Source organism: Primulina tabacum, chromosome 5, assembly GCF_025594145.1.
Source record: "Primulina tabacum isolate GXHZ01 chromosome 5, ASM2559414v2, whole genome shotgun sequence".
In the NCBI taxonomy this organism is placed as follows: Eukaryota; Viridiplantae; Streptophyta; class Magnoliopsida; order Lamiales; family Gesneriaceae; genus Primulina; species Primulina tabacum.
In genome coordinates, this window is record NC_134554.1 from 16,708,055 (window position 1) to 16,822,563 (window position 114,509).

Consider the following 114,509-nt stretch of genomic DNA (forward strand, 5'->3'; position numbering starts at 1 on the left):
TGGCAACTTTCTCCTGCAGAATCCCTTAGTAAATCGTGGCCTAGAATGCACACACGAACCAAACACTCATGAAAGGACGCAGGAAGAGTTTTCTGACATGATCACTCAAACAATCAAGTCAAAATTGAGATAACGAAAAAGAGAGAAAACTCATTTAGTGAAAGTATTGTGAATACTGAATGAATACAAGTGCAATGTGATTATGTGAACCTTGTATTTATAGGCAAACCTTCATAGGTGATAGAGATCATGGAAAGATTCACTTCTTGATTGAATGTTGAATCCTCCTTATCTAGCTATGACTCTTTCCTTATCGATACCCCTTCCTTATCTAGAAATCTTCCCTTAACTAGATATACAAATATCTAGAAAAAGATTTGATACTCAATCCACTCAAAATTCCTTAGATCTTCTCCCTCCATTGTCCCCATTCACCACCCTCTAATTACCTTTTGCTCCCATCTTCGGTAGTTCGGGTCCTCATACTTAGCGTTTACATTTAACTCACAAGCCCGGACACACTTCTTCGGACCCCAGGTCCTCGTTTCCCTTACCAGCCTGCCTCAACCTTCTCCTTCTTGTCCCTCTACTCCTCATTCTCGAGGACCCGAGGTCAGCTTGACCCTGACCCCATCCACTTCCTCCAACTTCTATCTTTAGTCTAACTCAATCCAATTCAATTCAAATGGGGATTGAATACATTATCGGGGAATCATCAGTCCCCCACTCTAGTTGAGCTATGGCTGAACTCACTATCCTGAACTAAATGGGCAAGACCAGACCTGGGCTCCAAAGTATTTGTCGAATTTTGAATCGGGGCAACAAAACTTGACACTCGAAGTCACCCCTTCACCAGCAACAGTACCGTCGATGTCAACCCTAACTAAGAACAACATGATTGATGTCAACCCAAGGCTAACGTCATCCTTCTTTCGAAATGACAACTGGCGTAAAACCTAATCAAGAATAATGACTGTTATTATGATTCGACCGTTCGCCCTACTAGGCTGGCTTGTCCATTATCGAGCTAACTGTTAGCCTTTCCAATTCATCATGACACTATTCCAATTCGTACCAATGATTCATGATACTCACTGAAAATTTAGGGTTCGGTTCCAGCAGGTGACGCTAGTCCGAATGTAGAGCTCGAATTTACTCTAGGTCTGAAATCACGAAGGAGACCATTAGAAGAGAGCCGGGAGAGTGTTCTGGTATAGCCCCTCCGACACTCAAGTCAGAGACTGAGAATATAATGAGAAAGCAGCTAAGGGTGCTGCTGAAATCAATATAGTGAATGAACAATTAAACTCTCAAACCTGATATTTATAGGAGAATACGTGAGTTCCATCATGGGCCTTTTATCTTGGCTAGGGATGGGCCGCGAGTCCAAAATCCGGTTTGGGTCTGATCTTGATGGGCTCATTCGTGGGTTATCATCAGTCTCCTCCTCCCAAATCGAACCGAATCTCAGGTTTGAAGTTCAATTAATTGTGTTGTCATCGGTTAACATTCTTCCCATGTTTCTCATTAGTCTCCAAAAATTTGGAAACAAATTAAATCACCTTCCCATTTTAAAAGGCCAGATATGTGTCGGCCTCCTCTATAGATAGTCATTTATTCCCCACCTTGTTTCATTCTCCCATCTCCACTTAATATTTTCTCCACACCCACGCCGCTCCACAACCACGCCCGTCGCCTTACCCTCGCACGCTCGCCAACCTCGCCTGCCCCTTGCCATCACTTTGTTCTCGCCCGCGCCAGTTCACCGCCGCCTACACTCTTGCCCCTGCACTAGCTCTCGCCTCGCACCTCCACCAACCTCGCCAGCCCTCTCCCCTCGCAAGCCCACACCCCTCGCCAACGCTCGCGCGTTCCCACTTAGCCTCCCCTACTCGCTAGCCCATCAACCAGCCCTTGCACCATGCACATCGCCTCGCCCATCCAACGCGGCTTCCGCCCTTGCCCCTAAACTAGCCTCGACGCTCACCCAAGCCCTTCTCCTCCTGGCCTCTCGCCCGCGCTAGCCAGCCCTCGCCCCTACAACCCAGACTTGCAGCTTCCTCGCTCACTTCAACCCCGCCACCTCCTCGCCCATTGCCCTTGCCACAGTCCCGCCCAGCCCTTGCCGCCTCACCCCTAGCCTTCATCAACACTCGCCTTTTGCTCGTCTCTTTTGCTAGCAGCTCGCCCTCACCCCTTGACCAGCGCATCCCTAAGTAGGAAAACTTAACTAGGCAGCTCGTCTCTTCTCCTCTACTAGGCATAGCCTAAGTAGGAAATCTTAACTTTCAATCTCCCCACCTCTTATCCTCTACCAGGTATAAGCTAAGTAGGAAAATTTAATTTTCAATCTCCCCAATTTTTCTCCTCTACTAGGCATATCCCAATGAAGAAAATTTAATTTTCAATCTTCTCACCTCTTCTCTTCTACTAGGAGTAGCCCATGTAGAAAAATTCAATTTTCAATATCCTCACATATTCTACTCTACTAGGCATAGCTCAAGTAGAAAAATTCAATTTTCAATCTCCCCAACTCTTCAACTCTACTAGGCATAGTCTAAGTAGGAAAATTTAATTCTCAATCTTCTCACCTCTTCTCCTCTACTAGGCATAGCCTATGCAGGAAAATTTAATTTTCAGTCTCCTCACCTCTTCTCTTCTACTAGGCGTAGCCCAAGTAGGAAATTTAATTTTCAATCTTCTCACATCTTCTCCTCTACTAGGCATAGCTCAAGTAGAAAAATTTAATCTTCAACCTCCTCACCTCTTCTCCTCTACCAGGCATAGCCGAAGTAGAAAAATTTAATTTTCAATCTCATCGCCTCTTCTGCTCTACTAGGCATATCCCAAGTAGGAAAATATAATTTTCAATCTCCACAACTCTTCCCCTCTAATAGGAATAGACTAAATAGAAAATTTTAATTTTCAAATTTTCAATATCCTCACATCTTCTCCTTTACTAGGCGTAGCCCAAGTGGGTAAACTTCAGCTCATGTCATCCTCATAATAGAACAACATCCTCAAAATTACGAATATGTTATTTGTGCAATTAATATTTTCACTATTATTAATTTAAATTAAAAAATATTGACGTTGAATTTGAATTTAAATGTTTACACCAACATTGCATGTGTTGCTTGTGCAATTAACCATTTGACATAAATAAATTAATAGCTTTTTTATTCTAATGATGTTTTATTGTTATCTTTATATTATCATAGTTAGGTATCAGCAAAGAAAACAATAAAATGGTGTCATGTCGAGAATATTATTGTTATAAGTTACAAATGAGAGATCATTTGACATCAATTCTTCTATAATAGTATATATGTATATAAAGCTTGAAACGACTAGGTTAGACTATTATCGAAGAAATGAGGTTGAGATGAGAGCTGAATTTTATCAAGGTATAGTAGATATCATTATTAGAGGAGAAACTAGAGGCAGTGAAGTTGGCCAAAGAATTGTACTACCAGCATCTTTCATTGGAGGCCTAAGGGATATGCAACGTAGATATCTTGATGCGATGTCATTAGTGAGAACATTTGATAAACCAGATCTCTTCATTACATTGACTTATAATCCAGAATGGAAGGAGATAAAGGATAATCTTAAAGAAGGACAAAAAGCTCAGGACCGGCCAGATTTAACGTCAAGGTTGTTTCAAGCAAAATTACATGATTTGAAAACTCAGATAATCAAAAAAGGACTATTTGGAAAAGTCGTCGCATATGTCTATGTAATTGAGTTCCAAAAAAGGGGATTGCCTCATGTTCACATGTTGGTCATACTAAAACCTACCTACAAAATAAATACTCCTGGATCAGTTTGATTATTATGTATCTGCGGAACTTCCTAACAAAGATACACATCCTCAGCTATATGATTTGTTTGTAAAACATATGACACATGGTCCTTGTGGAGATATGAATAAAAAAAATTCTTGCATGGTTAATGGACAATGTAAAAGTCATTGTCCAAGGCTATTTTATCAAACTACAACACAAGAAAAAGATGGATATCCAAGATATAGAAGAAGAAATAATGGCCAAACAATAAATGTGAGAAGAGCAAAGCTTAATACCCAATGTGTGGTTCTTCACAATCCTTACCTCCTGTTAAGATATTATTGTCACATTAATGTGGAAGTTTGCTCTGGATTTACAGCTGTGAAATACCTATACAAATATATTTATAAAGGCCATGATAAAGTGGCAGTGCATATTGCTCATGATGATGGAGAAAACGTAATAGATGAGATTAAAAACTTCCAAGATGCAAGATGAGTGTCAGCACAAGAAGCTCTTTGGAGGATATTTGAGTTTGACCTCAATGAGATATCCCCAGCTGTGATTAATTTGCCACTGCACTTGCCAAATAAACAATGTGTCACCTTTTGGAAGAATCAAAGTCTGAGAAATGTTCTACAGTGGGAGCATATCTCCAAAACAATGCTAACAGAATTTTTTCAGATGTGCGCAACAAATGAAAGAGAAAAACCTCTTTTATATAGTGAATTTCCAGAATATTATGTGTGGGATAAAAAGAACAAGTATTGGCAAGAAAGGAAAAAGGAGAAGGTCATTGTTCGTGTAAATGGAGCTAATCCCGTGGAAGGTGAAAGATATTATTTAAGACTGTTACTTAATCATGTTAGAGGTCCAACTTCATTTGACAATCTGTTAACAATCGACAGAAATATCTAATTTACTTTCAAAGAGGCTGAACAAAGAAGAGTGCTTGAATCAGATAAAATCATTTTTGAGTGTTTAAATGAGGCTGTTAGCTTCCAAATGCCACACACATTACGAAGATTGTTTGCAACGATTTTGGTATATTGTGAGCCAACAGATGTTAGAAAACTATGGGAGACTTACTTTCAAGCAATGTCCGAAGACTTCAAAAAAAAAAAATTCTCTATGTGCAGGGGATTATTGACGGCAAAAACATTACAAAGTCTCAGTATGCTTCTAGAAAGCATGGGCAAAGATATTGGACTTTATGACCTGCCAAAAGTAACAACTCCAATAGATGAACCAAGTGAAGTAATCCCTCGAGAAATTCTCGATGAGTTGGCCGTTCACATTCTAGATGAAGATTACTTAGCTCAATCCAACCTGAATACATCACAACAAAAGACATTCTCTACAATAATTGATTGTTTAGATGCACAAAAAAATGGATTATTCTTTGTCGATGGACCTGGAGGATCAGGGAAAACTTATTTATACCGTGCCTTATTGGCCAATGTAAGATCAAGAAAAATGATAGCACTTGCTACAGCAACTTCAGGAGTTGCGGCATCTATATTTCCGGGTGGTCGGACAACCCATTCATGATTTAAAATTCCCATTGACTTGCATGATAAAAGTTATTGTACAATGATACCCAAGACCGAGGATGGATCCGGTCCACTCTCGGTATCCCAGACAGTTAATGGCCCACGTTCGGAAAAATCAGGAGGTTAAGATCGAGGCATCTTGGTCTGAAACTTCTAGGAGGTCATCCCCGCCGACCTCCAAAATCCACAATCTCGTCGAATCAGAAGAGGTGGCCGACCTCCCATGCCGACCTCCCAACAAGACCTGAGCCGACCTCCAAGGTGAGGTTATCGTGTTGATTGGTAATATTCGGGCCGACCTCCCGAGCCGAGCTCTCAAGAGACCAAGACGATAGGCGGGCTCTTGCCTATGAGAGCTCTTACATATACATTAATGGATATGCAGTAGAAATCAAACCCAATAAGGTAAGGCCCAACAAAATATAACCAAATCTTGCACAATATCTAACTAAAGCTTGCACAAGATTCTGAGGATCTAAATATATTAAATCAGTACTCTATCTATCTTCTATAAATAACAGGTTTCATTCTTTGTTTATTCATTCAGATATTCACATTCTCTCAGCACACATATTACTCTCTCAATTTTCTGTTCTTTGACTTGAGTGTCAGAGGGGCTACGCCGGAACAACCTTTCGGCCCCCTTCTAACGTTCTTGTTTGTGCTTCCACATCTCGAAGGTCCGATCCGAGCACCCCAAGTGAAGATCCGGCCTCCTAGCTACCATCTCGGATTTCAGCAACATCAAAATTGATGTTGTTTTTGACAAAAAGGCTGAACTCGGGTTTTAAAGACCACAATCTCTATTATTTGTGGCTGGCTACGTACTAAACTGAAATGTTCTAAAAAAATCACCATCAATCAATTGCTCAATGAACACAAAAATTTAACCGAGGTAAGAGAAAAAGTTAACAATTTTTTCCTTTTATTGCACTAATTGTTTCTCCCATTTATCCAAAACATTAATTTTAATTTATTTGGTTTATCGAATGTATCGATCTTATGTTCTAATGAATTAGAACACATAATACTCTTTCAAAGGATATGTACATGAAGTTGAAAACAGATTTAACCTTTGGTACAAAGCTTGTAACAATTGTTCGAGGCAATTATTAAAACAAAAGATGCGACAACTTGTACCAAATGCGTTCATATACTTGCCGAAGCAGTTCCAAGGTATAAACCCATCATATTTGTTTTTTTATTCATGAAATAATAGCATACATTTATATTTTTTTATCATACTGCCACATGCACATGTATCGAATTACGATAAATGCCAAAAAAGACAATGACAATGTAAAAATTACAGTGTTTGAAGACGTAGCTGCTGCTTTTATTGGTTGTCCAGTACTGAAAGATTATATCAAGTCAGTCGCTGAGGTTAGTTTAAACCACATTACTACAAATAACACCTAAACTTTAAAACTCTATAACTAACTTGTGTTTGGGTTTAGTGTAGGATGCAAGTGCTTCACCATATTATATGGCCCTTGAAATGCCAGAAAAGGAAGAATACAACTTTCTTTTCAAATTTGCTGAAAAAACTCCAACCAATAATGCAACTTATTCTATTATAGTTGAAGGATTTCAAAAGCCCCTGCAAAAGCACAAATCAGGAAAATTCGAAGATGTCAATGCAAAGGCTCAAATTCTAATTGAAGATGATGAAAAAATTGCTACTTTTATAAAGAGAGAAGACATCAAACATAGTTCTGTCCAAGACACGAAAGCCAACAAAACAACAAAAAATTAGTTGATGATGCCAAAATAAGTACCCACGTCCTGATTGAAGATGATGATGACAAGCTTTCTTCCTCCACAAAGAGAAAGAGACAAGTCAAAACTAAAAATGACATACAAAATGTGGCATGTGTGAAGATCAAGCAAGAAAAAATTTGATTTCATCATAACTTTGCACTATGCTTTTTTATTGTTTTTTAAATTTTTGTCTTATATTACAATTTTCCTATAAATAAATATTTGTGTTTATATTTTTAAATAATCATTATTTCCATTAACTGATTATATATCATCATATTATTTTATAGATAGTTTTTAATTATATAATTTAACTTAAAATTTGCACACAAAAAATTTTGGACAATAATCATCGGGATATCACGTGCAACGCACGTACTAATTCTTAGTTTAACCTAAAAGTAGCTAAATTAGCTCAAGTGATACTAAATATGTATTATGAATGAATAATGATGATACCAAAAAAGTTAATGAATGATAAGTATTGTGAATCACATTCACAATTAAATATTTGAGTAAACATTCACAATATTTATGAATAAATACTCATGATTGATACAAAAAGATATAATGAACGAATCAAATAATTATTATAAACAATTTCCCTCATAAGTTGATCAATCATTCATAATAGTTATGAAAGAATACCCACAAGTATAATGAAAAAATACGAAAAAGTATAATGGAGTACATAATTAATTGTATTCTATAATGAAAAAATACTAAAAAGTCAACACCAACATTGACTCCATTTAGCCAACCTAACACATTTTTCATGACAATACAAACAAAACTTTATTTATGGTGATCAATCATAGATCGAGTATTTTCTAATCAAAATTGAGTATTAACATGAAAAAATCAGGTATATGTTAAATCAAATTAAGTACTTTTTAGGCCTTGTTTAATAATTAGCAATATTACATGATAATTATGCAATGTGTTGCTTTTTAAAAGATAAATAACATTAGTAAGTCATTCTAATTCATCTTACATGACAACACAACCACATACTTCATTTATGGTGGTTACTGGAAGACCGAATATTTTCTCATCAGAATTGAGTATCAACATGATAAAATTAGGTATATTAAATCTAATTTAATATTTTCTAGCTCAAATAAGTATTTAACTGTATTTCATGATAACTATGTAACATGTTTATTGTTAAATAAATAACATTAATAAGTCATCATAATACATCTTCTATGATAACACGAACACTGAATTCGTTTACAGCGACAACTTGAATATCGAGTATTTTCTTACAAAATGTGAGTATCCACATGGAAAAATCATGCGTATGTTAAATTAGATATTTTTTTTAGTTCAAAATATATATTCCATAATGAGTACGCAACATTTTAATTTTTAAAAATAAATAACATTAACAAATAATCCTAAATCTCACTCTTAAAATATAATTATGGGAAATAAAAAATACTATTATTCTAGCCCATGTTGATAGTGTAATTTTTAAAATAATCTTAATAACTAAAAATCATACAATATATATATATATCTTCTTTCCTTTTTCTCAATATATTGGCATAAATTACTGAAATTAGAATCACATTCCAAAATAATTAAAACAAATTTATCTTGTTACATGTCATTTGTTAATAATAATGTAATAGTAATACGATTAATAAAAAATAATTATAATTTTATTAATAAAAATAATTAGTTAAAAAAATTTTTATGATAAAAATAAATATTGGATTGATAATATTAATTAAATAAAAAATATGAAGATATTAAAAACAAAACTATAATATAATTAATTATAAAAAAATTATTAATAATAAATAATCTAAAATCTTTATTTCGATTGTTTTTGCCTCCAAATATATAAACAAATAATTAATAAAATAATAATAAATAATAAAAGATAAATTAATAATATTATATTAGTTATAAAATAAAAAATATAAAGATGCTTATATTTAATATTTGTATCTAAATAATATAAGAGTATAAAAGTAAAATATGGTTGATAATGAGTTGAATCTAAAATTAAAAGTTTGTCAAGTACCAATTCACAAAAAATAATAAGGCAAAAACTTGTGTGAGACTGTAAGGCTCGAGATTTAATTACTGAAATCAGAAGTGATTAATTGACATGATTGAGGTTATACGAACTTGAATGAAGAAGCCGGGCGTCGTTGCATTGTGAGCCAAGATTTTGGACAGAACGTCTGGCGCCCGAGCGGTAGAAAATGACCGCCCGAGCGCCAGTGTTCAGTAACAGAACATGTGGCGCCCGAGCGGTAGTTTATAACCGCTCGAGCGCCAGTGGTTAGCAAGATAAGGACCGGACAGTATGTTCGGCGCCCGAGCGGTATATTGTGACCGCCCGAGCGCCGACTGAAGTTCATGGAAATGGGACACGTTTCTTCACATGCAACGTATATGTATATATATATACTATGCTTCAGAGATAAGAAAAGAAAGGAAACGAGAAAGCTACGGAAATCCCTACGCCTTTATATTTCGATCCGTCCGTCCGATTGTGAATCCGACTTCGGTACTGTGTTCCTATCGACGCAGGCTTCAACTGGACGTAAGTTTTGTTACGTTTTGTCATGTCTTGAAATTATGATGTTGTCAGAATCGAATATGATTCAAATATGGTGTTCTTGACATATTAGACATCGTAGAATCGAAGTCAGATTAAGAAACAGATTGATTATGGAATTGTTATGATTTTCAGAGTTGAATTGATTGAGATTTGATATCAGAATTGAGTTATTACTGATCTTAAGTGTACCGATATAGAGATTAGGAATTGTATTGGTACTGATTATGAATTCTGGTAGTATCTCTGTGATGTTGAGATTGACGGGGTTATCGAGACTGTATCATTATGCCGTCGAAACATCAGTTGATTTAAATTGATCAGATTCAGTAATGATTTCGATTGTATCATGATATCATTGATATGAATTAGATTGTACCTTGTTCAGATATGGATAAGATATATCTACTGATTTGAGTATTGATCAGAACAGGTTTTGAATTGAGTTATATACTGATATTGTAATTATACGATTGTCATTGCCAGATTGGGTATGGACAGATCAGAATACAAGACTTCGTCTTCGTCAGACCGGGAAGACAGAGGTATAAATAAATGTGGATTCGGGATTGCACAACTCGAGTTAGGTTTGACTTGAGTTTCCCAAAATCACATACTTTATTTTATTGCATTGATATTTGCAGATTATCAGATTGATATGTTTAGCCTATTGAATAATAGCAAAGCCAGAATTTGAGTCTAGGACAGATCAGCCTAGCTAGGGCAGAACCGCCGAGTCTTGGACAGAACTGCTAAGACCCTAGACTTGTGGTATATCGATGAGCTTAGATGTAGATCGACTTCTATTGTAGACATTCGATATAGCATGCCCAAGTCTAAGTATTTGTCAGAACTGCTAAGACTCTAGACTTACGGTGTATCGATGAGCTTAGATGTAGATCGACGTCTATTGTAGACATTCGATACAGCATACCAAAGTCTAATTAGATCGGGATCCCTAGATTAGAAATAAGATAAGATTAGATAACAAGTCATTGATTCATGTAGTCAGACTAGATACATGTTTTGATGTTTGTTTATGCTTTTATATGTGTTTTATATGATTGCATGTATACATTGTTTATACTGGGATATTTATATCTCACCGGAGTTATCCGGCTGTTGTCTTGTTTGTATGTGTGCATGACAACAGGTGGGGCAGGATTAGGGTCAAGAAGATGATGAGAGATCGAGATTAGAGTGGTGATCACGGACTTGGTTTAATACTTGAAATTTAGTAATTGAACCTTAGACTAGTTTGAATAATTATTGTACTTTATTGTACTTTTATACTGAGATGTATATTAGTTAAATTCCATTACGTTCCGCACTTATGTTTTAAAAAGAAAAATTTTTAGACCCTGTTTATCTTAGTTGATAATTAAACCCCAAAGATGATTAAGAAGATGATTAGCGTCCGGGTCCCCACAGAGACGGTCTCACATATCGTATTTTGTGAGACAAATCTCTTATTTGGGTCATCCATGAAAAAATATTACTTTTTATGATAAGAATATTAATTTTTATTGTGAATATCGATAGGATTGACTAGTCTCACATATAAAAATTCGTGAGACTATCTCACAAGAGACTTACTCAAATAATAAATATGAATTGAATCATATTTGACAGTCAATTAAAACCTTAAAATTTTCAAAATTAAAAATAAATGTTTAAGGCTGGGCCAGCTCCTCAACTGGGCCTTCCTGTGAGCCCAAACAATTATCAATTTTGTACGAGAGACCAACCGACGAAGTCTCCCTTCCTCATTCTTCTTCATCTTCCTTCCCACTGCCCATCCGAAAACAGCAGGGAGAACAAGTGCAATTGGCAGCAGCATATCGGAAACAGGACAATTACAGCATGCATCTACCGCCTCCGGCCGCCGACTTGGATTTGGAACGCGCGGCCATGGAGCTTCACCCTCTCAAAGTTCGTAAAACCTTCAATCTCTCTCTTATTCAATAGGCTCCTTTTTTTGGGTATCTCATTGATTCATCTCTCCATTCCATATCTATGATTCGTGTATACATTCTTGCTGGATCGCTATTCTTTGCTTTCCAAATTTTGCGTAGGTATGCCTCTCTTACCATCTTTCGTTTAAGTTTTGATTTGTCGTTTGAACTGGGGGAACTCGTTTGTTTGTTTTTTTCTGATATGTTACTGAAAAACGAATAGAAATAGTGAAAGATAATAATGAAGGCAAGCTCCTTTGTGCTGGCATTCTAAATGTGTTGAAAATAAGTAGATTCCTCGCAGTAGTGGTTTATAATATCGTGGAAGGAAAAAAACTTACAGTTTGGGTTTCTTACGAGTTTTTATATTGAATAGTTTAAATTTTAAAGCAGTATTATTTACTGGCATCTTCAATTTACTTGTTTTATTTTTCGTGAGGAAGCAGCAAATTCAATTCCCCTGAAATTTCGTTCATTGGATAATGTTTGTCATATAGCCTATTTGATTGCGTTTGATATTGGCATTTTACTCCAGAAGGCATATACGGTCAAGATACCTTCTGATTAAACCTTTATTCATCATAGTTCATGCTCAGTCTTCAGCTATCTTGCAAGCTCAAGTTAGGTCTTACTTGTTTATCGTACAATGTCTTGTAAAGTTTGTTTTTGAGGAAAAAAAAAGGGAATGCTGGTTTATATTTTGCTCATAAAGAGTCATAATTCCATATAGAACGCAAACCCTGACTTCAAAATTAACTAAAATTTGAGTTGAACATGAAGTCAGGGTTTTCAGGAAATATGTAAATATTATAATGTTGATAAACACATAAAGCTTTTAAATTGAGATGGTATTTTGTCAAATTCCTGTAGGTTGTGTGGATGGATAAATTTGATTTTGGGTTCTTCTATGTCGAAATAATCCTGCGAGGAAATGGAGATTTGAAATACATCAATCCAAATGCATCTTTGCTAAGGTTTGCTCCGGTCATAGAGCCAATGAGCCAAGAAAGTGTGGTTGACCTTGTTCTTTTCCTACATGTTTCATGTGATTCCTTCAAAACTAGATTGACAGAGTTTGGAAAGTGTTTGAATTGCCGACTAATTCATTACTGCATTTTCCATGTATTGGTATGCTGAATGTAATCTTTTTATATGATATACATGGTTATACTGCAACTTCATCTCATTTATTGTGATCTTCAGCATAAATTTGTATTTTGGTATACACGTCTGACTCCTGGAGTCAGAAGTCAAACAGCATATGAGGACAATATTAAGAAGGTTGTGGACTTTAGTACAGTAAGAATCTCTTTTCAGATTCATTCTGTGAGGTCATATGGCCTTCGTGATTCCTTTGCTGATCCTAGATTTGATTTCTCTAGTTGTTCTAAATGCACCATTTTTACGGATTTCTTGACTTCTTGAATATTTCTGGGTCTGCTATTGTCACCTAGCTCGCCCCTCGACATTGCCTAGTCCAACTGACTTGCATCTAATCAAGGATGGTATCCGTCCTCTATGGGAGGTATGCTTTTACATGTTAAGCTGGTCAGTAGTTTCTTTCCCAAGCTCAATCAATCAGTTTTCCTCAATCATGGTTTTGTCAGGATTCTGCTAACTGCAATGGTGGGAAGTGGATTATTAGATTTAAAAAGGCCGTGTCTGGCCTTTTCTGGGAGGACCTGGTATGGAAATAATTACATAAAACTGTGATTTAGCATCATCTAGCCTGTTATTAGTAAATCATTCTTTAGAGAAATTGAGTTAGACTCGTACCCTGCAGTTCCCATCTTGCTATCTGCCTTAAGTTTTCTTGCCTTTTCCTTGTAAATTGGACATGTCAAAGTTTTTGTGTGTGACTATGTACAGAAAGTAAGTTTCGTGATTGTTATTTGCTCCAACTGGAAAATCCTTTAAGCCTTGTTGTTGTTGCTATTTTGGTTTGATTGCCTTCTATTATAGATGGTTCTGTTTATTTTACGCTGAGCAGCTATTTGTTTGATTATCTTGGAACAAACATATAGGACTATGACATAATTGACATCCCACTTTAAGTAAAAATGTTTGTAAACAACATTAACAAAACTTTAATCTCTCTGGCTTTGCAGACTGTTGCCAAATATCATTACAATCCTTTGAAAGCGAAAGCGAGAAAGAAATAGCAATTTATTAGAGTGATCAGATGGGTGAGAGAGAAATACTTTTCACACTTGCTAACCTAGCATGATCATCATGATACTTCTCTGTTGCCAGTAGCCACCCATCTGCCTTCATGGGATCATCCGAAGAGATGCCTATACTAATCCTACGTGAATGTATGTAGATTAACGTATCTAAATCTGTTCACATAAAGCAACAATATCAAAGCACGATGTTGAATCATTATTGAAGAAAATAATGTGACAAAATCGACTTAATGCGTTCTTACTTTTATTGAATCTCGGTTCCACTTTTATGACTATTAGGTTAACCTTTCTTGCATGCTTACTAGGTGTATTGTCTTAATGTTCGTTGTATTAGTGCTCATTTAACTGATACATGATTCAAACTCTGTCAATTTTGTATATATTGTTAGAATTAACTATCATCATAGGTTCCAAGTTACCCATCGTCATTCGTCCAAGAAAATGGTTCTTACCTGTGTTTCTTGAATACACCAGGTTCTAGCGTTGATTGGAGATCAACTTGATTATGGTGATAACATATGTGGAGCAGTCCTAAGTATTCGTTTCAATGAGGATATATTGAGTGTTTGGAACCGCAATGCATCTGATAATCAGGTTGGTTCTTGTTATTCAAATCACATTCATCATCATAATCTAACTCTGTTATATCGTTTCGGTTTGCATCTCTGTTATATCGTTTCGGTTTTGCATCGCAGGCGGTGATGGGGCTGAGGGATTCTATCAAGAGACATTTGAAAATTCCTCACACCTATGTAATGGAATACAAGCCCCATGATGCTTCCTTACGAGACCATTCATCGTACCGTAACACTTGGTTGAGAGGATAGGGAACAATGAGAGCAATGAACCGTTCAGTCCCTTTGCTGTGAGCTAACAGACTCACTAAATGTATTTTGATGATGTATTACTCATATTTTCATTTCATAGTATTATGACCCCCCTGATGGTGTTGATTTTGTCATCCACTGTTTATTTTCATGAATTCAACTCGGAGTAGTGTTGGCAGCTGATCTCAAAATGTACATGTTCCAACAAGTAAAAAAAACAGAAGCAAATATAAAAATTTATTTCGTTCAAATAATAGATTTATCGTTGGGTTTTCACAGAAAATGGATATGCTGTTACGTGATAACATGGAATGATTCGCCAGTCATACTTCATGGACTATGTATATTTTTACTAGACAGATGACTGAACCCCGATGATACCTGCCAAATATGAGATTCAACTTGTATATGAAAGAAGTTGGAACCAGCCTCTCCTGGACCACCCTAGGACCCTCCCGGAACCTACTGAACCCACGCACTCAGCCCCATGCACGAAGCACAGCTCGTACGCTCGAGGCTCACCCCAAACACACATCACGACTCAACTCTCTACCCCACGCTCGATCGACTTCGAGGCTTGTTCCAGCAATGGTCGAGCCTTCCTAGGCTGTGGCTCAGACCCACCAAGGTCTGGTCCATGGCTTGGATCGGCCCTTACACCGCCGGTTCATACCAATCCATGAATCTCCTCACCAACGAGCCGAAACAACAAGGAACTCACTCGACTCCCTCCCAACTCGACAAGGCTTCGACTCCAGCCTAGAAATCCCTTCCTTCTCGATGTTAACAGCCCCTCATCAACACAAAACAGCAGCCCCCTTGCAACAAAATCATAGAAACGTGTATAAAAGAATGCATGAACTTGAACAAAACCGAAAAAATTTCCATGCTAGCTCTAAGTTGGTTCGATAAATCCTCACACAAATGAACACATATCAGCAGTATATGACGTGAATGATGCACAAATAATGGTACTTGGGGTGCCTTTATGAATTGTGCTCGAAAACTTGGAGGATTTCGCGTCGGGGAGGCGCCGGAGGAGCTGGGGAAAAGACTTCTTGAAAACACCAGCAATGGCCGAGAGTTGCAGCTGGTTTTCTCGTGAAAAATATTGCTGAAGGAGGGGGTGGTCGGCTGATATGTGAGGGTTAGGGTTAGGGAGTGTTTAGGGTAATAGTTAAAGAGGTAATTAAAATGCTAATGAGCCCTAACTTTGATTTAAAAAAGATTAAATGGGTTTTGAGCCCATTAAACTTAAAAATAGATCCATCAAGTCCAAACACACCCCCGAAAAATATTTAATTTTGATAATTTTTTGAAAATATTGATCGAGCTCTCAAAAAGTCCTCCGTTTCGATAAAATTTGCGTACCGATTAAAAATACGCTCTGGTGAGTAAAAATACCAAAAAGCCCAATTCTGGAAAAATACGCTTAAAGAACCTTATATTAATTAATAAAAATTAATCATGTAATTAAAATAATTTTCCTGATAATTCTCCGGTCTCCGTTTCTCGATCGAGCGCGAAATACATCTAGAAACCCTAATGCGTGAACTTTTAAAATAACCGTCAAATGGATCCTATCATGTAATAATTATGCCTTAAATGCATAAAAATAAATAAACGCAACATTTAAGTAAAACCCTAGATTGCATGTATTCAGGTTACGTAAATTTAATTTTCTGGACCTTACAATATGTATATCAAAGGTCGAGAAAAACTTGCTTTGTTACTACTTGTTAGGATTATAGATATGCTTAGAGGGAGTGAATAAACACTTTAAAGTTTTCTCTGAAACTATGCCAAATAATGCGATCAATCTTGATAGGGTTAGCTATACAAGACTTGATTCTCAACTCTTAAAAACAGTAGGATCACAAATAGTACGAAAAATGGTCTGATAGTTTTTAATGAAACTATCATACTCAAATATAGGAAGTCAACAAAGTAAATAAATTTAGTAAAGAAATAACACAAATTTTTATTGATGTTCGAAGACTCAAGATCATACGTCAACCCTTCTTCTACTTAAGAATGATTTTTAGCAGAAGAGTTTTGGTTTTACAACTCTTTGTAACAATCTGCTTCAACTTTAGAACTTATCCACTGTTTAAGTTGAAACTCCTACTCAACTCTTACAAACGGTTGAGACACACGAGAAACACAGGAAAACAACCAATAAAACACAAATGAAATAAAGTCATGAATCCTCATATTCAAGCTGTCGAACAACTCCTCAAACGATCTTTACAAGAAATGGTTGATTAGTTTGATAGGAGCCCATGATGATCCTCGATGATCTGATTGGATGATCTTTGAAGCGAGGTCTGCTGAGCAGTAGTGAGTATCACAGTGAAGATTGATCAGCAACCTTTTCAAAGAATGCAATCTTGAAAAGTTTCTTCGAATGCATGTTCTTGTAATTTTTTTGTCACTTCAGCTATTATTGGCGTTCTATATTTATAGTGTTGTTTTGCATTTTCTCATTCAACGTTCGACTGTACTCAATAAATGAGCATTAATGCAAAACCATTGTTGTCATGGTCCTTTCTTGAATCATAGTACACTTCAATTAATGAACAATTTGACATTTTCTAAATGCAGAAAGAAAAGGTCCCTAACAGCAAAAAGTAACTAGCTCTGCGCTATAACTTTTTCGGAAAACATTATGATCTTCTGATTTCTTGTTTGTAGTGCAAAATCATATAGTCAAACTTTCTAATAAAGTAGTTGAGATCCTTGTAAGACATGTGACTTACATCCGAAGATATCTTCACTCAATCATTTTCAAAAGTTGTTCGATATGGTGAACGGTTGACTAGTCTTTATGCCACAGACTTGTACGCATGAGCGGATGAGTAGATCAAATGAGCTGCTAAGACTGAAACGTTTGGATAGATTTGCATATTGAGACAGATTGAACGACTTCTTTTGAATCTTCAGTAGGACGGTCGAGTATCTATAATACATGCAAATACAGCTTGATCTAGTACAATAAGTCATTGTTTGTTATCACCAAAACTAAGAGATCTAACAAGACAATTTTTCAAATTGAGGGAAGAAATGAGGTTAATTTCTAAAACTTTCTTAATTGAATGAACTTATTAACTGGAACAACTCCGTCAGAACTAGAAACACAAGAAAACTTTTACACCCTTTGAAGCAACTGGTGGATATATTTCGAGAAGATGGCTGAACTCTAACTATAGATAGATTTTGCTTCTGACAAGGTAGCACTTTAAGGGAGATTTGTTGTTGATCGGTCCAGCCTGGATTTCACGATATATTACAGGGTTGTGGATAGTTGGAGTGGCTAGGAAACTTACTTGGCTCCAATAATTTTTCAAAATATATATTTAATTCATTCATATAAATATGAAACAATTTTAAAATGGTAAACTGGTTTTCTTTGAATCCAGTTATCAATGAAAATCAAATAGAATATACATTCTCATTTATCGAGAAGTATGAATTACTTGTTAAGTGTTTACATAATTTAGTAGTTATATACGCGACCCAATAAATCTGTACACGATCTTCAAATTTTTTTTAACAGAACACCACCAGTGCTTTGGGGGTTTTCAGACCTATGCATATTTCATAAATTAAATAACATTGCAATATGAGATCAGAGGATTATGTTGAAAACCTTTATGAGAAAGTCAAGAAGTTTGCAAATAAAAACATCATGATCTAATCCAACCCAGAAAAGTCTTTCCAATTAGAATGGTAGATTTTGTTAGAAATCTATTGATTGTTTGGTACGTAGCATGAAATTATTCAATGATATCGATGCATAATTTAAGTGATGAAAAATCGAATGATATGATATGTAATGTCACTATATTATGTTTGTTGTATACATTGAGTGTGAGTCGAACAATTAATTACTCTTTTATCAACCATATCGAGCAATACCTTATAAAATTTATTTAGCTATACATGTACACTACTTTATAAATTTGTACATAGCTTTTGATTCAACATAAAAAAATTGATATATTAAAGTCGGAGCTGGTATTACAATAGGAATATAACGAGGATAGAAACTAGCAGTTCTAAACTTATATAATTCATACTTGGAATATATCTGAGTGCTAGAGCATAAAAACACCAGCAAATTCTAGCAAAAATTTCTACAATATTTATACATAATGAATTCTGCACAGCAACCAAGGACAGAGGGACGGAAACAAAATCATGAAGAGAATGTTTTCTACACCCCAAGACTGCACTTGACAATGACACCAATTCTTCCTCTTTTGTATGGATGAATTATGATGATTCTATAGCCAGTGAACTTTTCTTTCTACATGCAGATGTGGTGTTGGTTGGAGTAAAATTCCCTCCCACATTAACATTTGGTCTTGCACTTCTACGAGGTGATGAAAATGCACTTCTGGGAGACAAACTTACCTCTTCTAGTACACGGAACTGGAGCTCTGAAGGATAATCCCTCACACATCCAATTCGTGGTCCAGCTCCTGTTGTCCATCTGCAAGATAATTGATTAGCCAGCTGATAGGACTTCATCCCTTTGTGCGAGTTTATCCTCTTTATTATCTTTTCTTGAGGGACATGTTTTTCATATTCCTCTTCTTCAATATCTTGATCGAATAAGTTATGCTTGGAGAACGAAAACTCTGAGTCTGATAGGTATTCATCTGCTGTCTCATACCCATCGTCCAATGGACTCTCCAGAGCATAAGGAGACCCTGGTTTTGGGGTCCTGAACAACTCTACTGCCTCTTCCTTTTTTGGAATTTGAAGGAGAGTGATTTTCGACTGTAGTTTCCTGGACCATCTTGATATTGGGGGTTGTATATTTTCATCATCCTTCGAATGTTTTTGCCTTGAGTCCTCTACGTTTTCATTTTTGGTGTTGTGTTCTCTGGCATACCGGAAATCTGGTACTGATATGCTGCTACGCAGGCCAACACAAACTTCAAGTTCATCACTTGGTTCTTTCTGCAAAATAGTCAATTTAGTATTAAGAATTCACGTTTGATAAAGTAAAACCAAAGAGCATAATGGATCTTACTTGAACGACACTGAGATCAACATTGTTTTGCATAAGAAAGGCCATGAATTCCTCGAAGTTTTCTTCTGTTGGGAGGTAGTGTCCACTATGAGGCCAAACTGCCTGTGTCCAAAACAACAGATCATACATTTAAGGTCACTTCACCATTTGCAGATAGTCGTCAAACATACTAAATAAAGCATTAAAAAAAATACTAACTAAAGAAAACAGACGGGCTTGTGTAGCATTATTTAGGAAAATGGAACTGTTACTATAAATGTCCTCTAAATTATTGGATAATACTATTCAAAATTTTAATATATCATAAAATTTAGTTAAAAGTAATTATTATATTGGAATATCCTAAGAAAAGAGAAAATATATATGAGGGTAGGAATATCAAATACATGATAGTGTTTCTTTTGACTTTTGGAGACGAAAAACATTTGCAGAAAATATGGAAAAAAAGAAAAGAAAAAAAAGATGGTTGTGTTACATTCTTACCTTAAGAACACCATCTTCTACAACCAATCGTCCAGCAGATAATGTTGCACCTCCTGCTAAAAAACTGGAATGTTGAAAAGTACCCTTCTTCTTCTGTCCTACGTACAAGATTTTGGACACACTGAGCACAAAGATCCATTTTACATCTTCTGGCTCCTCCCTTGTGTCCAGAATTTTGCCACTTTCCTTGTATATCAACTTCCTGTTACTTATGATAACTTCATATGCACGTCTCTCCATCTACAAGGTTGAATAAGGAGTAATTTTCTCAATTCAATCTAGTCAGGAGGAAAGGCAATTCTTTTCTATTTCACATTATTAGCCATTTTGAGGTTTCAGCGATAACTCGAATTTTAAAAACTAGGTGGCATGGATATATACATTCAGCGAAATCAGTAACTTATATATGGGCTTGTGCAGCTTACCGGACCAAGATATTTGATACACTGTTGTTGAAGTTTTGATCTACGACATCTCTCTAGATTTACTTCTCTACCGTCTCCAATGTCTAGCCTGAAGTTCAAAGTAAACTGTGTCATAGATAGATGTAGACAAATGAGACTTGTTCACTGGGTAGTACATGAAAGTTACCAATAGAAGAAGGGTTGTTTACTATCACAATGGAGCCAGCTGATATAGTAAAATTGTAGGTTGTGGCCATACCGGTGTCTAGGATCAATCTAAAAGCACAATGTAAAAATGCTATGATTTCATAAATGAAGCATCCATTGAAAACTACTCGAAACACTGAAACTTACAGCCTCAAGCCAATGCTGCAAAGCCAGTTTCCGGGCATTATAAGCTATTGACAAACCTTTCCCCACCTAACATTAAAAAAGCAAGAGTTTTGATCGTAAGAAATTTTAAAAACAACGAAGTGCGGCGAGTAAATGCACATACAAAACCTTGGCAGCTTTTGTTCTTGCTCTTGACCAACGTGAAATAGCTGTTTCAGGTTTCTCAATGTCGAAAAATGATACAGAACTACGTTTGAGCTCAGCAAAATCTAAAAGCTTCCACCTAAATGATAAACATTCTAAATCAGGAGCACAATAGAATGTGATGTTATATTAGCTAAAGCATAAAGGGTAGTACCATCTTTGCTCCACCAGAACAGCACAATCTGCAAGTTGCCTTCGGGTACGAAAACTCTTGTATGTTTTTTGCAACCTCACAGCAGCCAGATGTCTTTCATTGTCGGAATATTGCAGTGGTTTTTTTAGTATGGGCCATTTGTAGCTACAGGTCAAGCTCATTGGTGCACGCTCTTCTGGATCCTGGATGGAGATTTTGGCCTCTAATTCCCTCCTTTTAAAGCTGAGGGATCCTTCGATGATCATATTAGCAGAACCGGAAGCTTTCAATTTAGAATCTCCAACATTAAAGCCAACAGATGGAGCAATCCTCGCGTTGTTACCTCCAAAACTGACAGATCTTACTAACCGACTATCCAGATCATCCAAAGAATAGGCAAATGCCATTCCCATTTCTCTCAAAACCAGAAGCAACCAATCTGCATGAATGCATTCAATTCATGATATTAATACCAATGAGAATGTTCTGGTAGATTGATTTCTTGCTATATTCACAAATTTAATCAATTAATGAGTTAAAAGGAAGAAAACTAGAATCCCGATGCTAACATAAACGAGAAATGCCCATCATATTCTCCACATTTAGAAGGGAAAAATCATAGCATCCCATTGGTAATTATGCAATCATGCAAGAAAAAAATTATTTTTTTTTTGGAAAAAAAAAAGTTGAATCAATCAAAATACATTTATCAAATGCATGAACCAACATCGAGAATGTATATGATTTAATATTTTCCAAGTGCAAACAACCACCGTAAAGAAAAAAACATCACCACCAAATGGTTGCAAGAGGATTGAATTTGTACGTAACATTACCTCAAATCTTCGTTGAAATCTAATGAGAAACATAAAGAGACAAGGATGTGAAGGCGGGTGGGAGAGGGGTCCCCTTTAATATGATGGAAACACAAAGCTCTCCCTGTCTCTGTGTGCGTATCAATATTTGTTCGGAATGTTAGTGTTCTTGGAAAACAACTATCTTACTATTTATAGGAGGTTAGAGAATTATGGAGAAGAGCAAATATAGAACTCATAATAGAAAATTGTTTGAGGTGTGGGTTATACTCGATACTCCACTCCTATAATAATAATAATCTAACATATAAGGAACATATAAATATATGACGTTCTAATTGTGAATTTTCTAATATACATTTGTTCATTTAAGTTAGAAAATTAAATCAATAGTTTTTTTAAATGAGTTTTTTTTTTTTAATTTATTATTCATCTTAAATTACTATGGATATTAATTAATACATATTGAATTCATCGATTTACCAATGATTTTTCTTTTTTGCTACTAAAATTGGTTACTAAAACGAGTTGATTTCTTCATGATTGCTAATGAATATTTAATTTTTCTATCTTATCTTTTATTTTATTTTACATATAAATACATCACTTTTATTACAAGTTGATTTTTACTAAGAAGCATCATACATGATGAAGATATTGAAATATGTTAAATATTATTTGTAAGAATATTTTTTAACGTAGAATATTAATTGAGTTATTCCATGATTGCGGTTTGGCAATAATTTTATCAATTTATTTTTTTAAGAAATTATTTTTTAATTGTGGTTTTGCTATTTGTATCTCTCATTGCGCAGAATAGATTATTATAAAATAATTTTTTTAAGAACTTAATAATTTTTTATGTATTTAAATTATTTTTATTATGTAATATCAAAAAATTTATGAAGCTCTTGATATTTTTATGTAGATGATAAGAAATGCTAAATGTTGACAAATTCTAATAAATTGATTTAAGTAATAATTAAATAAATAATAGCTCAATAATTTGGTGATTTCACTTATGATTCATTATGTGTTACGATAATATTTTATATAATAATGTTTGTAAAGTTAAATTTACTATTATTATATATTTTGTTATCCAATTTTCAGTTGGGTTCTAGACATAATTAATACAAATTAAAATTGTATTGGTATTATTCTACTACGAAATCATATGTATTGATTTATTGTCTTGTTTGTTCTTTTAAACCTATTAATTAATTTCTCATTGTATATGATGAAATTTTATACATAAAGAAAAAAATTTCTTCTTTTCTACATATTAATTAATTTCTCATTATATATGATAAATTTTTATACATAAAAAACAAATTTCCACGTTTAAAAATAACAAACTGTTATTTAATATTAATCGCTTACTAATTTAACTAAGTTATATTTACTAATTCATTGTTTGTTATTACTATGATTGCAACATAATGGAGCAAAGGTGAGGGCATAGGGTTGTCACCCCAATAATTAATATTTGTGTTTAAATTATTATTACCATTAATTGGTATTACTTTGTGTTTGATAACATTTTTTGATTAGCGGGAATATATTTGATTTAGAGAAATGATTTCTAGAATGTAAACTAACGTCCATATCGGATTTTTTAGGTACAATAATTGTTAATGCTAGGTAGAACAATCGAAACATGACGTTTGAGTTGCTTTACGATTTTAAAAGATTTTAGTTAGCGTTGCAACGTTACCATCGGTTATAACTTTTGACAAAGCGGCAAGTGCATGACCCTGCAATTAGTATATATCAAAGCCAAAGTCATGAGATCGATTCTCACATATTGCAAATAGTGTAATTATTGGGAGTGAGATTATTGGAGTGTAATAATTATCCTTACTGGATACACCGATCGAACCATGATGATTGTGTTATTATATAGTTTAAAATATTTTGAGTTGCAATATTATCATCATGAGCTATAGCTTTGGTAAAGCGACAAATGTCTAGTTCTCCAATTGGTATCAGGGCCAATATCACGTGTACGATTCTCATTGATTGCAAAGCGTGGAATTATTGGGGTGCAATAATTGTCACTGTTGGATAAAGTAATTAAAACGTGATGTTTGAGCTACTGTATGATTTTAAAAGATTTGAGTTAACGTTTAAAAATTGTTACTATAAGTTATAACTTTTGGTAAAGTGAAACTTTTTATCCTGCAAAATTTATTTCTATCATGACTCAATTAATTTTACATTAATTTAATTAAATAATAAAGTTTGAATTTGAAATTTTTCTTAAATACATTAAGTCAAACAATTGATGAAAATTATTCAAGAAAACTTTCATTGATAAAATGTTTCAGTAAAGAAAATAAATTATTTTATTTTATTTTTATTTTTTTTGAAACCATGAATCATAAATTCTAAATTTTAATTGAAAAAATTGAAAGCTCTCGTCATTTTTTTCTATCAATTCTTAATTGTCTTTGTAATATTTGATATTATTAACTGTTTTAAAAGTTTTTTTTTAAAATAACTCTTAAGGTAATTTTAACTATTACATGGACTTATAAATACAACAAAATTAATTAAAAATTTAGTGGCAGTAGCTTAATTATTTTTGTAATATTTGACATTATTCAAAATATTGTTTTACTATATTTTTTTTAATGATTACATATATTTTATGTGTGTGTATATATTATAAATTAGTTTTTAAATTATGTGAATATATGCATATTTTTTTCTTTTTTTTAATATGTTAGACTTAAATCTAAAAAATATTTAGTAACTTTTGAAATATTAATATTTGTGCCTAAAGATTAGGAGGTGCTCTATTAAATTTTTTTAAAGGAAGAAAATACAGTTATATTTTGGAATTTTCCGATGATGAATTTTTTTCACTCCTAATAAAATATCTATCTACATCTCTTACCCCGAGAGAGTTTTTTTCTAATATAGTATCTAGTCTTGAATTTTCATGTATTTTCTCCTAATTTTTATATCAAGTAATTATATCAATAATTTTAAAATTAATATATACATCACATCTATTTTAATCACTCCATATTTTTCAGTGTTTTCTATTCATTATACTTCAAAATTCAGGCGTATATTCTTTTCATTAACAATTAATTCATACACTTAATTATATTCTTAATACAAAATAGATATAATATATAATATAATATATGGATAAACATAGTGAGACTTCAAAACAAAACAAGAAAAATAAAATGAAATTAGACTTGCGGTGTGAACAACTCAAATAAACAAAACAAGAAGACATAGGAAAAACATGCAAGCAACAAAGAAATTAATCAAAATTAAATCCGATAACGAAAAAGAAAAATGAAAATTGGATATGATGATATGATTGCTGAATTTAATCAAAGAAAGAAGCAGGAAACATAAAATAAAAAGATGAAAAAAATACCGAAAGATTTGAAAATCATACAAGAAAAGGATTGAATAAACTAAACTATGATTGTTTAAAATGATATATTATCTTTAAAATAATATTTGTTATTGAATAATTTGTGGAAAAAATATGTGTATACATTCATTTGCAAATTTATTATCAATACTCATAGTATACTTAAGTTCATTACCCATGTGCAACGCACGTGCTTTGCTGCTAGTAATAAAAATATAGTAGAATGTTTTCAACCATGGTGTTGAACTAGATTAATTGGTGGACATATATATTAACAAACTTAGTTTTTAGCACTCATGCACACGTAAAAACTAAAACTTCTTTTCATCTAGACAAATTAATTAGCACTTCCATCATTGCTAAATGAAAATTGTCCAATTTAGAGATGTAAATTAATTGGACTTGAGTCTAGTTTTTTTTTTTAAAAAAAAGATTGTATATCTAGGTTAATGAATTCTAAGTCACTTATGGAAGTTTGAATCAAAATTGACTATAAACTAATGATGGCCCAAGTATTTATTGACTCTCACGGGACCTAGGCCAAGGTACTCAGACCGACTTGATTTAGGCAACTGGCCGAGGTGACTAAGATGGATCTCGCAGGCATGACTCTTTGAACTGAGATGGAATGCTTGAGGTTGGGAAGTTAGCAAGCATAAATGCGCAGTGGAGGATCCGAGACCGAGCTGGTAGAATTAAAAGGTCATGCCCAAGCCAAACATAAAAAGCTAAGACTTAGTTCAAGAAGAGGTTATTGTCCCGAGAGTACAAACTTTGTTCGGGTAATGGGAAGATTAGCCGGTGCCGCAGATTAGGAGTTGATCTAGTCCGTAATCATGGGAAGGTCAGTCTATGAACTAGCAGCGTAGGGCAAACTTTACAAGAGTAAGGAAGAAATATCTAGTCTGGACCTTAGTAGGAATGAAGCCAATTAATGCGGTGCTATTGGATGTCGGATCAAAGTACAAATCCTAAAAAATTTGGTTTCGATGTCATCATTTCTTTTCTCCCTATAAATGACAAAGTTTACACATTTGGGAAGGTATCAGTTCATATGACAACTTGTGTGTACTAGTATTTTTAGTTTTCTTAATTTCATGAGCTCTAAAGTGACTTAGCGTTGGAGTGGCCACGTCAAAAACTCTTCTGGCGTCATATTCACGAATTTGTTGTTTGAGTGCGAGAAAGAGCTCGACTCTTGGAGCTCGATCATTACCTGTAGATCTCGAGCACTATCCGTGGATTAGAAACCAACTTTACCCTATTTGTTTAGAGATGCTTCATTGGTGTCATATGTGGGAACTAAATCTAAGATGAAGATATGATTGTTACTCAAAAATCTAGTTCTAAGAATAATTATCGAGAAAAGGAGAACTTTGGTGCATGAGATCAAAAAGGAGGATAAATCGGGCTGAGGACCAGTTGATCAAGATAATAGTGTGACAAGTTGTGGAATAAAAGATTTAGCAAGAAAAAAGCAGTCTTTTCATGAGGAAGATGTGTCAAAGGAGAAATGGAAGGAGATGCAAGACGAGAAGTATGAAGAAGAGAATGAAGAGGAAGAAGCTTCTTGAGCAATCTCTACAAGAAAAAACCAACAACGCAGTATACTTTTTAACAACGGTTTTAGTGAAAACTGTTGTCGTATAAAAACCGTTGTCTTTGAGCGTTTTTTTAGGGTCAAAGACAACGGTTCTATAAATCATTGTCTATTAGCGTTTTTTTTTACAATCGACAACGGTTTTAGAAAACTGTTGACGATTAGCGTGTTTTTTGGACAAACAACAACGATTTTATTGAACTATTGTCATAGTTAGCGACGATTTTGCTAAAACCGTCCCTAGATTTAGCGACGGTTTCAGCAAAATCGTCGCAAATTTTAAATTAACGACGATTTTGTGAAACCGTTGCTATATATAGGGACGGTTTTAAGTAGAACCGTCGCGAATAGTGACAGTTTTTGCTTAACTTTCGCTAATCGCGACAGTTTTTGGTTAACTGTCGCTAATTGCAATAGATTAGTAAACAACCGTCGCGAATAGTGACAGTGTTTGTTTAATCATCGCTAATAGCGACGGTTTATCAAATTACCGTCGTCAAAAGAGACAATTTCACCAAAAACCGTCGCAAATTTTCGATTAATATCCGCATTGTCGGTCCATTTTCCTCCACACCACTTCACAACACTTAAAATTTCTCTCTCTTAGACTATTTTAATCTCGATTTAGGGTAAATTTTTTCGCTTCAATTTTTTGTAAATTTTTAAGTGTTAGTTAAGATCATAAATATTGTTAACGTAGTCAGATTGTAAGTTTTTTTTTAGATTTATTAAATTATTAGTAGTAATTTTTTTTATTTTACTGAAAAAATTACCGACGAACATCATGTTAAACCATCGCTAAAAGTAGCGACGGACTCTATAAAAATCTGTCGTTAATTTTATAAACCGTCACTAATTAGCGACGGTTTTTTATGATGTCTGTCCCTAATTTTAGCGAAGGATTTTCATAAATCGTCGCTAATTTTAGTGACGGTAAATCCGTCGCTAATGCACTAATCCGTCGCAAATGATAGAAAAGACAACAATTTTAAACCGTTGTCGTTGACCGCACTTTCAACAACACCCTCAGTTACAACAGTTTTAAATGGCCTACGACAACGGTACGCAATACTCTAAGAGGAGCTGCCGCCCAGCAATGGTTTGATAAGCTTGAGCTCGAGACAATCACCTCGTTCGTAAAAACTCAACAGCAGTTTCCTCCATCACTTTAGTAACAATAAGAGGAATAGAAATACCATCTTTGATTTGTTTGATGTCAAGCAGGCCATGGATGAACCCCTAAGGGAATACATTCAAATATTTAACACCATGGAAGTCGTGGTACTTAGGTGTCCTGTCGAGGTCCGAGTGACAACCTTTACTCGGGGATTCCGAGGTGGAGACCTCTTCTAATCCCTAGGAAAGAATCCGCTGCTAGACTTTGATGATCTGTTGAGCCGGGCGGAAAAGTATAACAATGTGGATGAGGTGTAAAAACAAAAACGGGAAGACAAACGAGATAAAGGAAAGCTTGGGGATAAGCCACCTCTATGGAAAGAGAATATATCGGGAGAGAAGGGGGATTATTGAGGCGTTTTTCTCATTACACACCCCTGAAAGTCTCAAAAGAAAATTTTGCAATTCTGTGAAGAAAAACAAGCTTTCCAAAGGCGACCTCGACTGAAGGACACTTTGAAACAAACTTCTGGAAAGTATGTTCATTCCATTGGCAATACGGTTACGACACCAGTGAGTTCTAGAAATTGGAAAGATTTAGAGAAAGCCATCAATAACAATACCCAAGTGAAGTCCTTGTTGATTGAGTATGAAGGTACCAACAACAGGAACCTAAGGAAGCGGGCGTGGGGTTCCTTTGGATTCAGAGGAACCAAGGGCAACAGGTTGTCCCACGACCTGTAACTAGCTGTCAAGGAGAGAAGAAAGGAGGGAGGAGAGGAGAACAGAATGAAGGAGAACGCCGAGACAAACCCATCCCAGGTGTCATCAACATGATCTTGGGAGGGTCGACTGATGTCGACTCTAATCAGGCAAAAAAGGCGTGGAGCAGAAAGGGAGTTTGGAGGAAGTAAACGTGGTTCAATAAGACGGGCCCGTGATCAGTTTTGGGCCAAGAGACACGGAGGGAGTATGAGCTCCTCACAATGATGCCTTGGTCATTTGGGCCACAGTAGCCAATTATGAAGTGGATGCGTGTTGGTGGATTCAGGAATCCCCACTAACGTCATTTTATGAGAGGCATTCGACCAAATGGAATTGGAAGAATACAAACTACAGCTCGTGCACATTGCTCTATTTGGATTTGCAGGTCAAAACGTTTTCCCAAAGGGAGAGATCACACTGCCCCTCTCAATGGGATCAGATGGCCTGAGAAAGACGAGGTTGACACTTTTCACGATTGTGGAGGCCCCTCTTTCGTATAATATCATCCTCAGAATGCCGACCATGATTGCCTTCATGGCCATCACCTTGTCATGCCATCAGAAGATCAAGTTTTTGGTGGGTGGCAAGGTAGGCAAAGTTCGAGGAAATAAATCCCCCTCAAGGAAGTGTTATACTTGTATCTTTAGTTTTCTCTCTTTCATATGTCCAATAGATATTTGAGCATGGGAGTAGTCACGCTGCAAAATTCTTCTGACATCCCATTCACAATTTCTTTGTTTCGAGTTTGTGCGACAGAGCTCCACTGTTGGAGTTCGGTCATTACCTGTAGATCTCAGGCATTATCTCTGGAGAGAAGGCTTCTAGCTCGGGAACTAGACACCAACAATGTCTTATTTTTTTGGAGCTACATCAACTATTATTATGATGTGACTCAAAATCGATATGTTTTTGCACATGTTAGTATATGAACGATCAAATTAGGGGTATCATAAGTTTTTTTGCACTCGGACTCAAATTAAGAAATGTATATGAGAGAAAATATGCATACTCCTGTGTATGAAAAGGTTAATGAGGACTTAAATTTATGTATTTGATATATTAAGACACCGAGAAAATTCTTGATTTTTCTTTATCTAAACAGGGATTTATTATATTTTGTTGAATTTTTATTATATTATATTATATCAAATAAAAGACCAAGGGACAATATCGACCGACCGCAAACAAGGTAAAGGGGACTCGCAGAAGCAATAATTTGATTCCGAAAATTTCCATTTATCCCGAACCTTCCGATGGCGGTATCGGAACATGAATCTTCTTCATCAACATCAGCAAGGCAAAACACTAACTGTAACTCGCGATCAGCCTCCAACAGCAACGCCGGAGCTTGTTATTTGGCGAAGACGGTCCTCAGAGGCAGCGTCGTTCTTCAAGCTGTCCGCGGTCACTTCCGATCCCCCTCTTCCTACGACGTCGTCTTCGGCAAGGTTTTTGTTTGTGTTTGTATGTGAATTTTATTTGCTCGCAGTGTTTTTTGATTGCCTATCAGAAATTCGAGGTAAGCATTTAAGCCGTTGTGCTACTTTTTGGTGTTTGTGTTCGTGTGATTTGATTTCACTAGGTTCAATCATTTTGTTTTGTAATTTTTTATTGATTTTCATGGAAAGATCGTCGGTTTTCATACTGGCGATTGATTGAGTCCAAGGACCCTATCGGTTTTGTTCGAAACAGTAACAATGCTCATGCTTTTTCTGAACAAATTGAGCGATTTTTGTTCCATTTTTCTTGGAAACTTAATGTATGTTGTGTATTTTATCAGTGGCTAGATTCTATTTCTCTGTGACCATGACCAAGAAATGTGCATGTCAGCATCTACCATATTCAGCATGTCATGAAAGAATCACAAAATTGCCTTATAGGACTTCAAGTTGTTGATGAACCTTAATCAATAACTTCTATTGAGCTGGACTAAATCTTTCAGAGATGCAGCCATGAAATTCTCACTTTGTGCCGAACCTTGTTTCAGGAGACATCAATAGAGCTGGCGATAATAGATGAAGACGGCGTTGTGCAATCTATCACCGAACAACCCGTGTTTGGTACAATAAAAGATATTGCAGTACTTCCTTGGAATGAGAGATTTCAAGCACAGGGTTCAAAGGTTTTTATGCTAATTCATTCTTTTTTCATTTACCAATTTTTTTCTTGGAAATTGTTAATTGTTAAGGATTAATTGATTGATTGTTTGGTAGTTACTAGGGAAGGATATATTGCTTGTCATTTCTGATTCCGGGAAGCTGTCGATTCTTTCCTTTTGCAATGAAATGCACAGGTTCTATTCGGTGATATTTTATTGCTATCTTTTTCTTGAAATCATTTTTTCTAGTTTGAAGCTTCAGGCTTATTTCACAAAGTAGTGTTCTGACAGTGGCTGCTTTTTTATTAATTAATTAATTAAATCTTGCAGGTTTTTCCCATTGACTCATTTACAACTTTCTGCTCCTGGAAACTCGAGACATGAAGGTGGAAGGATGTTGACTGTTGATTCCAGGTGATTTAGTCCCTGGCTATTGTTGTTTATATTTAGAGTTTTGCCAACGATAAATAGCTACATCAGTTTCCACTCAGAGCCGTTAGAAATGCTATTCATGTAGGTTGTTTAATGCTTTGCCATATACAGTGGTTGCTTTGTTGCTGCCAGTGCGTATGAGGACCAGTTGGTTATTTTCTCGCTTTCATTTTCCTCCAATGGTGAAATCATTGATAAGGTTGGAATTTAGCGTATACTCTACCACCATTGATTTTGTATTAGTGCTGTCCTCTTAATTCGTTGTGAAAATTATATTCAATTAAATGCTGCAAAAATGTTCTAACGTTTTTTTTCCTGTTTTACTAATTTTAGAAAATCTCTTGTCCTCCTGAAAAAGATGGACTTTTGCAAACTGATAGAGGTTCTACTAATATCTCTGGAACTATATGGAGCATGTGCTTCATCTCAAAAGAAAACCCTCAGACCGGGAAGGAGTATAAGCCAGTTTTGGCCATTCTTTTAAATAGGTATATTATATGTCTTAGCTTTGAGATTGAGAACTACTTTCCTATCACTTAATTTTATCTTTGCACCAAATGATTTCTTTTTTTGTGCTTTGGTTGTATTCGAGAAATAAGACATATTCATTTACCATTCTTAGAAGGTTTCTTCTTGTCTACAGGAGGGGATCTTTTTATCGGAATGAACTTCTTTTGTTGGAATGGAACATCGAGGAACAAGCAATCCACGTATTATATAAGTTTGCTGAAGCTGGACCCTTGGCACATCATATTGTTGAAGTCCCTCATGTTCGAGGATATGCCTTCCTGTTTAGGGCTGGTGATGTTGTCCTGATGGATTTTAGAAACGCTCATAACCCTTCTTGTGTTTATAGAACAAGTTTAAATTTTACTCCTTTTGAGGAAAAAAAATATGAACATGTTGTTAGAATACCAGATATTATGGATGAAGAAGGTATGTATAGCGTTGCTGCATCTGCGTTGTTGGAGCTTAGTGACATAAATAAAAACGATGACCCGATGAACATTGATGATTACAGCAGCGTGAAACCTGGTTGCAATTATGTCTGCTCGTGGAGCTGGGAACCTGGTGACTCATATAATCCTAGGATAATTTTTAGTGCAGATTCTGGAGATATATATGCGATGGAAGTTCTTTTTGAGTCTGATGGCATCAGAGTAAATCTATCTGCTTGTCTTTACAAAGGTCTACCATCTAAGGCTCTTTTATGGCTTGATGGTGGATTTGTGGCAACTTTTGTTGACATGACTGATGGAATGGTATTAAAATTTGAAGAGGGATTATTGTGCCACAGAAGTCCGATTCAGAATATTGCGCCGATCTTGGATATGGCATTTGTTGATAATCCTGAAGAGAAATCTGATCAAATGTTTGCCTGCTCTGGGATGGCACCTGAAGGATCTTTGCGAATCATTCGAAGTGGTATCAGCGTGGAAAAATTGTTAAAAACTGCTCCTATTTATCAGGGTATTACTGGTACTTGGACATTAAAAATGGAAGCATCTGATCCCTGTCATTCTTTTCTTGTTCTGTCATTCGTTGAAGAAACCAGGGTGCTCTCTGTTGGCATTAGTTTTTCTGATGTGACTGATTCTGTTGGTTTTCAGCCCGGTGTCTGTACTTTGGCTTGCGGTCTTGTTGCGGATGGGGTGATGGTCCAGATCCACCAATATGGAGTCAGACTCTGTTTGCCTAGTGGATCTGTGCATCCAAAAGGTGTTCCTCTAGCATCTCCTATTTGCACTTCATGGTTCCCCGATAATATGTCCATAAGTCTTGGAGCTGTCGGAGATGGTATAATCATTGTAGCAACCTCCAGTCCCTGCTTCTTATTTATCCTTGGTGTTAGATCTTCATTGACACATCATTACGAAGTATATCAGATGCAGTGTGTGAAATTGCAGAATGAAGTGTCTTGTTTTTCCACGCCTCAAAAACACCTTGAAGAGAATAAATCATTAGTAAATTATGGAGATAACCACCATATGACACCTCTTACAAATGGAAATAATGGCTACATGTTTGTTATCGGTACTCATAAGCCTTCAGTGGAAGTTGTATCCTTTACATGTGACAAGGGGCTGCAAATTTTTGCTGCAGGTGTTATTTCATTAACGAACACCACGGGAGCTACTATTAGTGGTTGTGTTCCTCAAGATGTAAGACTTGTCTTTGTTGATCGTCTGTATGTTCTTTCGGGATTAAGGAATGGAATGCTTCTTAGGTTTGAGTGGCCTGTTACTTCTACACTTTCATCAGCTAGGTCTCCTTGTCAACAGTCTTCTGTTGGTTCAGGTATGGTGAATACCCAGGCCACGTTGAAGTCTACATCTCCAAATCATAAAGTACTAATATCCATGTCCAGTACATCTGGAAAGGTTAAAGGAGAGTTTCCAGTGAATCTTCAGCTGATTGCGGTGCGCCGTATTGGTATCACACCTGTTTTCTTGATTTCTTTGAGTGATTCCCTTGATGCTGATGTGATTGCTCTCAGTGATAGGCCTTGGTTAGTGCATACTGCAAGACATAGCCTCTCGTATACCTCCATCTCCTTTCAACCTTCCACTCATGTCACTCCTGTGTGTTCAGTGGAATGCACCAGAGGAATTTTATTTGTTGCTGAGAACAGTCTTCATCTGGTAAAAAAGTCTATACTTGATGTTGATTGATTCTGCCTCCAACTTTTTCCCTCTTTGGAATACTTTTTCCTTTCACTTTTACTTTCCAAAATTGGTGTGAAAGCCGAAAGGCCTCTTTGTGGGCATATCTTTCTCTGTGTTGAGGGCATCCACGCATAATTATATGAAGCAATCGAGATGGACATGAAATTGATTTTGAGAAATATCACTTTTGCCACATAATTATGGTCATTGCAATTCTTAACCATCCATCGGTAGAATGACCCATTCTCTGTACAGCACCTCATGAGTCAGAAATTACTTGATGGATATTTGAATTAGGATTTCTTTGGTTTTTGTGAAAATTGCAAGTGAAGCCAAGAACTTCCATATATATCCTCCATCTTCAAGGGAATGGTGGTGAGGTAGTTGTTGAATTGAGTCCCATGATTTGGTACTAATTTTTTCACTGTTCTACTCTCTATTTTGCTATTTATCCTATATATTTAGCTCTATGTTGGATCCAGTACAAGCAGTTAATTTAATACGTGAGAATAATATCAAACATGAAAACGTAATGAACTAAATTGTGGTTCAGTAGTACTTTGTTCCATAAAAAAGGTTCTACAAGAATTCTGGATATAGCACTGAACTACAACCATCTTGTGTAATTGGTCATCATAAATCTGTACAGTTTGAGAACATTTTATAAAGCTCAAATCTTTTGCAGAACGCTGCCTGGTGGCAAAATAGTCATATTCCTATGCAGATGGCTTGTTAACATGTTTGCATGAAATGTCTGAGGCACAATATTTTAGATAAAGCCTTCCATTGACCTACTTCCCGGTGATTTGCTAAAAATTACAAAAAGAAAATCGCTGTGATAGATTAGTTGGTTACTTTGGTATTTTCAGCTACGCCTTCCTCCTTACCAGCTGAGCCTTCCTCATTACTCCCCTTAACCTTTGAAATAAACATCGAAGTTATTCACCCTTGAAAAGTTTTCTTGGCCATGCACCTTCTATTTTTAGAATACACATATTTAATGTTTACCGAAACAATATGTACATTGTTAGAGAGAAATGAAGGGTATTATATTAGCCTTTGCACCTATTTGCTCATAATGGCTTAAATCTTGTGGTGCCGAGAAATTTATTCTAATTGCTTTTAACATCAGGATACTGTCTAATTGTGTCATAGGTGGAAATGGTGCCAAGTAAAAGGCTCAATGTGCAGAAATTTCATCTTGGGGGCACGCCTAGAAAAGTGTTATATCACAATGAGAGCAGATTATTACTTGTCATGAGGACAGATTTGGATAATGATTCATGTTCATCTGACATCTGTTGTGTGGATCCAGTAACGGGCTGCTTCTTGTCATCTTTCAAATTTGATTCTGGGGAAACAGGGAAATGCATGAATCTTGTGAAAGTTGGAAATGAGCATGTGCTGGTGGTTGGGACGAGCCTATCTGCTGGTCCGGCCATAATGCCTAGTGGTGAAGCTGAAAGGTTATATATTTACCTTTTGGAGTGATTTTATGGATTTTCCAGGAAGTTTTCGTATTATTGTTACTTAGGGCGTATAGCTTTCAATTAGTTAGTATATTTTCTGGAGTTCTTGTAATTTATGTACATGCTGAATGTAACTGTGGGGTGTTTTTTACAGTACAAAAGGTCGTTTGGTGGTTCTTTGCCTTGAACGTATGCAGTATTCTGACGGTGGTTCTGCAGCACTATGTTCCAAGATTGGTTCATTGTCCCAACAAAATTTATCTTTCTCCGACGTTGGTGGTTTTGCTGCAGAACATCTTTCAAGCAGTAGTCTCTGCAGCAGCCTGGAAGATAATAGCTGTGATGGAATTAAACTTAACGAAACGGAAGCATGGAACTTGCGATTAGCTTATTCAACCATTTGGCCAGGGATGGTCCTTGCTGTGTGCCCTTACCTTGATCGGTATTTCTTGGCTTCTGCTGGTAGTTCTGTAAGTCAGGAAATTCTTTATTCTGCTACGGGAAACCTTCGTGGCCAGAGATTGTTGGGGATCTTCTAAAGAGTGGCATTTTTGTTTTCAGTTTTATGTTTGCAGTTTTCCAAACGATAACTCTCAGAGGGTCAGGAGATTGGCTGTTGGAAGAACGCGTTTTACAATCATGACTTTAACTGCACATTTTACCAGAATTGCTGTTGGGGATTGTCGTGATGGTATTCTTTTCTATTTGTACCATGAGGTCAGCAGCTGTACTGTTTGTTTCTGTGTAATAACTTTTTCATTTTGCCTGTTTCAAGATGGAAAGGAAAAAGTTTAAATACTATAGATGGTAGTATCAAAATATATTATTAAGTATTGTTTTTGAATTACAATAAACTACCATTTACTGTTTGAGTCCAGGATTCCAGAAAACTGGAGCAAGTATACTGTGATCCTGTCCAACGGCTAGTTGGTGACTGCATGCTTATGGATGTAGATACTGCTGTTGTTTCAGATCGTAAGGGAAGTATTGCTGTCATGTCATGCGCAAATAATTTAGAAGGTAAATTGAAGAGTTTTTTAACTCTGTTTTGTGTGTGTCTTGAATTAGAATTCAAAAAGCAGTACTTTATACAGGTGAAGATATCTCCCCCTCCTAAATATGATAGGAAATATTTCCTAAACTAAAATTACAATAAAAAAATCATACCAAAGATACGTCTTATTTTTAATATCGTCATATCCAGTGCCAGAATATATTCTTAAATTTCGAACAATTTTTTATGTTTCGAGTACTTCATTTTGTTAGCATACTGGAAATCTTTGCTATCCTGTCCAAGACCTTTTGGACTTGTTTTCAATTAGGAGCATCTTAAGCTGCTTCTCTGAAGTGTTTTACCTTTTACTTGATTATCCAACTAGAGGACTTGAGAAGTCTTAAAAAATGCAGTGTTAAATAAGTTCTTCCTTGAGTTTGATATTTGCTGACTTTTATGATAGAGTAATCAATTACTTGAGATACTTTTGAATTGCTAGTTATCATGGTGAACCTATACATATTATAAATTGAAATGACGGGCCTATTGTTGATCAGTTAGTATTTGTAGATATAGTAAGTAAATTTTTTCTGGCTAGTCATATATATATGTCTTTGGGTGGATTTTCAGTGCTCACACAATCATACAGAGCTGTGCGTGTATGAGTGTTCAAGATATTATGACTTCCATATCTAACTATTGTGTACCTCGTACCGAAACAAAAAATATATATTTTGAATCTTTGATCAACAGAATTTGATTAACTTCCTGTAACAGATGATGCAAGTCCAGAGCGGAACTTGACAGTTAGTTGTTCTTACTATATGGGGGAGATTTCCTTGAGTATAAGGAAGGTAATTTTTATTAAGAGCCAATAGTTTCTGATAGCTTGGACGCGAACATGCTTATTAAATAACAGGGACTAGAGAATTCATGCCTCCTTTTCTTGTATTTTATGAAATGCCACGAGTACCAGAATATGGTAGAAAGTAGGTAAAATGTGTTCATCATGTAAGTAAATTAAGGGTCGTACTGAAGTAAGGTTCTTGCTTTTTCTTTTTTTCTTTATGAATTTGAAGAAGTAATTGTACTGAAGGGAGCCATAGGTATGTTTGTTGAAGGCTAGAAAATCCAATGACATGCTGTTCTTGAAGATTTTGATATCCTGAAATTTTTGCAATTTTTTACTCAGTATAACTTGATTACTTTTTATGAGCTGATTCATATCACAAACGTTTGTCCATTAAATTGACGCAAGTTTTTCGGATTAGCTTTGTTTTACCAACCGTGTGAGTTAACCATGCCTTGTAATTCTTAATTGACGTAATGATTTTAAATTATCCGTGAATGTAAGGGCAACAGCCAAAATCCGGAAACCAAGTTTGATCTTGTAAAACCGATACCGGTGAACCCTGACTTAAAACCTGTCAGTGTTTCCCATGTATATTTGAAATTTTTTATAATAGTGGCAAAATATATGTTGGGTTATATTTTTAAATAATTCAAAAAATTTAAAATACTATCTTATTTTAATTTTGTATATTTATACCAAAAATAAAATTGGGTTACAAGGCTGGGTGTTTTTAACCCTTTGGAGGCGTGTACGCTCCTTGTAAATGCTCCAGCTATCCATTAGATGGCTCTTTACACCTGTCAAACCGTACTTCAAACTGAATCTTAGCTTACCAAGTTCGGGCCTAACAAGTGTACGCATGTTCCAGATTATAGAACTTTATTGAAAGCATGAATTCAGGACTCGGAGCTAGTGATTTTTCTACATATCACTTTTTTGTATTTGAAGTTTCGTTAGAAGTTGATATCAGCACACACAACTCTGTATCAGCCAAATAAACTTTCGGTTACCGCCTTCCCGGTCACTGGAAACTAAGAAAAGTCGCTTGGAAAATTCAGGGGCTTTTACAAATATGGAAGTGCAGATGTCACGCGTCTTTATAGAAATTCAAGATTTGGAATTTCTTGCCAAATCTTGTTCTTAGGCCGAATCTCTGGTCTGTCTGATGAAATTTTTTCTCAGGTCCTTCGAGGAAGCCCTTGGTGCGACAAGTTTTTTCATGGCCCTTGGGTCTCCTCAAACTAGTTTTTGTGATAGGACCTTGATGGCATCTATGTTATACTGGATGACTTATCCTCCTTAGTTCTGTTGTAACAATGTAAAGGTTGGGGTCGTGCCTAATATACACACCCCACCAAAGCTCTGATACAGGTCTTTTTGTTTTAGTAAGAACAATTTTGTTCTCTAGGCATAATTAGGATATACAACATACTGTTCTTTATAAATCATTATTTCTCATATGTGATTTTTCAGTTTTATATCCTCTGCAGGGATCATTTTCCTACAAACTCCCAGCAGATGACCCACTGAAGGACTGTGATGCTGCTAGTAATGTTGTTAACCTGTCACATAATTGTATCATGGCATCGACTCTGTTGGGCAGCATAATAATCTTCATTCCCTTGACAAGGTATGTTATCTATCTGTTCATCTCTTTTTTTCTCATTTTTCTTTTCATGGTTCAAGCATCTTCATTACTTCCCTTTTTTCCATGTTATTTTCTTGACTGTAAATAAGCAGCTCTGAAAATGGCTTCTTTATTAGCCATGGGCGTGTGCATCACTTTTAGGATTTTAAAGACTACTATATTTCCGTGTAAAATATGGCTCTATGCTGTAATATTTCGAGGCTATCATATTTATTGTTTGGAATATTCGTAGTTTTTTGGCCTGTTCACATGAATATGTTCATTGCAGGGAGGAATATGAGTTGCTGGAAGAAGTTCAATCTAGGCTGGTGATTCACCCGCTTACTGCTCCTATTTTAGGAAATGACCACAATGAGTATCGAAGCCGTGAAAATCTGGTGAGCCTCTTTTGAATTTAATTCGTCTTGCGCTATCTCCGTGCTTGTAAGCACAAGTTCGTGTGTGAGAGGAACTGAAATCGACTGAATTTTATTTTTTTGGGGGTTGGTGGATAGGGTGGGACAACTAAGATCCTAGATGGTGACATTCTGAGTCAGTTCCTGGAGCTAACAAGCATGCAACAAGAAGTTGTGCTGGCATTGCCGCTTGCCTCACCAAATACTGTAATGTTAAGTTTGAGAACATCCATGCCAGTTATGGTCAATCAGGTTGTCAGATTGCTTGAACGAGTACATTATGCCTTGAACTAAATGTATTTTACCTATTTTTTGTGTCCAAATTTGTTTAGAAACATTAGCTGTATTTTAGTGTTAGGGACAATGTCTTTGTGTGGATCGCGCACATGAATACCACCATGCTTGACTTAATAAAGACATATTTATTTTATTATGAACGAAAAAGAATATTTGCCCAAAATTATTCTAATGTATTTGTTTTACGATGACGCGTTGTCGTATGATTGTCGATTAGTTAAAAAAAAATTGAGAATAGTATATTCGGAAAACGAAAAAATATTTGACTGAAAATTTTGAAGGATAAGTTTTGAATTGAAAATTTCAAGTTTTGTAAGATTTTGTAATTGAATTTCGAACTCAAAGACGGCCCGACATCCAAACCATTAACCCTTTGTGAGTAGACGTAAGACCCCCACAAACCTTCTATGAACTAGGTTCAGGAATTTTCTCCACTCCAAATGAGATTTCAATTGATTCATTATTTATATTTATATATACTAGAAAAATGTAAGTGCGTTGCACGTAAAAATCTAAACTGTTGAAAATATATGTACGAAATTTTGATAATATTTAAATGAATTAAAACATGGTTAATAACATTTATCAACTGAAACAAACTAAGCCATAAAAAATAAAAAATCATGATCATAGACGGTATATGAATCAGATAAATTATCTTATCCACTTGACACACTTTCCAATATGTTTCTTGGTTGATTTTGACAACTCAACAACTCTTTGTCGTAGTTTGATAATATGCATATAACTATTTTGGTATGTTCAGCACGTATCTGATCGTCTTTAACATCTATTATGTTATTTACAATCTTTATCGGGGATCTGACATGCTCGTAGTTTGCTTCTTTATCACGCCATTTTTTCTGTTTTCTACATTGTTTTTATCTGATAATCTTATTTCCCGACTATTTTTTTATTGTTAAATGATTTTTCCGCTTTTGACAATCATCAACTATAACTCTTAAGAAAAAATGCTTTACTCGTGATAAGTTTTCACGTGTGACTAAAAATATGTATAACCTATATATTCTTCAACAACATAACCAATGAATGATGTTGCACCTTCTTCAAATATTGTGATATTTGTGATATCATTTTTATAAATTTAGTATCAATATTATCAACATATAGCTATAATGTTAATAAATTTTTAACAACTATTTCTCAATCACTGTGAGAAAAATACTTGAAATCTCTTCAAATGACTATATCTTAGAATTGTGTCCTCATTTAATTTGACGCAATAGAAGAAAGTCATCTTGATCGTCATTTTTTGGAAGCTTTGAAATAATGATTGCGTGCATCATGTCATGAGGATGATATAGTTTCAATCTCATTTGTTGCGTTTAGAACATAATATTATATTATTCATTGAAACTAAACAAATTTTCCTCTATCGAGTTTATATTTTGTTTTATAATATTTTATATCATGTGGAACGATATACAAAATTAATTATTGTATTTTAAAAATCTTGAGAAGAGATACGAATAATGTAATTAAGATATGCATATGAGATATCATTCAAATATATGTCAAAATATTTGTATCATTCAATATCTCATGATTCTCATCTAATAATATAACCATTTAGATTTCATGAGCATTTTATGATAGTCAAAATTAATTTGATGAAATATTGTAGAATTTTATTTGAATTTCAATATTTGGCTAAGTGAATTTATTTGACGATAGGTTTTCTATGCTACCATCATATATGTTATGAATTAGCTGGTTAGACACTTTGACTAAAAAAAGAGACAAAAACAATCTTGTTGTCACCTCGAAATATATCGAGATAATATTGGAGGAAGTCATACAATTTTTCTTAAACCATAGAAAAATATTAGGCATGTGTTAACTTGTGATATAATAAAAATTTAGAATCATGCATAATCATTGAATTAGAACAAAATCGCATGCCAAAAATCTACTGGATATTATATATTTTAATAATTTATCCATATTTGTCGTTCACCAGAGGACTCTTAGACCTACCAAATTTTGTAGTTCACCTATTATTTTCATAATAAATAATATTACAAAAATAATATAAGCAAATACATAAAAACTCAAACTAAAATGCCTTCTATCAATCTAAGTAAAACAAATTGATTAGAGAATATAATAATGTCGTAAAAATTTTAAATATTGATTTATAGACAGAAGTTTGGAAATACATTTGCCCCAATAAATAAAAAATATTATCTCTTGATATTCTGATACATAAGGTAAAAACGAAGAAATATTTCAATTTTTTTAATATTTTCTAAGTCACTTCAAACCAAGTAATCTAAGCAAACAGGAAACATGCATTATGTGTTTAAAAATTAACAAAATATCTCAACAATAAAAAATTGAAAAATAACCATTTTTGTTGGATATTTGATTTTGTTCTCTCTTTTCTTTGTGCAAACAAACAAATCACATAAACAATCCAAACACAATTACATGATCAATACAAATGACATATAACAATCAAACATGTTAACGCTAGGGTAAAAAAACTCCTTTAATTGCAATTGCCCCAATAAATAAAAAATATTATCTCTTGATATTCTGATACATAAGGTAAAAACGAAGAAATATTTCAATTTTTTTAATATTTTCTAAGTCACTTCAAACCAAGTAATCTAAGCAAACAGGAAACATGCATTATGTGTTTAAAAATTAACAAAATATCTCAACAATAAAAAATTGAAAAATAACCATTTTTGTTGGATATTTGATTTTGTTCTCTCTTTTCTTTGTGCAAACAAACAAATCACATAAACAATCCAAACACAATTACATGATCAATACAAATGACATATAACAATCAAACATGTTAACGCTAGGGTAAAAAAACTCCTCTCATTGCAAGAATACAAAATGGTCAAATGGAGCATATTATTTAGTAATATTTATTTAGCATCATTTATAAAAAAATTGACTAAATATTTATTAATAATTTATTTTTATTCAATCCGACTCATCTCCTTTTGTCTTCCTATTATTATTTGACGGCAATGTATAAATTTAAGTAATTAAAATGAAATTTAAAAGTAAATTAAAATAATAATTAGTTTGATTGAATTAAATACACTATTAATGATCTTATTAAACTAAGATAAAAAATGACTTAAATAACACCATTAACATGAAAAATTGTAAAACAAAAAAAAAATTAATATAATAGTAAGCTCACAAATGAAAGTCATATATTTAATAGATTAATATATAATATATTATTTAGTAATATGTATTTAGCATCATATATTGAAAATTGATTAAATAACTTAAATGTTTGCAATGAAATCACTTACATACAAATATTTTCTATCAATCACGTATTTTTGTTGATACATAAGTAATCTAAATATATCTACATTCTAAATGGGAAAAAAATGTGTTATATGACCTTAATATTTATTAATAATTTAATTTTATTTAATCACACTCATCTCTATTCGTCTTCTCATTATTACCTTAATGTTCGTAATACTAACAATTTATAACATTATGATAGTGATTTTCTGTGAATTTGATCTCGAATGTGAATTGTAGATATATTTAGATTCATAATTCACATTCATATATTTATATAGATATAGATATTATTAAAAGAATATATGAAAAAAAAACATGTATTAATTTATGTAAATTTTAAATTTAAAAATAAAAATATATTTTTTAATGATTATTATTAAAAGAATATATGAAAAAAAACATGTATTAATGATTATTATTAAATGAAGGTAAGGATAATAGAGATATAGATATAGAATATTATTAAAAGAATATATGAAAAAGGTAAATTTTAAATTTAAAAATAAAAATGTATTAATGATTATTATTAGAATATATGAAAAAAAATAAAAATTTATTAATGATTATTATTAAAAGAATATATGAAAAATTACATACAAATATTTTCTATCAATCACGTATTTTTGTTGATACATAAGTAATCTAAATATATCTACATTCTAAATGGGAAAAAAATGTGTTATATAACCTTAATATTTATTAATAATTTAATTTTATTTAATCACACTCATCTATATTCGTCTTCTCATTATTATCTTAATGTTCGTAATACTAACAATTTATAATATTATGATAGTGATTTTCTGTGAATTTGATCTCGAATGTGAATTGTAGATATATTTAGATTCACAATTCACATTCATCTATTTATATAGATATATATATTATTAAAAGAATATATGAAAAAGAAAACATGTATTAATTTATGTAAATTTTAAATTTAAAAATAAAAATATATTAATGATTATTATTAAAAGAATATATGAAAAAGAAAACATGTATTGATGATTATTATTAAATGAAGGTAAGGATAATAGAGATATAGATATAGAATATTATTAAAAGAATACATGAAAAAGGTAAATTTTAAATTTAAAAATAAAAATGTATTAATGATTATTATTAAAAAAATATATGGAAAAAAAATAAAAATGTATTAATGATTATTATTAAAAGAATATATGAAAAAAAAACATGTATTAATGATTATTATTAAATGAAGGTAAGGATATTTATGTAAATTCACAATTCACATTCATATATTTATATAGATATAGAAATATTATTAAAAGAATGTATGAAAAAGGTAAATTTTAAATTTAAAAATAAAAATGTATTAATGATTATTATTAAAAGAATATATGGAAAAAAATAAAAATGTATTAATGATTATTATTAAAAGAATATATGAAAAAGAAAACATGTATTAATGATTATTATTAAATGAAGGTAATGATATTTATGTAAATTCACAATTCACATTCATATATTTATATAGATATAGATATAGATATATAAAAATAATCTCATTATCAATAAATCAAATCCAAAAATTCAATAAAGATATATATGTAAAATTCTAATTGCTGCAAACGCAAAAATGAGCTATCAAAATTTTATATTTATTCTATCTAATATATAATTAAAGGTTAATAAATTATCACCACAATATACATTGATTATAGTAATTTGATAAGGCCAAATCTTACAAAGATTTTAGGGATTTGATTTGATAATATTTGCTCTTATCTAGACTTTTTATCTCTAATTATGTGCTTAATTGAATCAATTATTGTAGATTTAAATAAAAGATGAAAAATGATTAAATTTGGAAATAAAATAAATTTACAAGACTTCAAAAGAAAAAATATTAAAAGAAAGAAAATAAAATATTTTTATTTTATTATCTTGATATTATTGAAGTTATTGATAAAGATGGAGTCTAATCTTTGAAAATAAATATACAATTTTATTATCTACAAGGTTTAATTGGAGATGGGCTTAAAAAGAATACAGAGAGAAGGCCCATTAAAAAGAATAAAAGGGGGCAGAAGCGTACAGAAGAAAGGAAGTGCCAAAACAGTGCCGTAATAGCAGACGGAAGAGAGAAGGGCAAAACAGAAGGAGACGGAATAGGATAACAGCGCGGAAGAAGAAAAAAAGGGGAGGAAGAAGGAAGGCAAAACCAGCGAGGAATTCCTCACACACGCCACAAATCACAGAGAATCTCTTTCCATTCCTTCTTAATCATGTTTTCTCCATAGACTTTAAACAGAGACTTACACTTTTATTTTAAGTTTATGGAGTAGATTTTTATAGACTAAGGTCATGATAGGGCCGAGACATATTATTTTTTGATGTTTTGAGTTTGATTCAATTAGATTATTTATTTTATTCATTGATTGATGTCGTTTATCACGTGTTCTTTTAATCTGGCCAATTAAATTGAATATTTGTTGGTTAATCTAAAACCGGAAGGCGATAGATTAATATTTGCTTCACACATCAATCAACACATAGTTAAATTGACTAGAAATAGTATTCGATTTCAGTGTGCGACTTTAGGTTGAAAAACTGGAATTTCACAGCGATCTAATGCGGTTAAATCTAATTAAATTCAGTCAGGAATAATTGGACTGTTAGATTTAATTAGGTTTATTAATTCGAGGAATCGTTTAATAAATAATTTTGGGAATTCCGTCGTGAATTAAATAATTAATTTATTGAATATGAATTTGACACGTAGATTATAAATTGTCTCGGTACCGTTGTGCGCCTTAGTCGTTTTTAAATAATTTGAATTTTCTTCTAATTTAATAATTTGGATTTTTTTTTTTGCTTTAGTTAATTTATTTAAATTGTTTAATTTAGTTTTGATTAATTTATCTCCCATAATTTGAACTTTATTAGCCTAAATTAGGAAAAATAATTCATATTCTAGTAATTAAACATCGATCTCTGTGGGTACGATATCTGGACTCATCTCCAAATACTATAACTTGACCTAGTCCGCTTGCTAGATTTATTCCCAACCGAAATCGTCGGTCAAGTTTTTGACGCCGTTGCCGGGGATTGAATTGTTTAATATTAGGATTTATTACTTTCTTGAGATTAGGTTTTTATTTTATTTTGTCGATTCTACGCATATTAGTACGTTTGAAGTTTGTTATTTATTTTCAGGGATTATCTGATTGTGCATGAGCCGTGCTAAAGGAAGGACAGAATTGGAGCCATTTGATCCAGAGATTGAGAATACTTTTCGACGGAGACGTAGAGCACAAAGGGAGAAATCCTCAGACTTTGACGTGGAAGAACAGTTAAAACCAGAGGACGAGGTTGAAACAGCAGGGATGGAAGTAATGGACAACGAGGAAGATGATCGCACTGTCTATGATCTCACTAGACAAACCACTGGAGGTTATGGTTCTAGCATCACTCGCCCTACTGTGGAAGCAAATAATTTTGAGTTGAAGCCATCCATCATTCAAATGATACAATATCAAGTGAGATTTGGAGGATCGCAGACCGAGGATCCTAATGCACATCTGGAGGGATTTCTATCTATCTGTGACACAATCAAGTTCAATGGAGTGAGCACGGATGCCATAAGATTGAGACTATTCCCCTTCTCTTTGCATGGTGAAGCAGCAGAATGGCTTAGAGATCTACCAGCTGGTTCTATTACCACATGGAATGGTTTGGTGGAAATGTTCATGAATCAATATTTTCCACCCACCAAGCTAGCACAACTGCGTATGGATATATCATCTTTTCGCCAGAAGGATGGGGAGACATTACATACAGCTTGGGGAAGATTTAGAAAGATGTTGAGGAGGTGTCCTCAATATGGTTTCTCTTCATCTGAACAAGTTCAGATTTTCTATAACGGAGTAGATCCTTCTGTGTGTTCCATGCTAGATGCGGCAGCCAATGGTAGCTTATACAGGAAGACTCCACGAGTTGCACTTGAAATAATTTCAAATATGGCTGAAAATAGTGCGGGTTGGACAGATATTAAACGAGAAAAGAAGGCTGGAGTTCTTGAAATGGATGTGTTGAATGCACTTACTGCTAAGATTGATGGGTTGGCCCATCAATTCTCTCAGCTGAAATCAAATCAAGCAAATCAGGTCCAAGGAATAGTCATCGAGGAACAACCTATTTTTGATGAAGAAGCAGTGAATTTTGTGGGGAATCAATGGAGACAACAATCAAATCCATACAGTTCCACGTATAATCCAGGATGGAAGAATCACCCTAATTTGTCTTGGAAGAATACGGAGAATTCCCTTAATCCAACACATATTCCTCCACTGCTCATTCCTCAACAAGTGAGACAACAAGGATTATTGGTACCTGCAGCACCTCCAGGATTCAAGCAAGAAGATCAAAGACCAATTTATGAGGATTTTATGATGAAACATGTTGTGGGAATGGAGACGAGACTGCAGAATCATGATGCTATCTTACGAAGGTTGGATGCTCAAATGGGTCAAATAGCCAATCAATTAGCAAATCGACCCCTTGGAACACTACCAAGTGATACTGAGAAAAATCCGAAAGGAGTGAATGCAGTGAGTACAGTGATCAAGGCCGAGGAAGAGGAACCAAAGAGGCAGAATTCTACAGATATGGAGGCAAAGAATGATGGAGGAATGAAACCGAAAATGGAAGATGCTAAGGAACAGAACACTCAGACTACACGGAAGACAGGTGAGAAAGGTTAGGAGTTTGATTCTGATGATAATATTGATATTAATACACTTCCTTTCCCTCAAAGAGGAAGGCAACTACAATTGGATCAACAATTTTCAAAATTTCTTGAAGTTTTTAAGAAATTGCACATAAATATTCCTTTTGTAGAGGCTTTGGCTCAAATGCCTTCTTATGCTAAATTCTTGAAAGATATTTTGACTAAAAAAGGAAACTTGTTGATTTTGAAACTGTTAAGCTTTCTGAGGAATGTTCAGCTATTTTGCAAAATAAATTACCTCCAAAGCTTAAGGATCCAGGTAGTTTCTCCATTCCTTGCACTATAGGAAATTCTAATTTTAACAAGGCATTGTGTGATCTTGGTGCTAGCATAAATCTTATGCCTTATTCTTGTTTTGAGAAATTGAGGATTGGAGAAGTTAAACCAACCACTATTTCCCTTCAACTTGCTGATAGGTCTATTAAATATCCTAGAGGGGATATAGAGAATGTTTTGGTTAAGGTTGATAAATTTATATTTCCAGTTGACTTTGTTGTGCTAGACATGGAGGAGGATCGTGAGATCCCCCTAATTTTAGGTCGTCCTTTCTTAGCTACTGGAAGAGCTCTCATAGATGTGCAAAAAGGTGAGTTAGTTTTGAGGTTGAATGATGAGAAGGTAACTTTTAATGTTTTTCATAGTATGAAATATCCTGGATCTTCTGATTGTTATAGAATAGATGCTATTGATGATATTGTTGAGTGTAGTGTGCATGATACTTTGATTGAAGACCCACTGGAAAAGCTTTTGGTTAGCCCAAAGTCCACGGAATCCAGCAGAGAAGAAGTGGAGGAATGTATGAACTACTTGGAGGGATCAAAGCCTTTGCCAAGATCGGTGAATTCGAAGATTGGGGAGCTTGGACATATTCCAAAATCACTTAAACCTTCCATAGAAGAAGCCCCATTCCTCGAACTCAAACCACTTCCTCCTCATTTAAAATATTTATTTTTGAAGGAAGAAGATAAACTTCCAGTAATTGTTTCTTCTTCCTTGACAGGTGATGAGGAAGATAAGCTCTTGAGAGTGCTGAAGGATCACATATATGCCATTGGATGGAGCATAGCTGACATCAAGGGAATAAATCCATCCATGTGCATGCATAAAATTTTAATGGAGAAGGAGCACTCTCCCACCACTCAACCTCAAAGGAGATTGAATCCAGCTATGCAAGAGGTCGTCAAAAAGGAGGTAATCAAACTCCTTGATGCAGGTATGATCTTTCCTATATCCGATAGCAAGTGGGTAAGTCCTGTGCATGTTGTTCCTAAGAAAGGGGGAATCACTGTTGTTGAAAATGAAAATAACGAATTAATCCCCACTAGAACTGTGACTAGGTGGCGTGTTTGTATTGATTATCGCAAATTGAATGATGCCACAAGAAAAGATAACTTCCCCTTACCTTTTGTTGATCAAATGTTAGAGCGTTTGGCAGGTCATGCTTTCTATTGTTTTTTAGATGGTTATTCTGGATATATGCAAATCCCCATAGACCCCGAAGATCAAGATAAGACCACTTTTACTTGTCCCTATGGTACATTTGCTTATAAAAGAATGCCATTTGGTTTGTATAATGCTCCCGCTACTTTTCAACGTTGTATGATGTCGATTTTTCATGATATGGTTGAAAAGTATATTGAGGTCTTCATGGATGACTTTTCTGTTTTTGGTTCTTCCTTTGACTCTTGTTTGATTAATTTGTCAAAAGTGCTAAAGAGATGTGAAGAAACGAATCTTGTACTTAACTGGGAGAAATGTCATTTCATGGTAAAGGAAGGAATTGTCCTTGGTCACAAAATTTCTGAAAAAGGTATTGAAGTGGATAGAGCTAAGGTAGAGATCATAGAAAAGCTTCCTCCTCCCACTAATGTCAAAGGAATTCGTAGCTTTATTGGGCATGCAGGTTTTTATAGGCGATTTATCAAGGATTTCTCGAGTATTACTAAGCCTTTAACTAATTTGCTAATGAAAGATGTTCCTTTTGTTTTTTCTGAGGATTGTTTACAAGCTTTTCAGGTATTAAAGCAAAAGTTGACCACCACGCCAATCATTGTCGCACCAGATTGGAATCTACCTTTTGAACTCATGTGTTACGCAAGTGATATTGCTTTAGGGGCTGTTTTGGGGCAAAAGAGAGACAAATTCTTGCATGTAATCTACTATGCAAGCATGACACTTTCAGGAGCTCAATTGAACTACTCCACCACAGAAAAAGAGTTGCTGGCTGTTGTTTTTTCTTTGGACAAGTTTCGGCCATACCTTGTAGGGAGTAAAGTGATAGTCCACACGGATCATTCAGCTTTGAAGTATCTCTTAAACAAGAAGGATGCCAAGCCAAGATTGATAAGATGGATCCTTCTACTGCAAGAATTTGACATAGAGATCGTGGATCGCAAGGGGACTGAAAACCAAGTTGCTGATCATCTATCGAGATTGGAGAAGCCCAAGGAAGGTAAGTATGTAATTAGAGATGAATTCCCTGACGAGAAACTTTATGGCATCTCTAATTTACCATGGTATGCTGATTTTGTCAATTATTTGTCATGCAAATTTATTCCTTCTCATCTTACATATTAGCAGAAAAAGAAGTTCTTTTCAGATTTAAAATATTATCTTTGGGAAGATCCTCTTTTGTTTAGAATTTGTGCAGATGGCATTATTCGTAGGCGTATTCAGCCGGAAGAGGTAAGTTCTATACTTTCTCATTGTCATAGTGGTCCAACTGGAGGACATTTTGGGGCAAGTAAAACGGCCACAAAAACCCTTCAAGCTGGATTCTACTGGCCTACACTGTTCAAGGATGCACACACTTATGTTTTGAATTGCAATGAATGCCAACGTGTTGGTAATATTTCAAGGACACACGAAATGCCATTGAATAATATTTTAGTCTGTGAATTGTTTGATGTGTGGAGAATTGATTTCATGGGGCCATTTCCAGATTCCTTAGGAAATAAATATATTTTGGTGGCTGTGGATTACGTATCCAAGTGGGTGGAAGCAAGTGCTTGTAGAACCAATGACTCTAAGGTTGTGATCCAATTTTTAAAGAAAAATATTTTTGCAAGATTTGGCACACCTAGAGCCATTATTAGCGATGGGGGAAAACACTTTTGTAATCGTTATTTTGAGTCTCTGTTAACTAAGTATGGGGTCACGCACAAGGTGGCAACACCTTATCATCCTCAAACTAGTGGTCAAGTAGAAGTGTCAAATAGGGAGATTAAGAAAATTCTTGAAAAGACCGTTGGATCTTCGAGGAAAGAATGGGCTAGTAAATTGGATGATGCACTATGGGCATATAGAACAGCATTTAAAACCCCTATAGGAACTTCCCCTTTTCGTTTGGTCTATGGAAAAGCCTGTCACCTCCCTATTGAACTAGAGCATAGGGCATTATGGGCTACCAAATTTTTGAACTTTGATGTGCAAGCTACAGGTTATCATCGTCTTCTACAACTCAATGAGCTGGAGGAATTTCGTCTTGATGCATATGAGAATGCGAAAATCTACAAGGAAAAGACAAAGAAGTGGCATGATGCAAGGATCGTGCACAGGGAATTTGAGTCTGGACAAAAAGTTCTTCTTTATAACTCTCGTTTGAAACTCATGCCAGGTAAACTTCGCTCCAAATGGTCCGGGCCTTTTACTGTTACTGAAGTTTTTCCCTTTGGTGTTGTAGAAATCCGTGGAGATTCTGGAAATCCCTTTAAGGTGAATGGACATCGACTGAAAATTTTTCATGAAGGAATTGTGGAGCAAGAGGAGCCGAGTACTCCTTTGCACGATCCAACCTAATCTATAAAGGGAGTTGTAGCTATAGACAAGAAATTTAGCGCTTGCAGGGAGGCAACCCAGTGATTTATTTTATTTCGTTTCATTTTATTTTTTTTATTTTTTTACTTTTTCATTCTATTAGGTTAATTCTCTGTGATTTTGGTGTGTGTAGGGAATATTGGAATGAAGGAATATGATTTAGATTCTGGAAAAGCTAAACTGTTGAAATAAAAGATTTTCAGCACTGAGGAATTCTACCATCCCCATGTAACAGTTCATGGAATTTAAAGCAACACTGTCAGGGAAGTGTTCTCTTGCTATTCTGCATCCAACTTTTATATTATTTTTTGATGGCATGACACTGAGGGCAGTGTAAATCTAAAGTGTGGGGGGTCACCACACTTAGCATGTGCTTCAATGTTTAATCCTCGAGTATGAAATTTTTTCTGGTTATTCTTTGAGAAACTGCACTTGTGATTACATGACACACTAATTGACTTTCTAGATTTTTGAACACTCAAGAAATTACATCACACCTAGAATTGATTGAGATGAGCTGTAGTTGTAGCCGAAGGATTTGAGCACAAACTAGTTTTGTATCATATTTTGAGACATAATCTATGCACTTTAGGTCATACTTATATGAATTAATCGTGAATTAGTAAAAGGTGAGCTCATAAAAAAAAATTGAAAAAAAAAAGAGAAAGAAAAGAAACAATCTAGAACTTGTCTGATTATCTTTCGAGGCGAAAATACGGAGGAGAATGACTTAGGGATGATTTAGGCGATCTTTGGACCGTTTGAGCCTTTCGAGCCTACCAAATGCATCATTTATATCACTAGTATCCTCTTTTGAGCCTAATAAATCGAATGGAGTGTGTCAAAGACATACAATTAGCCACCATTCGTATTCCTTCAAAAGCCCACATCAACTACCCAATTTTAGCTCATACACTATTCATCTACCTTAATTTTGAGAGAAATAAACTTTTTAGCGCTTTAAAATTTTCAATAACTCTCGTGTGCTGATTGATAAGAAAAATTGGAGGAGTTTGAAAAAAAAATCATGAAGAATGAGAAAGGAGTTGATGAAAAGATATATATAATTATAAAAGAAAAGGAGGAGGAATGAATGTTGTATGATGTGGTTATGAAAAAAAAAACTAAAAGGGAATTTTGTTGAAGATGAAAAAGTTAGCTGGATGAATGATGAAATTCAATGAGGAGGAAGATAAGAGATGAAGGAATGCGCTGAAGGAATAATTGTTTATTTTCTCTCATTTTGAATATCCCTACCTTTATTGTAGCCGTGAGCCGTGGCCTTACATTATAAGCTTAAAAGACCTATTGATCGGGTCATATTCCTCCAACATTTAGTGGAGAAAGATATGAAAGATAAGCTTATGAAGAGTTTCTTTATTTAAAAAAAAAATCCAGAAAATATGAGCATTCCTTGAACTAAAACACCTTTGAGGAATATGAGTTTTGACTTCCACACTACACACGTCTCATTATCTTGATCTTTTCTAGTGAATGCTTGAGTTTTAAAGTTGCAACGAAAGTGAATTTTACGATTTTCGAAGTGTGATCTTTTGATTGAGTTTGACGGAATTTGGTAGGTTGAAAAGTGTTGATTGTGTCATTTGTTGTGGTGAATCATTGAATATTCCTCGGTTATATTTTTATTCTCTAATTTGCTCGAGGACGAACAAAGACTTAAGTGTGGGGGGATTGATAAGGCCAAATCTTACAAAGATTTTAGGGATTTGATTTGATAATATTTGCCCTTATCTAGACTTTTTATCTCTAATTATGTGCTTAATTGAATCAATTATTGTAGATTTAAATAAAAGATGAAAAATGATTAAATTTGGAAATAAAATAAATTTACAAGACTTCAAAAGAAAAAATATTAAAAGAAAGGAAATAAAATATTTTTATTTTATTATCTTGATATTATTGAAGTTATTGATAAAGATGGAGTCTAATCTTTGAAAATAAATATACAATTTTATTATCTACAAGGTTTAATTGGAGATGGGCTTAAAAAGAATACAGAGAGAAGGCCCATTAAAAAGAATAAAAGGGGGCAGAAGCGTACAGAAGAAAGGAAGTGCCAAAACAGTGCCGTAATAGCAGACGGAAGAGAGAAGGGCAAAACAGAAGGAGACGGAATAGGAGAACAGCGCGGAAGAAGAAAAAAAGGGGAGGAAGAAGGAAGGCAAAACCAGCGAGGAATTCCTCACACACGCCACAAATCACAGAGAATCTCTTTCCATTCCTTCTTAATCATGTTTTCTCCATAGACTTTAAACAGAGACTTACACTTTTATTTTAAGTTTATGGAGTAGATTTTTATAGACTAAGGCCATGATAGGGCCGAGACATATTATTTTTTGATGTTTTGAGTTTGATTCAATTAGATTATTTATTTTATTCATTGATTGATGTCGTTTATCACGTGTTCTTTTAATCTGGCCAATTAAATTGAATATTTGTTGGTTAATCTAAAACCGGAAGGCGATAGATTAATATTTGCTTCACACATCAATCAACACATAGTATTCGATTTCAGTGTGCGACTTTAGGTTGAAAAACTGGAATTTCACAGCGATCTAATGCGGTTAAATCTAATTAAATTCAGTCAGGAATAATTGGACTGTTAGATTTAATTAGGTTTATTAATTCGAGGAATCGTTTAATAAATAATTTTGGGAATTCCGTCGTGAATTAAATAATTAATTTATTGAAAATGAATTTGACACGTAGATTATAAATTGTCTCGGTACCGTTGTGCGCCTTAGTCGTTTTTAAATAATTTGAATTTTCTTCTAATTTAATAATTTGGATTTTTTTTTTTTGCTTTAGTTAATTTATTTAAATTGTTTAATTTAGTTTTGATTAATTTATCTCCCATAATTTGAACTTTCTTAGCCTAAATTAGGAAAAATAATTCATATTCTAGTAATTAAACATCGATCTCTGTGGGTACGATATCTGGACTCATCTCCAAGTACTATAACTTGACCTAGTCCGCTTGCTAGATTTATTCCCAACCGAAATCGTCGGTCATAATTTATAAACTTCAAAAATAAAATGTAACTCTTATATTAGTTTTATCAAATAATCCATATTTATATTACATTTAAATATTTGTCTTTTTAAAATGATTGGTTCTGTCTACAAGGATTTTGGATTTATTCATAAAGATCAAATCATATCTGGTCTTATTTCCACTTTTCCAGTTATTTTTTATACTATTTTAAAATATTGGATTTTCCGTTATTTAAATCGTGTATCTCCGTCACTTGTAGTTATTTATCATTCAATGGTTTTTTTTTTATAATTTATTGTAATTTTGTAATTATTTTTTTAGTGCAATTTCTAATTAAGTTGTAAATTATAGCATCACAAGAAGATATATGAAAAAAATTGATTCTATATGTAATAGAATAATAACATGATAAGTATAGAATAATATGATAATATGAAGTGTACTACTAACATAAATATGATTTTTAACTAAAAATTGAAAATAAAGTGTTTAATAAATTATTTAGGAGAATTTATATCAATAATTATGTATATTAATAATTTCATAAAATGTAAATCTTGTAGTTTAGTTATGACAAGGAATTTAAAGATTTTAACAGCAGTTTTTTTAAAAATGTATATTTGATAAATTTATAAATTCAATACACAAAATTTGGTAATATGAGATCTTTTGATTTATAATTTTAACTTTGGATATATATTTTTTATTATTTTTAAATTTTAAGAAAATAAAAAAACATAAATAATAAGAAAATAAAAAATTCCTCATTTAAGTGACAGAAATATTGCATATAATTTGACTATACTTCAATTCTAAAACTTAAAAACCAATTATTTCAAATGTTTTATATTACGGCCTATTTGATATTAAAAAATGGATCATCGAAAACAAATAGTTTGAAATTTTCAGTGTATATACGTAAATAAGAAATAAGCATACATAAATACATAAAAATATATATATAACAATTATTTGTATTTGAAAGCTTGATAAAAAAATATAAATTATATATTTTTAAAATAATTCTTCATTAACCAATATATATGAAAATTATTTGATTGTAAAAAAAAATATTTACATTTTTTTTCAAGTGAGATAACAACTATCTATATGAAAATTTATAATATGACATATATAATTTTGATTTTGATTTTAAAATATAGTAAAATTTCAAAAAAAATATGAAAATTTGAAGAAAAAAATTATTTATAATTAATGTATATGTTATAGACATTATTATTTTATTAATTGTATAACTAAAAAATTATATGCATTTGATCGTCAATCAAAACTCTAAATTTGTAATGCTTGAAAAGATAAATTAATGACCAATTAAAATACACAAGTTATTTTCTCCTATAAAAATAATATATGACATAATATTTATAATAAATATAATTATAATAATAATTGATTAACATTTGTCAAAATACTATAGATTTACATATGATATTTTAATATCTTTATTTAATTATTTTGAAATCAAACTAACTAATTCAACAAATACAAAATATAGCATTTTAAAAAAAAGTTCATTTTTTTGTTATATTTCAAATTTTAATGGTGAAAATTATGTCAATAGTTTAAATATTTATATTTAATGATTATTATATGAGTTTATTTGATTTTATTTGATATTTACTATAAAATCTTATTTGCACTTATATTTATTATAATATATGTTGATTTATTTATTTATTAAAATTATATTTGATAAGAAATTAATAGTTATCAATGTTAATATACAAAATATATATTTTAATATAAAATTAATCATATGTGATATAAAATTTTAAAAACAAAAAATAAAAAAAATTATGTTAAATATTATTTAAATTGAATATTATGAATTATATTTTACTATCAATATTATTATTTGATTATTATGTCACACATTGTTTTTGTGTGCATATATATATAATTTATTTCTATTCATTTCGTTTTATATATCATGTTTATTATCATTTATTATATATCATAAAAAAAACTGTTTGAATTTTAATTTGAAATCAATTGTGAAAGTAAATTAATAAATTTTAATTAATTTATTCATCTAATATGACAAAATATTAAATACAGATAAATAACAAAATGTTCAAATTGTTTTTTTAAAAAATTAGTTTTTTAAATTTTTATTATATAATTGATATTTAAGCATATCACATGTAATTCATGTTAATAATAATAAATGAATACATGAAAGTTGCATACAATAATCTCACAGTTTTATCTTGCCATGATCTCCCTATTTATTTCACACATGTTGAGCAAAATTCACCCCGAGGATTGTTGATTTATGCTTCCAAGTTCCAAGAATGAATACTGAAGTTGAAAGATAGCTCAAACTAATTCCATGAGATGGGAGCCACTAATTGCCACTAACCTACAAAACTTAGTTCGTCCCGCTCCAGTATGCTAAGCAGTAAAAGCCCATGGTTGCCTCAACAGAAAGCTCTGCAGATCAATAATTATTAGTCCTCAAATAGTGGAGACACGTTCCCCTTCTTTTAACTCATTTTTGAGGCAAGGAAAGATTAACCATCAAGTAAGAGTACTCTCAGCATAATCCAGCGCCTTCTTCTTCACGGACTCGATTCTTTCTTCATCACCTATGGTCTTCTCATACGCAAGATACTTCTTAAATAAGAACTGCAATATTAAAAAAGAAAAACCTCAAAGTATTGTATGTGAGGAACAGTTAAGGTATAAGATTAACCAAGTATAAGCAATCACCTTCATCTTCTTCGGGGGAAGGCACAAACTTATTGCTCTCTCAAATAAAGCACGAACTACATCCCCATCACCGAGCCGGATCTCCTGTCATCACAACACGAAATACAAAATATGGAAAGACAAAACACAACAGTTGTTTTGGTTGGTTGCTGATATATTTGTAATTTCAACTATTCTTCATTCATTCATTTATTTATTTATTTATCATCTTCGGACTGAGATTTAGGTGTATGATCTTTACCTGATCAAGATAAATGCTCCACAAATCTGTTCTCTTAGGATACTCCCTAAGCATCCCCTCAAACAGGGATCTCCCTCTCTCTGGAACGCCACATTTAAACTCGAGAATCGCAGTCTGTGAAATAAATTTTATATGCTTGTGTCGAGGAAGGCACAGAAGAGCACGATTTACAACAGACTGAATCCCATCAGAGTTTTGTTTCAAAAGAGATTGAATGTGACACAGCCAGACCTGAAAATGCCAAAAACTACATTATAACCCACATCACAAGGAGGCCAGAGACATGGAAAAAGAAAACGTAATGGCAATGTCTGAACCTTGCATGAACGCTTGAACTTCCTGGCCATTTTGTCAAGAAGCTCACAAGCTGATTTGTGGTGTTCTGTTCTTTGGTACATTCCTAGGAGTGCAAGATGCACCTTTTTGGGATCACAGTACTGCAATGCTCTCTGAAATACTTTCATAACAGCATCCTGGAAAGGAAAATCAAATAAAGATTTTATAGACCAAAGAAATCAAATGACAAGGAATTTCCCTTTTTCTTCTTTAATGTATTGTGTAGACTAGCCCAAGAAATTCAAAAAAGTGACTGAAATGTGAAGGAGATTCTTTTAGCACCTCAGGAGGATTTCCGTACTCATTCTCCAGGTTGAAGTAAGCAACCCAGATATTCAGTTTCTCTGATTCTTCTCGAATATTAATTGTTCTCAGAGCCCTGACATTATAAGATAGAACGATGGATAAAATCAAGGATGATTTAGCCCTTCAAGTGAGAGATACGCAGTACAAAAATATGCAAGGTAATTAAGTTGGGAAGCTCTGGAAAATATACAGAAGTTAATTAAGCACACATTAATTACCATATGTGATGGTTTGTACAGCTACAATTGAAAGATAAGTAACTAGATGTCAATAAAGCACCACGGTCCAGTGTTCTAAAAATACCCGCCTAGGACCGCCTAGGCGCTGGGCGGTCCAAAACCGCCCCGATTTTAGGCTAGTCGAAACTTCTAGGCGCCACCATATTAATCGGCCGCCTGGCGCGAAGGCCGCCTAGGCGATTTTACAATTAATAATCCGCTTTACACTTAAAAAAAAACAAATTATGATATTCCTAATTATAGTATATATGCATATCACCGCCTAGCCGGATTTCTAATTTTAAAAAAAAAAAAGCCATGGATTTTGAGTTTGAATCCGATACAGAAGAAGTATTGGAAAAATATGGAGATGAACTAGAAGAGTTAGATGTTTAAGTTTAATATCAATATATTATGTTGAAAAAAATGTTAAACAAATTTAATTTTCATTGTACAACGGTTGTAGTAAAGTAGTAAACTGATATGGATGATTCATATATAAAAATTTATTAATATATATTTATTATTACAATTTTAAATTTTATAATAATATATATTTCATATACAAACATAATACTCATGAACCACTTAATGAATTTAAGCTTTAAAAAAAACCGCCTAGGCGAGTCGCCTAGTCACTAGGCGGTGGGTAACCGCCCGCCTACCGCCTACCGCTTTTTAGAACACTGCCACGGTCTGTTGTAGCATCTATACATCATAATATAAGTAACTAGATATCAATAAAGCACCAGCGTCATACATTAACTTTTCACTACTGATCAACAATAACAAAAGCAAATTCATATACAAAAGCCAAATGTTTGTCATACCAAAACCCTATAAAACTCGAGCTCATTAGTATAAGATAGAAATGAATATTGATTATACTACCATTACCTCTCAGCGATGGATCGTGCCTTCTCCACATCTGCCAAAGAGAGCATAAATTCCATATATTTTATCCATATAAAGCTACTGTTAGGCGAGCTTCGAACAAGTTTCTCACATTCATCGGCACTCTTTGGAATGTCTTTTTCCAGCAATCTGTTTTCGGCAGCCCTTATTTCTTGTTCCCTGCTCAGAGATGTTAAAAACATTACACTGAAGCTACAATGCAACCGACATCTATAGTTAAATAAAAATCATTAGAAGCAATTGTTTCTGTGGTCCAAAAATATCAGATGAAAATTGCACATCTTCAGAGGTACATCAAAACAACACAAACTTTACCATAAATATCCAGTCATTTTAATGGAGAGTTAAAGGAAACATGAGAGTTTTTTTACACACCAAAACTAAAGCATGCTTAAATTTAAGTGGACATAGGTGTGATTGTGATTTCCTGAGAGGAGGTTTATGAAATTTGGAAATGTGTTAGACCCTAACAAGCTAAATACAATTTTCGGTTCTATGAAAGCATATTATTTATGCATTGTGCCCTTACCTCTCCGCTCTAGCTTTCTTTTTTGCCCTCTTCTTATTTTCCTCTTCAACGATTTCTGCATGAGCAGCATTTGGTACATTATCAACATCAACTTCATCATCTGGTATTTCTATATCATCAAGAGGAACCTCAAGTGGTGGAACAAGAGCCCTATTTTCAAAATCAGCTAGCACTGACTGATATCCACTGTCAACTTCAAGATTAGCATTCTCAATTGCAGCAAAAGTGTTTTGTAGCAATGATTTTGATTCCGCTACCACCATAAAGCCATTTTTCTCAACGTCATCATCAATGCTTTGTCTTGAAATCATTTGCAATGTTTCCTCATCTTTGAAGTAAGATTTCTTCATCCCAAGAGAAACTCGATTTCTCTCTTCATCCACCTGGAAAAAAAATTTCAGACCATGAATTGATATGTGATACAGGCTTAACTTAAGCCAAAAGAAAGGACTTAAGTGTTGAGGCCCATCATTTAAACCTCAAATTTACAAGGTATTCAAGAAAAGAGAGAAGGGATTTGAACAAGTGTAACAAGGGAGAGGAGAAAAGGATAAAAGGATGGAAGATTGGATGGTGTGAGCATCAGAGAAAAATCTAATTTCAGTTATACTAGCAGTTGGTAGGGGTGAAAAAGAAGGCTCTCTCTTGCTGTTTTTTCCCAACTATCAAGCTTCTACATTGGTAGCATCGAGTTGATACCTCTTGCTTACAAACAATACAACTTCGTATCATTAGCATAATTATACTCTTTATACCAAAGGCTGTGTTTATTTAAAAGTGGTGTGGGATATTTTATTCTAAAAATATGATTCTAGCTTCAACCATTTGCTGGTGGCTGAAGTTTTGAACACTTGCGATGTTCGCTCAACAACAGTTTAATCAATTAGCAGTCACACTAAGGGTTTGACCACATGAAGGACCTAAATATTATAGAGAAACTTTTTACAACGGAGTTAGTTGCCATAAATAATTCAACAAGGCCAAAGTCCAAGCAAGTATCAAGAAGTGTCAGCATTCATCTTTTTGCACTCCCTTGTCTTTCCATTCTAGACATGTCACAGGTCAATTTGTTGGCCACACGCTGTTCCTGATGAGCTTAGTGAATAATGGACTTACCTTCAAAACTTTTGCGATCACTCTTTCCCCTGCATTAAATTTTGTCTCTATATTGTCCAAATGAATATCTGAAAGCTCCGAAACATGGCATAGCCCAACCTGTACAAGGTAAAGTACCATCAGCAAATTAGTACAGTTTAAACAGAATCAGCCTGTGGAAAACTCTAAGCATTTGCTGATGGGCCGGGGGCACACTATGTGTAAAGAGTGTCATTCACGACAAATAAAAAAAAAAAGTAATTCCAAAGACCCACACCCAAGTTCCATGGCTTTTGGTCCGCTATCCCGATCATGATATTCCTACCCCCAGAGTTGTGTGATATATAACAGCCTGAATATGAAAACAATGAGTAAGGGGCCATGCTCTTTCATTGATGAGTAAAGTCAATACCTTCGGTATAATGGGAAGCACAGAATACCACCCTCCACCCCCACCCCCCAAGGAAAAAACAAACTCAGTCACAATCAGTTGGTCAAGTCTGGAAACAATGGGTCTTACAAGAACAAGTTACTTTATGATATTCATCAGCAAAAGAGCACAATGTCACAAGTCATTGTAGTTGAACATCTCTCAACATAACTATTAAAATCAGGCTTGGAAGCAAGAATTAAGACTCAGAAAAAAGTTCACTAACCACATTTGTTCGATCAATAGATATAAACAATCCATAAGATTCCACGCGCTTGATTCTACCAGAAATTATGTCTCCAACTATAATGCTATTTAAAGAACAAGCATCAGACTTTGGCCCACTGGTTGCAGTTGGAGTCTTGAGAGTTAATTCAACACGGTTAGACAACGGCTCCACAGAAAGCACCCTGCATTAGACATGTCAATGGTCGCATAGTGACATTAACATGGAGGTTGCACCAAATAAATACTTACCGGCCACTCACGTGTTTTCCAACAGGGAAATCTTTTTCTGGATTATCAACAAAATTCACTGACAAATTAGAAAGGAGAACTTTTGCATCTATCTTCCGTGAGAGCATCACAAAGCATCCTTTTGCGGAGATATTTTTAACATAACCCTGCAGCAAACAATGAGATATTTATCTAGAATTTGGACCGAAGAAGAAAGAAATGAAAATAACTATGTAACACATCAGCAAGGATATTTTTTAAATTTCACCATAACATTTGGACATGTAAAATTACAAGACGACTGTTATAAAGTTAAGTTTCTAATACCAGTGTTGAGGGGAAAAAATCTTAACTTCACCGGGGTGACATGGACAACACAAATGAAGAGCGAAGGACCCACAAAATAACTAATTACTAGACAAGGGCAAAAAGTTATACATGGAAGACCATTTGAAACTTTTATCACTACCTGAACCACCATATTAGGATAGAGGTCGGTTAATTTGTCCACGTGCTGAGTAGATGAATGCCTGAAAACAATTAATAAGAAGAGCAATTGTGACATCAAGTTCCAGAAAACTTCTCCATGACCATACTCTGATTACTTTATGACTGTGAGAAACAATCTATTTCAATAAAAAAATAAAACAAAACCCAGGTCGTAGGTCAGAATTCAAAAATGGAACCAAACCACAAATATTTTGTGCTACTACAGTTTCATATAAATGAAAATTAAACAAATATCCAGGCCGTAGGTCCGAATCTAAAAATATAAGCAAACCACAAATATTTTGAGTTTTTACAATTTGTTTTATATCATTTGTCAAACTGACAGATGGATATCAAAATAATTGGGCAAGTGCATAAATGTGCGCCCACATGTCTTTTCATAAATCTGTTTCATGAATTATAGTTCAACAATAAAAATACAAAGCACGAATTGTTTTTGACATTATTCTGATTTAGATATGAAAAATTTGGCTCAACTGAATAATAATAATAAATAGGAAGTATATCTGTTGTGAGCACGTCTTTTCCATATATTTGGTCGCAATTCATAGCCTGAAAAACGCAAAATAATCTTGCCCGAATCTTTTCTATAACCCTTTCGTCATAAGCTCATCACATGTTCAGAAAAATATGTGAAATAAGAGCGACCTTGAAATTGCATGGCAAAAAAAAAGGGAAACATAAGTTGCGGAGGAAAAGGTAGGAAATAATTTATCAAAAGAGAATGCATTATTTAATCAAAGGCTCTTTAGGTTTATTTGCTTCTCCCCTTTCCATTCTCTTCCATCCTATTAATTTTTTCAACACCAAAATGATTAAATTCAGGCCATGTCCTCTCCTCAAACAAAATAAACTGCATTCCGAAGTGGTGTCTGACCCAACAACGCCAAGAAGCATGCATGTGTCTATTTCTCACTCTAAATAAGTGAAGGTAACTCAAAAAAAGAAAATATAAACTTACATGCCACTATTATGTTCAGTGAGCTTCAGATCATGTCTATCATTGGAAGTTGATCTCATAGACAAATCAATGTGGATTTTCCCATTTCCAGCACGATTTATTTCCAGAACTTTGCATTTGACAAACTGCCCTTCGCGATAACCAGAAAGTGGGTCAGAGACCCATGCATCTGTCAGTTCAGTAAAATGAACCTTACCGTAGAGGTGCTGATCAATTTGGACAAGCAATCCACCAACACCAGGAAGAACTTTAGAAATCCTGCCACCCACATAGGAACCTTCAAATATATGAAACTGTGGATGACAACAAGGATCATTCTTTTTAAGTTCCCCAAAACCAACAGCCAATGGGTGTAAAACCACACGTAGTAATTTCTTCTCCTCATTTACACTAATAATATAACAAGACAGTGCTTTGCCCACGAGAAACCTCTTCTGGAAGTCCGCAAGTTCAGAAGGCTCACATGAACTGTCAAGAACATACAAGTGAGCCTTCACCTTTCGAGATATAGTCAGCCAAGCCCATTGATTGTCAATTTTATACACATAACCGGAAACATTTTGTCCATATGAATAGTTAAAATGTTCGTTAAAATCTTCAGCAGGAATTAAATCATTGATGTCACTGGATCCTGTATTCAAAATGCAATTTAAAAAATCATTCGCTAATTCTGTTCACATCTTAAAAGTACCTCAATTTGAATGTATACGTTAGTATGAGTATGAGGGGGACAGCATAGATCCAATTTAAGACTCGCAGTAATAGTAAGGTGTATCATTCAAGAGGGAAAACTAACAAAAACAAAATAAGAGGTGTATTAAATCCACCAAGGTAATAGGCAATCAGCAACACAAAATCATAAAAATGTACATACCAGTGGTTGAACAAAATCAGATTATGAACGAAAATAAGGACTGCATAAAACTGTAGTAACTGGACGAAAGGGAAACCAATGCACATAAAAAGCATGTATCAGGAACTAAATGAAGAATTTTGTTTCATTTGCATTTGTATAAATGCATCCAGAGGTTGAACACTTTTTAGTACGAACCATATCCAGGATGCCCTTCGGTGGATCAACATGTTTAATCATATCTTCAATAAATATAATCAAGTCATAGGCTTACAGCATCATTTTAATGCTTTTCTAAATGGAAAACCACAGACCACAAAATTGCTTCCAATAATACTCCAGGTTGTCAAGATTGACACCTAAATTGGAGAACTGGTGATCATCAAAGAGAACATTCAGGATTCGAGCATACAAATCATGGTAAAAATGTGGATAACCTCATGTTCAAGAAGCAAAGGGAATAAAATAATCGGCAAAATAATGTGGTTCAATCAATAAATATGCTAGTAAACAAGAAGCATGTGCTCATGAAAGAGTAATACATAACAGTAACATGATCATAAGAAATTAGGTTTTACTTATATGTTTCACAAAAGAGCTCCTGATCAGATGGTCATGATTTTTTTCAATTCATTAATTTTATACATGGAGTCACGAACACTACCACCTTTCACATGTAATTCAAATATAAAGGATGTGGATGATGCCTACCTTTTAGAATGGAAGGCTTTATGGATAACTCCCATGAATATCTTCCTTTACTACTGTATGGCATACTACGCTTTGATACAATTCTTGCTGACAGTGTTTGGCCAATTCGGTATTCACTAAATGGATTTTCACTAGAATTATCATCAGATGCCTGTTGATGCACATCCAAATCATTCAGAAAATTCCATATACATGTAGAAGGATGAATAAACAGAAACTCTCTTCAATCGCATATAGATTCAATAAGATAAAGATACCCACCTCTGTCACATGTATTCTTCCATGAAATACAGAACCAAATTTCAGTCTGAGTTCAAGAGGCTTTATTTCAGTAATCTGAAAATTAGCAAAATATACGCGTTCAAACAAAGAAATAGAAATAAAGGACACAATTGCCCTGAAATATAATGGACACTCGTCATTTGAAAGCTATAAGAGCCATGAGACTCGAGTGAGGAAGGAATTATCCCCACCTCCACTTGTACAAGAGAACCAACATCATGTCTAGACTTGTTTTTAGTTCGCTTAGAACTGGAAGACTCCATCCCATCGCTTAAAGATTTAAGCAGGAGTAACAATCTCCCACATGTCGTAGGATTTGGAAGAGCCACTACAGTGGCGATGACACTGCATCAAAAAGTTCAACCAAAAGGTTCATGAAAATAACAAGTAAAACAGTTCCTCAAAAGTACAGTGACAAAAAAAATTACATATCTTCAGAGTTTTCACAGGTTAATATGATAAATGGAAAACCCAAAGGAGATAAATTAATAAACAAATCAAATCAAATAAAAAAAGTCGACACCACAAACAAAGGCATTACGAAGAGAGGTTTAACTTTTTGGTATTTAGAGCCTGTCGAATCAGATTTGCCAGCTCTCAATTCAAACCATCCAATCTAATCAATATCAATATACATGTATGAATGTGTATATTTATCGCGGCATAATTCATTGTCCACAGTCTTTTTAGAATTAATTACAATATTCAAATACACTCCTCTACAGGCCACACAAAATTCAAGATTGCATTTGAATACCGCTTCCTAAAGAAAAGGCGGAGGAGGAGTTACTCCTAGATAAGAAGTCTCTCCACTATGCTGAAAGCAAGCACTTTAGGAGAAACTAGAACTGCAAGTTCAAGCAAAAGACCACCTTATATTTCTTTAGCTTAAATGTTAAATAGTACAGACCACATTCTTCTATGTTAACTGCAAGTTCAAGCAAAAGACCACCTTATATTTCTTTAGCTTAAATGTTAAATAGTACAGACCACATTCTTCTATGTTCACACTCCCAAAAATTTATTATATATAGCATCATTGACTTGTTTTTGCTAGCATCCTCCACATCTGTGAGGTAACTGTACCTTTTAAAACCTCTGCCAATATAGCATATACTACAATTTTATAAAGATCTTTAACTGTTCTCAATAGTTGATAAATCAACATTGTTTTGACCCACACCAGGAACATAAAAATAATAGCATACAAAATGTGTGGTTATTTCTTCAAAAAAATAATTGATGTCAGATGTGCATTCTTGACCAGAATTATGCTAAATCACTTATTACCTAAGAACAAGAATTTTTTCTATACCATGATGCACAAACATAAGAGCTACATTTCCCAAAAAAGGGATGAAATAAAAGGTTAACCACAAACTGCCAGGCAGGCCTTGGGAACACAATGGCAGAGTTACCTTTGTCCATTGGTATATTGTTTAGGTGGCAATTTCTGGTTGTTATAATCAGTTATTGATGCATAGCCAATGGCAAAATTATGAGATGGAATTGAGAGAACCTGAATCAAGAAAAAAAAAGAAATGCTTAACATTAACATGAAGCTTATCAAGTAATAAGTGAAACACATAATAATTTGATAAAAAAACTAACCAAGTAAGTTTCCTTCACAACTTCGACCAAAGCGTTTACAGTTTGATTCAGTTCCAACTTTTTATATTCTCTTATTTTGCGTTTCTGCAATTAAGAATAGTTGTCAAAATACGAAAGAATAAAAATGTGAGTCTGTCACCATATAAAAACAGAAATGTTTAGACCTACAAGCCCTAAACACAAATGAAATGTGAAGTCTATATAAACTACCAATAGATGATAATCACATCAAAGCATGCTTATGTGCAAGAGGTAAAAACTGTAAACATCCTGACTTGGTGCTCGTAAAATTAGAACGCTAACCTTTCCAATTTTCATGATGGCGCTCTCTTCTTTTGGTGTATCAAGAAACTCTGGCTTTAAAGTTAGATCCACGAGGCGTTCTATCTTAGAAACATCAATAACCAAAGCTCGAATAGTAGAGTTGTTTTCCACAGTGGTTCCAGCCACTGAAACATTTTATGTTGAATGTCATTTTCAACCAGGCAAGTATTATACCTGATAACATGATAGTTTTCACCTGACTTACACTGATAATGTGAAATGAAACCATATACGTCATTGTATTTCTCAAAGTTGATTATAACACCGAAATCCTTAGTTTCATGAACTTTTCCTTCAATAATGGTGCCAATATCAAACGCAGAAATCCAGCTCAACTCAGGGCCTTCAGAATCCAAGAGTTGCACCTTCGCAATCTGGACAAAGTAGCAAAACAAGTCCAAAATGTTATACAAAACAAACATTACATATAACTTATAGTAGCAGCTAGTTGAGGATAACACTAAATAATGGCTGGTTAACAGAAAGAATGGATGTCATGAGGAAAGTTTGCATTCATGATGTTTGATACCCAGAGATAAGATCAATTCCTTCAACAAAGACTCTTAGCTCTTGTGGGAAATTCCAAACCCCATGACCAGTGGGATCAGTAGAACCCGTTTTGTTTGTTTCAAAACATTGTACTAATAAAGATGCTCTAAACGCAATTGTTGTGGCAGTTTTCGTTCAATAAAACAGACTTTTCAATTCTGTTTTCCTGGTATCAAAGAGCCAGGTAATCCTGCCGGTAACATAACTTTTTAAAGTAACTATACATACAAACAAGTATTTACATATTATATTAATATATATTTTGCCTAGTGATGACTGATTTTTTTCAGTCAGCGTCATCAAACGTAGATTCATCCAGCATTTTGTCAGCGTCTGTCAACATACTCGCTCCTTTTCACTATCAGAGATGTAAATAATTCATTACAAAATACCCAAAACAAATAAAATGAGTTATATTTTCGTGAATGGTTTCTATCTGTTTTTCTCCATATTCATGGAAAAGGTAAGATAGGTTATCTTATGGCTAGACATTACGACGGGGGGACAAGGGTTGTCTGACAACCCGTGGCCGATTATAGCTTTTTAGATTTATTTCATCATTCACAACATTTAGCAAGGAACATAATCTGTCGCTGAGTATTACAACATCTAAACAGAAATGTGGCTGGCGAACGATTCATTCTACACAATCCAATGGAAGTGCATAGATGACAGTACTCTATACCATAAAATGCTTAAAAAGGATCAAGATTTTCTTCCTGACTAAACCACACCCACAGCTTTGTGAAACGGTTTCTAAGGTTTTCACAAAGAAATTGAAAAAATGATTATGCCAATTAGCTCTTTGAATTCCTAAAGTTCTGAAGCTTTGCGAAATTCTGCATTTGATATAAATTGCAATGCAGCTTGTAACTCTCAGAATTCGAAGAATAAGAATAGGAAAAACCAAAGCAAGCAATGGAGAATCGCATGAGATCCATGGATAACCAGAAGGTTGGAAACCTAGAACTTGGTGAATAAAATCCACGGCATATGTGGATGAAACTGCAGTAGCAGGCCCTTTCCTGAGATGGAAATTTTGAGGAGCCTTGTACAGGCCCACCAAATACGATCAGTTTAAACCCCTGCATCAAGTGCAATGGTGGCACGGCAAGCGCAAGGTAAGAAGTCATGATCCTTTTCGTCATAAAGAGATATTGGTGAATATTAGATTGTTGATACTAGAGCATCCGACCACATGATGGGATTTCAATATAAATTATTTTTTTATTAGAAACGAAATTTTATTAGAATATGAAAACAAAGTACACGTAAGCGGATGAAAAATCCACAAAAAAACCACAAAGAATGAAAGCAACTACACTTTCGTCAATAGCATAGAAATTTTCAATCCCTCGCTACGCGTGAGATAATTAGATGGTTAAACTCTGCCAACTTTGTCGTCCAATTAGCGACTCTAAATTTGATCTTCTATCAAACCTCATTTCTAGACTCTGCCATGTCGGTGAAAATTCATTTGTTCCGCTCCAACCAAATTGATCAAAATAAACAATGAACTACCACATACCAAAAACACCTACTTTTCCTCCCAGTAAATAAACATGGCTCAAAAAAACATGTCCCGCGCCTTTCGTGGAACATTTGAAACCCAATCCCTACAATACTTTTATCCAAATTCCGCTCTTGAAAGAACAATGCAAAATTAAATGGCCTTGATCCTCCTCTTTGTTCCGGTATAGGCTACACCAGTTCGGACATAAAGCACAGTCAGGCCATCGTTTTTGCAACGAATCGGAAGTCGGAAATTTTTTCAAAGCCACAGTCCACGAGAAAACTTGAACCTTATATGCGTAGATACTTTCCAGATATTAGTAAAATAAGGAAAAATAGGAAGTTGTTGATCGGAAAAAAGTAGTCATGAAATGAATTAACAGAGAAAGACGATGAAGAGTCCCCCTACTAAACCCTAAAATCATCCGTACCCACCTCCAAATGAACTGTATCTAAGACCCCTAATAGAGTGTTGAACTCAACAATTTCAACCTCAGTTAAAGCTCTTCTAAAACGCACATCCCAGGCAAACTTGGAATTAACCGGGAGGTCCATGTCACTGATGAAATTGCTGACAGGTTTGTTAAGAATCAAGAAAATCTGAAACAGAGATAAAAAACAATCTTTGAAACAGAATGTAGAATCATGAGCAAAAGCTCAAGGCATGAGTGAACCACTTTGGTTGAAGATTATTGACAAGCAAGATAACTCTGCTGAAATCATAAACTGTAGGATTGATACAGCTCACAACCTGGTACTGTGTGATCAAATGAAGCACATCAAAATGAGAGACTTCATCAAGGAGAAATTGGAGAGATGGCTGATTTGAATGCAGTATGTGTCTACACAGTCGATTTGCGATTGTACTTGCTAAGTTGTTAAGTAGTTCACTTTCATCTTGAAGGCAAGTGTGGGGAAAAATCCTGACTAATGGCTTATACTTTGCACGTGTTCAGTTAGTTGTTTAGGAGATTTTGTATATTAGTCGGCATTCGAAGAACTATGCATATTCGTTTGGTTTTTTATTTTATTAGAATATCTCATAAATCATGTGATCAGGTATAGCCCGATTAGTTTCATTTTTCCTCATGGTAGGTTTATTATATGTAACTAACTCAGTGTGTACTATTTGTATCACTGAAGAACATTTTCCCACAAAATTGCTCACTTCACGTCAATATAGGAACAATTTGATTTACTGATCTTTTCAACCGGAAGTCATTAGTTGTAAAACCTGTATTGATTTCTCGCAGATTAGATCCATAGGGACTACATGACAAAGAAATTAGGTGTTACCTTCTCTTCCAAAAGAAAGTGTTCCTGTATAAAAGATGAATCTGTAGAACAGCACAATGACTGCTTCAGTGAAAGGGTTATTCTACCCGTCTCACTACCAACCTGGAAAAGAGAGCGGAGATATTAAAGCTAAACATACTTCAGCATACTGAAAAACAAAATCCCAATTTCTACTTACATCAACTATGTTGCTACGAACAGATTGACCAACAAAAAAGACCTTAGACAGATCTCCTCTCCAATGATCAGTAGCCTTTACAAGATTCCAAGACCTCAGAGTTAATATAAAATGCCAACTGCTCACGTATTATATACAAATTTCAAGAGAAAAAGGAGACTAAGATGAACACATACCTTGCTTTTGGGAGCAAAACCAGTTAAACGTCCTATAAATCGAACGAAGCAGCCACTTTCAATTATATTACACACATAACCCTGATCCAAAAATGTCATGAGCTCTTAAAGAAGCAACGGAAGAAAGTAAATGAGGATTGATTAAATTATAAGCAAAAAACTCTGCTCCAAAAATATGAAAATTATTGTTCTTCCATGCAAACTAAAATTTGCTAGCAACTGATAGGTAGCGAAACACTCGTGCTCCTAAAATATGAAAATTTCTGGTTGTTCTTCCACATAAACTATAAATTTGTTAACAACTGAAAGGCATCGGATAGAGGAAAATTATTGGTAGGAGACTATTGTACAATCATATGATAAGAGAACATGGTCAAATGCGACCAAAACCAGTATGCTTACAGGCACCGTAGAATGACAACGAATTTGGGTAGTATCAACAGGAAGCTCATGAGCTGAGTTAATTAGTGAATACTTGGCAGTGAGTACAAGACTGTTTCCTCCAATATCTGCATAAATGACATTCAGTAAAATGACAAATAGTAAAAAGTCGTACTCATTACTCCAATTATTCTTAACACGGAGAAAAATAATTTGTAAAACAATTATATGAAATTTATAAGCTTAGGTGCGCAGTTATCATGATAATAATTATGATATGTTGATAACAAACTACTTCGTATTCACGTTGTTTCTTTCATACAGCAAATCTTACGCGAGAGTTCACAAGACTTCGTAGATTTCCTATAACCAATCATAGTAGGATATAAAACTCAGCTTGGAAATGTAAAATTTTTTGCAAAAACTACTGATAACAAATTGAAAGAACAAGATTTTTTTGTCGTCGCTTAAAACAACAGTCCAGTGAACAATTTAATTCTTTTGTCGCAGTAGTACTCTCACATAAAATGTATTCTCAATAACTGCAAATAAATTTCAAATGCAATAATCCTTGATATGCATGATATTTAAGCTTCCCTTTTTACTTGTAGCATCATTATACTTTCAAGCAAACTTGAATGGATTATGTTACGTTGATTCACGATGTAATGTTAGCACTCCTTAATGCAAGGTTGGGTACAGTTTGAAATGTATCTTTTTCTTGAGTTAGACAAGAACAAAATGCTTTTTATGAGTCTATTGTTGTATGCATTCTACATACTGTAATGTTAGCATTCCTTAAGGCAAAGGTTGGGTACAGTTGCAATTGTATCTGTTTCTTGACTTAGACAAGACCAAAATGCTCTTTATGACCCTATTGTCGTACGCATTCTACACCGTGAAATATGACTAACATAAAAGAAGGTTTTAAAAGTATGCCAAATAAAAAAGGTGGCCAGTAAAAGAAAAATTAGGCTGATTACCGAGAACCAACAGTTGGTCAAACTGATAACCTGGCTTCAAGGCAGACATCATCAAAGTGGCAAGGCCTGTTGCATTTTGGAATCAGAATTAAACACAAGCAACATACTGGGGAGAATCGGTGAAATAATTCATGAGTAAAATTAAGGAATCTGCAGTTTCATACTTATAAGCTGAATCACCAAGCAACTCTACACTAAAAACACAGTCAATTTACCATGGTGATCCGCCAAATGCTCGAGGGAAATTGTGCCTTTCATGTGACCTGAGGAAATGACGTCTACTAGAATCTCATGCGGTGATACCTGCTCAACAACTCCAGCAACTAGGCTGCCTGGTTTCACACTTCCAACCCCTACTGCCCTATTATATGTTCAAATGAAAAGGAGCAAGAAATCAATATTTTACAGATGAATGGATATGTTACATCAAGGAATAAAAGACAGTCATGGAGGCGCTCACAGGTAGTGTTCTAATTTGTCAACATAGACAAATCATTCACAACCCACAATTCATTTCCAGTGGAAAATTTAGTAAAACTAAAAACCCTATCAAAGAGGTGACTAATTTTCTTTAATTAAAAAAGTACTTCTAACTTATGAAATTTGTGTTGCTAAAAAAATAATAACTTTTGCCACAAAATTGCAGCTTCTGATAAAACCACGCAACAATCCCCAGTAATGTGAAGCAAAAGGCATAGTTAATCATGTATTCATGTTGACATAACAAGGAATGACCATAATAGAGAGAACCTTAAAATTACTCAAATTTCAGAAAACTCGTATCTGCAAAACCCATGGAAAAAAATTTCCAAAAACCATTTCCATAAAATATTGTTCCAAAAAACCCAGCCACTGAGCCACATCAAAATCTAACACAACTTTTACAAATTAACCTTGGTTTCAAGTCATAAAGGAATTATTGAATTAAAAACCTAATGCGCAAAAGAGAATTTAATACATACAATCATTAAACAGATTAGTTATTCAAAAGAAACAAACCTTGTAAGCGTCATGTTCAAACTGAGATGTATTCGGCGAGATGCAGGAATACATTTTACAACTCTGCATTTGACAACTTGCTCAACATGATACATGGAACCTATATCACTCTCTGGATTCAAACCAAGTTCATATCTGCAACAAGATCAACACGCACTTCAACTTGGATGGAGATCGCAAAAATCATAAAAACATAATAATATACGAGGGATGTCAGTCCCTGCAAGATGTTCACAAAATGCTATCCTCCAGCGCCCTGTAACTAACCTTGGGGCAAATCCTTGAACACCATTGTAAAACCTAACAAAGCACCCATGGTTCTCAATCTTTGTAATCCACCCATGTGTGACTAATCCATCGGTTGCATCAGCATAAGAACTGAGAATTTCTAGTTTTGACTTCACCTGTAATGATGCCAATGAACTTCATATTAAGAAAAGTATGACAATTACATTTAAAAAATGGTGACAATCAATGTTATAAGAAATTGTCAAAACTAATAGACCAATCCTTATCACTACCGTATCGTGCAAACGAGCATGCCAACTGAAAATTTTGCCAAACTTAATGTCAAGCTTTCAATTTTCAGATTACATATCTATCAACAGAAAATACCTGAGGAAGAATGTAAGTTACTTCAATAGTTGACAACCTGTTTCCACTCTCAGTCACACATGAACTATGAGATTACCTCTAAAATGGTAGGCATCAATAGATCCACTAAGTTCAAAATATAAAACCCTAGCCCAGGTCCCCTTCTTCACTTATACTGAAACAAAGTTGACCTTACACTTTTCTGTATAAATCTCAGGTTTTCCAATATCCTCAACTCCAGTATGTATTCAAACCACCAAAGATTTAAAACCATAGGCCAGCTTGATCCACAGATTCCACACACTTTTGATGCCAGATTAAATAAAATGACAAAAGTTATGAACAATAAACAGGAGAGCCATAAATCAGAAGCAAACTCAAATTGGAGTGAGTGAGTGAGTGACACTGGCGAGTAACCTGAATCTATATACAAAAAAGTACACAGAAGAAACAAGAAGAAAATTCAAGTAATTTTACGAATTAAAAGCCCAGGAGAAAGCATACAAGAGTTTTCTTGTGTGTAACAGTTATCCGCTTGGACTTGCAACCAAGAACACGAAAAACTAACTCAACTCCAACCTGTAAAATTTCAGAGAAGGAATGAATTTCACTGAATAAATGAAGAAATGTAAGATCGTTCGGAAAAGCATGCATAACCACCTGAAATTTTTTCCTAGGCTTCAGTATTTCGAACTCTGACATATGCCGGAGAGGACATAGGGCTTTGACGCCACTGGAAAATTGGACAATAGCACCAAAACTGTCAACGATGATGATTTTAGCTTTTACCACCATTCCGGGCTTTACGTCAGAGTGAGTGAAAACTGAACCTTCAAATGCACTAGTCTGATCAGCAGAAAAGACTCGATCAAATCAACGCTAATTATCAAGCAAAAATATGCCAGTTTGGTTTGATATGCAAATGAGATATATTGTTGGATATAATAGAAAGAGAATTCACAAAATTATCAAATAGGAATTAAAGAGAATATATGCCATCAGCAGATCACCAAATATTGCTCCAGGATGCTCCAGGTAACATTCCAAATGTTTGTGCCCCTCCTGACTCATTGTATGACAACCATCGTCAATAATTTTTTTGAAAACGTAATACATATCGTTCGGCTGTTACTGAGGCCCCAATGCTCCTGATCATAACTTCAGAGTTCTAAACTTACAGGATCTATATGAACTAATTTATCAGTCTCGGTTACAAAATTTCTTTTCATGGACATCGTTGAAAATCATCTTTCCCCACACCCAATTCAAGGTTTAATTCAATAATTGGTGAATGGAAAATTATTCCTGCAGATTACTTGTTCAAAACACTTTCTACCAGTCTTTTATGCTTATCTCAGAGGAGAAAATTTGCTGCCATTTTGGTATTTCACAACATCCATCAAGTAGCATATGTTTAATAAGAGCAATTCCCTGTAAGTATGAAGTTGACCAGTGAAAAGCACATAGAATTACAAACATCGATTAATAGAGTGAAAACTACCTTCAAAATACCCGTTGCAAGTCCCTCTAAGCGCCTAAATCCAAGTACCCTGACACGAACAAAGCTTCCTTCTTTAAAACTCTTCTCCAAATTTTTAACTTCTTTGTCCGCGACATCAGTTACCTGAAATTGCCTTGATGATAATCAATCAAAGTCCAGTGCATAGATAAAACATTCAGGAGGATGCATAAAATAATTCTTATACTTACATTCACATATATAGGGGTAGGAACTGGTAGTGTAGGAGTTTCCAGAAGAAGACCTGACCCCTTATCGACCCTGATTACTTTAGAATGATCGAAGATATCGCCGACTTTAACGAGCTGTTTGATAGATAAAATCATATCAGGGAGAAAGAATGGGTCATATCTCATTTAATATTTTACCCGTCCATTTGAGAAAAGCAATGAAGGGGACATTGCGGACCAGGTATTTATAAAAATGGAACAAAAGCAGCACAGTCAAACAGCTAAAGCAAGATACGATCAGAAAATTAAAATTACTAAGACTTGAGTTTGCAAGCATTGAACGTTAATGCCAACCTGAAAGATGGCACAAAAAGTAAAAAACTACAAGTGCATAAGGAAAAACAAACTTACAGATGGTGGGGCTTTGTTGCCGACTAAGTAAGGATTAAGTGTTAAACCAACAGCCCTAGTTGAAGGATCAATAAATAGTATCCGAGCATTGATCTATGCCATTAACAAACAAGAGTGAAATTACCGAAATGAACCCGCACTAGAATAAGAAATTTATTTGAGAAAAGCATGAACAAACAGCGACAGACTACTTCAGGCTCATGACATATGCAGCGGTTCACAAAATAATAAAGAGTTAAAGACTATTCATAAAATCTAATTAAAACGGGCAAAAGCATCACCTTCATATTTTTAGGATAGCCATCCTTCCATTTTGAAGAAGGAAAAGTTTTATCCAAATTGAACACATCAACCTGCCATGTCAAGAAAGATAGATCATATTAAACACAATAATGGAACACATTGCTCAACAATAGCTGGAAGCAATTTAATCCATCAAAGGATGCCGTACATACAGTTCCAGTAAAATAGGCAAGGAAAGATAACATGATTCCATTTTCAAGGGTTGATTGCACACGAGCATTAACCATCATGCCTGGAATGAGAAGATCTAATGAAATACCCTTAAGCTCCTTGGTCTACACAGATAGTAGCGGATAAGAACCAGAATAATTTTTCAGAAAAAGAAAAATTGGCACTTTAAATAACTAGGAACATACCACACATTTTGAAATGGCATCAGAGTCAGAATCCATATGGACTACCTTACGAGCTCTATCAATACTTCTAACAACCCCTTGTACAACATGTCCCACTCTTGCTTCACCACTTCCTTTTTCTAAAAAAATGGGCACAGAGATCAAGCATTCTATTTAAGATCTTAGTTTGTGAGGAATTGTTGATTTTGGGCTTTTGGCACTATCATAAAGGACAGTATTCATTTGGTAGAATTATATTTATCTGATCACACAGAGAAGAAAGAAGGAAGCGAAAAACCAAAGACTGCTAAACAAGCAATTGCTTGCCAACACATTGCTAATATTCAAATACACTTCAAAATTTTCAATCTTTCTAAGAGTAACTTTAAACAATTACTCATATTTATATGCAATATGGTTCCTTGATAAGATATGATGTCCAATGATTGGAGGAAGCAAGATGGAGTAATAATCACCAGATTTGCTGTGTTTTGACATAAATCCTGCAAAATAAGGACATCCAAAATGGAGTATAAACCCATGATCTTCGATGCTCTTCACATATGCACTCAGCACCTAAATATAAAACAAAAGCACGTTATTACAAGTAGTTAGCAGTTACATAACCAAGAATGATAAATATGAGACTGACAAAGAAGAAAAACACAGTGCACAGCAATAGCAAGCACATCTCTGAAAGCAATTATTATTTAAAGCAAGTGCGAGTAAACCATAAAGAATTATCGTCGAGGCGGATGCTTCCATAGATTAACAAATATGTGGTTACGGCAACTACCCAACTCTGATAATCGGAAAAGTATAGTTAAACAAAATATTTTGTCTCCCGTTAAATATAATCATAAAGTTTATTTTCAGTTGTTCACTTGACTGAATGAGTGAGAAAGTCTAATTAACTCTAGGAAAATCCTAGCACACAAATGATAGAAGTTCTTCAGACTGAAAACAAAAATCCAAAAGCTGCAATAGCAAAACAGAGAACAGAAATATGACCCTTTTCTAAGCCAAAAGCAATGGTTTTAACGGTTACGCACAGACATACCATTCCTTCTTGGATGACATCCAGGGTTAAGCCTTTGTGCAACAAAGATAGACGAAGAGAAAGCCAGATCTTTCGATTTGCTATCTCCTTTTTATCATCATCTACTTGTAGGACAATGCAAGATACAAGCTGCCCAACATATATGCTAGAAAGGACATTATTTTCTGCGTCCTGTCACAAACAATTAGAATGGGGCCAGCACATTTTAGTCTTAATAATATACCGATGTGATATCTTACGTAGACAGGAGACGAAAAGAAATCAGTCCTATAAATTAATGATGAAAAAAATATAGAGATCCAAAAGGAAAATACCCGTTCCACTTCACCACCCAATATTGGGTCAAAGGCCTCACATGCACGAACTAGCCCCCGTAAACCCCCTGGGAGACTAACTACAATATCTTTCTCGTTCACTTCAGCAATCACACCCCACAATTTCATTCCGGAAGAGACGTTCTGAAATGTAAAAAGAAAGAAGAAAGCTGAATCTTTTTACAACATTCAGAAGGCAATTATGGAGCAAAAAATTTATAAACTCAAATGATATCATGAACAACCATTCATGTTATTAGAATGTACAAGCTATAGCTACAATATATTCCTGATCCTCATTTATACATGACTAAACATGAACAATAATCAAGCATCTACTCTAAATGAAGACAAAAAAAGAAAAAAAGAAACTCCGGTTGTTAATGGTGTTCACAAAGTCACAAGTGCAAGCACTGGAGCACGGGTCCAAGGCTCAAGATGAAATCGTGTTTTTTTTAATCGAAGCACAATAATGCACACTATTACAATATCTAGTTGTGAGTAAAAACTATCTAAAAGCTCTAGTTTGTAATTAACAAATTATTAAACAATAAAACAAATATTTAGCAATATACATGCAAAAATGAACAATTATTATGTTGTATTTCAAATTCATGGCCTCGAACTTTTAAAGTCCCATTGACCAAGAAATTATTATCAAAACGAATGCTTTTCTAAATGGCAACACTTCACCTCGAACTTGGCCTATACGAGTCATGTAATCTTTTAATAATGGCGAGCAGAAGTGTATACATGCTCCACAACTAAATAGAGCTCAATACAGCTCAGAAAGTTTCGATGAAGAGTGAGATATTCAAATATGTTAAAACGTAGCAAAATTTGCATATAATTATAATTACATGCATGTACACATGCAAAACATTCTCAGATTCAAGAAAGAGAAATATGCCAATGGATAAACTAAACTCGAGGAAACAATATAGCAATTTGGATTAGACCTCTGGAAAAAAAGAATATGGAATAGCCCTTGCAGTCAGGGAAAACCCAATACATTGTTAGATTTGTGTGATTCATAATGACTAAGTTGTATTGGTGTACACCGTTATAGTTTTCAAAAGGGCCTGATTATATATGATTTTGTTGCAGCTAAGTTGGAGTATGTGACACATCGTAACTTAAAACAATTTTAACAATAGCTGCCATGTGTACAACATAAAAATAAGGCGTGATACATGATGCATGCAAGTGTATCTGAACATGTTCCCCATAAGTACTCTCCAAGAGCTCAATGGGTCCTGCTGCAAATGAAGACTGAAGAAACTCCAAACTTTAAACATCCTTAACATTTAACTCTCCAGGTGCAGTCCAACCTTTATTTACAGTACTTGTGCAGGAATTGAAAATATTTAAGATTTACTAGTCAAAATATCATGCATATACATAAACTAAGAAGTTAAGAAAAATAGGCATGCTAATTCACATGATCTTTATAATTTTAAGGACTTCACAAGCTTAAAAGTTTTGCACGCCAAGTAAACTGAATCACCAAAAGTCATGTCCTATTATGAATTTCAATCCATTTCTAGCTATTCCCCAACTCAAACTTTATTAAAAAGACAACACTTATCAACTCCTTACAGCTCAAATTGCATTATACCATCGAAACACATTATCAAAAAGTTCCGCAGTGGATTTGCAAAACAGAATTAACTATAATAAGTAACAAATAACATGGAAATTTATACCTTTAAAGTGATCCTATTGGAAAATCTAGGCAATTTACCCATAATTCCATCTCCAAATAGTGAACCTATATCATCCTCCCCGGATTGATTCCTTTTTTGCACCTTCTTTCCCTTCCTTCTTTTCTCCAATAATCTGTGATCGGCCTCAATCTCATTGTCCAAAGTTGCTCCAACCACGTCTTTCTCTTCATTTCTGAAAGATCTTCCCCCACCTAAAACGCCAGTAAAAAGAATAATTTTTTACAGAATATCGATAAGCATTCAATCAAAAGCAAGAGAAACTAGACTCATCGAGTTTGTCCTTTTTCCAGTTGTCTTTCTAGGTCAAACACATCCTAAATATCTTCATATTAATGTTGATCACAACTCAATAGACAAACTTATATGCCTTCCACCCTAAAAGGTGACTTTTTTTTGTTAATTCACCATGCTTAGGCCCACAAGGCACAATTCAAACGGGCAAATCCTGCAAGCAGATGAGTGAAAAACCTCGGGGGAAATCTGGGGCATCGTCTTCGAGCTGAAGAGGTAACTTTTGCGACGAAACAGTGCGGCTACGGTGTTTTACTTTGGATATCGCAGCTTTGCTGGAAGGATTCCGGAGGTTTTTCGGTTGAGATTTTCTTGAAGGAGGTGCCATTCCTGCTTGGAAGCCAATGAATGAATGTTAGGGCAAGCAGTGATTAGCAGCGGAAATATTTGAACTTCAAAGTCTAAAGGCACGGCGTAGGAAGAGAGAAGCGCAGGTGGAACGAGAGGTTTTAGCTTTTAGGGTTTAACTCAAAATTTTCTACATGTAAACAAAATTAGCATTACTTAATCTTAAAAAAAATAGTTATACAATATGCAATTGAGTAGCTCTCTCGTGAAACGATCTCACGAAACGGGTCAATCATACCGATATTCATAATAAAAAGTATTATTTTTTCATGGATGACCCAAATAAGATATCTGTATCATAAAAGACGACATGTGAGATCGTCTCACACTAATTTTTGTCAATGTAATTAGTAGATGGTGCAGGTAAATAAAAAAATAAGAGATAAATCTTGACGTTGTTTGTTATTATTAAATTAAGTTATTTTTAATCTATTAATTTAGTTGATGTCAAATATTTATTTTGAATTTATCAAAAGTATTTTAAAAGACAAAGATGTTCTCCTTTAATTTTCAATACTCTTGTTACTACTATATATAAGTTTCATTTTGTAGCATTATAATAATAATTATTATTATTATTATCATTTTTTATTATATATGTTAATTTTAAATTGAGAAGATATCTTGTGAGACGGCCTCACGAATCTTTATCTGTGAGAAAGATCAACCCTACTGATATTTATAATAAAAAGTAATATTATTAGCATAAAAAGTAATATTTTTTCATGGATGACCCAAATAAGAGATCTGTCTCACAAAATATGATCCGTGAGATCGTCTCACACAAGTTTTTACTTTTTTAATTTGAATCAAACTATTAAAATAAAATAAATTATGTAGAGAATATGCAAGATGCATATTTTTTATGGATATTATATTTGATTGAATATAATAGAATAGTTATATTTAAAATTTAATTATTTTTTCATTCATTATAGTAGAAGAGCGACTCTAAAAACTGTGATTGATATATATTTAAAGTTTTACCAACAAGAATTTGAAAATAATATTTCAACCCTAAAGTCCTGGCCTATAACCCCTATTCCACCATAAGAAATGTCGAATCCTCCATTTTGGAAATTGAATAAATTTGTATCAAAATTATATTTAGAATGTTTCTAATAAATAAATATAAATAGGTTTTGTTTATTAATTTCTTTAGATTAATATACGATATATAATTTTTAAAAACTAATTAGTCTAATTATGTGATGCGGCGAAGGGTGGTTTTTCATTAAAATTGTCGTCATATAATATTACGCGGTGCAGTTTGAAATTTACTTTTAATCGCGATTTTGGTCAAAATTTTGAACAATGGCATTGTGATGTTCGATTCGATCGATTTGGGCAGTTTCAATAAATTTTGATCATCCCTAATACCAAATGGATCTTGGGGTCTCACCTTTATCGCTAAACCAATATTTCACTTGTAGCTAAGTCTTTTAATGTAAAAAACGTAAGGTTCTTTTCTATACAGCAAACAAATATAAAAAGATATTTAAAAGATTGGTAGATCTAATAAAAAAAAACAAATAATATTTTTTAGGTATGGATTGTTGGAATTATTTTGTGGCTCACGTAATTTAGTTAATTGTCCATGGATGTGCTATCTAATAAAGGATTAAATAAGGTAATCTAATTAATTATAGGTTTCTGAAGTATTAAATAAATTAGTATGGTCCACCTTATGTGTAGATGTAACGTCCCGAAAATTTGAAGGTCCACGTGAACTACATGCATGTAAGTTATCAAATTTCTTATGTACTTTATTAAATTATTTTAATGCATTAAATGCATGCTTATTGCATCAACATGTGTTTTAATTCATGGGTTATTAAAGTTTCATGCATTAGAGTTTTAAGTTGCATTTTGCGCTCGAGCGAGTAACGGAGAAATGGGGTAATTAGGAAAAAAATTATTGAATAATTATTTTTAATTAATTAATATGAAGTGTTTTTAAGGGTGTTTTTCAAAAATGGGACTTGGTGGCTATTTTTACTCACCGGGTCATATTTTTAACCGGTACGCAAACAAAATATTTTTTGGGAGTGTTATTGGATTTGATGGGTTTATTTTAATGCTTTATGAGCTCAAAACCCTTTTTATCCCTTAATTTTCATGTTAAGACCAACTTCAATCCTTAGACTACAATAGTGTCAATCCTATTGTAGTGTTAAAATAATTGGTCTTACGCAACTCTCCAATTTGCGCTAGAATAGAGTTGCGCTATTTTCAACTCCACATGTGGCGCAGCATTTTAAATTATTTTTTTATTTTCTGCGCCACATGCATTTCAAATTATTTTTTTATTTTTTTAAAGTGTTTTAGATTATTTTAATTGCTTAATTTTTCAATTAAATAATAAAATTTATAAATTATTATTTTAATAATTTTAATAAATATTAAATTAAGTTTATTTAAAATTTTGAAATATTAATTATGAAAATTTTAATATTTTGATTTGAAAATAATTAAGTATAAAACTATAAATTTTAAAAACAACCAAATTAAATTATTAGTGCGTTAAAAATGGTACAAATTACAAACAACCAACAACAAACGTTACGAAACAACAAATAACAACGACAACAACTCAGAAACAACAAAATTATGAAACATGAAAAAAATTACGTAAAAAATAGATTTTTAGTAATAAGGTAAACCAGACCCTGATCCTCCAATATCTCCAAAATAAGATCCAAATTTGTCATTATCTTGACGTTCAGCTTAAGTCTTTTTTGCAATTTTGTTGTTGAATTCTAGTGTACTCACGCAGAGTTGGATCAGTAATTTTGCTCAAATCTTTGTATAAAATTCTTTCATTCATCTTTCTTTCCTCTTGTTCAAGTCTACTCTTTTGAAGGTCGTAGTTTTGTTGCCTTTCGGCAGTTCCTTGTTTCAGAACATTCAAAAGCTCGCGATGTTGTTCTTCCATTGTACGTTAAATTTGAGAAATTTCTTCATATTTTTTCTTCTTTAATTTGGCTTTTTTCACTCCAATTGGTCTTTGAGAGCTGTCACCAGTATTATCATCACTTAAATTTATTGGAAATGTAGAGAATATAGATGAACCTGATTGGGGCGATTCTTCAAGTGGAGTATCAGATTGTGATGTATCTAGATTAGTAGCACGCGTTCTAGATTTTTTTGTTGAAGGAATTTTGTCTCCTGAAATTTTTTGACAATCTTTAACAATATTCCACACATGATCGAATGGAAATGCTTTGTTATCTTTACTCTCTTGCACATACAATACTTTTGCTCGATTCATCTGCATAAAAGTATAAAAAACGAATTAGAAATTTTTGATTAATAATGACTGGTAAATTTATTTTTTTTATAATAATTTACAATATCTTGTTCCGATGCACCACTCGGATTGAGATTTTCAATTTGTCGAACACATCCTCTCAAATGTGCAACAGAGGTGAGTATGATTCCAATGCGTTTCTCAATTGATCTTTGAGGGCGCGGATGTGAATCACTTCTTTTTTCTTTGTTATATTTCTCTGCAACCCGAGACCAAAGTTGACCTCTCGATTGGTTTATATCTATTATGGGATCCTGCGAAATATCAAAATAAATATGACATAAGAACTTATCTTCATCAACAGTGTAGTTCTTTCTTGAACTTTCGTCCATCAATCTCAATATAAGATGCCTGTAGCTGTGTTGAATATGTTTTTGAATAGATATGGACTTATTTATAATATTTGGGGCTATCCCTTGAAATATGTAAAAGAAACGGTGACCTTTAGATGAGATTTCAATAGATCTAATCCATTGAGATCTCATCCAAATATCATCGGTTGGATGAGACCATTGAAATTTTATCTACAAATTATGTTCGTTGAATAAGATTTCATTAAATAAGATTTCAAACCAGTACTTGGCCAGCTAGCTTATCATGCAATATAAAAGAAATATTTGTTTATGGCCAACTTGTCAATAGATAAGATGTAGAGTTCAATGAAATCTTATCAGACATTTGTTTATTACTATGCATATACATAATTGATATCAAAAAATAAAATAAAAATAAAAAATACATAATTTCCAAGAAAAGTTGATATCAAAAAATAAAATAAAAAATAGTAAGGAAATAAGTTTTGAGATTTTCAATTATATCATACGTTGAAAACTTATCTACAAAATTTATCCGTTGGATGATATTTCAGTAGATAGAAAATCTCATCCATATTATCTTTAAAACTTTTATATAAAGTAGTAAAAGTTATATGTTATTGTAAACAATTAAAACCAACACCAAAGATAAATGAATTCTTCTTCATGTTCGTTTTCATTTTCTGATAATGAAGATGACATAACCGATTATTTGGTTAACGATGCTGAAGCCATTGATAAAGATATTCAATGAGCAATTGTTAGTCATATTCACACACGCAATATGATGATGCATGCCTATATCAATCAACAAGTTAACGAAGGCACGAGAAGAAGATCAATTCCTGATCATGTTGTAATTCGTCGCGATAGAGAAATAGCCGATCGTAATTTGTTCAATGACTATTTCTCTGAGAATCCCAAATTTCATGAAGGTTATTTCGACGACGATTTTGGATGCCCCGTAATCTATTTCTTTGTATCGTTGATGCTGTCAAAAATCATGATCAATATTTTATACAACGGAGTGATGGTTTGGGACGACTTGGGCTATCAACTAATCAAAAAACAACAGTTGCAATTCGATTATTTGCATACGGCTTACCCGCGGATGCGGCTGATGAATACATCAAAATAGGAGAGTCAAGTGTGATTAAATGCTGGCAACACTTTTGCCGAGCAGTAGTGGAAGTTTTTGCAAATCAGTACTTGCGATCTCCAAATGTCAATGATGTTGCTCGACTCTTATATATTGGTAAACAACGAGGCTTCCCGGGGATGTTGGGAAGTCTCGATTGTATGCATTGGAAATGAAAAAATTGCCCCACTGCTTGGGCTGGACAATATACAGGTCGTAGTGGGTCACCAACAATTATTTTAGAAGCATTGGCCGATTATGATCTTTGGATATGGCATGCATATTTTGGTATGCCTGGTTCAAATAATGACATCAATGTTTTGGAGGCATCCACTTTGTTTTCCGATTTGGCTCAAGGCATTGCTCCACCTGCTCATTATACTATCTGTGGAAAAGAATATGATACTGGCTATTACTTAGCCGATGGTATCTATCCAAAGTGGTCAACTATTGTGCAAACTATTCGTGAACCACTTGGACCGAAAAAGAGATATTTTGCTATGAAACAAGAGTCATGCAGAAAAGATGTGGAGCGTGCATTTGGTGTTCTTCAATCTCGATTTGCGATCGTGGCATCTCCAGCACGGTCTTGGCGTAAAAACGATTCACATTACATAATGAAAGCTTGCATTATCGTGCACAACATGATTATTGAAGACGAACGTGATCTTAGTGCACCAATTCAAGATGCAATGGAAGCACCGACTCCAGACGTTGAAATGGTGGTCAATGACGAAAATGCTATATTTCAAGAATTTCTCGTTCGTTATAAAAAAATAAAAAATAGAGATGCTCATTATGAACTACGAAATGCGTTAATTGAGCATTTGTGGGAACAATATAGTTCTTCGAATATTTAATATTGTGTTTGTGTTATATTATTCATTTAATATTAAATGCTCGTGTTTTTTTAATTCCAATGACTTGTATATTTTTTGCAAAGAATATTTTGATTAATTTTTTTTATATGACATAATTAATTCAAATAATTTAGTTTTTTTATACGAAATAATTAATTCCAATTTTAATATATAAATTATAAAATTTAAATATTATCGTATTATCAAACTATAAATAGTTATTAGAAAATATAAATATTAATGTTGAAATAAAAAAGAATATTTTATTGTAGTGCGAAATGTAGTGCAATGGGTTGAAGATGATTTTGGTGTAGCACTAATGTGGCGCAAAATGTAATGCAGAATATGGTGCAATGGGTTGGAGATGCCTAAGGCCCATTAGTGCTTAATTAAGCTATTTAAAAACACCTATAAGCTTACCCTAAACCATTTTTCATGGATTGGCCGCCCCTCGCCCTCCCTCAGCAGCCTTCCCCTCGTGATTTTCAGCAGCAAACTCCAGCAAGTCTCAGCCCCCCTTTAGTCTTCAAAGAAAAGTCTCTCCCGCCTCTCTGTTTCACGATTCATGAGCGTATCTTCAAGCTTTTGATCAAACTACCAGTTGTCATAATTCAACCAAGTGTCATCGAGAGCACTTACAAAGAACCATTCCCGGGTGGATGGAGGGGAATAAGTATATATTTCAACAAAGGTCATAACTTTATTTGGATAAAAGATAAGACAGCAATTATCTCTTCTCACCATGCAGGATGATGGATCCCATCATTCTTAACTATGGAAAGGGTCAGCTCACAGGTTTTCCGGTAGATCCAAGTGGAGTTCTTGACGTGGTAATTCTGATCATTATAAATTATATATATATTTTTCTGTATACTAATAATAGTAGACTTTGTAGTATATTCAGAGTGTTACATAATTAAAAGATGGAGATTAAAAAACCTGATATATCAAGGAATTGTTTCAGGTACCAGTGGACATGGTTGTGAACGCAACCTTAGCAGCCATGGTTAAGCATGGGGCGTCTGGAAAAGCAGAAACTAGCATATATCAGATTGCTTCATCTGTTGTGAACCCGCTAGTTTTCAGGGACCTGGCCAAACTACTATTCGAACACTTCAGTTCTCTGCCATTCATCGACTCAACAGGGGTCCCAGTTCGTGTTCCACAAATGAAGCTATTCAGCTCCATGGATGACTTCTCCTCTCACCTTTGGAGGCATGCTATCAACCGAACTGGATTAGGGGCTTTGTCCAATCTTGATGGAAGTTATCTCAGAAACTTCAACTCATTTGCAGAAAAACTGTGGAGCAAGCCAAAAATCTGGCTAATATTTATGAGCCCTATACATTCTATGGTGGAAGGTATATATTTTGGAGTTTTCCATTATCCCAACTCTCTTTTCTGTATATAGTTGCATTAACGTGAAATACGTAACAGGTTTGACAATAGCAACACTAAAAGATCGATGGCATTTATGTCTAAGGAAGAAAGACTGCAATTTGGGTTCGATGTGGAGAAAATAGATTGGAGAGATTACATATCTGATGTTCATATTCCGGGGTTGAGAAGGCATGTGATGAAGGGTGGAGGTTTGAGCAGCTGAACATTTTTTTCTTCCAAATATACTAAAAGTTCTTGTTTGTAATTTCATGATACCGGTAGACAAAAATAAGAGTTGCTAGTGTATGGTGGCTGTGATAATATATATAAATTACAGTCACCATGTATGTACGTTTAAACGCATGTACTTTTTTTAATGAATCACCAATCCAGTGGACTGTACTCTGTTTAAATGAAAAGAACTCCCGTGTTTTTCATTGATCACCATTATTGATGCACACATAGCACCAGCACCAGCTGTAGTTGCGACTGTAGTTGCGCTTCTTGCAAATCTTGTACCATACCCAATACCAAGGAATTTTCAAGCACAAATGGCTCCAAAAACAGTCGTTTAACGATAAACCAAAGTTAGATACAGACATGGTTAAAAAATTCTAACGAAAATCTTATCCTTCCAAATTCTTAACTGCTTGGTCATGGCATTAACAGACAAGAATTTCATCGTCGACATACATTTGTGCATATTACAAGTAATGCACCCAAAAAAAAAAAAATAGCTCGCTATACAAAAGCGTATGATACATGGTATCACAAGCCGAGGAAAGAAAATAGAGAAGGAACAAGGTCAACAACAGACCAAGCAAGACCAGAATACTGAATGAACCTTATGCCAGTATCAACATCAAATGAAGTCTTCTCGGTGAAAAAGAATAGTTTCTGGACACACCCTAATTGCTTAATTTCATCCAACTTCTTATTAGGAGACATCCCACCTTTTAAGGCAGGTAAATAGCTGGTTGACCTTATTTGAATTCCCAAAGCATTCGCAACAATGGGAAGAATCCATTTCGCAAGAGCCTTGCTGCAATACTTCACGAGAAGAATGGTTGGAATGCCCAAAAAAATTCTACCGACAAATGTGGGAACTGGCAGCTGAGAAAAAAATATTCGCGCAACATTTTCATGGTGAAACTGATGAAACGTTAGGTGGACCCCGATCACCTGAATAATACAATTGCCATCAATAATTGCACTGGAGTAATATGTGGGATTATAAACCAAAATATGCTGAAACGTCAGTAAGTATTTGAATAATGTGAAAGAAAACACAGCATAACACATCAGTCAAGTGGTTAGACTGCAGAGACCTACATTTTCGACACAATATAGAGAGCTATAACTCTAATTCATTAAGCACATGGAGATAAATTGTAAGAAAATAAAATCATATCAAAGATAACATATTAATAATCTTAATGATACCAATTCTAGATTATATATTTTTTATTTCAAACGCAATTACCATGTAAACCCACTTGTGTGTGTGTGTGTGTGTGTGTGTGTGTGTGTGTGTGTGAGAGATACAAGAGGGGGGGGGGGGGGTAATATATGCATATGTAAATCAATGCAGTAATTTAGAAGCTAAAGTTGTATAAAAAAGAATATAGGAGGTAAAAAATGAAAAAAGTAGACACTAATGCAATGGAACACAGAAGGCAGTCAAATATATTGATTTCTACAGCAGCAAACATGCATAGAAATTAACGGGAAAACAAATTGTTCACTTACAATTCCCAAGGAAACACCATTGAAGGCAGTGTGGAACTCAAAACTAGGGGTCGGACATTCAGGTGTTGGGTAGGCAAAGAGTAACAAGAAGCTAAGAGCGGCCCAAAATGATGCAACTGCAGACAAAAAAATCCAATTTATAGATATCAACAAACATAAAAAAAAGCACGTTAAGCATCACCATTGTGATTCTAGGTATGATTATACTTGTCATTTTTCCTAAAGGCCAAGATTCACATCAATTCCTACTATAAAAACAATAATGGTGTTAATATATTTTCAATGATAGAAAACAAAACAAAAACGAAAAAAAAGTTTACTCCAGGTTTTCTACCTTACTGACAAATGACCAGCTGTCAAATAGGATAGAAATGGAAATCACATTCTTGATATATCAGTGTTTCCAGTTAATGGTGTCGATCAAACTATAGATCAAATAGATAGTAAGACATTCAAAATTAAAAAGATATTTTAGAATGTCTACGAGATCAACAAATCTTGGTTAAATGGATGGTAATCAACAATGTAAATCAGGTATGGTTCCCACTTGATACACAAACCTGTGCCATGTAACTTCAAGAATCCATCAAAAACAAATCTAAAGAAATTTCAATGGTTCAGTAACATAATTGCGATTTCTTAGAGGTAGTGCTTGAAATTAAATAAATTTACCGAAGAGGAACCAATAGAGGTGCTAGTAACAAGGTACTTGGGGAGAGACTGAGATTAAAGATATCCATGAGCTAATCTAGTTAATCAAATGGCACTTGGGGAACAAGCGCATCAAGTAACCTAAAATCCAACATACCTAATAATCAAGGCTCCTGTAACAAATAGCTTACGGCCAAGATAAAAACTGTTTTCTCTGATCAAATTAGTCCAATTCTCAAATTTAGCATACAATTACGTGAGAGCCAAATGATAAGAGCTCCCCTAGTTAAAAATTGCTAAAGCAAAGTGGCCTCTGATTTGACACTTCAAGCACCTGATTAAGCATGCACTTTAAATAAACCAATTGAAAAGGTGACAAAACAAGGAAGGTCTACAACATGATTAGGTAGGTCTATCTAAAACACATCATGCAAGGCTCACATGCCATTCCACATTTTTGGGCATTAAAACATGAAGGCAAAAGGCAATCAGCTCTTGGTCTTTGAACTGATAACGTTTTTTACATACATATGCATTCTCATATCCTCTGCTATGAAACAGTTTTGTTTTTCTTCATCTCATGTTCAAGGGCTTCTACTAGCTAGCGTCGCCAAGAACCGACCCTTAGCATGTCGATATTCTTAATTGGTGTGAGAATGGAAACATAACTGCGCAATTACCAACTGGATAACTGGTAGGATCTATCTCACTTCTGCATCACCACAAATCTATATCTATATACCCACAAAAATGTGGATAACGGCAATGTTTTTCAATTGTGAATTGGCAAAACTAGCATTTCATCAACACTTTGACGTGTAAAACATAAGCCATCACATGGATAATTTGATCAATTTATTTGTGTTAGGGACATATATGGAAAAACAATCTATCATTGCCATTAATCATCTTTTAGTTGTATCATTATCATTACACATCCCTTAATTTCAAAAAGAAAAATCACCCATTATAATAATAATTAAGAAAACGTTCATTTCAGATAATTAAATTAGGATAGGAATTATGTTAGTTATTTATAAGTTTTAGTGATGTGCTGCAAACATTAAAAAACAATAAGTGATAAAATTCAGCAAAACCAGTGAAATCAGCAGGAGAATAGTTCACACGAGCGCTTATTTCAGAAGACTTCATCTAAGCCTCTATAGGTCTACCGATTTTAGTTTGGGAAGCCTTGCTGAAATTTGACTTAATATGGCTTAAGGCCCTATTGAATCTTGATCCCAGTTGAACTCTAAATTTTCCATATCTGAATAAACTCAATCATCAGCAAATCATATGATTCGGATAATGTTTTGGATATAAAGACAAATTTATTATGACCGTTTGATATCAATACTCCAGTCATTTAATGTTGTATTCTATTTTGGGAAGAAGATAAATGACATCAGACATGGAGTGCTAATTATGTTATGGCCTTAGTACAACCGATTTATAGCCGCTCAAATCTGAATGTTGCATTATCTCTATATAAGGCCATTTCAAAACACAGAACATACTCTACGCTACACACATTCATTACATGCCTGAGATTTTCTGAGTAATCAAATCTCTGCTAAAATATTATCAAGCACACGCTCCAAGTCTTATCTGATCATTTAAAGGATCTTCTGCGTTCATTTTGTACTCACCAGTGCATCAATTTTTATCTATTCGAAGTGTGAGTATTTGTAACTGACAGAAAGATTTTTCTGTGCGTATTTTGTTCAAACATGATTCAGCAAGGCAGTTGGTAAGTCCTCCTGAAATGGGTAACTGCAATATATGAAATTATTAAAGTTTTTTAGTGGAATCTTTATGGAGACGTAGAAAAGATTTATCCTTCGAACTTCAATAAACAATTCTCTGCGTTATTTCTTTTCAGCATTTTCATTACGGCCGTCTACTGATTTCTTGATCTGCTGATTTTAACAGCATTTGGTTCACGAAGTATAGTAGGATTTTTTCCGCACCGATTATCCAAGTTCTCAGCTGCACTTGGAAAATTAAGATTTGATCTTGTCTGCTACCAGTTGTGATCCCGAAGTATTTTTTAAAGAAAATTTTGTAAGGTGGTTATTCACCCACTCTAAACACATTCACCGTTCCTAACAAATTACAATAATAATATAAACTATTGATTAATGTAAAATAATACCTTTTGCGCTTATTTCCACTAAGCGTGCGCTTCAAGCCCCATACACCAGATCGTTTTTTTGCACCTCGTGCTTTTGATAACTATGGTAATTACAAATTAGATTTAATATTATTATTTACAATTAGAATAAAGTGAATCTTGAAAGAATAAAGTGAATGTTGAAAGAAGTGAATTGAATAAAAGTGATTAAAAAATGAATCGGATGAAGAAATAAATAAATTAAGATATAAAACATGAAATTAATTAAAATTAAAATGGAATGAAGGAGTCATAGAAAAGTTTGTAGTGTAAGAACAAATCATGAAATGAAATAAGAAATTGATAATTATGTAACGGAAAAGTTGTGAATGGATGAAATCAATAGGAACTTTCTTTGTAGTGGGAATGAATTATTAATCAGTTATATTTGTAATTAGAATATGAATTATACAATGCTATTTTTTTAAACATGCTAAAATTAGTACATTAAATAAAAATCAAGCTATATGGGAATGAACTAGTAGATCAATCATGTTAATAATTAATATATAAATAAAATAACAACGATATTTTTAAATGCTAATATAAAACATAATCAAATTATTGTCATTGCTTTATTTTATATTCTAATTAGGAGAAAAAAGATTGTTGTACATGATTTAGGTGATTTATATATTTTGTAAGAAATAATTGGCCTTTTTTAATCAAACAAAAATATTAAGAAATTAATAATAATGAAGTAATTAAATTTCTAATAATGTTTATAAATAAAAATTATACAATTAAAAGAAAAATATTATTTGATAAATGCTAGGAATCAACTATTATAATTAATATAATTAAAATTTCCACCATTATTATTATATTAGGAACAAATGCACAAGCACTACGTGTATAATATAATGAATATATCATATTTATAAGATGAGTAAATTAGGGATACCAATTTTTTTTTGCGCAAACGGGGTTAGTCCTCATAAATCAAATTTAAAAAAAAAATAGCATTTCAAAATAATAATAAAAATATATAATACAATATATATAATACAACAAGAGAAAAATGTGGATGAAAAGCAGTGTTTGAAAATTGTGAATTAGCAAAACTAGCCCATCATATGTGTAAAGCATAAGAAATCACATGGATTTTGTTTATATGATAGGGAGATACATGGAAAATCAACTTCTCAACTTAACATTGTACCTATCATAAGCTCCACTTTATACCTATGACTTAAATGTCATGTAATTTTAACTAAATACATTGACTACTTGATGTAACTTACATTCAAAAAAACAAAGAAATAAACATACTCAAATAAAGCCTTGTATAATTTATTAGGTTATTGTAACTTCCAATTTTATAAACTTAATTTCTAATTTTTAAAATTCTACGACACCAATATTTCAATATTACTAAAGGATTCTTAATAATTTGGTTAACAAGTTGACGTAGAATAAGGGTCGGCCTTTAGTTTTTATTCTTCAACTCAGTTGCAATAAGATGAATATAAATCAATAACATTATGACATAATTTAAAGGGTATATCTGTCCCTTAATCACAAGGAAATGAAGAGTGGAAACAAACTATATAATTAGTATGTTAACGTTTGAATATTTCTTAGGATTGAAAAGGTAGACTTTCATGCTTAATATTACTAAATACTAAGAGTTGTACTTGGTATTTTTAAATTTCTAACTCAGGTTAATTAATTATGTTTCAGTATTTAATATCATAATTATAAATTTTTTATTTATTTCATTGGTTGATAAACGTTTAATTTTTTATTGTGATTGATAAATTTTATTTAATAAATAAACAAAAAGAGAAGAATGAGTAAGAACAAGTCTATAAAAAGTTTACTAAAAAAGTGAAAGAATATGTTAATAGCAAAAATTGGAAGGTGAAGTATTACCTTGTGAAAAGTGAAAATGCTATAATATCATATATTAACAGACAAATGAATAATCAATTATTATAAAGTTGATGTTTAAAAGGAGTGAAAATATATAAAATAAATAGCATAATTAAATTAAATTAAAATTAGAATTTAAGTTTACAAAGTTTAACACTATTTTTGTTATTATTTTTTGTTTTTTGTTGGAATATCTAATTAATTAATTCGTGCCATATAAAATATGGGTTTCCGTACGAATGCACGTGCTGCCCACCTTCCATTTCAATACCTCAGTATTCTTCTTGCATATAGGAAGCTGTGCACCTCAAGATTATAGCCTACTTGTGGATGCGATTGGGGCTAAAATTAGCTCTTGGCCAAGATACTCACTAGCATATGTCGGGATGATCGAATTGATCCGATCGGTACTTCAAGGGGTGGAATGCTTCTAGTTATCTATTCTACCACTTCCTTCTGATATCGTGGATGACATTCACAAGATTCGTAGAAAGTTTGTGTGGCCCTCGAAGCACCCTTCTATCTCGTGGAACATGTTTTGTAGACCAAAGAAAGATGGGGGCACAGGGCTTAAAAATTTATATATGCTTGGAACAATGCTTTGATTGCAAAAACATTATGGAAGATTCATATGAAAAAGGATAGCCTATGGGTGAACGAGATCCATGTACGGTTTGGTAGTGTTTGGGAATGGAATTGGAACAAAGATGAGTCTCATTTGATTAAAGGAGTTCTGAGAATTCGAGATGTTATACTTAGACGACCCTCGGCTGAGAGTGCAGGGATGCTGCTGGAGAGTTGGTTCGGATATCATGGTGGTCTTGCTCGAGCTTATAAAATCTTTGTTCAAAGAGATGGGCGATGGCCATGAAAACCTATAATTTGGAAATATTGCATACTCCTCAAGCATTGTTTTGCCATGTGGTTGTTTGCACATGGTAAAATCCTAACTAAAGATAATAGACAAAGCTATATTGAGAATAAGATGTGTGTACTTTGTAATAACAGTGAGGAATCAGCTGGTCATCTCTTCTTTGTTTGTAATGTGTCAAAGAGAATCTGGAATGACATCAAAGAATGGCTAGACAAGCGTAAAATCATGGGATCTGCAACATCAGCTCGGAAAGCTTTGCGAGGTGTCTATAAGGTAATTCTGCATTGTCCAAGTTGAGATGTATTGCAGTGGCAGAATATGTCTACAACATTTGAAATGCACACAATCGAGCTATTTTTTAAGAAGAAATGTTGTGCCCCGAGGATATCATTAAGAAAATCAAGATCCTTGCTATTCGATGTTCGCCAAGTCATCTAGATATAGACTCTTGATTGTATTATTATTATTTATGTTGTGCGAGGATATGATCATCTCTGTATGTTTCTAAAATCGGGGTATGTCCCGTGAAGTTGGTGATGGTATCTTTGGTTCTATCGGTTCGATATTTGCTATCCCCTGAGGATGTCTAGTTTACTTGTACAAAACTCATTTTACCTTATTTTAATGGATGTCATTCGTTAAAAAATTGAAAAATTCTAACAGCCATGGATTCTGTAAAACCAAGTCTGAATGAAGATTTTAAAAAAATCATCATCATTCTTTAGCTTCTCTAAACAATTGACACTGATTCCCAACAATTATGACATGACAGCGGTGTGGGTAGAAATTATGTCATAAATGGCGAATTCAGATGAATGTCAGAAGACGGAAGGGGGTGATAATCCTTACCATTTGGACCCGAGACTATGAAATTATCCAAGTATTCAGAAGTAGAGAGCCAGATTGCCAGGATCCCCAATCCCATAGCTAGACCAACAATTACATCAATCAAGCTATGCATTCCCAGGTATATCCTTCCTGAAAATATAGCAACCTTAGATCAGGATATAAAGGACAAGAATAAGAAACCATTAAAATTCTGAAACATAATACTTGCCCAAGCCAATGAGTCCCACAAGCAGACAAACCATGCTGAATCCCATTACAGCAGTGTAGACATTATAACCAGAGTAGGACAGAATGTAATGAAACAGATACCTGCGCTGCCCAAAAGAGAAACTCAAGAAGATTAGATGGATTGGGAAACTGAAGATTGCCAATAACATGGAGAGCAATATCAATTTTCTCACAACAACAAATACTAACATAAGTTTTTTTGGCACGTGGCGAGCAAACATAATAAAAGGATACTGCCTCTTGAGTAGGCCTTAAATAACATGAGTCGGAATGCAAGAAAACCTTCGTACCCTGACAAGCAAACGGTATTAAGAGTGTGCGAAGAAGGTAATCCGTATTCCATTGCATTCTCTTCCTCGTCTTTGGTCGCTGTTAATCTCCTAACAAGCGAAGAACTAGGTCTAGGTGCCGATACTACATCCTATCAGCCATGATCATAAAAAAATATCAAATAATACGCTACAAAATAGATAATCACGTTGCCGTTATATGTTGGCATATAATCCGATGAAAAGTATGGCGAGAAACTTACCTTTGTGCAGTTTCCGATGTAATCGCAAAAGGCCATCAAGAGAGTCATCTGCCTAGCCAATTTGCAATGCCCAGTCTAAAAGACAAGGAAAAACTTCAAAAACAAACACCTATTCCAAGAATGCAATTTTCAAAATTCAGCCAAATCTTTGCCCATTTGAAATACAAAACAGAATCACAAACAGAAAATGCACATGTAATAAAGGATAAACGAGAGCATACCCAGAAAACGAAAGGAAGAAAAGCAGTGTAAAAAGGCACAGAAACAACACAAGACATCCCGGAAAACAAGGCATCCAAATACGTATTCTGGTATTTCTGCAAAACCCAAAGAAAATAGCCCATGAAAAAGCCAAAACAAAATAAAAAAGAAAAAAAATCACACCCCAACAAACCTACCTGGATCCGGAGAATAATTGGAGTGCCAGAAACAACACAGTGCAAAACCCATGGCTGTGTTAAAGATCTGATCTTTCCAGTCAAATTTAAAATCGAAGAAACCACAATCCACAATGCTATCCCACATAGAATAGTCACTTGCCACCCTGTGATGCTTTCCATCTCCTTCTAATGTAATCTATCCCTCTCTTTTTCTCTCTGTCCTCTTCTTCCCCCTTAAAAAATCCTTTCCAGAAATGATCTTACACTGTCCCTCGCAAAGAAACAGAGGGAAGACAGAAAAGAAAATAATAACAATAATAGAAAAAGAAAAGCTAGAGAAGGTTCCAAGACAACAAAAATACTGTACGCTGATTCAGGCGAGATTTGGATCAAAACCCCCCTCGAGTCAAGGGGTAAATCTAGGTGGCGTTGAGAAGTCAAATGGAGAACCACCACCACCCAGCCGTCGGCTTCTTGACCAGTAAAAAAAGGCTATTTTTCACTCGTGGCTTGGTAGAATGATTGGTTCAAAATAATTACTGCATGATAAAAAAAATGAACCAACAAGAGCTAAGTTAATCATTTTACATTCAAGAAAATTTTGATAATTTGTCTTAGAATTTGGCCATGATCAATCTAAAGTACAGGAAAAAATAACTCTTTTTTGGTAACGTAAGATTTTTTTTATCGTCGAATTGACGACTAACTTGTAATTTTTTTCATGTGTAATATTTTTTTCCATCGGAGTACTAATATAACATCGGATGCATCTGCATTTGACGGTTCTACGTTAACATTTTCCGATACCAAATCAATATTTTTTAGCGTCGCATTATCATTCCAGTAAAAATAGACCAAAAATTGATAAATAAGACTAAAAAACAAAAAAAATTACAAGTCAGGTGACCAAAATATTATTATTTCAAATTAGCTTAGTGTTGTTTTGTATCGACAAAAACTTAACAAACATAAAGGGATGGATTTGCCTTTGTGTTGGGAAGTGATAATGATTATAATTTTGCTAAAATTGTGATAAAATTAAAAATTTTGAATTTGAATAAATTTTCAATTTATGTTTGAAATCATAACACTCGAATAAAGCCGACATTTTAAGTTCTCTTCGTTGTCCTCAATTGATTTATTTTTATGAGTATATATATATATATATATAGAAATAGAGCGTCTTAGAATAACTATTCTGACACGAAGATTTCAAAATTATAATTATCATCCTTATTTTTAATTGATTTTACTAATTATTTATTTGTTAACTCATCGAACAAAAATGAAAACTGTATATTTTTTTAATTAATTAAATAAATGATTTTAGATAATTATCCGGAATTAAGAAAAAAATAAAAGAAGCAAAGATCTCCTGTATGAAGAAAAAAGTAAAAACTTGTGTGAGACAGTCTCACGGGTCGTATTTTGTGAGACATATCTTTTATTTGGGTCATCAATAAAAAATATTACTTTTTATGTTAAGAGTATTACTTTTTATTATGAATATCGGTAGGTTGACTCGTCTCAGAGATAAAGATTCGTTACCTATTCAAAAGAAGAACAAAAAACGCTAATATACAATAATCCGTCTTTTTGTCATAATTTCAATAAGTGTCTTAAACCTTTTATTTTTCAGCATCCAATCGAACATGTTATTATTTATAACTATGTTAATCCAACCTAATACATTACTATTTTTAATTAATATTCGCTATCACATGTAATCATTTCAATAGTCAATATAATTTACAGATTTATAATTCGTGGCAGAGTAGCCAAAATTGAATTTACTAAACAAGCATTATGTTTATTCAATAGTCAATAGAATATGCAACTTTCATCCGATCTTGTCATATGTTTATATTCTCTCTTTTTTTAAAATAAAAACATGTCAAAAAAGTACAAAATTATATATTATTCAAACTTTCCAAGAGTCATCTATCTCAGAATTGGTTCATGTCAAACACGTTTATAAGTTCATAGCATACAACATGACGGCTTACAAGCAAGTGGCTCAAGCTGAACGTCCAAATTACACATCAATACAATTTACAAGCGAGCAAAGTTATGGACTTAGATGTAACGTTTAGATCGCACAACGTGACGATTTACGCATAACTCAAACTATATGTTCAGATCATACAACAAAATGACTAACAAGCAAGCAATGCTAGAAACAAGTATTTCACATAAACACTAACATCATATAAATATATTATTATATTTTATTATAAATAAAGGTCTTAAAAGGTGATTCAAAGACAAAAAAGTCAAAGGACCAATTCATCTTTTTTTGAAAAAAAATTTTAAAAAATATAATAATTTTTTAGATATTTATATAGTGTATGGAAGCCCTATATTTTTGGATATATATCAAGAACTATATTTTATAAAATTTGTTCATGTATATAACTATCATAATGGGTAGAAAAGAGTATGCTGGGGTGGCCAAAGTTCACAAATGAACATAAGCAACACGCTTGCTTTTAAGGTTTTGGGGTTTTCCCAACCCTTATAAATTATACCAACATTTCGACTTTCCCTATAAAAACCAATACAACTCATCAATTCTGCATTGTGTTCGGTTGAATCGGTAATTTAAATAGTTTTTTTTTAGGAAAAATGAATTTTTTCCACTAATTTGTCTAATTTTATATTTTTATCAATTAAGTTTTCAACATTTAGTTTTTATACACTAACTTTAATATTCAAATTTTGGTAAAATTGTTGACTTGTCATTCGACAAGACAAATTTTTATTGCTACGTTAGTAATTTTTAGTAAATAAATTCAATTTTAGTAATTTTTAAAAATAAGTTAGATTATTTTAGCTTTCTTGATGAATTGTAGAATTATTCGGCATGTTATACTATTTGTTAGGCCGATGTTTTAAAACATATTTATATATTTTTTTATGGATTATTAATGTAATTCTGTGGATATACGAGTTATTAAATGTCTTGTTGATTATATGTCCATGTATTTGATATATTTATGACATTTAGAATTGACATGATATTATGATATACATGTCGAGTTCTATCATTCTTGTTACTCATTTTTACTGTGTATTGTATTCTTGGCACACGAGATTATTATTTCTGAATCAGTTGGAGACATTCGAGATTAGTTATCCCGGAGACAAAAAATATGATTGTCTATATTTTGACGCAATTTATGTGTGATATGCTCTTGAAATCTTGACATTATATGTTGTTTGTTATTGTGCTTTCATGTTGTATCGTTATCAGCTGTATGGAACGTGATTTTTTTTTATTATAAGTTTATGTATGATTTATGATGATTGTTGTTGTTGTTTAATTGTTTCATGTTAGAATCCTAACATCAGTATTTTGTACTGGGGGACTATTGAGGTTGCTGTTAGGCACCATGATCGATCACTCGAGTAGTTTTGCAGCATTAGGCTAAAGGTCTGCCAGTGGAGCTCTCGAGTGAGATATGATTGCTTGGTTTTCAGAGTTGAAGTCTTGAAGTTAGTCCATTTATATTTATATTGGAGTCTTTTCAATTTTATGTCATAGACTATTTACTGGGGAAATGACACGTGCATCTATATGATTATTTAGAGTTGCCATGATGGCTTGGATTTAGTTTATGTTTTTTTTAGTCTTTCCGGCTCTATTTGAATGTTGCATGTAAATTGTTGATTTATGTCTGGTTGACACTTATTTGATTGTTTATGAATATCAATAGGGTAGTTCTTGAGTAATTTTTTTTTCATGTTTTTAAAATTTTTGGTTTGTCCTATTTACGGAGAGGTCATGCCGAAATTTATATAGGTCCTGAGGTCCATTTTAAAGTATTTTAAACCATTTTTCGCTTTTAAATTAATCAACACTGTTTGAAAATTAATTGTAATTATAATATTTAAGACTCACGTCATGGTATAAGAGAATAAACTAATATACGCTCGAACTCAAGCCTAGGGCACTCGAGTCTTGACACTAAAATGCTCATTGCACTTGTGCATGCTACTTGTCAAAATAAGTGTGTTTATATGCTTTGTTTATTTTCGTTCTAAGTAGTATTTTTTATATTTTATAAAAATAAAAAAAGAAAGTGAAACCTTGGCTGGTAGGAGACGTGGACGTGGCAGACCTCGTACTCGTGTTGATGTTGATAATGTTACCCAGTGTTGATTAGATAGAGAAACTTAGGATGGACGAGTATAGTGGTAATGAAGGTGCCAAAAAATATGAGTTGTAGACTTTTGAAATTGAGGATCTCTTTTATTTGATCGAGTATCCACAAAAGTGTTGTATGAAGTTAGCCTTTCATAAGTTAGGGACCCTGTTAAGATATAGCGGTGTACTATTTTGATGACTCTAGATGCTCATATGATTGTTTCATCTTGGAATATCTTTAATTTGAAATTTCGGGAGAGTTATTTTCCGCTGTCATTCTATAGTTGTATGGCTTCCGAATTCAATAATCTGAAACGGGAAGACAAGTCTGTTGAGGAATATGTTGATACTTTCTATGCTATGTTGATGTATGCTCCTCATGTTGATGTTAGTCATGTAGCCGTTGTTGAGAGGTTTGTCGAAGGATTTAATGATTGTTTGCAACCTTTTGTCTCTACGGGAAACCGATGAATTATCATGATGCAGTGGAATTAGCTAAGAGAGCCGAGGCTAGTATGAGAATAAGTGGTAACCGAGTTCCTATTCAACACCAACAGTCTGGGAAGTAATATTCAGTCCATCTGGCTCTGTATCACTTCACCCCAGAGATAAGAAATTTAAGAAATCTGGTTCTAGCTCTTTGAGTTCTGGGAATCGTAGTGGACAACGTTTTACTATACCTTATTGTGAACATTTTAGAGGTAAACATTACGGTAATAATTGTGTTGGAGTACAAGAGGTTTGCAATATTTGTGGCAGACATGATCACTTTGCGAGAGTTTTTCCCAGTCAGACCAGGAACAAATTTCAAGCAGTTGATAGAATACATGGTAATACAATTTTAGCACCATCTTGCTATTCACAGTAGTCTAGTCGACCTTTGCATCAGTGCAGAGGACGGGGTGATAGAATTTCAGAGGACATGGTAATAGATTTTCAGCACTATGTCTTATTTACGGGAATGTCATGCCGAAGTTTTTAATGGTCCCGAGGTCTATTTTTAAGTATTTTAAACTATTATTCGCTTCGATTTTAAATTAATCATTGTTATTTGATAATTAATTGTAATTATAATAGGTTAACCTACTGATGTCATGTAAACATTTGTTGGTGCTATATCAGCAATTCCATCGCCACATAAACAATTAGACCAAAGTAAAAAAAAAAAGTACTAAAACCAAAATTTAAAAATTTAGTAAATCAAAAAATAAAATTTAACAAGTTAGTGGAAAAATAACTAATTTTCTAATGTAACGTCCGAAAAATCAAACCTACGTAAACCACATGCATGCAAAATTATTTTAATTACTTAATTGTTTTATTTAATTGCTTTTAAATAATTGTATAATATTTATTAAATGATTAAAGGTATTATTGCATGATTAAATGATTATATGACATGGTTTCATGAAATTGAAGGATTTCACCTGAATATTCGATAATAGGCAAGGGAAAGGAGGCCGTGAACGACCAAGACTAGAATAATTATTTTTTGTTAAATGTTTTCAAGGCTTTCTAATATGATTAAAAATGATTTAATTTTCCTAAAAATGTTAGAGTTCGAATTATTTTACGAGTTGAGCTCGATTTTTCCCGGAAAACCGGTTTTGGGCAAACAAGGAGTTTGTAAAAGATCAAAATATTACTTTTGGAAAACTAATTTTATAAACTTTTATGTTTTAATTAAGTAAGAATTATTGGACTCAATTTAACCAAATTGAGTAGGCTCAATTGCTCCTACACTTGGAGGTCCAAAACCAAAGCCCATTAACTTGCAATTAAATCTTTAAATATGTTACATAGGCTTTCAAAACCCCATATTTCATTCCAAACCAGCCAAAAACACACAGCAACACACACTAGAATTTTCGAAAGTAAGGAAGGAAGAAAAGCTTGGATTCTTCGTCGTCCGGTTGTCCAACTCTTTTAAACATCATACAAATCATATGGGGTTTTGAAAGGAAGAAAAGCAATTTTTCTAAACTCTTTTAAACATTATACAAATCATAATATGCTTGATTTAATTGTTTATGCATGAAAAAATAGGTGTTTGAATATTTTTACGGTATGACGTTTACTTTCAAAAATACGATGTTTTTACACTTATATGAAAAACGTTATGAACTCAACGGACACGCTGCCAACTAAGGTTAATTTTTGAACAAAACATGATAAATTTTGAAGGAAAAAAATGCTGGAAACCGAAACTTGACAAGGAGGAACACCTAGGATTTTCTAGGAGGCAATCCACATGCTTAGATTCTAAGGGTTGCGGCTTTGGGTGTGCTACATGTGGGCTCGTCCAGGGCTGGCTGGGGCTCGGGGATGGTCATGTTTGAGGGCCTGGTAGAGTCCTAGCAAGGCTAGGACTCGTGGGTAGCAGCTGGAGAAGAGTCCACATGGGGTGGGACTCTTCCCCGTTCCACCCCCACGCATGCAGATGGAGAGCTGGGGCTAGGACGGCTCGCAGCTGGGTTGTGGCTGGCCAAGTTGGTACAGTAGAGTCCTAGGTGAGCCCTAAGAAGGTAAGGGGCAGGCTGGCTTGAAGGAAGAGGGGCTGCGAACTCTACAGCCTGTTGTGCATGCACAGGGGCGTGGGGCTGGTTCGCGAGGCTTCAGCATGGATTAGGGGCTTGGGGCTGGGATGGCATTGTTTTGAGGCTGGTCCAGGGGCTTTTAGGAGGGTGTTTCATCGGTGGTTGCTAGAGTAGAAGGGTCCTAGTTCGAATAGAATCCTAGTAAGACTAGGAAGCAAATTGTGCATCTTGTATCTTTTTGCAGCGCCTTTGTGCGTGGTTCAGAGGCTCAGGCTGGGCTTGGTTGGGTCTAGGCGTAGTCCAAGGTCGGTTAGGATCAGGTGGGCTCGGTGGTGGCTCGAGTAGGAGGGTCCTAGGGTCACTAGGAGTCTTGGGCGTGTGATGCAACCAGCGCGCAACAATGGTCTTGTTCCAAGAGGCTTGTGCGTGAGCTAGGTTCAGGTTCTAAGGGTCAGAGTTGGTCAGTAAGGTTCCTAGATGGGTTGGCTGGGGTTTGGCTCGAGGTGGCTCGGGCGTGGCTCAAGTAAATAGGGAAATGGCTCGGTGTGTTCCTATAAGGGTCATATTTCGAATTTAAAGAATAAAAATTGTAACCATGGGTCCACGGGTGTGGTTCTTGGCTCACAAGGTTATTTTAGGTAATAAAAAGTCTATGTTTAAAATTTGAGAAAAAAATATTAAGTTTTGAATTTATTCGGGAATTAGACGCCTCACGAACCGTTAATTAAAGAATTAATTGAAAAGTCTCGATTTAAGTTGAATAAAATTATGAAAAATTAAATTTAAGCATAAATAATCATTTGGGATAAGCCCGTGCCATTAAAAGTAAGAAAAAGATAAAATCGAGAATTTTACGTCTAGAGGCAAAACGATCATTTTACGCTTGGGTAATACGTAAAAGCTTGGCAGCATCCCGAAGGATCATAACGCATGTTAAATGATATTTTATGATTTTAAATCATCATTTTTAAGAAATATGAGATTTTATGATTTATGGTAAAATTGTGCAATTATTATTGTTAAAATGATATTTTTGGAAAGTTGTGATATTTTACGCTTTTAAAGGAAAATGAAAAAAAAAATTTGAGAGATGTGAATTAACTGTGACAAAAGATATGATATATGATTTTGTGGGGATATCGTGAGGGCCAAGGCCCCAGAGGGACCCCGTTTACGGGCCAAGGCCCTAGAGAGGGACCTCGTTTACGGGACTGAGGGACCCTGAAGATCGTATTTTCATGATGGAGCCTAGTGCCCACCCCCATGGACCATGTGGAGCTTAAGACTAATCAGTTGACCAAAGGATAAAAGCTAGTCACTTTCAAGGATCAAACTTCACCCAAAATGATAAATGATTGAAAGCTTTACGATTAAATGATTTTACGATATATGATTTATTTATGCTGAAAATGATTGTAAATGGTTTATTTATGCTCAAAAAGCTATTTTAAATAAAAGTATGATTTTTAAATGTATGCGATTGTATATGTATTATTTGATATTCATGTTTAGAACGTGCTGAGTCATTAGACTCGCTAGGTTTGTATGATGCATGATTTGATGATATTATGGGAGGCGATGACACTTGAGTGGATCGAGTGCAGCTGTACACTCCCGAGAGATCTTTATGTTTCTGCACTAGCTTGTTAGATAAAAGATTTAAAGGATTTTGTTAATGATTTATTAGAGATATTTTTATGCTTTAATTTTATGTTAGTTGATCTTTTTAAAGGTCGACGTAGAATTTTTGGTTAGTTGATGATTTATAGATGTTATTATACACTTGAGATTTTAAATGTTAAATTATTATGATTTACGAAAATGTTAAGTTATTTTATTAGTAATTTTCGAGTTCACGATTTTTTTTAAAAAAATCGAGGTCGTTTCATCTAATGTCATGATTAGTAAAGGACATGCACATTAGTATTCAAACTAATAGATTTGAGCACCAAATCAATATGAGTCTACATCATCTCGGCGTTCAAACTTATTTTTTTCATAGCCCACTCATTACGCGTGGAAAAGCCTTGGGTGTAGGGATCACAATGGGGCGGTTCGGAGAATCCCCAAACCCGAAACTTTGGGGATCAACTTCCCATCCCCGTCCTCATATCCGTTTCAAAAATATTAATATGACAAGACGACGACAGATTCAGAGATTTTCTCAAACCAAAACTTATTATTATCTATTATTATTAGTGATAATAATATTATTATTATTAATATTTTAAAAAATAAAAATATTATTATATTATTAATTCTAATAATACTATTATTTTATTATTGATATTATTTTCGAGACGGGTTCGGGGATGAGAATGGTAATCCCATACCCGCCCCGAACTACATCGGGGATTTAAAAAAATACCGAACCCAAAGCCAAACCCGAAAAAATCGGAGATCTTCATCCCCGTTTCGAGTTTTCCCCGTGGGGTCCCTAACCCGTGAGAAAAGTTGTCATCCCTACTTGGGTATTGGGCTTCTCCACCTCATTTCTTTTTTATTTTTAAAAAATATTGTACCAATTATTAATAATAAAAATAAATAAAATGAAATTATAAAAATCATATACTTAGAGATTTATAAAAAACGCAATAAAACCAAAATCCGTGAATTTGTGTTTTACAAATTTCAGAACGTTTAATTTATATGTTGTTTTAAATTATATGTAAGTGTTTGTTTCATATGTTGTATTACTTCATTTCAAATTTATAATAAAAAATTTTAAAATAAAATTATTGTTATTTAAAATAGTAATCATTTAACGATGTAAATAAAATATAAAAATATATTTATTTAATTTAAAATAAGAATAAAGATCGATGAGTGGATAATGAGGTCGGAAAGGGAACGCTCCCAACAGCAAGACAAGGGATGGGAGGGAGCTCCCCTCAACTATAGTTTATCTCAATTGTTTCTGTTGGGTGTTTTTAGGTAGTATTTTTAAATACTTTAAAAAATAATTATGAATATTTTTTTTATAAAATTGCAGAATTTTTTAAAGAAAAAATTCGAATAATTTTTTAAAATACTTTCAAACACTATATTAATATCTCAGATGTTAATTCAATGGTTAAAGAGATCCATGTATATGTAATATTTTTCATATGGACTTGTACGTTATGTTATATAAAAGACATATTGTTAAATCTGCAGAAATGTTGTCCATTTTACAATTGCCAATAAATTTTTTTTTCTTCAGATCTTTCTTCTTTCAGATGACGATTAATGGTATTTCATAATTATAATTATAATCTATTAATAAAAATATGAAATTAATTATAATATCGAGTTAGCGGTATATATAAAGAGTAAGTCTCTTGTGAGATGGTCTCACGAATCTTTATCTGTGAGACGGGTCAACCCTACCGATATTCACAATAAAAAGTAATACTATTAGCATAAAAAGTAATATTTTTTCATGGATGACCTAAATAAGAGATCTGTCTCACAAAATAAGACCCGTGAGACCGGCTCACAAAGTTTTTGCCATATATAAAAAATAAACAATTTTGACTATAAAGTGTGATTAAGTATTTCTTAATACAAAACATTTCTTATTACAAGAATCAAGTTGACTTTCGAAATGCTTGGTTGGATTAAGTTAAATTAACATGAAAACTTCACTGAAACGGTATCACATATCAATTTGACGGATATTCTATTTAGATCACTTTTGAAAAATATTATTTTTTATTATAAATATTGTAAGGCCCGAGAATTTGATTACCGTAATCGGAAATGATTTGGGTATATTTACCGTAATCTGAGATTAATCTGGAATGATTTATTGATTAATTGAGATGATTATGGATAAAACGGATCAGACCGGGACAGACGAGAAAAGACACGGATTAGGTGCGAGGGAGGTGCCACTCGCGCACATACGCGACGTGATGCGCGAGCTGTGCGCGAGTTGGGCAGAAGATCTCGCGCATATGCGCGGAGTGATGGCGCGCATATGCGCGAGCTGTAGTATGCTTTGTCCAGAGAACCTCGCGCATATGCGCCGAGGTGAGGCGCGCATATGCGCGAGAGATGCCGAGACACACGCGCCGAGAAATGGTGTCTCGCGCATATGTGCCGAGTGATGTCGCGCATATGCGCGAGCAGTCCAGAAGCCAACGTTTTGGAACAGAAGCTTTGGCGCATATGCGCCGGATTGAGGCGCGCATATGCGCCAGTAGTTGCGAAGCCGAGCGTGGAGACCAGTAGGTCTCGCGCATATGAGCCATTCAGAGTCGCGCATATGCGCGAGTCATGCAGAACAAGAACATGCCACGTTTCTATCATGCACGAGTTATGTATATATATATACATACAAACGTTAATAAGGATAAATCGAGAATTGAGGGGAAGTTTTACTTCTTGATTTTAGAATTCGATTTACGAGAAATCCGTTCGTCTGATTTTGAATCCAAGGACAGTAACGAGTTCCTATCAACGCAGGCTACAAGTGGACGTAATTTTTATTACGTTTTGACATGTTCTGAAATTATGATGTTGTTGGAATTGAATACACGTCATATATGATGTTCTTGACATGTTAGACATCATAGAATCGAAGTCATATTAAGAAACGGACTGATTATGTAATTGTTATGATTTTTGGAATTGATTAACTGAGATTCGATGTCAGATTGGTGTTGTTATTGAAATTATGAATTGCACCGATATTGATTATGAGTTCTGGTATTATATCTGTGGTGTTGGAATTGACGGGGTTATCGAGACTGTATTGTTATACCGTCGAAACATCCGTAAATTGATATTGATCAGATTCAGTAATGATTTCGATTGTATCGTGATATCATTGGTATGAATTAGATTGTACCTTGTTCAGATATGGATCAGATTATATACCGATTTGAGTATTGATCAGAACGGGTCTTGAATTGAGTTATATACTGATATGGTATTTATGTGACTTGTCATTGCCAGACTGGGTATGGACAGATTGACATACAAGACTTTGTCTTCATCAGATCGTGAAGAGAAATGTATAAATAAATGTTGATTCGGGATTGCACAACTCGAGTTAGGTTTGACTTGAGTTTCCCAAAATCACATACTTTACTTTATTGCATTGATATTTGCAGATTATCAGATTGATATGTTTAGTCTATTGAATTATAGCAAAGCCAAAGTTTGAGTCTAGGGCAGATCAGCCTAGCTAGGGCAGAACCGCCGAGTATTTGTCAGAACCGCGTAGACTCTAGACTTACGGTGTATCGATGAGCTTAGATGTAGATCGACGTCTATTGTAGACATTCGATACAGCATACCAAAGTCTAAATTAGATCAGGATCCCTAGATTAGAATGAGAGATGAGTCGAGTCTTAGATATCGAGACTAGAACTTGATTTATAGATTTGTATTGATTTATGTTTCGTAGATTACGATTCAGATATTATTTACAGATTGGTATTGATACATGTTGTTTGATTATGCTACATGTGATAAGATATAATTCATACTTTTATGTTAATTCAGTTAACTGCATGTACACATTATTTATACGGGATTTATTCTCACCGGAGTATCCGCTGTTGTCTTGTTTGTATGTGTGCATGACAACATGTGGGACAAGATCGGGGTCAAGAAGATGATGAGAGAAGACGAGTTTAGAGTGGTGACTCCGGATTTATTGTAGACTTGGTTTAATACTTGAAATTTAGTAGTTAAACCTTAGACTAGTTTGAACTAGAAGCATGTTGTACAAGATTTGTATTATTATACTGGTTTGTATAATAGATTGATTTCATTACCTTCCGCATTTAAAAAAAAAATTAGACCCTGTTTATCTTAATTGATAATTAAATCCCAAAGACTATTAAGAAGATGATAGCGTCCAGGTCCCCACAACATGTGGTATCAGAGCGATAGATCCTTTAGATTAAGATAGAAGAGAATGACCGGGGTAGATTGAGTTTTCTTTCCTTGCATGTGATTGCTAGCATGAGATTTATTTTAATGTTGATTTACATTGTGTATGCTAGCATGAGATTATGTTTTATTGCTTTGAAATACATGGTTACCTGATTATCTGATTTGAGTTGGTATTATGTATTATCGAGTATGAATCAGATCTGATTCATGATCAGCAGTAAGATGATCAGAGAAAGATTGGAACAGATTTGTAGTATTTGAGTACTAATGTTTTGATAAGCAGATATACCTCCACGGAGAATCCCAGAAAGGGGTAGTACTTCGACTGAACAGATAGATGTATCAGAAACTCAGATGAAAATACAGTTGGAAGAGTTTCAGTTATTTCAGCCGCCGATTCTGAGTGGTATCGAGACATCTGAAGAGTGTGGGAACTGGTTTGATGACATAGAAATACTGTTTGATTTACTTGATTGTTCAGATTAGCAGAGAATTAAACTGATATTCCACCAGTTACGAGAGACTGCCAGGAGTTGGTGGATTACAAGTAAAAGAATGTTAGAACAGAGAGGTACAGTGATTTCGTGGGAAATATTCAAAACTGAATTTTATCGAAGATTTTTCTCAGTTTCGTACCGGGAGGACAAGAAAGCAGAATTTGAGAATTTGAGACAAGGCCAACTGAATATTGAAGAATATGTTGCGAAATTCTCTACTCGACTGCGTTTTGCTCCTCATGTAATTGGGAATGATGAAGCTATAGCGGATCAGTTCATCAGAGGATTGAACTCGGAAATATTTGCATTGATGAATATGCAGCGACCTTACCATTTTGTTGATGCCATGAGTAGAGCGAAGAGAGCGGAGGCGAGTCTAATTAGACAACTAAAAAGGGTGTGTGCGATGCAACCCCAGACACAGCAATCCACTCTTCGATTTGATCGCGGCAGCACGAGTGGAAAGCAAGATTTGCTGAAAGCTCGAAAGAAACCATTCAAGAAGTTAAGGAGCGGACTGAGCGGTTCAACTAGCTCCAGTGGTTCCAGCCCAAGTTATACTGGAATGTATTGCCGGATTTGCGGAGGGAGACATTCCACATAGCAATGCCAGGGAGTGACTGGTAGTTGTCGTATCTGCCGACAGCCGGGACATTTTGCTAGAGTTTGTCCCCAGAGAGATTCCCGAAGATTTCAGGGATCAGGACCATCTGGTGGTAGTGACCGAGGAACAGACCCAAGAGGCACTTGATGATATCGTGGTAGGTACTGTTCTTTTATGATTATATTGCATATGTATTGATATATATATTAATGCATTTCTTACGATTGTCTTTGACTGAGTTGCATTGATATATACGGTACCTGTTGGGTCTGTATTGCTGTAGTATTAATTTTTGTACCTTCTGGGAAAGAAAAATTGATATCAGAGATTTCTGTGAAATATCGTATACTACAGTAAGATGAGAATAAGATTGAGTTGGATTATGATGTACTTGTGTTTTCTGATTTGACCGCATTATTGATATTAATATGCTGAACAAGTACAGAACTATTATAGATTCCTTTCAGGAGAGTATAAGATTCAAACCAGATATGGTTGAGTAGAGATTCCACAGTAAGGATTCTAGATCTAGAATTCCTTTGATATCTGTGTTGTCTATGACTCGATTGTTACAGAAAGGAACAGATGGTATCCTTATGTATTCAGTAGATGTACTGAAATCGAGCCTAACATTGACAGATTTGCCAATGATATACGAGTTGGCTGATGTTGCCAGATAAGATTTCAGATTTGCCTTATATCAGAAAGATAAATTTCAGAATTGAGATCAGGTACTGTTTGTGCTTTAGAATTCAGTACAGAATGATATTAAATGTACAGAATGACACTGAATGAATTGAAAGAATTGAAAGATCAGTAGAAGAGTACCGACCAGGAGTTACATCTGATTTAGTGTTTCTCTTTGGCATGTTTCAGTATGTTCCGAGATATTCTGTTGAGTTCATGCTTGTTGTATCTATGATAGCTTAATATACTTACAGCATCTGATTGATTGAATCGAATATCTGAAGATTGTATTGAATACTCTGAGAACTGTGAATATTGTATACAAAAATTATTTAGATATGAATTCTGCTTGAAACAGATTGTATTCAGAATATGCGATATCTGAAGTTAGTATACCGATTGATTTTGACACAGTTGAGACCAGAATCAGTGACTGAGAATGATACCGATATCAGAAATATCAGAAATATCAGAAATTTCAGAAATGTCAGAATTGTCAGAAATTTATATTTGGTCTGAATTGACATATTTTCGTATACGATTGTTGTTTTGTGTCTGCTTGAGTATTGTTATATTTCTACAGCCGTATTTGATACAGATCAATGTGAACCGTTGAGATTATATACAGTTCAATCCGAATCAGAGCTGATTTCGAGAATTAAAGCAGTTTAGAAATGTGATCAGAATGTTCAGAACTTAATTTCGATAATCAGAGCAGAACATCGAACAAAGTAACAGATATGTGATTTTACTGTATGAGAATGATTATCTTGTGATATCAAATGTTTCAGAATGGTACAACAGAATTTGATATCGATAGTCAAAACAGAGTGGCAATCAGAATATCAGGTAGGTATTTTTTATTTACATTAAGAACTGATTGTTGGTGCATCTTTCGAATATGAAATGATAGATAGTGGCAGAAAAGCACATTATTAGATTCAGTATTATTTTGATGACTGAGAATGTATGATAATTCGAACAGACAGTTTTGAGAAAGATAGATTAAATTCGTTGTGGCAGAATTTATACTGAAATGTTGGCAGAATTTGTGCTGAAATGTCTGAATCGCCAATAAATGAAGATAGAAAGATAGAGATCAGAAGATTTATTACAGAATTTGTATATTTCTGACTAGACATGGGGAGTATATTTCGAAGAATTTCGTAATGAGATCACTGCAATACTTTCCAGATTGTGATGTAATATGATTGTGATTGACAGATTGTTCAATCTATATCTATTAGTTTGTACCAGATAACGTACAAACATGACCAAATGACACAGATCGATGTCAGAAAAGTGGTCAGAATAACTAGAATGCCGAAGTAGAGTATATCGGATTGTGATTTTGCTTGATTTTGTACTTTTGGCAGAATGTATAGCATGATTTTATCTACGGTTTATAGATTGACGTATAGTTGGAGTAAACTATCTAGATACTGGAGGATATACAGAAACTGTAGTGCTGGATTTTAGCACTAGTGACCTGATGTCTTGTCACTTTATGAATTATTGTATAATGATAGCTATCAAACGAGTATTGAGATAGCCACAGATAAGACATTGTACAGTGAGTACTGCAGATTTCCGCTGAATGGGAATGATATTACGATGATATCTGAGATTGAATTTGATAAAAGCAGAAATCTTTATAAAGAAAATGAAGCTGATTCAGAAAAGAATGAACACCAGCTTCGAATGAACCGATTTGATATGCCGACGTCGGATGGTGACGATTGGTATTTAAAGCCAAAGATTGAGTAAATCCTTGACTGGGATAAACAGATTTAATAACAGCTGATGATATGAATTTGGTATGAGCTGTTGATTGGTATATACGGATGTTGTATAGCCAGTATTTGCAAGCAATTTTATCAGAATGGTTTGGTAGAATGAGTTTGCTGAAGTAACCTCTAGTATACATTTCTTCCTTATCTGATTTGATTGCCTGTGATTTCGAGGACGAAATCATATCTTAGAGGGGGAGAAATGTAAGGCCCGAGAATTTGATTACCGTAATCGAAAATGATTTGGGTATATTTACCGTAATCTGAGATTAATCTGGAATGATTTATTGATTAATTGAGATGATTATGGATAAAACGGATCAGACCGGGACAGACGAGAAAAGACACGGATTAGGTGCGGGGGAGGTGCCACTCGCGCACATGCGCGACGTGATGCGCGAGCTGTGCGCGAGTTGGGCAGAAGATCCCGCGCATATGCGCGGAGTGATGGCGCGCATATGCGCGAGCTGTAGTATGCTTTGTCCAGAGAACCTCGAGCATATGCGCCGAGGTGAGGCGCGCATCATGCACGAGTTATGTATATATATATACATACAAACGTTAATAAGGATAAATCGAGAATTGAGGGGAAGTTTTACTTCTTGATTTTAGAATTCGATTTACAAGAAATCAGTTCGTCTGATTTTGAATCCAAGGACAGTAACGAGTTCCTATCAACGCAGGCTACAACTGGACGTAATTTTTATTACGTTTTGACATGTTCTGAAATTATGATGTTGTTGGAATTGAATACACGTCATATATGATGTTCTTGACATGTTAGACATCATAGAATCGAAGTCAGATTAAGAAACGGACTGATTATGTAATTGTTATGATTTTTGGAATTGATTAACTGAGATTCGATGTCAGATTGGTGTTGTTATTGAAATTATGAATTGCACCGATATTGATTATGAGTTCTGGTATTATATCTGTGGTGTTGGAATTGACGGGGTTATCGAGACTGTATTGTTATACCGTCGAAACATCCGTAAATTGATATTGATCAGATTCAGTAATGATTTCGATTGTATCGTGATATCATTGGTATGAATTAGATTGTACCTTGTTCAGATATGGATCAGATTATATACCGATTTGAGTATTGATCAGAACGGGTCTTGAATTGAGTTATATACTGATATGGTATTTATGTGACTTGTCATTGCCAGACTAGGTATGGACAGATTGACATACAAGACTTCGTCTTCATCAGATCGTGAAGAGAAATGTATAAATAAATGTTGATTCGGTATTGCACAACTCAAGTTAGGTTTGACTTGAGTTTCCCAAAATCACATACTTTACTTTATTGCATTGATATTTGCAGATTATCAGATTGATATGTTTAGTCTATTGAATTATAGCAAAGCCAGAGTTTGAGGCTAGGGCAGATCAGCCTAGCTAGGGCAGAACCGCCGAGTATTTGTCAGAACCGCGTAGACTCTAGACTTACGGTGTATCGATGAGCTTAGATGTAGATCGACGTCTATTGTAGACATTCGATACAGCATACCAAAGTCTAAATTAGATCAGGATCCCTAGATTAGAATGAGAGATGAGTCGAGTCTTAGATATCGAGACTAGAACTTGATTTATAGATTTGTATTGATTTATGTTTCGTAGATTACGATTCAGATATTATTTACAGATTGGTATTGATACATGTTGTTTGATTATGCTACATGTGATAA

General features: G+C 34.0%; 6 protein-coding genes and 1 pseudogene across 10 annotated transcripts; 4 read left to right on the forward strand and 3 right to left on the reverse strand.

Moving 5' to 3' along the window:
- Positions 1 to 7,954: 7,954 nt before the first annotated feature.
- On the forward strand, positions 7,955 to 14,808 carry LOC142544191 (eukaryotic translation initiation factor NCBP-like). Its single transcript, XM_075651255.1, has 7 exons — positions 7,955 to 7,967; positions 11,359 to 11,612; positions 12,839 to 12,935; positions 13,057 to 13,160; positions 13,243 to 13,320; positions 14,296 to 14,415; positions 14,517 to 14,808. Exons 1-7 carry the CDS (start codon positions 7,955 to 7,957, stop codon positions 14,646 to 14,648), a joined length of 798 nt encoding a protein of 265 aa, XP_075507370.1. The 3' UTR covers positions 14,649 to 14,808.
- A 3,824-nt stretch (positions 14,809 to 18,632) lies between these two features.
- LOC142544881 (IQ domain-containing protein IQM6-like) lies at positions 18,633 to 22,201 on the reverse strand. The gene is made up of 9 exons (XM_075651907.1): positions 22,083 to 22,201; positions 21,268 to 21,685; positions 21,078 to 21,192; positions 20,931 to 20,996; positions 20,764 to 20,852; positions 20,598 to 20,685; positions 20,173 to 20,412; positions 19,690 to 19,791; positions 18,633 to 19,616 (listed from the first exon to the last, which is right to left on the reverse strand). Exons 2-9 carry the CDS (start codon positions 21,657 to 21,659, stop codon positions 18,924 to 18,926), a joined length of 1,785 nt encoding a protein of 594 aa, XP_075508022.1. The 5' UTR covers positions 21,660 to 21,685; positions 22,083 to 22,201; the 3' UTR covers positions 18,633 to 18,923.
- A 7,912-nt stretch (positions 22,202 to 30,113) lies between these two features.
- Positions 30,114 to 39,930, forward strand: LOC142547129 (uncharacterized). Of its 4 annotated transcripts, none has more exons than XM_075655237.1 (15): positions 30,114 to 30,393; positions 30,933 to 31,067; positions 31,159 to 31,238; positions 31,374 to 31,457; positions 31,587 to 31,674; positions 31,809 to 31,963; positions 32,119 to 34,117; positions 35,297 to 35,607; positions 35,765 to 36,080; positions 36,172 to 36,327; positions 36,489 to 36,630; positions 37,382 to 37,458; positions 38,948 to 39,087; positions 39,374 to 39,482; positions 39,600 to 39,930. In XM_075655237.1, the coding sequence occupies exons 1-15, from the start codon at positions 30,199 to 30,201 to the stop codon at positions 39,792 to 39,794; spliced, it is 4,182 nt and encodes a 1,393-aa protein (XP_075511352.1). In that variant the 5' UTR covers positions 30,114 to 30,198; the 3' UTR covers positions 39,795 to 39,930. The 4 variants fall into 4 exon arrangements, with proteins under 4 accessions (XP_075511352.1, XP_075511351.1, XP_075511353.1 ...); XM_075655236.1 differs by having other exon boundaries at positions 31,166 to 31,248; XM_075655238.1 differs by lacking the exon at positions 30,114 to 30,393 and having other exon boundaries at positions 30,927 to 31,067; positions 31,159 to 31,248.
- Positions 39,931 to 56,948: 17,018 nt separating this feature from the next.
- LOC142547131 (rRNA biogenesis protein RRP5) lies at positions 56,949 to 80,475 on the reverse strand. Its single transcript, XM_075655240.1, has 40 exons — positions 80,178 to 80,475; positions 79,689 to 79,900; positions 77,983 to 78,126; positions 77,669 to 77,839; positions 77,085 to 77,184; positions 76,630 to 76,748; positions 76,426 to 76,548; positions 76,252 to 76,323; positions 75,971 to 76,063; positions 75,581 to 75,694; positions 75,372 to 75,494; positions 74,531 to 74,716; positions 74,375 to 74,449; positions 73,544 to 73,680; positions 73,277 to 73,411; positions 72,493 to 72,638; positions 72,278 to 72,343; positions 71,316 to 71,422; positions 70,914 to 70,994; positions 70,738 to 70,812; positions 70,560 to 70,661; positions 67,408 to 67,576; positions 67,182 to 67,327; positions 66,879 to 66,962; positions 66,686 to 66,786; positions 65,459 to 65,612; positions 65,247 to 65,321; positions 64,986 to 65,136; positions 63,422 to 64,052; positions 62,420 to 62,480; positions 61,972 to 62,117; positions 61,721 to 61,904; positions 61,086 to 61,184; positions 59,970 to 60,352; positions 59,423 to 59,599; positions 58,284 to 58,380; positions 57,983 to 58,138; positions 57,666 to 57,896; positions 57,425 to 57,508; positions 56,949 to 57,340 (listed from the first exon to the last, which is right to left on the reverse strand). The coding sequence occupies exons 1-40, from the start codon at positions 80,326 to 80,328 to the stop codon at positions 57,233 to 57,235; spliced, it is 5,769 nt and encodes a 1,922-aa protein (XP_075511355.1). The 5' UTR covers positions 80,329 to 80,475; the 3' UTR covers positions 56,949 to 57,232.
- Positions 80,476 to 84,756: 4,281 nt separating this feature from the next.
- LOC142544192 (uncharacterized) lies at positions 84,757 to 85,970 on the forward strand. The gene is made up of 2 exons (XM_075651256.1): positions 84,757 to 84,907; positions 85,324 to 85,970. The coding sequence occupies exons 1-2, from the start codon at positions 84,757 to 84,759 to the stop codon at positions 85,968 to 85,970; spliced, it is 798 nt and encodes a 265-aa protein (XP_075507371.1).
- A 424-nt stretch (positions 85,971 to 86,394) lies between these two features.
- On the forward strand, positions 86,395 to 87,777 carry LOC142544882 (fatty acyl-CoA reductase 2, chloroplastic-like; annotated as a pseudogene).
- Positions 87,778 to 87,982: 205 nt separating this feature from the next.
- On the reverse strand, positions 87,983 to 97,089 carry LOC142547132 (lipid phosphate phosphatase delta-like). Of its 2 annotated transcripts, none has more exons than XM_075655243.1 (8): positions 96,680 to 97,089; positions 96,503 to 96,598; positions 96,282 to 96,356; positions 96,040 to 96,170; positions 95,730 to 95,830; positions 95,522 to 95,650; positions 89,100 to 89,215; positions 87,983 to 88,532 (listed from the first exon to the last, which is right to left on the reverse strand). In XM_075655243.1, exons 1-8 carry the CDS (start codon positions 96,839 to 96,841, stop codon positions 88,119 to 88,121), a joined length of 1,224 nt encoding a protein of 407 aa, XP_075511358.1. In that variant the 5' UTR covers positions 96,842 to 97,089; the 3' UTR covers positions 87,983 to 88,118. The 2 variants fall into 2 exon arrangements, with proteins under 2 accessions (XP_075511358.1, XP_075511357.1); XM_075655242.1 differs by having other exon boundaries at positions 95,522 to 95,646; positions 95,726 to 95,830; positions 96,680 to 97,086.
- Between the last annotated feature and the right edge of the window lie 17,420 nt (positions 97,090 to 114,509).

Bases quoted from the DNA above. Each gene is read 5' to 3' on its own strand.
- LOC142544191 (XM_075651255.1), top strand. The intron at 12,936-13,056 runs TAAGAATCTCTT...TTTCTTGACTTC, and splicing joins GGTTGTGGACTTTAGTACAG to TTGAATATTTCTGGGTCTGC. The intron at 13,161-13,242 runs GTATGCTTTTAC...TGGTTTTGTCAG, and splicing joins GTATCCGTCCTCTATGGGAG to GATTCTGCTAACTGCAATGG.
- LOC142544881 (XM_075651907.1), bottom strand. From the start codon at position 21,659: ATGGGAATGGCATTTGCCTATTCTTTGGATGATCTGGATAGTCGGTTA. The intron at 20,997-21,077 runs GTTTTGTATGTG...TTTTAATGTTAG, and splicing joins CAAGAACAAAAGCTGCCAAG to GTGGGGAAAGGTTTGTCAAT. The intron at 20,686-20,763 runs GTAACTTTCATG...TTTGAACTTCAG, and splicing joins AAACAACCCTTCTTCTATTG to GCTAGACATTGGAGACGGTA.
- LOC142547129 (XM_075655236.1), top strand. From the start codon at position 30,199: ATGGCGGTATCGGAACATGAATCTTCTTCATCAACATCAGCAAGGCAA. The intron at 31,068-31,165 runs GTTTTTATGCTA...GGTAGTTACTAG, and splicing joins TTCAAGCACAGGGTTCAAAG to GGAAGGATATATTGCTTGTC. The intron at 36,631-37,381 runs GTAAATTGAAGA...TTCCTGTAACAG, and splicing joins ATGCGCAAATAATTTAGAAG to ATGATGCAAGTCCAGAGCGG.
- LOC142547131 (XM_075655240.1), bottom strand. From the start codon at position 80,328: ATGGCACCTCCTTCAAGAAAATCTCAACCGAAAAACCTCCGGAATCCT. The intron at 77,840-77,982 runs GTATTTTCCTTT...TGTTTGTGACAG, and splicing joins TGGGTGGTGAAGTGGAACGG to GACGCAGAAAATAATGTCCT. The intron at 57,341-57,424 runs GTGATTGCTTAT...TTAATATTGCAG, and splicing joins TTCCCCCGAAGAAGATGAAG to TTCTTATTTAAGAAGTATCT.
- LOC142544192 (XM_075651256.1), top strand. From the start codon at position 84,757: ATGATGATGCATGCCTATATCAATCAACAAGTTAACGAAGGCACGAGA. The intron at 84,908-85,323 runs GTTATTTCGACG...GACAATATACAG, and splicing joins GAATCCCAAATTTCATGAAG to GTCGTAGTGGGTCACCAACA.
- LOC142547132 (XM_075655243.1), bottom strand. From the start codon at position 96,841: ATGGAAAGCATCACAGGGTGGCAAGTGACTATTCTATGTGGGATAGCA. The intron at 96,171-96,281 runs GTAAGTTTCTCG...CATGGCTGATAG, and splicing joins ACATCGGAAACTGCACAAAG to GATGTAGTATCGGCACCTAG. The intron at 95,651-95,729 runs GCAAGTATTATG...CTATATTTTCAG, and splicing joins TGTGGGACTCATTGGCTTGG to GAAGGATATACCTGGGAATG.